The sequence below is a fragment of the Pinus tabuliformis genome, chromosome 8, assembly GCF_031772625.1.
Source record: "Pinus tabuliformis cultivar Carrire ecotype Pingquan chromosome 8, CPIR1, whole genome shotgun sequence".
Lineage (NCBI taxonomy): Eukaryota > Viridiplantae > Streptophyta > Pinopsida > Pinales > Pinaceae > Pinus > Pinus tabuliformis.
The window spans coordinates 754,362,989-754,489,014 of NC_142294.1; the positions used below are offsets into that span (position 1 = coordinate 754,362,989).

Consider the following 126,026-nt stretch of genomic DNA (forward strand, 5'->3'; position numbering starts at 1 on the left):
AATGATCTTGCAAAGGCTTTTGTTACTTCTTTGTGGTAGCCCTTAAACTTCGTGATGCACTGTAGCCAATTAGCTTTTTGTAATGCTTCCTCAACCTGAGGGTATGCCTCCAAGAATTTCGAACCTTCTGGTTCAGCCCTTAAAAGCTTTCCCATCGACTCCTCAGCTCTGTTTAAAACACGAATTTGATGGTGACCTTACACAGTAACCCCGTCACTTTACACAGTAACTCCTTGGTTCCTGTTCAGACTTTGTGGAACAGAGGGTATACGGTGCATCAACAGCCTCAGACACCGAGAATTCACGGCTTGAATTAGAGTTAAGCGGAGGATAACAGCGTGGACACAGTGAAACGGTGACTAACAGTCGTAATACGACTGTATCACAGGTTTACTGGCTATACGGCAGAGGGAAAACAGAGGATGGTTTATGGAGGTAATCGTAGTGAGTGAAACGGAATAAGGGAGATGATAGCGAGGAATGGAGTATTATGAGCACAGAGGGTTTCGAAATGATAAATGGAACGGCTATATTCTCCGATTCCGGCTGTGGATTGACACATGGCTGCGGGACGAGAACTGAGAGACGTAATACGGTAGGTTACGTCATTAGGGTACGAGACCTTAATGACAGAAACAGCCATATGTGATTTCAAAAATCGTGGTTATTATGAGCTGGTAGACGTGGAGGATTCGTAGATTTGTGGTCGCATGGGAAAAGAAAATGGGTAATCATTACGATTAGTGGCCAACAAAACATAACCCAGAAAATTCCGCATAATGAAATAACCATAGGTTTAGAGTTTTAAACATACCTCGGATCCGCATTTGATTTGGCTTCTGATGATTTGCTACTAACCTTTTGTTAACTTTATTGCTAGCACATGATCTTTCCTCCTTGTCTTTGATGATTTTGAACTGTAAATATTTTCTTCAGACAAACTGTGTTTCTTGTGCAGGTGCAGAAGGCTGCAGGAAGGCTAAACAGCTGCAGAATTGTTAAATAGCTGCAGGAACTGTAATGAAGTCTTCCAGCTGCATAAAATACTTTAGTTGCCTAAAAAAACTTTATTAATGAAGTGAAATGGAATGAAGGAATGAATGAATGAGTGAGTGGGAAACAGTGAGGTGAAGTGAGGATGGTAAGATGGAAGGAAATGGTGAGATGGAATAAATGAGATGAAAATGAAAGAGAGAGATTTTTTTTTGGAAAACATGAGGTGTCAGGTGACCCTGATTTTCACCTCATGTTTTCTGCATGAGACTGCCAATCAGAGATTGGTTTTCAGGCTCATACATTTATTCATTTTTTTTTCTTTTTTTTTTTTTTTATTGAAATTGAAAGAAACAGAGATTAGGCTGATGGAGGAGAAGAATTCTTCTCCACCAGCCTCATTTCAGAATCGCCTTGGAATAACTTAACAAACTCCTCTTTTGAGAGTGGCTTGTGGTAGACTTTTAACCGGTGGCCATTCACAATAAAGGGAGTTTGAAGTTCATCAATAGTCTTCACTCTAACTGCTCCATTATTAAAGACTTCATCAATCTCATATGGCCCAAGCCAATGAGTTTGAAATTTTCCTTTGAAGTCCTTAAATTTTGAATCAAACAAGAGTGTCCAATCACCCTTTTGAAACTTCTTTTCTTTGATATGTCGATCATGCCATTTGCTTCTTTGGTGCTGAACTAGATCGGTTCTTAGAATTGCATCTTGTCTCATTTCATCTAGTTCATTTAACTGGTCCAATCTGTGCTTCTGGGCTTCTGATAAGCTCATCCCCAATTGAACTGCTGTCTTGAAGGTCTTGATTTGGAACTCAATGGGGAACAGGACTTCCTTCCCATAAACAAGTTCATAGGGAGAATGTCCTGTGGTGTTCCTCCATGTGGTTCTATAGGCCCATAAGGCTTCAGGAAGCCTTTCTGCCCAATCTCTTCTATGAAGATGAACAGTCTTTGTGATGATGCTTTCAAGAACTTTATTTGTAGATTCTACTTGACCATTCGCTTGCGGATGGTATGGAGTAGATGTTTTATGCTTAATCTTATATTCCTCCATCAGCTTTTCCACCATCCTTGATGTAAATTGGCTTCCCTGATCTGTTACAATTTCTCTTGGGACACCAAAACGAGTGAAAATATCCTTGAAAAGAAATTGAACAACTGAATTTTCAGTAGCAGAAGTTAATGCTATAGCTTCTACCCACTTGGTAACATAATCAGTACAAACCAGTATATATCTATTTTGCTTGGATGGCGGATTAATTGGTCCAACAAAATCTAGAGCCCATTTCTCGAAAGGTTCGATGCATACCTGTGGCTGTAGTGGCATTTCATTTGAAAGAGTTGGTCTCCCAGTTCTTTGACAACTGTCACACCTTTTAACATATTGCTTTGCATCCTTAAAGAGAGAAGGCCAATAATATCCTGATGAAAGGATTTTATAGGCAGTCCTCTTATCAGAAAAATGTCCGCCACAAGGTTCGTCATGACATGCCTTAAGGATGTCAGGCATCTCATCCTCCCGTACACATCTTCTGATCATCAAATCTGGCCCTGTTCTGAACAATTCATTAGAAATCCAAGAATAAAGTGAACTATCCTGAATGATTTTCCTTTTCTCATTAGGAAATAAATGTAAAGGTAATTTTCCAGTAACTAAATAATTAGCAATATCAGCATACCAAGGGGTTTTGGTAGTTACTGCAAACAAATACTCATCTGGAAATTTATCCTCTACAGGAGAGTCCTCATTAGTGTTTTGGATTCTAGACAAGAAGTCAGCTACTGTGTTCTGTTTACCTGGTCGATCTAACACAGTTATGTTGAATTCTTGTAAAAGCAAAAGCCATCTTGTAACTCTACCATTAGTGACTGGTTTGTTCATGAGGTATCTAATGGCAGAGTGATCAGTGTGGACAAAGGTTTCATAGCCGGTTATATAGTGTCTAAACTTGTTTATAGCATGAACAACGGCTAGAAACTCCTTTTCAGTAACAGTATAATTTAACTCAGTAGGAGTCAAATTCTTACTCGTGTAATAAATGGCATAAGGGATCAAATCCTTTTGTCCCAAAACAGCTCCTAAAGCTGTATCTGAAGCATCAGTAGAAATGTGGAAAGGGAGTTTCCAATTTGGACCCCTTAAAATGGGTGCTTCAGATATTCTAGTCTTTAAAGCTTCAAAGGCAGATTGACATTCAGGATCCCACTTAAATTCACAATCTTTAGTAAGTAGTTTGAAAAGAGGGGATGCTATCTTAGTGAAGTTTTCAATAAATCTCCTGTAATAACCAGTAAACCCAAGAAAACTTCTAACATCTCTTTGGCAATTTGGAACAGGTAACTTAGAGATGACTTCTACTTTAGATCTATCAACTTTGATTCCATCTCCTGAAATATGATGTCCTAAAACAATCCCTTCAGTAAACATCATAAAACACTTTTCATGACTTAAAGAAAGATTTGTTTCCTTACATCTTACCAGTACTTTTTCCAAATTTGCCAAAGCTTCTTCAAATGTATTACCATAGACTGTGAAATCGTCCATGTATACCTCTACACAATCATGAATCAGATCTGAGAAGATTCCTAGTACAGCCCTTTGAAATGTGGCTGGTGCATTGCACAAACCAAAAGGGAGTACTCGATAGGCAAAAGTCCCCCAAGGACAAGTAAAGGTGGTTTTGTCTTGATCTTCAGGTGCTACCTGAATTTGATTGTAACCACTAAAACCATCCAAGAATGAGAAATACTTTTTACCTGCTAAAGTGTCTAATACCTGATCAATAAAAGGTAGAGGAAAATGATCCTTTAAGGTTGCCTTGTTCAATTCTCGATAATCAATGCAAACTCTCCATTTACCATTCTTTTTGGGCACTATAACCAAGGGAGAAACCCATTGGCTATCTGAAATGGGGTAAATGAAGTTTACCTTGAGCAATTTCTGAAGTTCTTCTTTCACAATTTCCCTAAGATTTGGATTCATCCGTCTTTGTGGCTGCCTAATAGGTCTGCTGTTTTCTTCAATATAAATATGATGAATACAAGTCTTAGGGTCGATTCCTTTCATGTCAGTATATTCCCATGCAAAGGCAGTGGAATGTTTTTGCAACAGTTTAGTTAATTCTTCTTGTTGTAGTCTTTCCAAGTTTTTGTTAATGTTTAATGTTTTTCCTGGAAAGATTTCAACTGTAGAACTACCAAACTCTTCCATTGAGAAGAGAGACATCTGTCTAGAGGAGAGATATTCAATATCTGCATCTAACTGGAACTGTGAAGAGTCATATTCTGAGGATACCTCAAAATTTTCTAATGTATTTAGAATTTGACTGTCCTCACTGATTTCAGAGATGGTTAGAACAGGTTGAAGAGTATCCTCATCATTAATCCACTCATCTTCTCCTATTTCTGTTATTGCCTTTGCGGGAGGATACAAGTTGAATTTCTTGGTAGAATTACCATCTGATATATACATGTCTCCCGACCTACAACTTATGAAAGCATCAGCTGTGGCCAGCCAAGGTCTTCCTAAAATAAGAGGATGTCCTCCTAGATTGTTCTTGGGAGTTAAAATCATAAAATCAACTGGATATTCCCAAGAGTCTAGTGAGACTGGAATGTCTTCCAATACACCATCAGGTTTAATGATTGATCTATCTGCAAGTTGCAACAAAGTAGGTGTAAAGAGAAGGTTAGGAAGTTTTAACTGATCCATGGTCTGTCTACTCATAATGTTGATAGCGGCTCCTAAGTCAATCAAGGTATTTGGGATTTCAACCCCATTAATATGAGTTTTAACAATAGGGCTACCGGGATCTACATATTTTTGCATGGTAATTTTACCCATCATAATGTCTGCAATTTTTCCAACTAGATGTATCCTTTTGGTGTCTCTGGTTCTTTTTATTGTTTTTTTCAAACTCATCTCCTTTATTGTCTTTGCTAGAATGGGAATCTCTTTAATGGCTGTTAACAAGGGAATCTTGATACAGACATTTTTCAATTCATCTAGAAAGCTATAGTCAGGCAACCAAATCTGCTTCTCCACTCCTTTATCAATTTGCAATCTTTCAGGAAAAGGAGGAATAGCTGAAGATGTGGGTTGCTCTACTAAGGGAGTTGATTCTTTTTCTTTTTCTTTAATGCTTGGGTTTTGAAGGGATACTTCAGAACCCTTATTGGCTTGAGAGATTCTTCCTCAGAAATGCTTGGTTGTTGAGCACTTGTAGAAGGTTGGTCTAAGATTCTACCTGATCTGAGTTGGACCTCATTGAGAGGGACAACCATATAGGTAGGGAATGGTTGACCTTCCATAAGTGGTTGACCTTCCATCACATAAGCACTTTGAGGGTTCCTATTATTGGGGTTTGGTTGAGGTTGAGAGGGAAGTTGATTTGGCCTCTGCTGAGATTGTAACAAGAGTTGAGAATTTTGATTTTGTGGAAGAGGTTGTTGTTGTTGAGGGAATGGTAATGACAATTGTTGACCTTGATTTGGAAGTTGGGGAGCTTGCTGATTCTGAAAGGATTGAGGATATTGATAGAATTGGGCAAATCTCCCATAAGGATTTTGCATTTGCATGCTTTGCAACCATGCTTGGAAAGGATTTTGTGGTTGTGACCAAGGTTGTTGCCAAGGATTCCAATTTGGTGGGGGCTGAAAATTCATAGAGTTATTAAACCCTTGATTTTGCTGCCCCTGCCAAGGTCTTCTTGCAACGAAACAAAGGGATTCAAGCGTACTTGGATCTTCTTGAAAGACTGCTTTGAGGCCAGGGATTGAAGGACATTCCTTGGTCTCATGGGTTTCTGAGCAAATTACACAGGTTTCCACAACTTGTGCTTCCAAGGGACATTCCCTTAAAGCATGCTTCTTTTTACACTTCGGGCAAAAGATGGTCATAGCCTCGGCTTCTGCTTTTTGTTTATTCTGAATCTTAAGGGTATCAATTTGTTCACTAAGACTCCCTAAGATGTCAGTTTTAAATTCATCTAGCATATTACCGATTTCAGCCCTACTCACTGATCCTGTTGCAGATTTATTCGCCCTAAGGAGAGAAGGATCTCTAGGCCCTTTTTGAGTTTTTGATTTGCCCCTTGAGAGATGGATACAAAGTTCTGCTATATCATTGAGAGAAAGTTGAGAAATATCCCCTTTCCCCATCATGTTTAAGATATCTATCCATTCATCCCTAATGGCTTTTAATAAGAGGGCTTTTAAGGTCTCTTCATCCAGGCTGCTCATCTTTGCTCTTTTTAAGTTATATTGAAACCTTTCAAGCAAATCTTCTAAGCTCTCATCTTCTTTTTGCATCATTTTAAAAACCTCATCCTTATGATTAGTAGGCATACAATAGTCCAAATACCTATCCAAAAAGGTCTGTTTCATTTCATCCCAGGTCCTAATGGATTGAGTAAGTAACCCCATGAACCATTTCAAAGCTTGATCTTTTAATGTTGATGGGAACAGTTTGAGTTTCTGAGTATCATCCAGATAGTCATAGGTTCGACACACAACTTCAAATTCAAACAAGAATGTTTCAGGGTCCTCAGTTCTTAATCCATGAAAATTTGGGAGGACGGATGGTGATATGTTTTTCATGGTGGCTCGGGAATCCTCATTAACAATGGGAAACCCAAATGAATTATCCCCGTCTCTATTTCCTCCTATGGGACCTCTACCTCCTCCATTATTATTGTTATTTCCTCCTCCTCCTCTACCTCTACCTCTACCACCTCCTTCTTCCTCTGCCATGATGATTCTCCTAGGGATTTCAAAATCTTCTGGTTCTTCTACAAAGGGTGAATGAGAAGAGATTTCTCCTTCCTCTTCAGGTGAGTCTATTTCCTCAATTACAATTGGTTTTCTGGTAGGAGAAAGAGAAGAGTCTCTTCCTAGTTCAAACTCAATAGAAGGTATAGGAGAGTCAACTCTTGGCTCTTGAATTTCAGGACTAGGAGTTTCGGTTGGAGATAAGGGAGGTGTCTCTTGTCTATCTCTTGAAGCAGATGGACTTGTAAAAATTGAACTTCGAGCTCTAGCTAAAAACCTTCCCCTAGAATCTCTAGCTCTATGCATGTCATTTTTTATTTTATCTTCAAGTCAAGTTAATAGTTCTTTTTCTGATCTTCCAGTTCACTCTAGGTGCAAGAAGAGAGCATACTCAAGAGACTACTAAATTAATAACTTTCTCCTTTCTGATCCTCCAGATCACTCTAAAGTGCAAGAGGAGAGCATACTTAGATAGGCTATTAACTTCTTTCCTTGAAATTTTTTTATATTTTTTTTTCTTCTAAGAATATGGCTACTTAATTTCACTTCCCCGGCAACGGCGCCAAAATGTTTAGTCAATTTAGTGTTATCTAAATTGCTAGTATTTATTGTCAACTCGGGGCTCGTAAGCTGATGAAGTGAGGGTGTACTATATGTACTTAAGTAACCTCTTAGAGTTTTTCTTATCGTTGGGGGTGTTGTTGTGGTTAATTATGTTCCTAAGATGGAGTGAGAATTTATAAACAAGTGAGTGATGGTGTGTGTGTAGAGTGAATCCTAAATGAGTGAAAGTGTGTGTTGAGTGATCTCTAACTATTTGCTTGAAAGGAAATGCTTGAAAAGAATAAGTGAACTGAAATGACTTGAAATAAACTTGAAAGCAAATGACCACTACCAATGGCACTAGACACCGTTCAAGTTGCTGCTAATAAAAGAAAAGAGAGTCACTTTTAGAACCCAAGAATAAAGATTATCTCTCTCTAACTCGATGCTTCAAAGCACATGTACTGTGTAAAGCACGGAAAGAAAGTAGCTTAAGTGGAATTAGAAAAGTGAGAAAAATATGCTTGAAAGACTAATGATAATGATTTGCTATTTCTAATTCTCTACTTCAGCCATATGTACTATGGAAAGCATGATTAGAAAGTAGTGAGGAAATAGTCTAGGAAGCACTTTAAAATCAAAACTTCTACTTTAAAGACTAGTGGTAATGATTTACTCTTTCTAACTCGATGCTTCAAAGCACATGTACTGTGTAAAGCACGGATAGAAAGTAGTGAAAGAACAGTCCAAAAAGCACCCAAACTAGCTGCAAATTAGTGATATTTTGATCTTAAAAGATAATAGTTTATGATGAAGATCATTCATGTATGTTAACAGCTCTTTGAGAAATAAGATTAAAAATCAACTATAAAGACAAAGGCAGCACTTGAATTGTCAACTTCAAATACCATTAGCTGTAAAGCAAACACACACATATAAAAATAAATCCCGGGCTAAAAGAAACCTGCAAAGAGATAACACTGATCAGCTTGAAAGAAAGGAAAACAAGTAAATGAAACTATACATGCTTAAGGAAATAAATGAGAAAATAACGAAATACTGCACATAAAATACTTTACAAAGGCTGAGATGAGCAGGGGCCCTCTGTTCATTCAGCCACAAGAAAACTCAGAGATCTGGAAACTTCAAAACGGTGCTATGTCTATTCCTCCATTTGCAAAAAGTATACAAAACAGAGTGCTGGAATAGCACTAGAAAACAGAGTTCACAAAGCTCTTAAATTCAACACAAGTTCAGAAAATTACAACTAATAAAAGTTCCTTGAGCGTACGCAGACGCAGCAATTTATAGGAGTTTCTAAGATAGCCTACTCGTACAGCTAATTAACAGAAAAACAATAAACAGTCATGCGTATTTATGGTCCCTTGACACATCACGGCTGCGTGGACGAGTTTAGTGGTTCTGTCGTCATGGATAATAAATCCCATGTTGGATTGCGTCCCCTGCCACCTGTAGAACATGGACAAATCACCATTTAAGATGACGTGACCAAGCAGCTCTCAATCACCGTTTAAACAGCCTTGAGTTGACCGTAACTTAACCAGCTTTGACCATGGGTGGAGATGACGTGGATGGCTGGAACAATGGGACAGGAACCTCGAGCACGTTGATACCTGAGTGCCCATGTGGCTCATCTAGCAAACCGACACGTGGATCATTGTGTTTAACAAAAAGGCTGCAGGATCTTCAGATAGCTGCGGGATCATCAGATAGCTGCGGGATTCCTGCAAGTAAGTCAAAATCTAAACAAATAGTCATCCATTAGCAAAACTTGCTTGATCATGCTTATTGACACCTAATGTAATGATCTGAGAGGTTTCATGGTGAAAATGAGGCAAAAGTGAAGAAAAGATAAGGAAGAACTGAGGAAAATGGTAGACAAGTAGGTGTAGAATAGAGGCTCTACAACATGTGAGAATGTATGTTATGCATCAACAATGAAAGTGGGAAGAGTATCTTCCATTGGCGGAGTTTGCGTATAACAATGGGTATCATGAATCTTTGAAGATGAGTATGTTTGAAGCACTTAATGGGTGGAGTTATAATACTTGTATCAATTGGAGTGATTCAATGAAAAAGGTATTGATTGGACCAGACATGTTGGCTGAGATGGAACAAGAAATGTAGGTAATAAAGCAGAATCTAAAGGTAGCACGGGACAAGTAGAAGAGTTATGCATAGGGTGTTTAAAGAGTTTCGGGTTAGGGAACAGTGGTACTTGCACATCATGCCCAAGAAGAGATCCTTGATGATTGGATCGTGTGCTAAGTTGGCACCTCAAAATTGCGAGCCTTTCAAGATTCCTGAGAGGATTGGACCAATATCCTACTGAATTGCACTGCCTCCAACAATGAAAGTCCATGATGTTTTCCATGTGTCATTGCTTAATAAGTATGTGAAAGATGTTGATCATGTGATTGACTAGTTTGTATTATGTGTAACCAAAAGGATAATTCCAGCCGGAACCTCAATGAATTTTGCAGTGAAAGATGCTCATGCTCCGGAATTGAGCAATCGAGCAAGTTGAAGTGAAATGGAAACACTTTGGGCCCGATGAAGCTATATGAGATATGGTTGATCAGATGAAGGTTGTGTATCCTTCTGTATTTGTTGATTGAGCAGATGAATTTTGGTATATGATTTGATGTTGTGTTTTGGTTATGTATGTGTATATGCATATGCATGTAAATACCACATCGAGTTTTGTTGTAAGCTCCAATAAGCGATATGGTGTTCATGATATGTTGGTTATGTCTTCAACAGTGGATATGATGTAGTTGTATCGAGTTGAGTTATAAAGCTCCATAAACAACATATGTTTGTTGATTTATAAGTGTCATTGAACATTGAAACTGAGTTCCCCCAATGTGGAGGGGTTTGTAACAACCCTTGGTAGAATTCCTATGTAAATAAAAAAATAAAAAATAAAACCAAGGTCATGGGACATGTATTCCAAGATGAATGTCAGGAAAAACACCATAGTGATGGGGATCAGTGGTGATTAATAAATGGCTATGGAAATTGGCAAAGGAAAAGTGGCATTAATTAGCATTTATTTATGAAAATAATGGAAAATAGGAGAAAAGGGAGATGAAAGATGACGTGATTGCATGAGGAGGAAATTGAAGGAAGAATATAGGAAAATGAAGAAAATAGAGTTCTCAATGATAAAAAGGCTTCTGAGGATCAATTCACAACCTTTTTTTGAGTTTAGCTTTGGAGCTCTCTCTCATACTCTTGAACAGTTAGAGAAATCTTGGAGCATTGTTGGAGCATGCTTGGAGCACTCTAGTTTTCATTCGATTCAGAGAAAGAAGGTAAAGGAAAAACAGGAAAGCCCAACGGGACAATGAGATTAACAATTGTAGCGAGATTGCCTTGCAAGTATCGAATTGCATGTATGATTCCCTTGCTAGTTTTGGCATACATGGTATATGCATGTGGTTATTTAGTTATGATCTGTAATTGGCATGGAGGATTGCTTGGATTGACAATGGTTTTGCCTAGCCTTGCCATTTCTTGGATAACCATGGCATTATGGGTTTACCACTAGTTGTTTTCTAATTGGTGCTCAGGTTCCTTATGGTTGTGGGTTGAGTTACTATTTCCTAGAACCATTGGTTGGAACAAATGCTATGGAACCTTGTACAGCCTAGGTTGAGTTACTAGTCCTAGAGCCTTGGTTGGATAAATTCTCTGGAGCCCTTGGTGGGTTGAGTTACTAGTCCTAAAGCCTTGGTTGGACAAACGCTTTGGATCCCAAGAAGATTGTGGGTTGAGTTATTAGTTCTTGGAGACGTTGTTGGGTCAAGTTCTTTGGAGCCCTAGACAGCTTGGGTAGAGATGGATCTAGTTGGTGTTAGTGATGTCAGACCTTCAGGTGGAATTGCTGGTTGAGGGTTGAGGTGGTTTAGCCTCTGGAAGCCCTAGTTTGGTTTTATTTGGTTTATTCCATCTAATCACAAATTCACGCTTAGAATATGGCATGAGGGTGATTGGCTGAAAGAGAGATTTGGTTCAGCCTAATATATAGTCGGGTGGTAAGTGGATGTCCCTAACTTGGTTGGATTTTGCATATGTTAATAACATCTCTTTTCCTCTTGTATTTTCAAGAGTAATTGTACTTTTTATTATGTGGCTTTGATGGTTGTTCTAACATTGTGTATATGTTGTTCATTTGTTAGTGATATGATGGTTATAAGATGTATATTCGATATGGCCCTTGATGTGTTATGATTTGTTGATGAATGGTTAATGAATGCATGAGCTAATAGATTTTATTACACTTATTATGAGAGGGCATTAGACCTTCTTGATGATTCCCATATAAGTATCAGACCCCTATGTTTAAATATGCATTCATGACCTGTATATTACATGTTTGCCATGTGTTTGACTAAATGACTGTCATGGTTAGGCTTGGTTAGGTCAACTCCTTGACCAAATTTTGTATGGATAGCTTTGTCCTGATGTCATTATTTAGTATAGAAAGTCTCACTGAGTTCTGGGCAATGGTTTGGAGGTAGACCTGGAAATTAATCTTAGAATTCAGGACCGCATGCTATGAACTAAACATTTTGGGTTGCAACTGCTAGGAAGCAAGCTCGGGGGAGCAGTTGAAGGCTTCAAACTACATGGATGCCTTTTTGTGGGAGCAGTTGAGGGCTCAGATCAGGAAAAAACGTGTCCATCTCAGGTTTTTGCCACCTGGGGTGGTTACTAAGCCTTTGAGTGGCCTGTAGCCCCTGTACAATGTGTTGAGTTGTCAGTTTGTTTGCAGTTGGACCCGCTTCCTTAATGGAACCTAGGAGGTCGGGTCATGTCATAGTAGATCCTCCTCTCATGTTTACCCTGGAAGGGCAGTTAATTTGGGTAAATGTGGGAGGAGTGGTTACATTTACTATAGTAAAAAATAATATAGATAAAATACTAAGGCAACATAATCAATTTTGTTTAAACAATTTTGCATATGTTGTGGGAGATTGCTTGTTCAATATTATGTGAACTCTATTACATTTAAGATACACGTTAACAAAGTTGCGTGAAGGAATGATTGAACATTTTGGGAACTTTTTACATGAAGGGAACGTCGAAGCCATATTATCTTACGAACGTGAATTGAATATAGATGCATTAATACAAACACATGGTATAGATAGCTTAGATGTTTACATGGAAAGGATGACAAAATCAACTTCAAATATTAACGTTGGGGAAGAGTGAGGACTTTTGGGGGACATATTTCATATATGTTGGTTATCAAACTAGATAAAAATTCCCATAAGACTTTGGTCAAAGACAACAATGAAAAACTATTTGCATTTTAGTTCAAATTTGTGCAAAGAAAGTTATGACATTGTTCCATGACGAAAATTCAATTATTGGTCATTTCAAACCAGATTTTGTGAAAGAAAAAACGTTTAATAGGAACTGATCATGAACATATAATAAATATAATAACATATGAACAAACAAAACATGGATGGATGCAGATAGAAAAAAGCATGGGTAGACATATGTTTAAGAGATTTTTTTCGGGTTCAGGAGTATTTATGGTGAAAGTTGTTTTGAAACAATATGCCAATTGATGGAGAATGAATATGAGGTTCCCTTTTTATGACACATAATTGCACAGACTTTTTGCAATGCAATCATGAATAATGGTTTGTTTTCATTAAACTACAGAGAAAAATATACGAACGAACATGCAATTACGCAATTTCCCAGAATAGTAGATTGACAATGATACATTATACAATTAGCAATGTAATATGAAAAAGGGAAGATAGACAATGGCCTTTTTATTATGATTGGATACAGTATATCTTGAACATAACTATATGCATATGGTGCACAAAGACTCTAGTTGTTGTGGCTGAATTTTGTGGGTTCTAGAAAGACACAACAATATTCCATGTTATGCAATTTGGAATGAGTATAGGTCATTTGTATTATGAACCTATGAAAGAGATAGTACAAGAAAAAAAAATCACGTCCTATTGAAGCAGATAGCGAAGATAAATGTATAGAAGAATCCAATAAAAAACATAGTGACGTTAATATGAATGACTTTGAAAACATGAACGTGAATGAAAATGGCATAAAAATTGACACAAAGTTTATCAATGCAAACAAGAGATTGCAACTATCATTGCATCGACTCAAAAAACATATAAGAAACAAGGATGTTTTTGAAACAAGTGTTCTTAGAAAACTATGCAAGCCATTAAATTCTAGCTCTAAGAACATGGACATTGATGAAGATACTATGGAACTTAATACAAAGCCTGTCAATGTAAGCAAGAGACCATGTTCTTTATTGCATGAACTCAAAAAATACATAAGAAACAATAGTGTTATCAAAACAATTTGGATTACAAGACGATCAAAACGGCAAAAGTCAATACATAATAGCATATTTGCTAATAAACATAAAGAATCGTTACAAATGTTCGATTATACATTTGAAATAGTGGTTGAACAACAATATTTTAAGAAAATACAAGATGTTCTTGTTTATGGTTGTGCAATACGCAATACAACTTGGTTTAAAATAGATGTCATAGAAAAACAAATTAGCATTGTGTCCAAAAGTAAGTGTGTATGCCAAAAATGAAGAAAGGCATTAACCAATGATAAAGTTATCAAATTTGCAGTTCCAAAATGAATTAGTCATAATAGACAAATTTCCATAGTGAAAGAACTTTATGAATTGGAGGAAAGATTGATATCATTAAGATTACCATTTTTGCAAATATGAGAACTTGGACAACGTTTTAGAAAACCATAATTGGCATTGACTAGTGGACTAATCAATGTACTTACTAACATATCTCAAATTCAAATTGCACTTCCTCGTGACATAAATGAATCTAGTACATTGGTCGTGGCAATTAAAATATGTTTAGTGTTTAAAAGCATATTTGTTGTTGGGTGAATACGTGTTCATAAAGTCATGAAGGCATTGAGACGATTGTGTAAAACTCCACTCTATAAACTAGAGAATGTCAAAATAAACGAAAACTAGAAACAAGTCTTTGATCAAAACAAAGATGCATATGCATGTGAGACAAAGACAGATAGAAAAAGAAATGATGATAATGATTACTATGAAGAAGAGTCAATAACAAAAACAAAATAATCAAATTAACATTGTTGTAGGTAAAGGCTATAGGCCTTTGGGCATATTCAGAGATAGGTATTCAGAAGAGATGAGCTTTCCCACATTGTTTTATAGGAAAAAATTATTAGACAATGTTACGAGAAACTTTACATATCACGATATTATTCGGCGGGAAGTTTTGCATTAAGATCATGATTTTGCATATCATATAACAATTTTGTCTTACAAAACAATGTGAATTATCCTCAATCAAGTATTCAGTGCTATTTGGATTCGTATAAGAAAATGATAGCTAAATAAAAAAAACACTAATATCTAAATATGTTAAAACAAAGGTAGTTTGAAATGCATTCTTCCATCGAACATTGCTTATATGGATCTTAGATGAATACAAACATTGTTAGACTAATTTTCGCATTTGTGCAAGAAATTATATGCAATGATCTGACAGTTAGGTCCACCGACTTTCTTTGTTTTGTTTAGCAATGCTGAACATATCTAGGATCCTTTAGTAAAGGCTTTGCAACAAATACATCGAGAGAAAAAAACTGTCGACTAAAAATGAAGTAGAGGAAGATGATATTGATACCTTGATAAGAAATGACCCCGTTACTTGTGTATGATATTACAAAAGTAGAATGAATGCTCTATGCTAGTTAATTTTACATGAGTCCAAGTACTTTGGTGACATCGTTGACTATTTCTTTGTAACAAAATTCCAAAATCGAGGAAGCCAGCATGAACATGGATTATTATGGATAAAAAATGCTCCCATATATGGAACAAGCATGCATACTAAAAAAAAAAAAAAAAAAAAAAAAAAAAAAAAAGAAGAAAAACTAAACTTCATTGAAAAGTACTTGTGTTGTGATTCAACATAACTACCTAGAAATCTAAAAACTATTCAACGTCATCGTTACACAAACATTGTAGGAAAGGAAAACAAATGCAATGCATGTTCAATTTTCCAATTCCACCAATGCCAAGGACACAAATACTTGAGCCTATGGAATTTGACAATGCAAAAACAAAGGTGAATGCAAGAATGATATTTGATGCACTAGAGAATATGGAACAAGATGAGATATATACATTTGATAGTTTTCCGGAATATATAGGTATCACCGAATCTGATTATATCCATGGAATTAAGTGAATTCAAAATTGAAGAACAATTTTGTTGGAAAGAGAACCAACAAACATATGGGCTAATAACTTTGCTCGACATATTCCATTAATCTAGGGTGCAAATACTAATGCCCAATTTGTACTTGACTCATATGCTACGACTACTTATTGTAGTTCATATATGACAGAACTAGATAAAACAATGACATTGGTGTTTAAAAGTGTGTGAAGTTAACGCCAAAAAAATGATGGTGATATCATAGAAACAATCCCAAGACTTGGAAAACTTTATTGAACTTACAACAAATGTTTGCACAACAAGTTGTATATATAGTATTGTCAATGCCACTGAATACTAGTTCAAGAAAACATATATTTATTAATACTTCAACCATAGATGATCAAACGTTTTTACTAAAGAAACCAAAACACTTAGAGCGTGAACCAGATGATTCATAAAACATAACATGTTTATCAATTATCGATCACTATGCGCAACAATAAGAAAACATTGGACATGTATGTTTAGTGGAAGTTGCATCCTGCTATACACTACAAGGCAAAAAAATAGGAGGTGCTAAGAGACCATATGTTTTTTTCTTGTAAGCTGCAGTAGTTCCTTCTTTTTCTATTTATAGAAGCAAGTTGTTCCATATACAAAATCTTGGTGGCCTCAACTTGCCCACCTGGGAAACCAAAATTTTACCAGTCTTTCCACCCAAGCTAAATACACTTCACATCTAGATACATTGTTCAAGATCGTAACTGACAGGTATCCTGAAGGTGAAAAACTGGAAGGTGATAAAGATGATAGAAAGGAATAGTATAAACTAGAAGGTGAAAAACTATTCCTTTCTATCGTCTTTATCAGAATCCATAATGGCCGGTGCAGCAACAGAGTCACCTGGCACCGGAGACAGCTTCATCATTCGTTGTTGGATCTCATCCAGCTTGCTATCCTGCATAAACATCATAATTTGCAAATTCTTCATGTCCTTTTTGAGGTTGGGCATGCCTTGGGCTATTTCCGCCATCTCCCCCGCCACCTGTTCCAGGGCTCTGGCCAACAAACGCTTCATGACCCAGTATATGTGCAAGGTTTGTTTGAATAGCGTCATCCTGCCCCTGGTGTGCCCTGGGTCAGGGACTATATCCCCCCATTCTTCCATTTCTGGCTCAGAGTCTTCTTCCATGATGTTGTCCTCCATCTCCTGGATCAGCTGACGAATTTCGGCATCCGTCCCTTCTTTGTATGCTCGAGCTGCCTCATTGACCGCCACTTTAATGGATTTCCTACCTCTTCTCGGCCCTATCGTATCCGAAGTGGTAGGAACTTTTTTAGCTGACTGGCTTTGGCGCCCTCTACCCCCATAGCCCCAGCCTCTGCCAAGGCGAGCCATCTCTTCGTTCACTGACTCCTGCTTACAATTATCAACAGAAAACGTTAGCTTTCTAGGATCTTCGGGCTTCTTGTCTTTCGGCATATCCTTTTTCTAAGCATTCCCACCCTACTCCAACCCTCCTCGTCTCTCTGGGGTGTCGTGGATCTCTCCCATCTTGGACTAAGGGTGGCGGCTGAGCCGTCTACCATCCTATCCTTCTTAAGATTTTCGTCCTTAGTTTCCCAGGGCTGGCCCTTTGTCCTGAGATTACACTCCCCAGGCATGCCTATGCTCTGGCTGCTATTAATCAGCTGATCAGGGCCATCTCTCTGCCTCTCATCTCTATCCTCAGGCCTACCCTGACACAGCCCCTTCCCAACGTACCCCAGCTTACCCCCCTCCTTCAACATACTATTCTTTTCAGAGCGAATTGCAAGAGGTAAGTGAGAGGAAACATACCGGAAATTGAGCTCGGTCGCAGATGCCCCCGACGCTTACGCTGCCCTACTCCCGTCTTCCCTTCATTGTGTTATGTGTTCTCTCCCTAATCTTGCCACCCTCATGTATCCCTTCCCACCTACCCTACGTCCCATCCTGCTACAGTCGTTGTTCTTGCAAACCTCTCTCCGCATACTCATGCCACTTTGCTCCCTTGATATTCCCGCAGTCATGCAGGATGCCACCACGTCCAGTTGTTCCAGCTTGAGGACAGTAGGCGGCCATCCTGGCCGTCCTCTCAACTGCTTTGTCTTCGTGATCGTACTCTCCCACTTCGTCACCCTGATCAGGTGCCACCTGTGTCTGCTATATTGAGTTCGTGTCTTCATGGTAGTCTTGGGCAAGGATTGCCTTGAGGGGCTCCAGTCTGGGCTCCTGAAGTTGTGGTGACCAGATACTATCCAGATTGCCTCCTTGCTCATTACTTCCCTAGTTAGCTAGGAAATTAGCTGCTCTGTTGCCTTCCCTTCTTACATGATTTATGATCATATATTCAAACCGCTTTATAAGGTCTCCCAGGTCTTGGACCAGGCTGGTCGTCCTCCAGCTTTTCGCAATCTTGTCCCAGGTCTTACCATTATTAAGTTTTCTCATCATATCTATAACAAGTTGGGAGTCTCCTTCTACCTCCAGGTGGTTATATCATATTCTTGTTCTTGTTCGTAATCCTTGACAAACTACCGTAAGCTCTGCTTCATTGTTGCTCATGACACCACCATGGACTGAGTATACCCATCTTGTTCTGCCTTGATCGTCCCGGAAGATGGCTGAGAGACCATATGTTATAGGGCACATAAAGTATAATAAACATATTGATGTTGATAACTATTATAGAAAACGATGAATGTTGTATGTCCCATATCATATTGATGAGAATAGCTTTAAGGAACAATATTAGAGTTGGGAGAATGCATATTTGTTATTTGAAAAAATCATAAAATGTAATGAACAAAAATTCACGAATGAAACAATGACATCGTGGATTGATGTTGATAACATAATAGTTGAGCTTGAAAACAAAGAGAGTGAATTGTTTGAAAGAGATGTACCTCCATATGAAGAAATAGCCAGTGGAAAATGTTCATTGATTTCAGACTTCTGTGATCCATATCGTTATTCGTAATGAATTTCAGATTAATCACATCATTGGTTTTGAGTCAACGTTTCGAACCATCTACTATGGTTAATCCTCAGGACAAGCATGAAAATCAAGATCTATCATTAGGTATAAATGTTGGGCACAACCCAACTTGGCCAGATTTTGGGAAGAAATCCAAGTTTTGTGGAAGTGCGCAATAGAAAGGATGTTGCAGAGTACGAAATGAACCGCGCAACAGAGCAGCACGAAGACCATAGCATTAGGGCTTCGCGACGAAGCCCCTTCCTTTTTGTAAAAGCATTAAAATATTGTAAAGTTGTTGGTTTTGGGCCATAGTCTCTTGTATTTCGGAAACCATGGTAATGCAGCAATGTAAATCCCTCATGTAATAATATATATAGGGATGAATAATAAATAAGGAAGGCATCAAATCAATCGAATTGATCCAGATACATGTTTATGTGATATTTTTATGGCCTGTACTTTGGAGGAAGGGCGAGGCTCCGCAGCCGTGTGCGCGGAGGCCTGGGTCTGCAACTTAGTGCGTAGATAGTTTGCAGCTTAGTGTGCAGGGAAGAAATATTTGTTGTACCAATTCATATTATAAGAAACATTTCTTGTGGACATAGTCCCAAATTGGGATGAACCACGGTAAAATCTATGACTCAGTGTTCATTTGCTTATTATCTGCACTTTATTTCAGTGTTGCACAGTTTATGAATGTTTATGACATGTTAAGTGATGAATGTAATTATGCGAAGTAATCTATAAGTGTGAAGTAATTTGTTGATGCGAAGCTGTTTATAAGAATTAAAGCATAAAAGAACACAACAGTGCCACAACGTAGTATCCCTCAGGCTACAGAAACCTAGTTATGCAACCTCCCATAATCACTTCGGGTGAGATTGTGATATGCTTGCAGGTCGCTACCAAGAGGGCCAGTGGTTAAGGGTTTTGTTGGTACGCAGTACACCTTGAACCTGGGTCGAGCCCATCTGAGCCAACAAATGGTTATGTTATCGGGACCAAGATTTGTTTGAGGGTTATGTTTTGGCATCCGTCGAAGAAAGAAATTCAATATTGGGTAGAACAAAACGAGCTCGAATTTAAAGATCAAGAGAACGAAAGACCTAAACTGCGATATAAAAAAGTGGTTACAATGATATATTTTTGAAGATCAGTACGAAATTTTCTTCGGTTCATTTCATGTGGAGATATACGAATGGATTTCAAGATTGACGAAGAGAAAGAATTGTTTTAAAGGAGACGAACCTAAGCATTGGACTCCATAATTAATACAACAGCTAAAGGACACTCATAACATAATTTCAAGAGCTTTTGATGTCTGGGTTGACAACATTTTAGGAGGACTTATTACTGAGTTTGCGGTAGATTCAAACGTGTCATACAGCGAAGCTAAATGAAATTTTTTCAAGGGACCACAAAGTAGGTACTTGAGATCTTTAAAATTCTCGATTAAAATGCTTTTGTTTGAAAAGGGAATTCTTCGAATGCAATCATATTAGTAGATTATGTTTGGAAAAAGACCTGAAGAAGAGACTGGAACAACACAAAGTGGAAAAAGGTATAGAGTAGACACTAAGAATAGATCTTGTGGCCAAGATTTGAAGCTTTTCATAGAAACTAACTATAGCCCTCTACTAAGTGAATCCGAAGGTGAAGGAAACCCCCTTGAGAATCCTAAAGGAACTCTGCAGTATTCATCATTTCAACCTGAAAGTGCGTCGAAGCCCGAAACTAGCCAGAGTTAGACAAATTTTGGTTCCCCTCCCTACCCCCCATCACCCTCCCCTTACGAATTCCCCCCCCCCCCGCTCCCCCCAAGAAGAACGATGACCGATGATATTAAGTTGTCAATCTTTAAAGGAACTGGATCAGAGGATCCAGAGTAGTTCTAGTTCTTATGCGAAGCAGTATGGACCGCAAAGCAGGTCCATGATGAAATTGTGAAAAAGGCGCAGCTCGCCACAACATTAAGAGATCGAGCATTAAATTGGTATATGAAATATTCGAGAAACCAGATCAAGTCTTACGCATACATGAAATCAACATTGGTAAAAGAATTCAAGAAACCAAAATCTGGGTCATAGTGCATCACATAAATAAAGGAGATCAAACAAAGGTTGACTAATTCAATATGGGAATTTAATCAAAGGTTCAAGGTATTTTTGGATCACATGAACTTCGATATAGCTCCGCAACAGCACAAGGTATGGTTTATAGTTGCGTTGTTGCCACATATCATATTACCTTTGGCACAACAGAAAATAGAGACTCAAGCCAAAGCTTTGGAGTTGGAAATGAAGTTGGAAGCTTTGTTGATAGGTGATACAAATGTGGGTATGCAACAAATCCAAAGTCAATTGGTGAATTTGACTATGCAATTACAAGATATAAAGATGAGTAAAGAAGTTCGCGACGAAATGTGGTGTACAAAATGCAAAGCAAAAGGTCACTCTAAAGAGCAATGTCCTATTTTCATAAATTACATAGCTAGTGGAGCACCTAATCCTTTGAATGTTGGATCTAGTTTATGATGCGAGATATGCAAAACTAGAGGTGAACATCACTCTGAAGATTGTTATTTGTTACAAAAATATTTGTAGACTGTGAAGAACTTATTTTGCAAGTTCTGTAAACTGGTGGGGCATGATGAAAATAACAATCAAGCCTATGAATTGATGATGGATCGTGGTGTTGATACATATAGAATGCAAGCCGAAGAACAAGGAAACGAAGGAAGTGGATAGTGCGGTGGTCGAGACGACTATGCAGGACAAGGTCAAGGTTGTGGAGTTGGTCAAGTTCGAGGTCAAATTATTTGTTGTAATTGCGCCTAGGCAGGTCACTTCGCAAGAGATTGTCAAAATTTGAATATGACCTGCAAGTATTGTAAAGCATTTTATTGTGTCATTGAAGAATGTCCGGTACTTATAACGAAAATGCAAGAAAATAAAAATCCACAGACGACCCAGAACATTAAGATGATGGCTACGGAACCAAGGACAGATGAACCTCACATCAATATTGTAACAAGGAGCGGAGTTGCGACGGGAAATGACAAAGCAAATGGGAAGAAGGTAGTTGAAGATACATGGGTTAGAAAGACTATAGAGAAATCACTAATTTTCAATATTCGCTAGGAAAAAGAAGTCTTTATTGAGGCGAAGCGAAGCTTTATGGATGCAGGAGCTTCGACATCTAGTGCGCAGCCGAAGCAGAAGAATAACAACGATGACACAAGATATGGATCCAGGTATTTTAAAATCTTTCCTACAAACTTGTATGAAGTTGTTAAGAAACGAAAAAAATTGTAGAAGGATTGCAGTAATTAATAGACTCCTACGCATCTAAGGAAGTACCATGGAGTGAAATGTGCGAAGTAAATGATTTATATAAACAAAAGAGAACTGGAAAGGAAATGAGGCTTAGTGCAGAAATATGAGAATATGAAATGGACCAAGTTATTTTAGATCTGGGATCTGAAGCTAATCTCCTGATGAAGCAAACATGGGAGCTAACGGGTAACCTGAAGTTGCAATGGTCACCTATTCAACTGAGAATGACGAATCAACAAAAAAAAATTCCTCTAGGAAGGTTATCAAGCATTACATTGGACATTGAAGGGGTGCACACTACTATGGATTTTGAGGTAATAGAAATTGTGGATGATAGTAACACCTATCCTGCATTACTTGGATTGGATTGGGAATTTTCTAACATGGCTATAATCAACTTGAAAAAGAGGAAAATGATATTTGAAAGCAACAATATGAGAGTGATCGTTCCCTTGGACCCATCAGAAGGAGCAAGGTATATTGAGCCAGTTAAAGAGGAGTACAACGTAGTTAATATAGATAACATCTATCAAGTGATAGCCAAAGAACAAGAATAGATTAACCCCACTACAGATGGAAAGTTGAGTTGAGAGCGTGACAACTCATGTGCTTTAGATTCAAAAGAAGAATTAGAAAATTGGCAAAACAGGTTACATGAAGTATCTACAAGACAATGTGCAAGAGTGACTAAGTCACTTCGTTGTATAACCTCTTAACTATGTAATTTACCTTACTATGATGGTTTGGGTGATATAAATACATTTATTCAAGTATATGAAGAGCAAGTACCAGAATGTCAAAGATTATTAGCCTTGGATATAGCCCCAAGAGCTACTCCTGCTAAATGGTGGGGTATGCATAAGAATAATATAGGAACTTGGCAAGAATGTCAAAGGTTGATATGGGTAAGGTTTGGTCAGGTAGACATATAATTGACAGATAAATATGATTGTCAAACTGATCCTAGAAAGCACATCCATCTTTGCATGACAGCATGGAAGGACATTCCATGAGAAAATGGGTGCATGGGTTCATCCATACATTCGAGACAATTCCTCAAAGCTAGTATTTGGAAACAGAACTTTGACATGGTACTATGAGCTAGACAGAGATGATTGATGGGTTTATATTAACATTTAGCTTTGAAGATGACTATCCATATATAGATTCAACCCTTCAGAGAGTAAAATATAAGATTTTTGAGAATGAAATTCCACTTACTTTGCAGCCTGATTGGGCTTTGCAGCTACATAATGCACTAGAATGCTACAACATCGTTGCAGAAGAAGATGAAGACCCTCACAATATTGACATAGAAAAATATGAAGGTTACCGCAAAGTGAATGGACCCGAGTTAGAAATGCCTGATATAGTGAAGCTATTGAAGACAAAGAAAATAAATATAGGGTCAGAAGAGGCGCTGAAGTTTGCAACCATAAGAGGTTATTGGGATGAAGACACAGTCAGCAAGGTAACATATATTTTGCATGAATATCATGAATTATTTCCTACTAAGTTTTCAGATATGAAGGGCATTATAGGAGATTTAGGAGTTATGATGATTCCTCTAAAGCCTGCTGCGAAGCCAGTTAAGTAAAGGCCTTATAAACTTAATCCCAAATACAAAGAAAAAGTGAAGAAAGAACATGAGAAAATGGCAGCAACTGCAATCATTGAACTTATGGAAGAATCATAGTGGGTAAGTCCTATGGTAGTACAAGAAAAGAAAACGTAGGGTGAAATCAAGATTTGTGTTGATTTATGGAAGTTAAATGATGCATGTCCACATGATTCATTCCCTACTCCTTTCATTGATGAAGTATTAGACAATGTAGGAGGTCAGGAAGCCTATTCATTCACAGATGGATTTTCAGGATACCATCAGATTAGAATTACACCAGAGGATCGACACAAGATAACCTTTGCTACAGAATGGGGTTCGTATCAGTATATAAAGATGCCTTTTGGGTTGAAAAAATGCCCCTGCAATATTTTCAAGAGTAGTGGTTGCAACTTTCAAAGAATATATTCACAAGTTATTAGAAGTATACTTCGATGATTAGGCATTGTTTGGGTTATTGAAGAAACATGTTGTGAGCTTAAGGCTGATGCTCGACACATGCATGCAGTATCAGATTTCTCTGAATATCAAAAAGTGTATATTTTGTGTACCTTTTGGTATATTGTTAGGACATATTGTTTGCAAGAAAGGATTGATGGTGGATCTTACGAAGATTGCTATTATTGTGAATTTACCTCCACCAAAGACCGTGAGGTAGCTTCGCACCACACTGGGACATACAGGATATTACAAAAAGTTTATCAAAGGATATGTGTAGATCACTATGCCTATGGAAAAACTGTTGAAGAAAGATGTAACATTTCTATGGAATGAAGAGTGTCAAAAGAGCCTCGACACACTAAAAGAAAATATGGTAACCGTGCCTATCTTGGGTTTTCCATAATGGAATAATGAGTTTCATGTTCATGTAGATGCTTCATGCATAACTTTAGGAGTTGTATTAACACAACCTGGTGCAGGAGAAATAGATCACCCCATAGCTTTTGCAAGTAGGAAACTGTCTAAAGCAGAGAAGAACTATACAACTACAAAAAGGGAAGGTATAACTATGGTATATGCATTACAAAAGTTCAGACATTATTTGTTGGGATCACATTTCAAGATGTTCACAGATCACTCTGCACTAAAATATTTGGTAAACAAACCTATTTTAGGAGGAAAAATTTGTAGGTGGCTATTACTATTTCAGGAGTATGACTTTGAAGTTATTGTTAAGCCAGGAAGACTAAATGTTGGACTTGATCATTTTTCGAGGATAGAAATAGGAGAAGAACCAACAAATATAGAGGATAATCTTCCTGATGTGCAACTGTTTTTTTATCAGAGTAGCAGATGAGCACTTTGCTGATATTATTCAGTTCTTAACCACAGGAATGGCCCCTTCAAAATAAACTACGCAACAAAAGAAAGAGTTGGTGGTTAAGGCAACATATTTTTCACTAATAGTTGGACATTTGTATAAATTGGGAACATATGAAATACTGCACAAATATGTTCCTGAGCACGAAAGATAGATAATTTTGATAGAAGATCATAGTGCCGCAACTGGTGGACATTATGCAGGGAAAGCCATTGCGCATAAAATTTTAAGAGCGGGACTATGGTGGCCTACATTACACAAAGATGCAAAGGAATATTGTCAAGCTTGTGATATCTGCCAAAGAACAGGAAAACCTTCAAGAAGAGATGAAATGCCACTAGTACCACAAGTAACATTGCAGGCTTTTGACAAATGGGCTATTGATTTTGTGGGACTGATCAATCCACCAGGGAAAAAGACTGGTGTGAGGTATATAATCACTGCGACCGATTATCTGACTAGGTGGGCTGAAGCACAACCTATGAAGGATTGCAGCACAAAAACTACTGCAAAGTTCATATTTGAGTATATTTTGTCTAGATTTGGGTGTCCAAAGATATTGATGAGTGATCAAGGGTCACATTTCTTGAATCAAACCATTGAAGCATTAACTAAGGAATTTCAATTTTACCACCAGAAGAGCACTCCTTATCATCCTCAAGCAAATGGAATTGTGGAATAATTCAATAAGATTTCGGAGAATGCACTCACAAAAGTGTGCAATGTGAATAGAAATAACTAGGATCTAAGGATTCCAGCGATGTTGTGGGCATATAGGACAACATGCAAGAAACTGACAGGACAAACACCTTTTAGGTTGGTATATGGACAAGAAGCAATCATGCCTATGGAGTACATTGTGCCAAGTTTAAGAATTGCAACCTTCATAGACATGGCAGACTCTGATATAATGGAAGAAAGGATGAAACAATTACTTGCTCTGGAAGAAGACAGGTTTATAGCAGGTTTTCATCAACAAGTGAAAAAAGCAAGGGAGAAAGCCTGGCATGATAGGCACATCAAGCATAAGACATTCCGGGAAGGAGATCTTGTACTTTTATATGATAGCAAATTCGCGAAGTTCTCAGGAAAATTTAAAACATTTGGTTAGGACCATATATCATCAAGCACATCTCTGATGGTGGTGCAGTTCAACTTGCGAAGTTAAATGGTCAGCTGATTCCAGGACGAGTGAATGGTAGCATATTGAAGGTATACATGGACAACTTTGTCCCTGGAGCTTCACACTAAAGGACGAAAGGAGAAGAGTCTTAGTGCCACCTGTAGTTGAAAGTGGGCACTAGACTATAAACTACTCTGCAGAAGAGAACTTCACCAAAGGAAGATTATTGCGCGATATTCAAGAGTATGTAGAAGTCCGAAAGAACTGTGACGAAGGAAGGATTGCTGCACCACAAGGGAAGGTTTGTCAAAGTTCGCCAAAAATATGATCGTTGGAAGGAAAAATTTGTCGTTAAGAGGCGTGGGAGAAACACATTTATGAAGCATAGCTGGCCGAATCTAGCACCATATATGCATTGAATGAGAAAGATATAAGCTAATCACGGGGTTCGAAATTCAAATTAACTATAAAAGCCATGTCCTGCTCCACATTTTACATTTTCCTATCTGGAGAATTCAATTTGAGATTTTGCGACCAAGTGTGAGACAAGTGTGTCACTGTATGTTTGAGAGAAGTTTTGAAGAGATTGCCAGAGAGTTTGCAGAGAAAGGGATAACAGGCATCATGGAAGCCCATACTGATAAATTTGCAGCATTAAGTGTACCTGTGTCCCCAAGGCGCGCGAGGTCGCCGTGAAAACAAGTAGCCACGGAAGAACAACCACAAAGAAGACAAGAAAAGAGACCAACTGAAACCTTTGGAGTAGAGCTAAGGACATCCTCGAGAAAGAAGGTAGCAAAAGAACATCAGACAAAGAACAAGTAGGATCAGAAACCTGTGCAAAAGGCGAAGAAACCAGTGCAACAAAAAGAACCAGAAAAAATCCATGACAGTGAGGAGGAAGCCGAGATGCAGTAGATGGAGACAGAGGGCGCATAAATTCCCTCTGTGTTGCAACCAAGAAAACCATGAGCCAAGTCGATTAAAGATCCCAAAGACGCGAAATGTGACACTTTCACACTGCTACTACTAGAAAAGTGCCAATTGAAGGAGAATTACTGGGAAAATTTCCTCAATTAAAGATGGAGGATTGGGACTTCAATGACCAGAGTAAGTATCTGCAATTCGAGCTGAGCAAGTACATACAGTAGGTATACCATTCAGAGAGCGGAGTTACAATGTTGGAGCCACACCAATGGACTCAGGGATTGGAGAGATCGGACTTGCTGAACATGTTAAACGTGCCACACTTCTGTAGAAGCATGACTAACATACCCTGTGTTCGACTGTTACTGGTATTAGTGCATGACAGTTGCCTCTAGCTGGGGAAGAGGATCCCGATTGATGAAATGTTGATACAAAGGATTACTGGATTGCCCTACCAAGGAAAGGACCTCGCTGAAGAGTTTGTTGGCAAAAACCAAGACAAGGCGGTAACACAAACCATGAAGGACAAGTTCCGGATAATAAAAAAGTTGCGAGGTTATGATATTAACTCCATCAGCGGCCAAGGGGTGTGCTTTGCCACACACATCTTAGCCGGAAAGATAATGGGGAAGTGTAGAACAAACAAAGTTTCCGCAGCCATTGTTTCCTTAGCCGCGCAGTGCAACATCGGGGTTCAGTTTTGGGCCGAATATTTATGTAGGGAATTTTTGGAGGACTGCTGAGAAGCGCAGGAAGAGGGTAAAACATTTCACTATGCATGGTTCATCTTGATCATCGCGTTGTTAGCATGGAAGGAGTCAGAGGACTCACAGTTTCCTCTAGTCAAAGTAGATGTATACCATTATTATCTTTTATTGTGCAGAGCTTTTACAATGCAGAGGACAGGGTACATGCGGAAGAGCGAGGGTGCATAAGAACTTTATTCGGCAGGGATAATCGTGTGGAGCTTCCTTGTTTAGAGCTCTCATTATGCGGAGCTTTCAATGGAAAGTTTTTCTTTCGCACAGTGAAAGCTTTGCACAAGGAATGCCCCACTTAAAAAACTATAAACGTGAAAATAATAATGTATAAATGAAATTAAATTAACTTTATAACCAAATTAAAGTTATTTACTATAATTTTATTAACAGCTCTATGCAACTGCAATTTCACACAACTATTAACAAATGCTTATGGAGAGAATTTAAAATAATATGGGTTTTGTTCGCGTTCCATAAACTTTAGCTTGTGCCACACCTACTAATAAACTTAGTCAATTATGACTCTAATCCCTAAACTTGTGCTTGCAAAGTCGCTCCAACAATCTAAATATACAATCAATCTAACTTTGCTTGATTTTAAGCCTTTGTCTTTGGCCCACACAGATGAATTTGGCTCTGCTACATTGCGAAAAAATCACTCCGTCTATGAGAGATGTTCACTGACATTTGTGCTTATGCAGAGAGTTTCCTGAAATGGAAAAATCGCTTGGTCTTTGAGAAGTGTACACTGACATTTGTGCTTATGCGAAGAGTTTTTTGCCAAGAGATTTCATTTTATGAAATACTCAATTGAGTAGCAATATTCAGAATACAAAGATACACATTACTTATTATTTAAATATTACCAGTGATACAACCCTGCACACATGCTTACTTGTTTAATCAGTTGATTGTCAAAGTCTTGAGCACAAAAGAACTTGATTATGCTACACTACGAGAAGTGTCCACTGACATTTGTGCTTGTGTAGAGATGTTTTTACAAAATTTGAAATAATATTATTATGTTTCATTGTATGGAGCTTTTATTATGTGGAGGGCGGGGTACATGCAGAGGAACGGGGGTGCATAAGAACTTTATTTAGCAGGGATCACTGTGCGGAGCTTCCTTGCACAGAGTTGTCATTGTGCGAAGCTTATTTGTACAAAGTTGCCATTATAAAGAGCTTACGATGAAAAGTTTCATTGTGCAAAGCAAGCTTCTTTCGCATAGTGAAAGCTTCACACAAGGAATGCCCCACTTAAAAAAACTACAAACCTAAAAATCATAGATATAAATTAAATTAAATTAACTTTATAACAAAATCAAATTTATTTAATAGTAAATTTTATTCACAGCTCTATGCAATTGCGCACAACTATTAACAAATGCTTTGTTAGGCCCCTATACTGCTAGTGTAACCCCTTATTGTTATTAGTACAACCCCCTTATTATATTGATGTACCCATGTAGTGCCCATATTGTTACTATTATGCCCCATAGAAGCCCACTATTGTTATTATTGTGCCCTTACATTATTATTGTTATGTCGGCTCTGATTATATTATGACCCCTTAGACTCCTATATATAGAAAGGAGGTCTTTTCATTTGTATCATCCAAGAATTGTTCATTTGTGTAATGTAAAGGAGGTTGCCCCCTCGAAGAGGCTTATTTCTAAGGCATTCATCTATCTTTTCTATCTTTTTGTGAGCTGGTTTCATAACATTTGGTATCAGAGCTTTGAATTCTAGGGTTTCGCTACTCCAAATAGGTCATCGTGGCATTTTCGCTATAACTTTTTTCTGCGACGTTTTAGAAGCAAAAAAAAACCCATTTGAGACGAAATCGCACTGAACCTCGGGTCCAAATTTCAGAGCTTTTCGCGCTATATTTGCGGAGATATGATCTGAGGAAGTTGGTCTTTTTGCAGACTCCTGAATTACATTCCAAACAGGTGACTTGGGGAAAATCGTCATAACTTTCTCTCTGAGCATCAGATTGAAATTTTGTAAGAAAGTACAGAAAGAGGACAGACTGTAGTTTCTTGTATATATTTTTTAGAGCTAAAGGTTGAAACAGTGACATGGGGCACTTCATACAAGTTCGCTCTTTTGGAAAGGTCTATAATTAGGTCACTGTGGGAGATTTGGCATAACTCTTCCTTGGAGAATCCAATTTGGATCAGATTGGTGGCATTGGAAAGAGGATGCAGAGGGCTATTGCAGGTCGCAATTTCAGAACTTAAAGATCTGAAAGTACAGAGTTATAGTCGTTTCAAGATCGAGCTCCTAAAATCAAGAAAAAGCAAGATGAGGAAGTTTGATGGCAAGGATCCGGTAAATTGGATACTTCAGATGGAGCAATATTTTGATCTACATGGTGTACCACTATTACAAAAGGTATGTATTGCATCTTCATATTTAGAACCGGATCAATTTTTATGGTATAAAGGGCTTTGTTCTCGTAAACAACTTGTTACGTGGTCAATTTTCACAGAGGAAATGATAGCACATTATGAGGATAAAAAGAGCAACACCTTTTTTAGAGCAACACCACAACAATTGGAAAGAGTAAAAGGGCTTTGTTACATAGTGGAAAGTAAAATTATGGCAACAAGGAAGTCTACCCCTCACAACTATAAAGATGGAAGTGTTGTTTTCCCTAGCCTTCCACACCCTACAAGGGTTACACCACAACAATTGGAAGAAAAAAGAGAAAAAGGGCTTTGTTACAATTGTGATAGCAAATGCACTAAAGGTCATAAGTGTGCCGAGAAGAAATTATTTTACATAAAGTATGAAGAAGAGGAAGAAAAGGATCAAGAAACATCAAAAGAAGAGGATATACGCCAGGACCCAACCCCAGAGAAAGAATAAATGAATCAGACCATATCTTGTAAAGCATTGGAAATAATTACCACTCCTCAAACTCTAAAGATAGAAGGACATATCAAGAAGAAAAAGGTGCAAGAAGTGAAAGATCACATCAAGAAAGAAGAAATGAATCCAACCATATCTTGTAATTCATTGGTTGGAATTACCACTCCTCAAACTATCAAGATAGAAGGGTATATCAAGAAGAAAAATGTTCAAGAAGTGAAAGATCACATCGAGCATCAAGAAATGAATCCGACCATATCTTGTAAAGGATTGGAAGAAATTACCACTCCTCAAACTCTAAAGATAGAAGGACATATTAAGAAGAAAAAGGTTCACGTAGTGAAAGATCACATCGAGCATCAACAACAAGTTCTCCAACTTTTATAGGATAATGCCACTTTGCTACAAAAATCGAATGAAACAACAGGTAGATCAACATCGTAGTGAAAAATGTTTTGATGTAGGTGATTGGGTATTTTTACTGCTACATCTCAAGCAAGCTATTTATGAGAAGGAAATGTTGGCAATACTATATGCACTTAAGAAATGACAACCTTACCGAATAGGAAGACACTTCAAGGTAAAAATGGATCATGATAGTCTTAAATACTTTTTAGAACAACTATTATCTTTAGAAGAACAAAAAAAATGGGTCACAAATATGTTGGGTTATGACTTTGGCATCATCTATAGAAAAGGGAAGCAAAATTTTGTTGCAGATGCACTCTCAAGAAAGGATGAGGATGTGGAAGCATTGTTTTGTGCTATTTCTATTATCCAACCAGATTGGATAAACGAAGCAAGGGATGAATGAAGAAGGACGAAGAAGTATGGCCACTTATTCAAAAATTGCAAAAGATCCCAATTCAAACAATATTGCCAGAAATTGAAGAGGAAGGAAAAATCATATTGGAACCTGGAGCAGTCACAGAAACAAGAACCTGACAACTACGAAATCGATCAATTTTAGAGTATCTCATCAACTGGAAGAACTTACCCGCTGTAGATTCCACATGGGAGGACAAGAATTTTATACAGAAGCATCAAGAACTACTCAAGCATTGAGGACAACACTTTTTGAAGGAGAGGGGCATGTTAGGCCCCTATACTACTAGTGTAACCCCTTACTGTTATTAGTACAAACCCCTTATTATATTGATGTACCCATGTAGTGCCCATATTGTTACTATTGTGCCCCATAGAAGCCCACTATTGTTATTATTGTGCCCTTACATTATTATTGTTATGTCGGCTCTGATTATATTATGACCCCTTAGACTCCTATATATAGAAAGGAGGTCTTTTCATTTGTATCACCCAAGAATTTTTCATTTGTGTAATGTAAAGGAGGTTGCCCCCTATAAGAGGCTTATTTCTAAGGCGTTCATCTATCTTTTCTATTTTTTTGTGAGCTGGTTTCATAACATGCTTATGGAGAGAATTTAATATAATATGAGGTGAATTATGGCTCAAATCCTTGACTATATGTTTGCAAAGTCACTCCAAAAATCCAAATATATGATTGATCGTGTTCATATTTGCTAGTTCTCTAGTGCTCCCCACTTAAAAAACTATAGATCTATAAACCATAGATATAAATTAATTAACTTAGCATTATAATAAAATCAAATTTATTTAATAATCAATTTTATTCACAACTCTATGCAATTGCAATTGCGCACACCTATTAACAAATGCTTATGGAGAGAATTTAATATAATATGAGGTGAATTATGGCTCTAATCCCTAATTCTGTGCTTACAAATTCACTCAAACAATTCAAATATACGATTGATCGTGTTCATATTTGCTAGTTCTCTAGTGCTTATGCAGAGAGTTTTCTTCCTAGAGATTTCATTGTCCGAACAACTTTCATTGTACACAGTCTTATTCACACTCCGTACAACATTTACTCAATTGACTATTGATATCCAAAATACATGAATATGAATTATTTATTATTAAAATATTACCCATAATATCGTATGCGTCCATCGACTGTACACAGTTTTGTCCACACTCCGCACAACATTTACTCGATTGACTAGTGATATTCGTAATACATAGACATGCATTATTTATTATTAAAATATTACCAATAATATCAAAGACATAACGATATTCGCAATACAGAGATATCTTAGCAATCGTGCCACGCCGAAGTACAGAGGTATGTGAGTGTAGAGGTTTATGTTCTTTGTTCCACACACCATCCTTCCACACATATTTGAAACCATTATGTTGTCATTTCCAAGCAAGAGAACCAACCTCCAACCCAATTGTAACAACAATTATTTAATAATGTTAAATCTAATAACTATTATATATACCTCCCCATGACCTCTGAGACCCACATTAATTAATAACAACTTCGAATGTCAAATGGCTGACCTAACTGTGCAGAGATGATTGTGTGTGTGGAGGTGGTTGTTCGGAGGAAGCGTGTGTGCAGAATAAATGCATGTGCACAGAGCTTGGACTATGCCGAAAGATTTGTGCAAGGTTTATTAAAATAATAAATATAGAAATCTCTTTTTTAACTATCATTTAGGGACACATTTCACAAGAAATGATTTCTCCCCACGACATTTGGGATCCACATCAATTAATAACAACTTTGAATGTCAATAACTAACCAAAGGGTGTTATTGAGCACGAAAATAGCTATGCGAAGGCAGTTGTGAGTGTGCGAAAATGGTTGTTTGGAAGAAATGTACTTCAAAAATAAAGCATGTGCGCAGAACTTTCACTTTGCATAAAACTTTGTGCAAAAATAATCAATTAATTAATGGTAGAGGCAATGACTATACTATATCACAACGATTGATCTTATATTTTTGTTGGCATTGCCCACTTAAAAAATAGATTGCGAAGAGTATGATTCGTTTGTCTTTCTATTTGGATTTTAAAACTTGGAAAAAGATAGGCTAATTTATTATGATAAAGCTAGAAATGTAGGTCCCTATCCGACCTTTTAACCCTTATAGTTGTGAGCTGTCACTAAAAACTTATTACACCCACTGGTTTTAAAGGTCGCCCTTGACCAAATAATCTCGACGAACAAAAAGAAAAGACAGCAAGAGGAGATCTACCTTGCTAAACACGGAGGGCTATTGTTAACCGGATTCGAAATGGTGACCGGCGTTACGTTGGCGGGGATGGCCCTGGGCTTGTCCACTCAGTTGCTCTCCAATGGAATGCGCAAGCTCCCTTTGATGAGGCGTCAGTATAATATTTATGAGCCTGGATTTTATTTCATTCCATTTGATTGTAGTTTCGCAGGATTGGGGTTTAGGGTTTACTGATAGGGTTAAGAAGTGCTCCTGCTTGTGCAGACCCTTGGGAGCATGTGATAGGCATGGGGCTGGGGGCTCTTTTCACGAACAAGCTCATTCAATGGGAAGAAAAGCTGCAGGAAGATCTCGACAAGAAGCTCGCACAGGCCAAAGCAGCCAATCGGCGAAGGTTTTCCGGTAGGCTCTCTGCCCCTTGTTTTTTCGCTCTCCCATCAGATCTCGTTTCAATAATGGGCTCAGGGCATTCGAGGGCAGAGAATATGCATCTCTTCTTGTTGTTAAGAGCGGATATCTTTCAGCAATTTGGAGACGCTGAACCTTTAAATTCTAGAGAAGATTGACTATTATTGCATCGAAATGTCGATAAGAAGACATTTTGTTTCAAAACACTAATAAATGCACACATTCTTTTAGAAGATTAATAGTGAGTCGCAGTAAACATGCGTGAGAAGTTTCACTCTGAGTACATTTGTTTGACTCATTATATTTTATCTCTAAACCCTCCGGGTAAATTTATACGGTCCCGCTATCTTCTGATGGACTAAGTATTCTGTCGAACCCCTTACTAAAAAAGCATGGGTCCAGGGATTCCTATTGTGCCAAATGCTCCAAGCTAATTTCATAGACAAAGCTTTGAACCTCTTTACATTCACATTTTCACACCAGGCTCTTAAACCTTCCTCAATTCTCTAACCGCTACATTTCCTTCCAAAGCTGTATAAAATATGAGCATGTCATAATAAGGTGGTGATTTGTTACTTCATTTTCCTCGCAGAGAGTGCATATCCCAGGACAATTTTTATTCCTTATTTGTGGAATTTCCCATGTAAGTGCTTTGTTATTGAGAAATAACCACATGAATATACAAGACATTGAAGGGATTTAAGCTTCCACACTTCCACCACCACATATTAGCCCTAAAATCACCCGTAGAGCTTAAAACCTTATGTCTTGCCTTGGGTTTATAATCACTTGTTGGATTCTTTGACCAGTCACCAGATCAAACTATCCTTTTCATCTTTAATCCTTATATGATTGCCTCGGAGTTTAGCAATGTATGCTTCTCAAATTACAACATCCTCCTAAATCATATCACCCTTGCATGCTTCCATTCTTGTCTCCAAATCAAAGTCATATCAGGCTTAGTGACTCACCCGAAATTAAAGAACCCTCTTTCCGTTAAGAACCGCGTCATATGTTCTAATATACTTTTGCTCAACCATTTGACACCATAGCCTTTTACCTTCTATGAGCCTCCATATACTTTCAGTGGCCAAAGCTCTAGAGAAGTGGATGATATTTTTTGATCCCCAACCCTCCATGCCCAATTAGAAAAGCTATTATTTTCCAATTTACTAGTGGGATCTTCCTCTTCTCTTTGCACATGGACCGTTTAAGCTTGAAACTAAATTAACTAATTCTTTTAATCACCACCTTTAGACCTTTTAATCCTTCTGTTTCTTCAACTTGTCCTGACGATGAACCACACTTGTTGGTTCGAAACGTGTCGACAAAGGTCTTTCTATATGTGATTTACGCCGAAGCTCTTCTTATAACCTTTAGACCTCCTTTTGGAAACCAAGATATTGACATCTAATACATAAGGATTATCTCTAATACAAATTTTACTAGGACAAGTCTACCTTCTCTTGTTAACAATAGTGGCACTAGACATTAACTGTCTTTTCCACCTTTGCAATCGGCTAGTTCGAGTCTTTTTTTAGGAAATCATTTTTTTTATAACAAAACCCAAATAATTCTTCTTTCTCTAACTTAATTTGATTAGATGGAAACATTAGAGAAGTAAATACTATCTTCTTCAAGAATTCCTGTAAAATTAATAAAGGATTTTCCAATGTTAATCTTCATACCTATGTAATGCCCCCCTATGGATTAATTACCCAAGGGAGGATGAAGTAGCCTATCCAACTCCATAGGCCATAGTCTTTGATAAAGGGGGAAACCCATTATCCAATGTTTTGGGGCAACATTGGGTAAATTTTGGGGTACCTGGGGCAAAAAGCCCAAATCTGGGGTTGCACATGAACCCCTCACATTAGATTAAGGAAGAGAAACCCCCATGAAGAATCTACTTTTAAAGGAGGGCTGGAATCAAATTGGATTAAATTGTCTTTGTTTTCTTGAGCCTGAGGCTTTGAGGGTTTTAAGACCCCTTCTTGATTAGTTTTTGTTAGCCTCACTCTCATGTGATGAAAACAATTATAAGTCCAAAACAATTAAATTAATTAAAATCAAGAAAGTTGGATTTAATCTTACCTTCTAGATTGAGTTTGTTCCTCATGGTTAGGAGTCAGTTTAGGCTTAGTTGGTTGAGAGATTCTCTCCAACTAGTTAGGCTTCTAGATTAGTGTTTGGTTGAGATATTTGCTCAACCATAGTGTCCAAGATAGACGTACTATCTTGAGACAAACATCCTCATGTATTTATTTGTACTATTATCATTATTTATACATTGCATTGCATTATGAGAGGAATACAGTAAGGCTGAGGCCTTTTCTGCCATCTCTGGTTTTTCTATGTCTCTGATATTTTATACATGTTTATTTGATCTCCTTCATGTGGTATCGGAGCCAACAAGGTTCAGATCAATTTATTTTCTTATTGCTTGAGGACTGGTTGAGATCCGCCATCATTGGGCAATTTCATGAGTAGTTGCGTGATTGGAAGAAGTGACCATCGTGGGTTTATCTCAGGACTGGCGAACAAATACTATAGATGCTGCGCTATATCAAGCTGACTCTCATGCGTAGTGGAGGCTGATTGAAGAGCGGTGCATAGAGGAGAGAGTTGCTACTGTAAGAATCACTTTTAGATGCGTTAAAGAGGCTCAACAACGTGAAGCAACATTAAAGACCAATGTTTTAACGTCAAAACTGTTCAGTGAATGAACTGTGTGTTGTGTGGAGTTGTGAAGTCTGCATAAAGTTGTGCCTGTGTGTTTGATAGAAGCTCAGTTGAAGGTGGAACTGTCAGGCCAGGCAATAACTCCAATAGGCAGTAAAATTGATTCCATTTATTTCATTAGGTATGCTATTGTTATATACAAAAGGGTGTGACTGCTCAGTTCATCTCCTGATGACTGTTCACATTCCTAATTTAACTATTTACATAAATTCACCCAATCGTGAGGATTAGGTGTCAACATTCCCCCCTTAATCTGAAGGGATGTTGGTGAGTCCAAGCATCGTTCTGAATCTTTCAAGCTTTTCTCTTCCAAGCGCTTTGGTGAAGATGTCTGCAATTTGCTCATTTGTGGAACAATGACGGAGATGGATTGTTTTGGCCTCAACATGATATCGGATCAGATGATATTTAGTATTGATGTGCTTTGTTTGATCATGGAACTTTGGGTTCTTGGCCAACTTTATTGCAGAGGTGTTGTCAATCATGAATGGAGTTGATTGTACTTGTTTTACCTGCAAATCTTCAAGAATTTTCCTGAGCCACACAATTTCTTTTGTTGCTTCAGCTGCTGCCACGTATTCTGCTTCTGTTGTGGAATCTGCTGGAATTGATTGTTTGCGTGATCTCCAGGAGACAGCTCCTGATCCAAGACTCATAGCATATCCTGAAGTAGATACCCCAGTTTCTTTGTCTCCATCGAAGTCTGAATCAGAGTATCCGATCAAACTGAAGTCATCCACCTGTGTGTACTTGATTCCAAAGTCTTGAGTTCCCTTCAAGTACTTTAGAACTCTTTTTGCAGCAGACCAATGTCCATCACAAGGCTTTGGCATAAACCTGGAGAGGATTCCAACAGCAAATGAAATGTCTGGTCTGGTAGTAGTAAGGTAGTTGAGACTTCCTACAAGCTGTCTATACTTTGTTGCATCCTCAAATTCCTTTCCTTCAATAGATGTGAGCTTTAAGTTTTGTTCCATTGGAGTAGTAAGAGGATTGCACTTTGTCATTCCAAATCTGTTTAACAAATCTCCAATGTATTTCTTTTGAGAAAGAAATATGGACTTTGGATGTTGGGTTACTTCAATGCCAAGATAGTAATGAACATAGCCTAAATCAGTCATTTCAAAACTTTTCCCCAATTCCTTCTTTATGGATGCAATGTAGTTTTCATCGTTCCCTGTCATTAAAAGATCATCTACATAAACCACAAGATATACAACTGTTTTGCCAACTTTCTTGACAAATAAAGTTGCATCATCAAGATCAAAATGATTGAAGTTGAGTTTTAGAAGATGCTCAGTTAGTTTTTCATACTAGGCTCGCGGTGCTTGTTTGAGGCCATACAAGGACTTCATAAGTTTTCATACTTTATGTTCATGTCCTTTCACAGCAAATCCTTCAGGCTGGGACATAAAAACATTCTCTTTTAGATCTCCATTCAAGAAAGCAGTTTTTACATCCATTTGATGGACTTTCCAACTGTTCTGAGCTGCTAGTGCAAAGAGTGTCCGGATGGTGGCCCATTTTGCTGTGGGGGCAAAAGTCTCCTCATAATCGACCCCTTCTTTCTGTGTAAAACCTTTTGCCACAAGCCTAGCTTTGTGTTTGTCAAGTGAGCCATCAGCTTTGTACTTGTTCTTGTAGACCCACTTGCAGCCAATTGGTTTGGTTCCAAATGGAGGATCAACCAGCTTCCAAGTGCCGTTCTTTATGAGGGCATCATACTCCTTTTGCATCGCTTCTTTCCATTCATCATGAGAAGCAGCTTCTTTAAAGGAAGTTGGTTCAAAATCTGTAGACAAGTTCAATTCACAATCATAAGAAACATCCATGTCAACAGGTGAATTAGAGTCATCTACATCACCTCCATTTTGCCGGTTTGAATTTCTGGTTCCTGTTTTTCCAATTTTATCAGGATGAACACTTTCAAGTGTCTTCGTCAGCCACTTTGGGGGACCTTTCTGAGATGGTCCAGGCTGCTCTGTTGATTGAGTTGGGACTGAATCAAGATTGAGTCTCCCAATTCTATCAATTACATCACTTAAAGCATCATCCGTTGTTGGAGTTTCATGCGGGGGAGAGTGTTCTTCAGAAGAAGATTCCACATGTTGATCTAGTATAGGAATCCCCCCTTCAAGATGTGGAATCTGATTATCAAATTCTTGAAATGATTTTGTTTTTGCGAATCTATCCAAGCGATTAAGTTGCCGCTCAACAACATTGTCAGATTTGGATGATTCAAGAAAAATTACTCTCTAGATACAACAAGCTTTTTTTTACTTCATCATAGAGGCGGTATGTTTTGGAGGTGTTTGAATACCCCAGGAAGATACACTTACGAATTCTAGCACCAAGTTTGTTTCTATGTACCTTTGGTATCAAAGCATAATAGGTGGAACCAAAGACCCTGAGATGTTTTACCGAAGGAACATATCCATACCACAATTCATAAGGAGTCTTGTTTCTTATAACATTAGATGGACATCTATTCTTTATAGCATCAGCCCAAAACATTATCTTTACATTTTTGAAGAAAAGCATGGATTGTACCATATTCAAGATTGTTCTATTCATTCTTTCAGCTACACCATTCTGTTGGGATTATAAGGCACAGTTGTTTGATGTTTGATCCCATGTTGGCGAAGATAGTTTTCAAATTCATTTGATGTATATTCTTTTCCATTATCAGTGCGAATAGACCCAATATGAGATTGTGCATCATTTTCAATCCATTTATGAAAATTCTTGAATGTTTGAAAAACATCAGATTTGTTCTTCAATAAATAAACCCAACACATTCTGGTGTAGTCATCAATAAATGTCATGATATATTTATTTCCATTTGCAGAAGGAACATGCATTGGACCACATAAATCTGAATGAATGAGTTCAAGCTTCCTATGTGCTCTTGAATGTGAATTATGAAAAGACTGTTTGCTATGATTTCCTAGAATGCAAGCATCACATTGCTTATGTTTCCTAGGAATTGTAGGCAAACCAGCAATACCATTTTTCTTCAATAAGCGGAGACCGTCATAGTTTAAATGTCCAAATCTAGCATGCCATAATAAACTTGATGGAAGTGTACCTTCTTCATGATGAGAAATATATGAGAAATGTTGTGCATGAGCAGAGGTTCCTTGCAGTTTGAGAAGCCTTTCTTCTTCTATTCCCCTCATGACAAGTGAGTGGCCAGATGCTTTTCTTACCTCAAGCTTGCCATCAAACATATGAATGGAGTGACCTTGCTGGCGGATGTGGACCAAGGACAACAAGTTTCTCTTGAGCTGTGGGAGATATAGAACATGATCCAGAAGAAAGTCTGGAAGACCAGGCAGTTTAAGCCTGATTGTGCCAAGCCCTGATGGCTTGATTTTTGATTGATATGCAAAGTATATTGCTCCATCAACATTGTCAGTGAAATCTTCAAAAAAATCTTTTCTATGAGTCATGTGACAAGTTGCTCCTGAATCAAGCAACCAATCATTTTTCCATGAATCAAGTGAAGCATTAAACAAATCTTCATTTACTCCAATGTTACATTGTGCCTCAACATAGTGAGCAGATTCAGGTGCTTTACCTTTGTCTGTATCATCAGTTTTACCTTTCTGTTGGTTTCTTTTCTCCTCAATTTTGTCCCATGGTAGCTTGCATGTAGAGGCATCATGTGATCCATTTCTTTTGCAGCGAATACAGTGTAAATCTGCCTTTTCTCCTTGAGAATGTCTGCCCCCCCTGCCTCTGAAATATCTTCCTCTTCCTCTTCGTCCACCTCTTCCTCTTGTAGAATCTTGAGCAAGATGCTTTTCTTTATGAGCAAGGCACGCAGTCTCTTCAGAAGATTCAGGGGCTGTCTTCTTTCCGAAAGCTTTCTCTCTTTCAGCAAACTTTTTCACAAGAGAGTCAAAGGTTATATCTTTAAGATTTCCATTTGCTTGCAATGACTCAAGATAATTGGAGTAAGTAGGATAAAGTGCCTTGAGAAAAGCAATAAGAAGAATATCCAATTCAACCTTAGTGGATTTGATATCATGCATTATAGACTTTACTTCAGATGCAAGAGCAAGAGGATCATTATTTTGCAGTTCAAGAGTGAAGAGTTTAATCATGAGTTGAACGACTTCAAGTGCAGAATGTGAGTCATAGAGTTCTTTCAGCTTTTGTAAAGCTTCAAAGGCAGTTGAATATGACGAAATATGGCGACTCACCTCTTCATTTACAGATGCTGCGATTAATGCATAAGCCTTGTTGTTCTTGTTTTCCCAAATGACGAGCTCTTTGTTTGAGGTAGGTTGTATTGGGTCATTGTCTCCTTCTCCGACACACACTCCTTTCCATAACTCATTGAAAATGAGGGTGTGTTTTATCATCCGGGACCATTCAGGATAGTTCTCCTTGCCAGTGAGAACTATTCCCACCATAGATATGATTGAATGCATTGTAAAATCCAAGAGCTGTAAAAATACTTCTGCTGCTAAAAGAAAATTGATTCTGATATCAAAATGTATTCTGGCCTCAACTATGTTAGTCACTTTTGAAAACAGCTTTATAAAAAACAACACTATGGTAGCCTAACAGCGTGGTATATATATATATCCCAGCAACCACAACAAACACTATATACAAAGTGTATTAAAACCATCCAAACACTATTCATATAATGTGAATAGAATTCCGCTGCGCTAAAGATCTTCACCAAACATTATATACAAAGTGCATTAAGACCATCCAAACGCTATTCATATAATGTGAATAGAATTCCGCTTCAGGTAGCGTTCACCGTGTCTCAAAATTAGTGTAGTGTTCAACTTTGAAGCTTCCTATGGATTTGAGCAAATTTTGCAACGCGAACAAATCTTTAAGCAAAAATCCAAGCTTTCTGCAACCCTTAATTCACTCTGGAGAAATTGAATGGGCAGAGAGCACGCACACGGATCAAACCCTTGACCAGTTATTTGTGTTTCCGTTGATAGGCATCTTCGTTTCGTGCTCCGATACAACGTTCAATCCTCCAAAACGTTCAACACACAGCCACGACCTTCAATTTAATCGTGGAGTAATGCATCCCATTCAAACAATTTTTAATATTACTCTATTATTCAGACCTCGAGCAACGACAAAAGGAAAAGAATAAATTCGAAATGTGTGCAGAACCTCACAAGATCTTTGGAATAGAACGAGGTCTCGGTTCGCCAGAGAAGTGTCCACGCTCACCGCACCAGCTCAAGAAAGGGTCCACAACAGCCGCAGTCACGAGCAAATATTCGATTGGCTTCAACGCATACACCAAACCACACCATTCACATGCTCCATTCATCACATTGCCTTAAAAAAATTCAATCCAGAGTTTCATCGATGAACAACAATGTTAATACGAAGGCATTTAATATAACTTCACGGTGCATGCATTCCGCAGACAGAGACAACATTAACCATCCCACTTCTGTCCCTCTACGAATACAGGAGCGTGAATTATGTGTGTTGACGGTGCGCCAGATTCAGAAGACAAAGAAAGGGCTCGTAGACCACAACTCCCTGGCAAAGCCCCTGTCCATGGCAGAAACGGTCACCAGGGTCCGTAAGAGCTGGACATACTTCCGCGTGAAAGTGAGGTGGGAGTCCCTGGTTCTGTTTGATAGAACCTACAGCAAGCGGGAGATGCTGGGGATCCGCACAGACAAGACATAATAATCAGGTGAATGCTGTTTCTGTCAGGTTTGCAGTTCATGCAATGGAGGCGCAGGTGCAATAACGCCCTTTTTGAAACGTTTATGAACAGTCAGAGAACTGAACAGTCAGACAGGACAAAGGACAGAGGCGTTGAGGCAATGAAACACAACGCAGAGGACAGGCGTTGAGGACAGAGCTCAGGTCAGAACGACAGAGGACAGTGCTCAGACCAGCGTACAACCCACAGTAGCAAAAATGAAGGGAGTTACAACTATTTTGAGAACTGGCTCTGATACCATGTCAGGCCAGGCAGTAACTCCAATAGGCAGTAAAACTGATTCCATTTATTTCATTAGGTATGCTATTGTTATATACAAAAGGGTGTGACTGCTCAGTTCATCTTCTGATGACTGTTCACATTCCTAATTTAACTATTTACATAAATTCACCCAATGTGTCAACAGGAACCGTGTGGCATATTTGCACTTCTTCCTGAGTGGTGTTTATAAATTTGTGTTGTTGGTTGTGGAACATGCCAGAAGTGAGCCTGCTTGCAACTAGCGTGAAACCAGTGTGGTAAAGTTACGATCCAGTTTTGAAAGCACTTCGTATTGGAGGGCCCGAGTTATCGGTGGAGTTCATTTCTGTTGCAATCTCATTTTTGGTAGTTTGTACACATATGGCTGGAGTAAGTATGGACAACTGGGTCATCATGATAATGAAGATCATCTTGGTCCATTTCATGTCGAGGGCCTAAGGAATGCTCACATAACTCAGATGTCCGACGGCTGGTGACATACAATGGATTTAGATGTAGATGGGCAAACGATTGGGCATGTAATAAAAATATGCCTTTACTCATAGAGGAAAATTCAAACTTCTAAAACAATAGTTCTATCACCATCAGAGAGATATGCAGTTGTCCTAGATGAAACTAATGCTTTAAATCGGTGTGTGGAGCTCTAGAGTCGATTAGATCGGTTGTTCCTGTGAGTCGAAGAGCAAATTGTGGAAGTGATATGCGTAAGTATGGACAACTGGGTCATCGTGATAATGAAGATCATCTTGGTCCATTTCATGTCGAGGGCCTAAGGAATGCTCACATAACTCAGATGTCTGATGGCTGGTGACATACAATGGATTTAGATGTAGATGGGCAAACGGTTGGGCATGTAATAAGAAATATGCCTTTACTCATAGAGGAAAATTCAAACTTCTAAAACAATAGTTCTATCACCATCAGAGAGATACGCAGTTGTCCCAGATGAAACTAATGCTTTAAATCTGTGTGTGGAACTCTAGAGTCGATTAGATCGGTTGTTCTTGTGAGTTGAAGAGCAAATTGTGGAAGTGACATGCGTAATAAGGAATTTTTTTGATTTTCCTGGAAAAGGGAATACCGAGTGAGGATATGCGCATAAATTCCAAGTTAGTCTTGCAGTTCCAAATGAGTTAATTATTCGCAATGATCCACTGGTGACTATTCCAGTTTAACAAAACCGATAGAATCTTGAAATAATTTGATACCTCTTGGAAGGATTGCAGGGACATAGTTGAGAGAAATTGTGTTTTTAGTGCAATAAGCTAGAGAATAGAACCACAGAAAGCTCAAGGGTTGGAGCACTTGAAACAAAAGTTGCTATCGTTTTTATCTACAATCAGACTGGACCAGGATTCAGCAAGTGATCTATGTATGATTTCCCTAGCCTCGGCCTTAACTATACACTTCCTCAAAAGAGAAATAGAGGTAATTATTTCCTTCAAACTAAAGCGGTTAAGATTATTGTTGAAGTGATTTCATGATATTTTTTTGGGAGTCTAAAAAATATTGAAAGGAAAATTTTATTATTGGAGAGAGGAGTTTTTTGAGATGAGAAATGTTGGTAATTTTTTTTTGTAATTTTTTATTTTTATTTTGGAGAGATAAGGTGTGATTTTCTGGAGTGATAAGGTGAAATTATTTTGTATTTGGAGTGATAAGTGTTTTGTATTTGGAGCGATAAGTGAATTTGTTTGAGAGAAAGTCATTTTTGTAATCCAAAGTAATATTTTACTTTGAGAGAGATTGAGTTAGTGAACATCCAGTCTTTTGAAGACAATTTACCTCCAAGGAGTTCTCAAACTTTGTGCTTGAGAAGTTTCAATGAAGATGTTGTAAAGATGAAAGGTTGATGTACTCAAATACTTAATAAAGACATAATTTTTGTGGTTTTGAAGTGTCCTAGATCCGCCCGAAATAGAATAAGGGGATCTTAGGAACACCTTGTGTAGTGCATGATTCTTGATGTTGCTTATTTTTTGTAGTTTGGACACTACAATTATCTTATATAACACACACAAGGAGTCTAAAGCAAGTGAATGAAACAAGCACATTAATCAAAGCACCTGAAATTAAGAAGTTGCAACGAGCATTCAATCAAGCACAAACAATCACATGCATTTGCGCAACTACAACACATAATCAAAGTTGGAAACATCAACATTCTACATCAACAAGCAAATTCACGCAAGGAAATCAAGTTAATGCAACTACAAACTCATGCATTTCAAAAGACTACATCAACATTCAATGACAATTGGTCATTGTGTAACTTGCAAAATCATAATTTGTAAGTTAACTTGTAAACAAATTCAAATAAAATTGAGTTGAATTGTAAGGGTGCATTCTCGGTCGAAACCGACACCCAAATTGTGAATTTATAGGAGGTAAAGTGAGTGAATTCTCCTCAACTAAGTCAATTAAGTGAGTCAATTCTCTTCAAGTGAGTCAATATCATTTGAACTTGTCATTGTAAACATTGGGTGCATTTTCGGTGGTATCCGACACCCTCATCCTAGTACAAAATTCAAGCGAGCGTGAGTTCAACCATTCCATTGATAAACTAAATCAGGCACACAAGTTCAAGAATTCAAGCGAGCGAGATCTTCAAATCCCGCAAGTGTTACAAGCAAGCATCAAGAAAAATCAAGCAAGCAAGCGAGCCAGTACAAGTGAGTGTGTCAAAAGTCATAATGGGTAAAGGAGGAAAACGTCTTCAAAGTGCAGAACTGGAGATTAAAGATTTGCAAGATTGCAATCATGAGTTACAGAACAAAATTGAAATACTGGAATGGAAGTTGAAGCAAAATCAAACCTTAATCAATCAAATGACCAGTACATTAGAAGCAGCGAAAGACTTTCAAATTGAGCTCGAAGTGAAAGAAAAACTAATTCATGCACTTCAAATTAAGTTAAGTGAAAAGCAAGATTTACTATATGCACAATGTGCAGAGAAGACAGATGCAAGTTGTGACACAGAAGACCTCATCACAACAACAAATGAAAGTTGTGATACAAGCGATATTATTCAGCATATTGATGAAGGTTGCAACATAGATGATCTAATCAAGCAAGTTGATATAAGTTGCGACACAGATGAACTAATCAAATAGGTTGATCTAAGTTGTGACACAAGTGATCTCATCCAACTAGTTGTACTACTTAATGGTGCAACAAGTAGTACTAAAGACCAAATTGATCAGTTTGATACAGCATGTCAAACCAATGAATCGTTAATGATTGATGCGCAATGTGATACAACAGATTTAATAAATCAAGGATAGAAGTTAGCAGCAACAACAAGTATGAAGAACAACAACAGGATAGTCTTTCCAAGAAGATGATCAGACCTTGGGAAGAAATCTCCTTCAACAAAGATTGACATGGCCTAGGATACAACAAAGAAAACACTTTGTTTGTTCCAGATTTCTCAAAGCCAGTTCAGTTTGTAAGTGTTGGTTTTCTAAATAGTGATCAGAATATGGTTAAGTGTAAACATTGTAAGCGAAATGGCCATATGGAAACCAAATGCTTTGACCTCCATCCTTGTCACCATTGTGGCAAGAAAAATCATTCATCCGAAAGACGCTGCAAGCGAAATCAACCACCCAAAGTGAAGATCAATTATGCATGGATTGATCCTTGGAAGTGGTCATCTATAGTCAAACAATTGTCTATGTGTTACCGAAGGATTCAGTCTCACATAAAGACCAATTCTACAGTAAAATGAAGATGGTGAAACTCTCCTACACCTGAAGGGGGGGAGTTTAGAATTCATAAATCAAATGCAGATGATTGTCTCTCCTTTTAGCTAATAAAAGGGGGAATTAAGGGTGGTTTTCAGATTGAAAGTCTCGACAACATCATCAAAAGCAGCCAGTGGGCATCTTCAAATCAGCCAGTGGGCATCATCAACAAATCAGCCAGTGGGCATCGTCAAATTAGCCAGTGGGCGTTCATCAACATCAAAGCAGCCAGTGGGCGGTCAACATCAAAGTAGCCAGTGGGCGTTCTCAATATTTTGTCAGTGGACAAAGGATGCTGATTGCAAGCAAAGGACAGATGGATCCTTTTGCAGCTTGGCACGTGATGGAGTTGTCAAGCAAAATTTTAGAGATGACTCAGACTTGCAGCTGACTCATGTTCTCTTCTGATTGGAGTTTTTTCAGCATCCAGCTTTGGCGGTTTTTCAGGCAGCGTTTTTGAGGATCAACAGTTTCAGCATGAGAACTTGGAAGATGGTTCCTGGTTCTTATTTTGGACTTATCATTGAGGGGGGGAATGTTAGCCTCACTCTCATGTGATGAAAACAATTATAAGTCCAAAACAATTAAATTAATTAAAATCAAGAAAGTTGGATTTAATCCTACCTTTCTAGATTGAGTTTGTTCCTCATGGTTAGGAGTCAGTTTAGGCTTAGTTGGTTGAGAGATTCTCTCCAACTAGTTAGGCTCCTAGATTAGTGTTTGGTTGAGATATTTGCTCAACCATAGTGTCCAAGATAGACGTACTATCTTGAGACAAACTTCCTCATGTATTTATTTGTACTATTATCATTATTTGTACATTGCATTGCATTATGAGAGGAATACAGTAAGGCTGGGGCCTTTTCCGCCATCTCTGGTTTTTCTATGTCTCTGATATTTTTATATATGTTTATTTGATCTCCTTCAGTTTCAATGGAGGTAATCCCACCCTAGCTAAACCATTGTCTAGTTTCGATGGAGGTGATCTTAGCTAGTCACTTCTTTCTTTGTTTTGGCACAACATGTTCTCTTAGGAGGTGCTCGAATTTGTTTTGGATTGCAAGGAAAAAGGATTTGAAGCAACTCTGGTTTGGGTGGCCATAAGGATGTGGTCTCTTTATGATAATTCATTGATCAAAGAGCAACAAAGGCCAACTCTTCTCTTGTGGCTACCGAAGACTCTTCTACACGCAGTGAGGGATATCTTTGTGGAATTTGATGGTTGCTGAAGTGTTGGTCAAGGTAGCGAGTTCCTTTTGATGCAAGCAAGGACCTAACATAACCTAGAAGCCTACTCGCCGGTGGTTCTGAGGTTAGTTATGAGTAGCGAGGACCCTCTAAGATTTCTCTGATCAAAATGAGGTTGTGTAAGCATCTAATACAGGCAACGACTCATTCACTGTGACCACATTTGATTTGAGATACTGCAGGAGAAGGTTACATGAATGGTGTTCGTGGATTGAAGCAAGTGTAGCAGTGACCTCTGTGCTAAGAGCAGTAGTTTGTTAAGGCCTCATTAAGAACTCCTAGCAACAAATTACAAGAGATCTTTACGTCTGAGCAAGGGCATACCCCTGCAATACCCTAATAAGTACTCACAACAATAAAAAGGGAACATTTGTCACAACAAGGCAGTCTAGTCTAATAGAACCAACACAAGAGGTTGCTCCATCACATGTGGAAACTCAGAGAAAGGGTAATTGAACAAATATGCAGTAGTTAGACATTTAGTCCAGTAGCCACAAAATTGAGCTAGTTTTAGTGATAATATTTGTTTACTGAATTTTGAAATAGCACTCATAATTATACTGGTGGTTTTTAGTGGAATCAATTTATTGTTCTTTGGGCAGTCAACCCTAAATTGCTATGGTTTTGCTGAAGAATCATATTACTGTTGGAATTCTTTTATACTATTCAGTGATACCTATTGTTTGCAGAATTTGTGAATGTGCACTTCTGTTGTATAATCCTTTTGATTTACTGAACACCCTAGTTAAAATAGAACCCTAAGGGCTAAAAATCTTCTTGGGATATTCCAGTGGTATCAGAGCTAGCTTTCTTGCTAGCTTGGAGAGTTATGAAAAAATGTGGCAGCAAGCATTAATTCCCCCCTTAGAGAGCACTGAGTTTTTGCAAAAGTGTGAATATCGTGCCAAGGACAACATAGAAAAGGGAGAACATATTGAAGCATGGATTAAGGCACACCTACTTGGTTGGTCATGTGTGTATCCTCCTAAGAGGAATGAAAAACCTCAATCTCTAGAATCTATGGGCAACTCAAAGACTTCACCTTACAGTTTTGATTGGCTATATCATCCAAAAAGGGATACAAGAGATTAATCTCTTAAATCTGCTGGTTCTAGTGGCAGTGTATCAATGCCAATTTTTGGGTAGAGCACCTTTGGGCAAACTACTCAACATAATACAATGGTCACTACACCATTTGGCAACTTTCAGGGCATGCCTCCAATGTCTATTGGTTATAGAGGGTAATCTTATCCCTTTGTTCAAAACAAAATATCTAGTGTTCTCTTTAATGAAAAACCTGTTCAAGTAAGGACAACATCTCTGTTAACTCCAAGGGCACAGGCACTTATGAGTCATGAGATCATCACCCAGAGCACTTGATCAACTAGCAGGGTCAATTAATGCCCCATATAAAACTCTTAAGGTTAGGGATAATGTTCATTTACTTAAGCACAATGATAATCGTCCAACATGGGGCTGGATACTAAAGGAGATGTGGATTATGAGACCAAGTGTGCAAGGATAAAGGAAATTGAGACACAACGTGCAAAGCAACTACAAAAAGAAGAAGAAGAGAGAACAAAAGAGAAGAAGGCAAAAGCTCTTGCAAAATTGAAAGAGTTGAACAAAAGGATTGCAACATCTCAGGATGAGGAAAATCCTAATGGTGAAACTATATCTAGTGGGTCAGTAGTTTCTGAAGCTATGCAACAAGAGCATGTCATTATCATTCAAAATAAAAATTTAAAATTATTTCATATTGTTCTTGACAAGACAGAAAATATTCCTAGTGATAGTTGTGCTGAGGGTAACTGTATTAGTAATGAAGATGAAATAAGTGATCCAATTCTTAGGGAGCACAATAGTCTTCTCAAAGGAGACATCCTTTCTTATAGCAATGCCATTCACGTTTAATATGTGGTTGCAATTGAAGGGAACTTTGAAAAAAAACGATGCTTGTGATAATCCAATCAATGTTGCAAATATGACAAAGGAAAACAAGGAAGTTTTTGAAAGACCAACAATGTGAGCAAAGAAGTGTTAAATTTTGCAGATTTAAAAATTTAATTTCTGAGATCATAAACCATAAAAGACTGTCAATGAACACCAAGACATAGGATTTGGTCCAAGATCAGGGAAAAACCCCACTATGGGGGAAAACCCTTTTAAAATGCTCTTCTATTAGATCGTCTTCAAATGTTCAACAACATTACCCCTTTTCATATTAGAACAAATCTTCTAAAGTGCGAGATCTGATCATAAATGCAAAAATTGATACAAGGGAGATCTGCCACCAATGATAATACAAGATAGAGATCTTTCCAATAATATGAAATTTGCCAAACAATAATGCAAGAAAGAAATCTCTAGAAATGCGAGATAGAAATCTCTACTAGATTTGTGATGATAAGAGATCTACCACTCATAATCAGAGATCTGCAAATGATGATAAGAGATCTGCTAATATGCAATAGATCTGCTAACTATAAGAGATCAATCAAGATAACTTCCACAAGTTTTAAGGTCTTCTTCACAATGTCTTCTAGCTAGATTTGAAACAGGAGGTTGATCCTCTCACCATACCATAGAGACAAATCTCATATTTTCTTTCCTTCTGAGGCCAAAACTTAGATAAAATACAACTCTGTTAAGGCATAAGCTTGGACCAAATCACAATTCAAAAATGGATCAGATCTAAATCAGTGCAGGCATCCTGAGGTGGCTTGGATCTAGATCTGTGTGAGGCAGATCTGAAATGTATCAGATGTGGATCGGTGGAAGCAGATCTGAAGTAAATCTTGGCCTAGTTACAGGCTTGGAGCAGTTATAATCTCAGATGAATCAATGAGCTCAAATCACAGAATAATGAACAACCAAATCACAGCCTTCAATAAAAAATATGAGAAAAATTTCTTCACTTGATCTGACCCTTAAACATCTCTTTGAATACCTTCGCGTAGGAGAGCAAATGAGCAATGTATGCATGATCGAATTACATATCAAGGAAAGTAGATTAACCTCTTTATATAACCATCATGTGATCTGAATGAGAGTTTTTCAAGGCAAGCCAACTAGCCATCATGTAAGTTTCTAGGCAAGTCGAATTGACCATCTAGAAGAGCCAGCCTAGCACTTGTGGAGCCACTTGAAAATAATTTGCTTCAAGGGTGAAAGGGGTTAACTCTTAGAAAGGAAATTTCTCCCTTAGTTGCACAAAATTCAACACTCCCTCTCAACTAGGGAGGAATTTCCATCAAAAGTGTCAAAACTGCTGTACTTGTCAAATCATCATGGCTCATGTTGAACATTCTTGAATCTAAAGAAGAATACTCATGGCAGGGGAGGCTCAACTACCACCTTGAATCCAAGCTCAACCAAATAAAGGCTAAGAAACCATTACTGGAGAGTCTCAAGCTCCAATCCAGCCTAAATATCATCGAGGAGCCAGATGCTTCCACCTGGCATCAGGGAGCCACATGCTACAACATGGAATAAATATCATCGGGGAGACTCATGCTACCACTCGGAATGAATATTGTTCAGTCATGAAGACTAAGAAACCGCTGCTCAACCAATGAGTCTAAGAATCCATAATAGCTCAGCACATAGGCTAAGAATCCATAATAGCTCAGCTCAAGGCTAAGAATCCATAATAGCTCAGCTCAAGGCTAAGAATCCATGCTGTTCAAGAACACCAACATCTTCGAACTTGAGTGAGATACAACTTACCATGATTGGTAAGGATCACCATCCGATCTCAAGTAGCCAACACCCATTGGCCAGATGGGTGGGAAAACAAGATGCATGATTGGGGCATACTCCTAGTTGGAGGTCCCTCATCCCTAGGATCTCACTAGCTCAAGTCCTCGTCCCTGGGAGCTCAACCAAGGGGGAAGAGCACACATCTCAGTATTCTTGAATAACTAGGTCCCAGACCCAGAAGGGGAATATTTCTTAATTCAAGCATATCTCTGAAGACTAGAAATTTCTTCTTCGCCAGTGCTTTAGGAAGTATATCAACAATCTACTCATCAATCTGAATATGGTGGAGTCTCACCGCTCATTTCAGTTTGATTTCAATGTGCCTGGATCTGTCATGAAATACGAGATTCTCAGACAATCGGATCCCACTTATATTATCACAAAATATCATTGTAGTATCCAAGACTTGCTCAAATAACTCTCCAAAGAGTTTTCTTAACCAAACAACTTCACAAGTAGCTAAGCTAGCAGCAACAGAACTGAGAGCAACTGATTTTTGTTTCCTGCTCATCCAAGAGATTATGGCGAATCCCAAACTGAAACATCATCTTGAAGTGCTTTCTCTATCAATAATGTTGCCTTCCTAGTTAGCATCCGTATAACTATGTAGCTTTATATTGCCAGCAGTATATCGAAGACCAAAGTTAATTGTCCCATGTAGATATCTAAGCACGTGTTTAGCAGCAACCCAGTGATTATGTAAAGGCTTGGTCATGAATTGACTCAAGGTTTTTACAACGTAACAAATATCAGGTTGAGTGTTTACTAGGAACATTAATGCTCTAATCAAATGGCGATACTCAAATGGATAAGATAAATTAGGTCCAACTTCATCACCACAAAGTTTCTTGAAGTTCATCTCCATGGGAGTGCTCATGGATTTGCACTCTACTATTTCAAACCTTTCCAATAGCTTTACAACATACTTCCCTTGGGAGAGAATAATTTCGCCAGGTCTCTGCCAGACTTCCAGGCACAAAAAGAAGTTTATCATCCCAAGGTCTTTCATTTCAAATTCAAATGCAAGCTCCCTCTTACACGGAATCATCAGAGGTTCATTACTTGTCAAAAACAAATCGTCAACATATAATACCAAAATCAAAGGCATACCTTATATAGCTTTGAAGTAGAGGTTTGGATCAACACTGCTCCTCGTGAATCCCAACTTCACTAAGTAGCTGTGAATGCGAGAATACCAAGCCCAGCAGGCTTGTTTTAAGCCATAGAGTGCTTTCTTCAATCTGCATACATGGGTTCTTCTGTCATGTGCCTCAAAGCCTTGAGGTTGTTCAACATATACTTCCTCCTGAAGAGCACCATGGAGAAAAGCTGTCTTGACATCCATTTGATGGAGAGTCCACCCTTGACTAGCAGCTAAAGCAATAATAGAGCGAATAGTGGTATAACGAGCAACATGAACAAAGATGTCTTCATAATCAATTCCCTCTTTCCGAGAGAATCCTCGAGCCACGAATTTTGCTTTATATTTTTCAATAGTGTCATCCATGCCATGTTTTATTTTGAACAGCCACTTTGAAGTCACAACTGGTTTTCCCTGAGGTCTAGGAACATCCTCCCATACATTCTTTTGCATAATGGATTCATATTCTTCTGTCATGGCATCTTTCCATACTTGATGCTTTACTGCTTCTTCAAATGATTGAGGTTCACTCTGTATGATAGAACTCATAGCAACAACATAGTTTTGATATTGACTGGGCTTCTTGCTTTCTCTAAAAGTGCCCCTGGGAGCAGTATGTTTTTCAGCATCCTGTAGAGTATCACGAAGCCATAGAGGCCTTTTCCTATATGGAGGAGGATCTAATGGATCCATAGGCTCAACAGGTTCATCTAGGTCCTCATGATCAGGTTCATGAGTAGAGGGATCCACATCATCATTTGTTTCTTTAGAAGAGATAGAAGGAGGACTAATTCTTACTTTTTCAAGAGCTGCATCTTCATCAAATGTTACATCTCTGCTGAAGTCTATTGTTCTTTGACTAGGTATATAAATTCTAAATGCTTTAGAATCTTCACAATAGCCCACAAACATACCTTTCTTACCTGAAGCCTCAAGCTTGTTCCTCTTTTCTTTTGGTACATGAAAATAAACAGGACAACCAAAGATCCTTAAATGACTGACATCAGGTTTCTTGCCTGTGAATACTTCTTCAGGAGTCTTGTCATATAATGCTCGATGAGGAGTCCTGTTTTGTACATATACGACAGTGTTGGCAGCTTCTCCCCATAGGAACTTTGGCACATTCTGATCATGTAGCATGGCACAAGCAACCTCCATGATAGTTCTATTCTTTCTTTCTGCCACACCATTCTGTTCAGGATTATATGGTACAATGGTCTCTTTCTTGATACCGGCTTCTCTGCAAAAGTCAATGAATTCGTTTGAAATGAATCCTCCTCCACTATCTGATCTGAATACTTATTTTCTTTCTAGTTTGGTTTTCAATCAATGCTTTGATATTTTTGAACATATCAAAGGCTTCATCTTTGTGCTTTAGAAAGTATATCCACATTTTTCTAGAGAAATCATCCACAAAGGTGATATAATACAAATATCCACCTATGGATGTCACTGGCATAGGTCCACACAAATCTGAATGAATTAGCTGCAGGATGTCATGAGATTTGGTACAGCTAGAGGGGAAAGGCCCTCTCGTTTTCTTTCCACTTTCACAACCAGGGCAAACACCATCATGTTTTGATTGGATTTCTGGCATTCCAGAAACCATCTTCTTTACTTTGAGTAGTGCTTTATAATGAAGATGAACAAATCTGCGGTGCCATAACTCAATCTGATTGAAATTGCATTCTTGAGCCATAGCTTTAATAGGTCTCCCATTGACCTTGTAAAGCCCTTTGACTCGATCCAAGAGTAAAAGCATTTTTCATGTTTGTTTTCTCTAGCCAGGTTAACACCTTTCCTTTTATAAAAGCCACCTTCATTCCTTTATCTTCTAGAGCAGATATAGATACAAGAATTTTCTTTAGACTAGGTACATATAAAACATCTTGAAGGTGAATAGTTTCTCCAAGATCCAAATGAAAAGAAACTGAACCAAACCCTTTTACAGGGTATGTAGTGTTATCTCCAAGGATAATGTTTAAACCAGTCTCCCTCTCAACCAAATTAGAGAGGACTTCTTTATAACCAGAGAAGTGCCTAGAGGCACCACTGTCCACTAACCAGCTACTATCTAAATAATCTGGAGAAGCACTAGACAAAGCTGAAATCAGAAAGTACTCAGATTGAGAAGCAACAACATTCTTTTCATACCTTATATTTCTGTATCTCTTTTGAGGACGAGGCTCTTGATCACGATCACTGCCAGCATTGCTTCTTCCTCCATAATTCCTCCTTTTTCGATCAGGAGACTGATTATTGTAGTTGCTGCTACTCCTTTGATTATAAGAGGATCTTCTTTCTGGACAATCTCGAGCATAGTGCCCATGCTTGTGACAGTTAAAGCATTCAACATTCCTCATGCTCTTCTTGAAAAACTTGGGTTTGGACTTTGGCTTAGAAGATTTTCCCTTTCCTTTCTTCTTCTTTGCTTGTGCAGCGAAGGTAGATGGTTCTCCTTCTTCATGTCTCTGAATTCTGCCCCTTGAAATCATCCTTGATTCTTCCTGCTTGCATCTTCCAATCAATTCATCAAAAGTTGGCAGAACATTGTTATTGCTGATAGTAGTAATGAATACTTCCCAAGCTGCAGGAAGTCCATCAAGGGCTGTGTGTACCAATTCCCTATCAGACAGGGGCTTGCCAACAGACAAAATTTGGTCCTTGAGTTCAGTAATCCTTATAAAATAAGACTGAATAGATTCTCCCTTATTCAATTTGATATCTTTGAGCTGTTTCTTCAGGTCAAGGATGTGATTCAGATTTTGGACTTCAAACATGCCAACAATCTTGTCATACATTTCCTTAGATGTCTTCAGTTTGGAGATACAGGTAAGAAGATGATCTTTCAAAGAATCAATGATAATTTTGCAGGCTTTGATCTCACCTTTCTTGTATCTTGCTTTAGCAGCAGTAGGGGCATTTTCAGGAGGCTGGGGTACACCTCCTTGGACATACTCTAGAACATCTTCTCCATCCAAGTTGGTGTCCAGCCTGAGTTTCCAAGCAACATAATTTGAAGCCCCTGTCAATTTCTCGCTGTCCTTGAAGAAGGATGTAGCCATCTGAACTGATCTACTGTTATATTTTGAGCAGCAAATAAGGTCTTTCAGTAGATAATTGCCTTCAACTTACTGTTCTTGAGCTTATCTTCACCACGGCTCTGATATCATGTTAAATTTTGCAGATTTAAAATTTAATTTCTAGTATCATAAACCATAGAAGACTGTCAATGAACAACAAGACCAGGGAAAAACCCCACTATGGGGGAAAACCCTTTTAAAATGCTCTTCTATTAGATCCTCTTTAAATGTTCAGCAATATTACCCCTTTTCAAACTAGGACAAATCTTCTGAAGTGTGAGATCTGATCACAAATGCAAAACATGATACAAGGGAGTTCTACCACCAATGATAATACAAGATAGAGATCTTGCCAATAATACTAAATCTGCCAAACAATGATGCAAGAAAGAAATCTCTAGAAATGCGAGAGAGAAATCTCCACTAGATCTCTGGTGATAAGAGATCTACCACTGATAATCAGAGCTCTGCAAGTGATGATAAGAGACCTGCCAATCTGCAATAGATCTGCTAACAATAAGATATCAATCAAGATAGCTTCCACAAATTTTAAGGTCTTCTTCACAATGTCTTCCGGCTAGATCTGAAACAAGAGGCTGATCCTTTCACCATACCACAGAGACAGATCTCAGATCTTCTTCCCTTTTGAGGCTCAAACTTGAGATAGAATACAGCTCTGTGAAGGCATAAGCTCGGACCAAATCAGAATTCAAAAATGGCTTCGATCTAAATCAGTGGAGGCATCCTGAGGTGGCTTGGATTTAGATCTGTGTGAGGCAGATCTGAAATGTATCAGATCTAGATCTTTGGAAGCAGATCTGAAGTAAATCTCGGCCTAGTTACAGGCCTGGAGCAGTTATAATCTCTGACCAATCAATGAGCTCAGATAACAGAATAATGAACAACCAAATCACAGTCTTCAATAAAAGATAGAAGAGAAATTTCTTCATGTGATCTGACCTTTAAACATCTCTTTGAATACCTTCGCGTAGGAGAGCAGATGAGCAATGTATGCATGATCAAATTACATATCAAGGAAAGCAGATTAACCTCTTTATATAGCCATAATGTGATCTAAATGAGAGTGTTTCAAGGCAAGCTAACTAGCCATCATGTAAGTTTCTAGTCAAGTTGAATTGACCATCTAGAAGAGCCAGCCTAGCACTTGTGGACCCAATTGAAAATAATTCGCTTCAAGGGTGAAAGGGGTTAACTCTTAGAGGTTTTTTTGAATTTTTTTTTTTTTGGTAAATTGTTTTATTGCCTTTGTTGTTCTTTGTTCCCTTTAATTAGTTAATAAGGAAATTTCCCCCTTAGTTGCGGAAATTCAACAAGAAGACATCAAAGGAAGATGAATGAACAGAAGGGCCATGTGAAAGAGAGAGGAAGACCTGACGCTACTATGATTGCAATGTAGAAGATAAGGGTTTCACCCTGTTCTTTGACTCAGACATCTGAAGCTTTGCAAACAAATGTACCTGTACTAGAATTAGATTCCTCTAGGAATGCGGATCAACAGCATTAGCCCAGGATTTCCAAAGCAAACTTGGAGTTGTCAAAGGACAAAGCAACAATATATTGTAGAGCAAACATCTTTGAGCATTCAACCATCAACTTCGATGAAAACTGGGCAAGTTGTTGTTCCAAGCAGTGGAAATTTTGTGAAGTTGGTTAGTGAAAATAATGGGTTCCACATGTCAAGCAGTTCTATGTTTGAAACAATTATGCCATTAAGCATTCCAATTTTTGCCAGTGACGTTTGTGAAGTTTATGGGAAAGATGGTGAACTTGTTTCTTATTCCGGAAATATGATGGGTGGGCAAACTGATGATGGCTCTCAACATGAAGATGGAAAATATCGAGACTACAATTTTTGTTATTGGGATGCAGTATAACAGAAGAACTGGAAGCTGAATGTGTTGACTATGGTTATAGAGATGCAGCTGAACATGATGCTTTTGATAAAACGATTTCCACATCACTTCAGGCTGAGAGCAAATGTACCATAGAGAATGCTACAGATATTGAAAAGGTTGAACATGAAATAAACAAGAATGATGCAACAACTTTGAACAGATCAGAAATAGAATGTGATTCTAAATCAATCAGTCAAGATAGTCAGACAATCATGAAGGTTAGACGAAGGTTAAAGAAATTTGATGAGAGGATAAACCAGATGCAAAAGAGAATTAAGCGTATGAATATGTTTTTACAAGAAGAAAAAAGGTTGCTGCATAATATGAAAGGGACATTTAGACACATCAAAGAAATTTAAAAACGAAGTAAAAGTTTGGACCAAGGATTGGATTCCCTGAAAAAGTGGATATTTCAAATAGAAAGGAATTTACAGGCCATTAAGGAAGAAATGAGTGCAATGAATTTTGGTTTAGGGTAGTTGCATGGTCATGGGTATGATTGTTTGGATTTGGGGGTAGCTTGTTGTGTAGATGACCTTAAAGCACCATTGTCCAATTTAACTATGGTTTCGCTGTGGAATTAGGCTCTTTTGTCAAGAAAGATGTTGAAGTTAATCTTTTGGGCAATCTACTTGCACATTTATGCAAGTCTGAGCCTTTCTTGCTAATTCAGGACTACCTTACAGAGGTGGCTAGGAGTTTTTTGATAGAGTTCCATATAAGGTAGGCAGAAAAGATGGATAGAATAAGAAGGATTGAAATGATTAGACCTGGACATCCCTTAAAATATCTGTGTCCACAAACTCCTTAGGATGTCTTAGCAGCTATGGGGTTATTTGACACCAACTTGATTGACATTGATGATAGGAATCTAGCATGCTTGGCTACGGAAGCTTTAGCAAGGCCACTGCCTAAGAGAAATCATAATGTGCAGGTGAAAAACTCGTACTTCTCATCTAAAAGTAGCTATCATTCAGTTGCGAATGAAGATGGTTCTACCGTTCTATAAATGCTGGTAAGGAATATGAACACCAGGTGATTGATAAAGGATGTAATAGTGGTGAAATTATTGGAACAATAAAAATGGAAGGAAAAGATGTAGGACTGAAAACAAAATTTGCCACAGCAGTAGCATATTTTTGTACTCTTGACCCATAATTAATCTATGAACCAGTGAAGGAAGACAGTGACTATCACAGGATGATATCTCTCACCATCATGTGGGTTATTGGGCTGCAAGAAGAAAAAGAAGGTGCTGGTGTTCTCGACATGGCAACTGTAAGAGTTGAAGGAAACATTTCATTCTTGAAAATTAATGTTGAACAACACCCAGATTTGTAATTGCTTGAGGAAAAGCAATGTCAAAAAGGGGGGACTGTAATGTCCCCTATGGATTAATTGCCTAAGGGAGGATGTAGTAGCCTATCCAACCCGGCAGGCTATAATCCTTGATAAAGAGGGAAACCCATTATCCAATGTTTTGGGGCAACATTGGGTAAATTTTGGGGTAGCTAGGGCAAAAAACTCAAATCGTGGGTTGTACATGAACCTCTCGCATTAGATTAAGGAAGAGAAACCCCCCATGAATAATCTATAAATAAAGGAGAGATGGAATCATTTTGGATCATCAAATTGGATTGGATTGTCTTTGTTTTCTTGAGCCCGAGGCTTTGAGGGTTTCAATACCCGTTCTTCTTGATTAGTCTTAGTGGAGGTGATCCCACCCTAGCTAACCCCCCCATCTAGTTTCGGTGGAGGTGATCCCACCCTAGCTGGTCACTTCTTTCTTTGTTTTGGAACAACATATTCTCTTGTGCGTAGCTTGAATCTGTTTTGAATTGCAGGGAAGAAGGATTTGAAGCAACTTTGGTCTGGGTGGCCGTAAGGACGTGGTCTCTTTGTCGTAATTTGTTGAGCAAAGAGTAGCGAAGGCCAACTCTTTTCCTGTGGCTACCAAAGACTCTCTTCCATAGGCTGCGAGGGCTACCTCTGAAATTTGATGGTTGCTGAAGTGTTGGTCAAGGCAACAAGTTCCTCTTGATGAAAGCAATGACCTAACCTACCTTAGAAGCCTACTTGCTGGTGGTTCTGGGGTTAAGTTTTGAGCAGGGAGGACCCTCTAGGGTATGTCTGATCAGAATGAGGCTCTATAAGCATCCTAATATAGGAAACAAACCATTTGCTTACTACACTGACCACGTTCAATCTGAGATTGTGCGGGAGAAGGTTACCTGGACAATGTTCATGGATTGAAGCAAGTGTGGCAGCGAACTTCGTGCCAAGAGCTCCTGTGACAGTAAAGCCTCATTAAGATCTCCCTGCAGAAAATTACAAGAGATATTTACTGACAAGTAATGGCACACCCCTGCAGTACTCTAATCACTACTCACAACAATAAAAAGAGAACACCCGTCACAATGGGGCAGCCTGGTCTAATAGAACTTGTGCAAGAGGTTACTCCATCACAAGTGGAAACTCGGAGCAAGGGTATCCAAACAGATAAGCAGTAGTTAGACATTTAGTCCAGTAGCCACAGAATTGAGCTAGTCACAGTGACAATATTTGTCTACTGAATTTTGACATTGCACTCAAAATTATATTGGGGGTTTTTGTTGGAATCGGCTTATTGTTCTTTGGGCAGTTAGCTCTAACTTTCTGTGGCTTTGCTGAAGAATCATATTACTGTTAAAATCCTTTTATACTATTCTATTATACCTACTGTTATATGAATTTGTAAATGTGCACCACTGTTGTATAATCCTTTTGATTTATAATTTTATTGAACACCCTAGTTAAAATAGAAACCTAAGGGCAAAAAATCTCCTTGGGATATTACAACCTATAGTAGTGTAGTAAAGTTATATAATCTTCTTAAGCTTTACAACACCTCTTCTTGCCCCATCACAAAATATTATAATGTCATCCACAGCTTGAAGGTGTGAAAGATAGAAAGAGCTTTCAATTGCAATACTTTTAATCTCTTTGCATCCATCAAAGTCCTACTTATACCTTTTGTAACAATAAAAAAACGAGGGGAGCAAGAGTGCATAACACTCTTTCAAGCCTAAAGAAATATGTTGTTGAATTATTAGTCAAAACTAAGAAACTTTAGTGACATAGTTCATAATCTAAATAACAAAAGGGATAGAAAAGACCAAATGAATTAACATCAACCTTAAATGCAACCAGCTATTGTTATTTGCTTTGAATAAATCAATGTTCACCACCATTTTTCTGAGCTTCTTTAATTTTATGTGGGAAAATTTTAAGGTCCCTGTAGCCCCTCTGGTTTCAATTTGTTTTATGCATTAAGTTTAATGCCCACAACCCACATTTATGTTGATATATAAACTTGAAAATAAATTGCAATAGAAACACTGTGAGGCGTGTAGAAATTTAAATGACCTGCACCCTTTGCCCAATTTTTAAAGTTTGCTAGTGTTTTTCAAGCCCAACCCACATTTTTTGACATGCTGATATAAAATTTCTAATCATTCATTTGAAACATAAAAGAATGCTTTTACTTTTCTTTCAGCTGATAATTAACACATAAAAATTGCAAGCATCCATCACACATTTAACACAGTTATTTTTGGTCAATAGGCACTGGAAAAACCCTCAAGGGGAAAACCAATCTTCAAGGAGGCTTTATTTGCTTGAGAAAAATTAACGAACGTGCATGTTACACAGCACTTATCTCTTCCCTTTTACAGTTGATTTTTCTTTGCTGAGAAACCTTGGAATTCATGCCCCATTGTAGCAAATCTCTGCTACCAGCTATGCCTCGAATTTTGTGCTCAAACTCAGCATAAATTCTCTGCCCAAAATCAGCGTGGAAATCTCTCTAAACTATGTTGGAAACCACCCAGAAAATCGTGCCCTGACAGGATGATGCCAGCCTTGAAAAATGCGCTACCAGGCCCTCGATTTCAGCACGAATTTAATGCTCATGTCTCGAGATTTGTGCAGTAAATTCTCTCTGAGATCTGATAGAAAAACCATCCCAGAAATCACCTCGATTTGTGTCAGCTAGCCCCCCTGGTCTCCTCGATTTTCGGTCACTGTCTATAGCATTGGAAGTCAAGCTCTCCACATTTCTAGAAATTCAAGCCAGCAGATTTGATCTTCAATTTCTCCTGCAAAAAATCTAGGCTATGGCTGCCTCTTCTCCTCTTCTTCTCCTCTCCTCTTGCTCTCTTAAGTATGAAGTGAAGAATGAGCTCCTTTTTCCTCCTTTTGTTTCTTGGGAAAAGATGAGAACCCTATATGTACGATCTAATGCTTGAGATTCAATCTCAAACCATTTAGATCAAGGGTGGAGATTAGTCCCCTACTTGACCCCTTCTCATGTGATCCCCTTCTCTATTAATTAGACTCCTAGTACATTTAATGTTTTAGTACCATGGTCACTTTTTCCTCATAAGGTCACTTTTAGAATATAAAAGTCACTTTAATAATATAAAGTGTACTTAGTACTTTTTCACATAAAGTGACTTTTAAAACACATGTGATACTTAATACATCTCCACATAAAAAGTACATTAGCCCCCTTGATATTAATAAACTCATAATATCACCTAGACAAAAAGTGATTTATGTGTCTCCCTAGGCCAGTTTGAGAAATGCCTAGGAAACACCTCCTTAGTACGATTTTCAACACACTCTTACAGAAAAAGGTGTTTCTCACCACTCTCATCCTGTCTCTGAAGAATACATGCTTGCCCCTTGGCAATGACTTGTGAGCATGTTTGCTACTTGTTCATCAGTGGATATATACTCGAGCTTCACAACTCCCCTCTGAACCCAATCTCTGATGAAGTGGTATCTGATCTCAATATGCTTTGATTGGTTATGAAATACTAGATTCTTAGAGAGTTTAATACAACTTTGATTATTGCAGTATAGTGTTGTTGGTCTCAGCCTCTGACCAAATAAGCCAAATAGCATCTTGCGAAGCGAAAGTGCCTTGCAGGCTACTTGACTAGTTGCCATATACTCTGCCTCTATGTTGCTCAATGCCATTGACCTCTGTTTCCTGCTGAACCATGACAGTTGTGTCTGAGCCTAATGAGAAACAACACCTAGAAGTACTTTTCCTGTCACTAGCACTGCCAACCCAATCAAAGTCCATTCAACCAATCAATCTGACTCCATCACACCTGACATAGTCCAGACCATAATCCACTGTGCCCTGTAGGTACCTCAACATATGTTTCGCAGCCACCCAGTGCACTCTCCTGGGCTCCATCATAAATTGATTCAACGTGTTGTTTGCGAAACATATATCTGGCCTAGTGTTGACCAGATAAATCAAAGAACTGATCAACTGACGATACAAGGTGGAGTTAACCAATTCAGAATCTGAAGCATGCAACTTCTTCTAGTTAGTGATCATAGGAGTAGCCATAGGCTTGTTGTTGATTTTTGTAGCATCAGATGTGTTCTAGCGACGAAATTTGGTGGAGACTGGAGAGGCTAGAATACATGTATTCTCCAAAACCCAAATTTTTTTTCTTCTGGAAATTCCTAGAGACGACTTACTTAAAATAATTAATCTTTTTTTAATGGCTCCTAAGTCTAAACTTAGGAAAACTGATTAATTAAAGGGTATTAATTAAGTCATGGTGAGAATCTTCTAGAAGAAGACATGGATCGATTTCTAGTTAATCTTAGCCATCGATTATGCTTTAATCTTGGCTGTTGAAGCCTCAGAGAGATTATAATTTTTTTTTGATGGGGGTTGGAGAACACACTTGAGGAGCAAAGAATTCGATATTGCTGGAAAATCGAACCCTAGAGTTGCAGTTGTGTGGTGCCGGAGGTTATTCAATAGTTTCAAAGCAGTGGTATCGGAGCATAGATCGTAAGCCGAAGAACTTAGTGGTAGAAGAGGAGAAGGAGGTTCAAATTTCTGCGTAGGCAGCAATTCGTAACCCCAAAGGCAACGCAATCCCTTGGGCAAGGAGGGTCAGTTTTGAGGCAAATTAATTTCTCTGAGAGAGTCGATAGAGAAATTAACTTTTCGAGATCAAAGCTTACCAGAGGCAGAGGGAGACGCATTATTTTCCTTGCAAAGTAGAACTTCAGCTGGGACGCAGATTTTGCTACAGTTTGCTAGTACAAATAGTGTAAGGAGGACGGAAGAGCACACACTGAGGGAACTCTTTCCTCTGGGTACTTCTAGCCAAGAAGTTCGAATTTTCCTAGCAGAGCAACAGTAGTTGTGTGCAGAGTTTCTCACTCCAAAGAGGAGTGCGAATCGCTGGGCAGCAACTGTGCAGAGGAGAAGAGGAGGAATTCAACATTTTGGAGAGATGGCATCAGCAGGGTTGAGAGATCAAGATCGATTAGAGGGAGCCTCCAACTATGTGATCTGGAAGGCTAGAATTTCCTACCTTCGAGATGAACATGATCTGAAGACTTATATCGATAGTGTGGTAGCTGTACCCGCAGATGCAGATCTGCTTAGAAGTACAAGAAGGAGATGGCGAAGGCAAAGAGGCTGATTCTCGATGGGGTTTGAGATCACGTGGTATCTCACATAGCTGGCAAAGATATTGCCCGACAGATGTGGGAGGCACTTGCTATGCTGTACGAAGGATCTTCCGAGCAACGAAAGATGTATCTTGAGAAGTTGAGATGCACAAGGATGTAGAAAGGGGAGCATATAGACCCCTTCCTTACTAGGCTTCAGGATGTCTGGGACCAACTGTCTTCAGTAGGGTCAACGCCCCAACCTACAAAATTGGTACGGTTAGCTCTGAACAACGTTTCCGAAGAATGGCAAGTTTTCGTCTAGAGTATCCTGGGTAGAGAAAAACTGCTAGATTGGGATCGTATGTGGGCTGATCTGCGTCAAGAGGAGATGAGGCGAGATTTGGTGAAGAGCACCATTAGTGGTAGCAACAACAATAGTGGGACAAAGCAAGTTAAGGAAGAGGAAGATGTGGCCCTCACATCAAAGGGGCAACAGGAGTAGCGTAGGAGGAAGGAGGATGTTTCCAAGGTCAAATGCTTCAGATGTGGTGAGCTTGGCCATTAGAACACTCAATGTCCTCTCAAAAATAAGGACAAGGGGGAGAAGCAAGATCAACAGGCTGCATCTGTTGAGATCGATAGGCAGTCCTCCAGATTGGAGGAAGGGTTTTCCATGATCACCAAGATACCTCCAAGAGAGAGGTCGGGTGATTTGGTTTTGTAGCCCCAGAGAGCTATAGGATGGGCAGGATTCTTGAGGAGATCCACCTCATGAATCAATACCTTGCTGTGGGAGCCCATAGTATGCAGTAGCATGATGGATCAGTGACAGTTGGTGTAGTCAAGTGCCATAGTGACAGTTGCAGTAGCTAGTAGCAGGTCAAACATTGGGCAACACAGAGCAGAGTTGGCAGCAGTGCAGGTGGCATAGAGCAAAGTCAACAATAGTGCAGAGGCTTTAGTGACAACACAGAGTCTAGCAGTAGTTAGGGCTCAGGTGACAGATGCATCATACTGACCACAATTGGTTTAATATTTTGGATGCTTTTCCGTTGCAGTTGTTGTAGTTGTAGCAACAACGGATGGAGAGGGAGTTGCAATGCAAATGTAGTGTTGGCAACAATTCAACAGGGCCAACAGCAACGCAGATGCAACGTTTATCAGAGTTGCGCAGTAGTTGGTGGGCAGTAGCAACAACCAGACATCAACAACGTAACAGGAGGTGGTACAAAGACAGGGTGTTGCTTCAGTGGGTTGCAACGCTAGAACACATCCCCACTAAGAGGGAGTGTTGATTTTTGTAGCATGGAATGTGTACTAGCCACGATATTTGGTGGACAGACTAGAATACATGTATTCTCCAAAACCCAGAAATCGTTTCTGGAAATTCCACTTAGAGATGACTTAATTAAAATAATTAATCTTTTTTTTAATGTTACGTAAGTCTAAACTTAGGAAAACTGATTAATTAAAGGGTATTAATTAAGTCATGGTGAGAATCTTCTAGAAGAAGACATGGATCGATTTCTAGTTAATCTTGGCCATCGATTATGTTTTAATCTTAGCCATTGAAGTCTCAACGAGAGATTATAAGAAGAATTTCAATGGGGGTTGGAGAACACACTTGAGGAGCAAGGAATTTGATATTGCTGGAAAACTGAACTCCAGAGTAGCAGCTGTGTGTTGCCGGAGGTGATTCAGTAGTTTCGAAGCAGTGAGAGAGGGGTAGGGATAGTAAGGTCGGAAGGAAGTTTTTCCAGTTCGGTGAGTGCATAACAAAGAGACATCGTACTCCACAGAGAGGCTAACAAAATGCAGAGAGGCAGCGCAGAGCTTCAGAGGGAGATCCGTATTTTGCTGAGGAGAAGTCGAGATTCAGTGGCAGGAGTTGGAGTGGGAGCCCGGAGGCCAGAAGATCGAGTTTCTAGAGTAGCAATTGATCAACAGAGTGAGAGAGATGCTGGTCCAAGCAAGGCTGACGTAGATTTGCGTAGGGTGACGCAGAGGCAACAAGGAGTAGCTCATGTTGAGCTAAGGTCAGTGTCGGATCCGTGGTGGAAGTGAGATTTTTCTCACTAGACTTCTGTCAGTCATTTTATCTGTATGGAAAGATAGATTTGAGCTTCCATAGATTTGTACTCAGATTTACTATTGTATAATAATAAAACCCTCAGCTGCTGCACTGATTTTCCCAAGTTGGGTTTTTCCGGGGACATTGGTCCAAACATAACAGTGTTTATTATGTGTGTGTTCTATTCTTCTAGTGTTTTTATTTCTTTTGCAGTATTGTATTTGTGAAGACTGCAGTGTATATGTTTCGATATTTGTTGTAGGAAATTGCAAGTAATTTGTTTGATTAATTTAACAAATAGAAGAAACATTATCAGTTGCTACAGTAGGATTCGAGATCACCAACTTAGAATCTGTAACGTGCAGCTTTTTCTAGTTGGTGACCATAGTTGTAGCCATAGGCTTGCATCCCTACATACATAATCTCCTCAAAATATCACCTGCATACGTGCCCTAACCAATGAAGATATGCCCATCCTGCTGCCAAACCTCCTACCCCAAAAAGTAATGCATCAATCCCATATCGGTCATATCAAACTCTAAAGCAAGATCTCTCTTGCAATGTTGGATGAGTCTGTCCTCTCCTGTAATAAACAAGTCATCCAAATACAAAATGAGAATGAGTGGATCATCACCAACTATAATGAAATAGAAGTTCAGATTTGTATCACTCTTCTGGAAACACATTTGCTGCAAGTAGGCATCTATTCTCTCGTACCATGCCCTGGGCACTTGCTTCAGTCCATATAAGGCTTTCTTAAGCCTACACACATGAGATTCCCTCTCATGCACCTCAAATCCCTATGGCTTCTCAATTTACACCTCCTCCTGTGTAACATCATTGAGAAAGGCGATCTTCACATCCATTTTGTGAATCGTCTAACCCATCTCAGTTGCTATAGATATAACTGCTCTAATAGAAGTATAACGAGCAATTGTGCGAAAGTATCCTCATAGTCAATTCCCTGTACCTGTGAGAACCCTTGCGCCACAAAACGAGCTTTTGAACTTCTCCATGCTGCCATCTACAACATGTTTGATCTTGTATAGCCACTTGGAAGCCACCACTGACTTCCCCTCAGGTCTCAACTGTTGTATTATGGTATGTTCTATGCTTAGAGCAATTTACTTCAATTTCTTCTTATTAGCCCAATGTCAATTCTCAGTATAGCAATCACATTAACATATAAGTAAAACGCTGATAGAACATAAATAAAATCGACAGAAGACAAGCCACGACAAGAGACACAAGATGTGGTGGCTAGCCAGGGACAAACCCTAGTGTGGGGAACCCTTTGATCAATTCTTCTATATTCTTCAATAATTCAACAAAGAGAGAGAGATAGTACAATATCACAAATCTGTGATTTTATATTAGCAGCAATACATTACTAACCAACAAAGTCAAAACTGGTCAAATAGCCCCCAATTTGACCTCAAGTTAACCTTGAAGAACTCGGTCTCCAACAACAAGCATAGGCAACCCAAAACAATCCACAATACCCAGTCAAACAGCGACCAATGTCTGGTCAAATCTGCGACATCTCTTTGACAGTCAACGCAGTTCAAAGAGTGGTCAAACTTGGTCAAAAAGGCTGAACAGAAATGCGGCTAGCCTAGGAGAGGCTGCCCAACCCAAACCGCAGTCAAGAAAGCCTCCATGCTGGTTAGCGCTGTCCGATTTGCTCACCTACAACTAGGTCAACCCAAGTCAACGTTGCCCTAACCAGAAATCTGCATCCTCCTTTCAGCCACACGTGTGAGAGAGAGAAGCTCTTCTAATGCGTAGGAGAAAGAGAAGATGTGGGTGAGATGATTGAAATAATGCCACAAGGTCTCCTCTTTTTATATGAATCGTGGAGGAAAAGTTGGGGGTGTGCCACACACTTTAACTTGCTGGCTGACCTTGACAAATTGTCAAGAAATACAAATAAATTCATATCTCCATGAATACATGTCGGAATCGGATGATTGTTAGATCAATCCTACACCTCTCGACGAGAGGAATCCAAGAAAAAAATCAGCTACCATAAATAAGATGACCCACATGGAGTTTGGCCCTAGTTGCCAATTTAACACTCCCTCTCAACTAGGGAGAACTCCATCTGCTAATCCATTTGTCTATCGGTACTATCTCTGCCATCAAATGCACTACCCTGCACTGCTTAGCTCTGCTCTGCTGAAGTATGAAGAAGAAGAAATGATCGAGGATGTATCATACCATCATCTACTGACCCGAAGTCAGTCCCAGATAAAAGAGAGTGCCCAATATCGCTCTTACTTACTCGAAGTCAGTTCCAATGAAGAGAGTGTGTGATACCACTCTTACTGATCCTAGATCAGTTCCAAAAGAGAGTGAGTTATATCAATCTTATTGACCCAAAATCAGTTCCAATTGATCCCAAATCAATGTCATCCTAGCATAGGGAGTACGGTAGACACACGATGCGTCCATTAGTACTACTATGGTCCCTATCCTCATTTCCCTACTCATTGGCCAGATGAGAGGTACTTCCCATGAATCCCAGACTGCATGAGTAGGATGTCTCGGTAGGAGAAGAGATGAACCACTCATCCTGCCTACATGTCGCCACGGGGTATCGCAGGGGAAGGATGAACCATTCACCCTGTACACAGCGCACCACTAGGAGAGGGTGAGTCACCCTATGGTTGCTCGTCGCTCCAAGAAGTACCCCAAGCCCCCCGGAGCTCCCATAGCTCAGTGTATGCATCATATAGGACACTCATAAGAGGGTATGTCAACGACTCCCAGTTGTTCTCGCAAAGTCAAGAATTTCACCTTTCCTAGGGGCTTCGTCAAAATGTCGTTGAACAACAAATGTCGGCGACTTGCTCCTCGCCGTACCATATCCCGGATAAAGTGGTACTTGATATCGATGTGCTTGGAGCGATCATGAAATACGAGATTCTCGTTTAAACGAATCCCACTCTGGTTGTCGCAAAGGATCACGATAGTATCCAATGTATGTCCAAACAACTCACTGAAGGGCTTCCTCAACCAGATAGCCTCACAGGAGGCCATACTCACAGTAATGTACTCTACCTCAGCGGTGCTCAAAGCCACCGACTTATGCTTCCTGCTCATCAAGGAGATCGCTGCAGAATGCAAAGAGAAACAACACTCGGAAGTGCTCTTTCGGTCCACCACACTGCCTGCCTAATCAGCATCGGAATATCCATGTAGCCTCACATCTCCGACAGTGTATCTCAACTCGTGAGTGATTGTGCCTCGAAGATATCTCAAAAGATTCTTGGCACCAATCCAATGTGAGTGATGAGGCTCAACCATATGTTGGCTCAACGTGTTGATTGCAAAACATATATCCGAATGGGAGTTCACCAAGAACATCAATGCTGCTATGAGTTGATGATACTTAGTAGCATTTCCCAAAGCGGTCTGGCAACACTACCGCATAACTTCTTGAAGTTAAGCTCCATCAGGGTAGTCATGGGCTTGCGGTCCACCATACCGAATCTCTCCAATATATTCTTCACGTATTTTCCTTGAGATCGAAAAATCTCTCTTGGCTTCTGCCAGACCTCCAACCCTAGGAAATAGTGCATCAATCCTAGGTCCTTCATCTCAAATTCGGAAGCCAACTCCCTCTTACATTTGTGAATGAGAGGGTCTACACCTGTCAGGAAGAGGTCGTCAACATACAACACAGTATGCGAGGCTTATCATCCTCAACCTTAAAGTAAATGTTTGGATCAGCTTCACTCCTAGTGAATCCCAACTTCATCAAGTAGCTATCGATCCTCTCATACCAAGCTTGGGGTGCTTGCTTCAGCCCAGAGGGAGCTTTCTTCAACCTGCATACGTGAGATTCTCAATTATGAAATTCAAACCCATCGGGTTGTTCCACATAGACTTCCTCTTTAATCGAACCATGCAAGACCGCGGTCTTGACCTCCATCTGATGTAGGTTCCATCCTTGCGAAGCAGCAAGGGCTATGATCGAGCGAATGGTGGTGTATCAGGCAACAGGTGCAAATATCTCGTCATAATCTACACCTTCCTTTTGAGAGAAGCCTCAAGCAACAAAGCGAGCCTTATATTTTTCAACACTCCCATCAACTCCATGCATTATCTTGTAAATCCACTTTGAGGTGACAACTGTTTTGTCCTAGGGTCTGGGGGCCACATCCCAGACATCGTTCTTCATGATGGACTTGTATTCCTCATTCATAGAATCCTTCCAAACTTGATGCTTCATGGCTTCTTTGAATGATGAAGGCTCATTTTGAATGATGGTGCTCATAATGGTCAAGTATCCCTGATAACTGGTTGGCTTCTTGCTTTCACAGAAAGTCCCTCTGGGTGCAATATGTCCTTCGGCATCATCAAGTGTCCCCCAAAGCCATGAGGCCCTTTTCCTAGAAAAGGAAGGCTCTTGCGGAGGGGGATCAATAGGATCCATAGGTTCTTCGACATCGGGCATCGTCTCATCTTCCTTCTCATCCAGCGTCCTGGTGTCAACTTCTTTATCTTTCCTCAGAATAGGGAGATTGTCAACCTTGCTAAGAGCCATATCTTCGTCAAAGGCGACATCATGACTTATCTCGTCTTCCCTTTGATCAGCCACATAGATTCTATAGCCCTTAGAAGTTTCGTAATAGCCCACGAAGATTCCCTTCTTTCTAGATGCACCCAATTTGTTTCTTTTCTCTTTTGGCACATAAAAATATATGAGACTTCCAAAAATTCTAAAATGAAAAACATCAGGTTTCTTACTAGTGAACGTTTCTTCGGGAGTCTTGGAATCCAATGCTTGATGAGGGCATCAGTTTTGAACATATACGACTGGATTTGCAGCTTCGACCCATAGAAACTTCAGAAGCCTTTGATCATGGAGCATGGAACGAACAACTTCCAAAATCGTATGGTTCTTCCTTTCTGCCACACCATTTTGCTCAGGAGTGTATGGTGTTCTGGTCTCCCTCTTAATGCCAACTTCCTTGCAAAATTCATGGAACTCATTGGATTCATACTTGGCCCCATTATCAGTCCTTAAGATCTTGATCCTCTTCTCGGTTTGATTCTCGATCAAGGCTTTGAAGTGACGTGTGTAAGGCATCCAAAGATCTCGATGTGACCAACTTATGGCTTCTTGCTGGTAAACACCTCCTTAGGAGTCTTGCTCTCCAAGACTCTATGTGGGCTTCCGTTCTGCAAATACACTGCAGTGTTACATGCCTCGACCCACAAGAAGAAAGATAACCTCTGGTCATGCAACATGGCTCTAGCTGCACCCACTATGGCCTTGTTCTTCTTCTCTGCCGCCCCATTTTGCTGGGGGTTATAACGCACTATGAACTCCCTCTTAATGCCTGCATTCCTACAGAAATCACCGTGAAGGTATACTCGCCCCCATTATCTGATCTCAACACCTTGATCTTCCTCTCTGTCTGGTTCTCTACAAGAGCCTTAAACTCCTGGAGCCTCTTGAAGACCTCATCCTTGGGCTGAAACATGAACTTGTATCGCATCCCACTCTGGGCTCCAATAGGTCGAGCATGCTCAACACTAGATCCTTTGGGATATGTCAACACTTGTCGTCTACAGAACACTACCTCATATCCCCTGCCCTCCAAGTTGGAAATTGATATTAAGTTCTTCTTCAGCCTCAGAACATAAATAACATCTATCACCTTCAGAGGAGGAAAGGACTCCCTCTGAAATGAAATGTTCCTACCCTTGCTGCTTTGACCTTGGGCACAATCTCCAAGTCAATATCATCCTCTAAGACACTCGTAAAGTGCTATCTCACTCCGATCATATGGCAAGATGCACCATTGTCAACAAACCATGCACGGGAAGATGTAATCATGTAACGTGAGTAGCTAAAATCACCAACAAGGAAAACTCATCCACCTTTGCTGATAAGACAAACTCAGTGTCAAATCTGGAAGTGAACTCCTCCACCTCTGCTGATTCTTGTTCTTCTTGTTGGGACATTGAACAACATGGTGACCCATTTTCCCACAAGCAAAGCATTTCACTTTGCTCATGTCCATCTCCTTCACCTTCTGCTTCCCCTTCTTTTTCTTTGCTCCACTAGAAGACCCTTTCTTGGCCTTCTTCTTGCCTTTCGTTGCAAGGGTGACATTCTCCTCCTCACCTCCCCCACCACCTTTGCTGACCACCTTAGCACTCGTCTTGATCTCCTTCAGATGAAATCGTCCCACATCCTCCTCCAGTTTGGAAAGTGCTGTTTGGCCATAATGCCATGTATGAATCCATCCCATTTCTCGGCGAATCCATTTAATGCAATCTTGACCAATTGTTTCTCTGGGATAACCTCTCCCACGGTAGCCAACTCATCCTTCACCTGTGAGATCCTGGTGAGGTATGAGGTCACACCGCCAGTCTTGGGCATCTTGGTGTTTCTTAACTTTTGGCTCAACACCATCTTCGTGTTCTCATTAGAACTCTGGTGTAATGTGACAAGGGACTTCGGCATCTCATAGGCAAACTTCATTCCTGGCACATGAGGGAATAAGTGATCTTTGATGGCATCAAGGATGATCCTCTTTGCTTTTACATTCTTCTTGATGAATTCTATCAGCTGTGTTTGGTCAGTAGGAGGTTGCACTGCACTGTCTACAATGCCCAAACCTCCAACTCAAACAAAAGTGTCATCCTCTCCTTCCAAGGGCCAAAATATTCACCCTTTGCCAACTGTCCTCTACCCTAAATCCTGTTGCCATGATTCTCACACTGACAATATGGAGCAATTCTGATACTCGGCAGTCTCTACCTTCTTAACCAACACTGCTTTGGGTTTCTGACTGAGGTTTAGTGAATGTTGTTCCCTGAGATTGCAGAATTTGTGCTTGCTGGTCTTTGTGTCAGTCAATGCAAAATTCTCAAGTCTGATTGCTCTCAGGCTCTGATACCATGTAGAAAATTAAATGATCTGCACCCTTTGCCCAATTTTCAAATTTTGGTAGTGTTTTTCAAGCCCAACCCATATGTTTTGACATGTTGATATAAAAATTCTAAGCATTCATTTGAAACATAAAAGAGTGCTTCTACTTTTCTTTCAGCTGATAATTAACACATAAAATTGCAAGCATTCATGACACATTTAACACAATTAATTTTGGTCAATAGACCCTGGAAAAACCCTCAAGGGGAAAACCAGTCTTCAAGGAGGCTTTATCTGCTTGAGAAAAATTAATGAATGTACATATTACATAGTGCTTATCTCTTCCCTTTTAGAGCTGCGTTTTCTCTGCTGAGAAATCTTGGAATTCGTGCCCCACTGTAGCAAATCTTTGCTGCCAGCTATGCCTCAAATTTTGTGCTCAAACTTAGCAGAAATTCCCTGCCCAAAATCAAAATGGAAATTTGTGCCAAAACTCTTTTGGAAACCACCCCAAAAATCATGCCCTGACAGGCTGATGTCAGCCTCGAAAAATGTGCTGTCAGGCCCTTGATTCTAGCACAAATTTAATGTTCTTGTCTCGGGATATGTGCATACATTCTCTTTGAGATCTGATAGAAAAACCAGCCCAGAAATTACCTCGATTTGTGTGCCAGCTAGCCTCCCCGAGCTCCTCAATTTTTGGTCCCTGTCTACAGCCTTGGAAGTTGAGCTCTCCACATTTCTAGAAATTCAAGCCAGTAGATTTGGTCTTCAATTTCTCCTGCAAAAAGGCTAGGCTATGGCTGCCTCTTCTCCTTGATCTTCTCCTCTCCTTTTTCTCTCTCGTGTGAAGTAAAGAATGAGCTCCTTTTTCCTCCTTTTGTCTCTTGGGAGAAGATGAGAACCCCATTTGTAAGATCAAATGGTTGAGATTCAATCTTTAACCATTTAGATTAAGCGTGGAGATTAGTCCCCTACTTGACCCCTCCTCATGTGGTCCCCTTCTACATTAATTAGACTCCTAGTACTTTTAATGTTTTAGCACTATGGTCACTTTTTCCTCGTAAAGTCACTTTAATAATTTAAATTGCACTTAGTACTTTTTCACATAAAATGACTTTTAGAACATGTGACTTTAATAACTTAAAGTACCTAGTACATCTCCACATAAAAAGTACAATGGCCCCCTTGATATTAATAAACTCATAATATCACTTAGACAAAAGGTGATTTATGTGTCTCCCTAGGCCAAAAGGAGAAATGCCCAGGAAACACCTCCTTGGTACCATTTTCATCAAGGCTGCCACTACTTTTGAACATTAACTTTTCAGTTGATAAAAGTTTCACACAACTAAGCACATAAATGAACACTAGTATTTTGGTCAATCTCTGCCCCTGGAAAAACTCACAAGGGGAAAACCAGTCTAGAAGAGGGTTTTTATTGCTCTTCTCGGAGAAGTTTTTACAGCATCAGATTACACATCAAAGGACTTATCTCTCCCTTGAATATTTTCACGTTCCTTGAAAGTCAAGCCACAGTCTGGAAACTTGAGCCTTTGTCCAATAGTCACTGTTGGAAATCGTGTCAATATCTGAACTTACTAGGCTTGAAATACATGCCATAGTTCAACACACACAAACGTCGAAATATATGCCTATCAGTGAGCAAAACCCTCCTCGGATTTCATCCGTCAGACTGATAATTTCAGCCCTTGAAATCTGCGTTGACAATCTGCACTTCTGCCTCGAATTTCATGCTCTCTGACCAGATTTTCCTCGATTTTTTTGCCTTACACCAGCAAATTTCTCCCTTGAAATTTGCGCTATCAAACCCATAAATTTTTCTTTGAATTCTGTGCTGAATGACCTCTGTCTCATCCCCGAATTTTGTGTTAGATATACCAACAATTAAAGCTTTGACACTTACCGAAATTTGTGTTGAGTTTCTGCCCTCAACTCTTTGAAAAGCACACCGAGACTCTCTCAGCCACTCGAACAATGTGCTAGAACAACTTGAAAGACACGCTAAGACTCTCTTAGCCCCTTGAATTGTGTGTTGGAATGTTTGCATATTTCCTTGGAATGCGTACTGCTATCTTAGCTTAGAACACGTTATCGCCTAAGATGTACACCTAAGTGTGGGAAAAGTTTTTAACCCCACAAGGTATAATCTTTAAGGCACAACGCTTAGAGTAGGGGCTACTTACTTCGTTTAAGCTCTCTCCTTGGTAAGTTAAGGGGGGTAGCCCCTAATAGATAAAAGGAAAACTTCTTGTAAATAACAAGTTCTAGGAGACAAGGGCAGGACAATTAACTCAATAGATAACTTGATTTATGATTAATTAGCAATTAAAATTATTATTGAGCAATGTGGATATTAAAAATAAGATTCAATTAAATTAATGACACTCAACAAGATACAAAGGTGAGAGACCAATGCCCTAATAACAATGCTCCAATATAAATTATAATACTTGCACAATAACAAAAGATATTTCAAGTTATAAGAGAAGCAATGTTGCAAGACAAGGTTAGTACAAGAGATCAAGAGATTATAAGCAATTAAAACTATGAGCAATAAGATTAGAAATACAACTTGCAAGAAAATGAAACTTGTATCTCAAGTAAAGATGATATGATATTCAAATGCAATGAGCATGAAATTGACGAGTACGAGATATATAAGGAAAAACTTGCAAGGAAATAGTTAGCCCTCAAATCCAATTACAAATTACCAATTGAAAGAGAATGTCAGATGAATGAATGCAAGACTAATCTATGTGAGATGCAAAGCCTTGATTATTTTTAATTATATGCCTAAAGTAAGAGTGAATTCCTTCTCCTCAATTGTCAAAACTTGTCTTAGAACAAGGTTGTTGGAAGAAGTGTTGGGGAAGGAGGCTATGGCCTCATTAACGATACCTACCCAGGGCTTCTAGCAACCCAAGTGCCTCTATTCCTACAAGGGACTGGGCCACAAGAGAACTGCAAGGTCACTCATTTTAACCGTTGTTTAAGGGTCAAGCTTCTTAAATTGAATGGTGGAGAAGGTTGTCCTAAACTTTCTATCAACCAAGCTTATGCTTGGAGGTAAATTTTAAGGATGCAAGCCTAAATCTAAAATGAAAATGACGATGCAAATGTTAGTGCAAATGCTTCAATGAGATGAGATTATGACAAGATGCTTCAATGAAAGACAAAATAGATACCAATCGAATTATGATAAGCTTATGATAAATACTTAGAGCACAAAATCACAATGGGATCAACTTATAACAATGATTCAAAGAAGCATGTAAAAAGCTACTCAATGAAACAAGATGAGTTAGAGAAATAACACAAGTGCTTCAAAATAAAAAATTCTCTTTATGTGTTGAGGGAATTATTGATTAGTTTTAGATTGCCACTTCACTTATAAGGTGTCTTAAAAATGTTTACGAGCAAATTATGGATTACAAAGCACGAGTAATTATTTCAAAGATGGTAGATGAGATTGGTAAAGAATCTAATTACTAGAGATATAAAACTTCAATTTAAAACACAAATGAGACAAGACAAGAGTTTCTTAAGTGTAAATTAGATCAAGTAGCAAATGAGAACACAATAGCAATTAGATCAAGCAATTGACAATGACGATCTAGAGCTAACAATGATGAATTCAAGAGACTAGAATGCAATGAAACTAATCTAATCTAATGAAAATAAGAAACGAGTTAGAAATCTAGATCTAGAAACTAAAATAAGCTAAGCAAGGAAAACAAGAGATCCTCCCTTTTAAATAAGAAGAGGGGATACAATGGGGAAATCCCAAGCTCCCTTCAAGAACAAGATCACTTTTGTTATTAATATTACAAAGGAAGAGACCCTTTAGATAGAGGAAGGGTTCTACAAGTCTTGAGGAGATTTACAAAAAATGAATAGAACCTTTCAACCAAATCTCTCCTCAAGCGTTAATGGATCAATGAAGAAATTTTAAGGCAATAGATAATAAAACTTTGATCGTAAATTCCTCAAACAACTTGCTCTAAACCTCCAAAATCCCACGGTCCTGATGAAAATAAATCTCAAAATGCTGACGGTCTTGCAAGGAAAAAGGCCTAAGATTTTATTTTAATTTAAAATAAATGTATTGATCATTTTCTAAATTTATAAAGCCTTAGTCCCTTAGGAATTTTGACTATTTTGGCGAGACGTCCAAGTCAAAATAACCTTCAAACTAGTGAGTGATGGACGACCTCCTTGAAGTCTCGGCTAGGAGAAATAAGCCTCCAAATGTATGCGGTTTTGAAGAGAAATCCTATGAGTTAAATCAAGCCTCCAAGGATTAATCTCTCCCAATTTTTATAATAAAAAATCCCTTCAACACAATTCGTTTTATCTTTGCAAAATCCAAGGGTTAGTATATTGAAATCAAGAGCAAGAAACAAGCCCTAGAGGACTTGCAACCTAGTGAAAATGATGCCAAAATGCTTGCGGCTTCTAGAGAAATCTTCAAAAAAAAATTTGAGCCACATAAAATAGACAAAACCCTTGCTAATGACAAGAGAAAGCCTTGCAAGGTTAGCGACTTCACCAAAATTTGTTTTGGTCCACAAAGTAACAAACCGCAAGTGAGATCTCCTTCAAGGAATATTACAAAATGCCTTAAAATTTTTTGTAAAATTTTATGAGTGAAAACCCTTGGGAAAAATTCACTTTATAAGCAAATATGAGCCTCAGTTGCTTGCGACCTCAAGAGAGGAGCCCGAAATGTATGGACGACCCTAAATTTTTTTCGATCTATTATAAAACCCTAGCCGTTCAGACCAGATAAGGGTTTGACCTCAAACAAATGCAATTTCTCTTTGATCTTGAAATAAATCCACTTGCAAAAATGTTTTCAAATAGATCTACACCAAAACCTTTATCCTCCTTCAAATCTGCAAGAAAAGAAGTCCCAAAAATATATATATGATGGATACAATTATATACAAGGGTTAGAAAATATATACAAGATCTATTTACAAATTTACAATGGCTAAATCAAAGGAAGATGAGTACAACTCTGTTCCTTGATTAGCCAATCAATAGCTCTTTATTAGTGGATATATTCAGTAAAACACAATAGAATAGAGAAATTTGAAGAATCCCCTATGGGTTCTTTTGCTCTTTTGCCTTGAGTAGTTGGTTAGTTCAACTGAGAACATCCCCAAGTGCCCAAGGTTTGATCAAATAAAATGGTATTCTACACACTATCGAAAAATTTGTTAGATCCACAAGAATTGGATGGCACAGCGAGAGGGAAGCCTAGGGGTTTAACCGAAAACCCACTAGACTTGCCCAATCTAAAGTGTTTCCCAATTAAGATAATGATGCAAGGTAAATCCTGTTGAAATTTGGTACCGGAGGACAGGTGGTTCCCTTAGGCTTTGATCTTTGGCCTAGGGAAAAGTGTCCAAAAGAATTTAATTTTTCTCCTAAAGTGACTTTATAATTTTATAAAGTTAAATCTAATTTAAAAGTGACTTTAAGTGATAAAGTTATTAAGTCTAATTTTAAAGTGACTTTTATAAAGTCAATGAAAAATTAGAAAGGAAAAGTGACTTTGGAAATAAGTGAAAGGCAGATTTTTGCACAAAAATCGAGGAGCAGTTTGCTGATTTTTCTGCACACAAAACGGAGGTCGTACATCATTTATTGCTGTCCTGTTTGCTGTAATTTCCAGATTGCTGTGAGGCACGGGAAAGGAGATAAGTTGTAAATTTGTTTGCTGATTTTTTGCTGAATAATTCTCACTGTAAAAAGACAATTTTCAGAAATAAAGAAGAGCTCTCAAACTGGTTTTCCCCAAGAGTTGTAGGGGGTTTTTCTAGGGTCAAGTTGACCAAAAATATCAGTGTTTTAATGTGTTTTAATGGCTGTTTTTAATTGCTGATTTTTAATTCTGCAATTTCCAGCATTCTGAAAAATTTCCAGAATTTGTGTTTTTAGCAATATTTATTTTTTTCAGTCTGTTAAATGTATGGTTATGGGAATGGGCATTTAACTACATGGGAGAAATAAGGAGAAACTGAAAACCGGGGTGGGAAAACAGAAATTTTTACATGGTATCAGAGTTTGAGTGCTGAAGGGCAGTTTGGGACAGCAAAAGGAAAAATTACAGTCGCTGATTTTTCACTCAGAAAATTCCAGCAAGCTGATTTTTTCATAAACAACAGTTTTATCTTTACTACAGCAGTGCTATTTTTCAGTTTTAGGACAGCAGGATGTCATTGGGATTGAGGGTGGAGGATAGGCTGGATGGGCATATAAATTACAGCGTTTGGAAGGAGAGAATGCAGAGTATCTTTGAGGAGGCAGAAGTCTGGGATATCATGGTGCATACCGCACAGAACCCTGTTGTTGTGCCCACTGATGTTACTCAGTTGGCTGAGTATAAAAAGAAGAACAATAAGGGTAAGAGGCTGATTCTAGACGGAATCAAAGACCATTGCATTCCTCATGTGAGAGGAAAGAGCAATGCCCATGAGATGTGGACAGCATTGTCCAATCTCTACCAGAGTACCAATGAGAACCGGAAGATGGTCCTGAAAGAGAAGCTGAAGAACATTAAGATGGGTAATGATAGTGCAGCTGGATATCTCACAAAGATTACCAATGTGAGAGATGAGTTGGCAGCGATTGGAGAGGCCATTCCATCCACTGAGTTGGTGCGTATTGCAGTGAATGGCCTCCCCCGTTCATGGTTGAACTTTGCTGATGGGGTTTGTGCACGTGAGACCCTTCCCACATGGGAGAGGTTTTGGGATGATTGCATTCAGACAGAGATCAGGAAAGGACAGCTTGGGGCAGCCAAGCCAGTTGAGCAGGATGAGGATGTAGCACTGGTGGCAGGAGGCAAGAAAGGCAAAGGGAAGACGCAGGCTTCCACTATTAGAATATATCTCTATTTAGTAATGCTCAGTCTTTTAGCTGTTTCTATTTTTATTCTTTTAGCAGTTTCTTAGATGAAACTGTTTGTTCTATATTCTACATAGAAACCTGATGTTTCTATTATTGTAAATATCTTTGTATTATCATTGAGCTGTTAGCTCTAGGTTAATGTATTCATTTCAATATTCTTTTACATGCGTGTTTCGCACTGTTTTATGGTATCAGAGCACAGGTGTCTTTCGAAATAATTTTTCACTGTTTGAAAAATTTTGTTTCATTTCGAAATTGCTCTTTAGGGATCTGGATTTTTTTTATCGTGGCCACATTCGAAATTTTTTTTTCTCTCCAAGGGTTAGCGTCTCCATTTACCAAGAACGCTTGTTCATGGTCTGAGATCTGAAAGCTATTGTGAATCCGGGGGCAGCAGTCTTCTTCTGTCACGATATCTGGTGCATAAAGCTGGAAGCGGTAGCAGAAATCAAAGATAATACGTTTTTTTTATTGAATATTTTCGCTCACGTGTTTCCAGCGGCTTTGGGTATCCACGCCAACATTTAGATCCTCCAGATATTCATTTGAAACCAGTGAAAACCCCGTGGATCTATATCTGAAATCCGTGGTTCATTATTTCACGCGTTATACTTCTGAGAAGTGACGTGAATACACATCTGAAGTCTGTGGATATATATTTTGCCGTGAAGATATATTTTCGACCCGTTTTTTGAAACCCGTATTTGAAACCCGTGGCGTTTGACACCCGTATACACAGTTATTATATACAGTCCATAATACGGGTTTATACAGTCCAGGAAACCCGTATTTGAAACCCGTGGCGTTTGACACCCGTATACACAGTTATTATATACAGTCCATAATACGGGTTTATACAGTCCAGAATACGGGTATATTCAGACATAATACTGGTTCATATATGCAGTTGAAACCAATCTATCAGTTGAAACCCGTAGATATATTCACCTATGGATCTCTAGCTGAGCCGTATATAGCTGAGACGTATATATATCTGAGTTGTTTAAACAGCTGAGACGTGACGTGAAGTATATCGCTGAGTCTGTTTAGATATTCATATTACCAATCAGTGGTGTTTGCCGGAACATATAAACGTAGCTGAGAAGTGACGTGAAGCTTCGATAGCTCACGTGGTCCAATTTCAAACATATACACCTGTAGCTGAGACGTGACCTGGAGCTGAGACGAGAAGTAACGTGAAGCTTGGATAGCTCACGTGGGACAGTGTTTAGATCTGCATATTTGCTGTATTTGTGGTTCACGGGTTTTCCAGATTCACGGCTACAGTGACGGCAAACACATAAAGGTATTTTCAGATCCACGTATTTTCCAGTTTATAGTGACAGGTTTGATCAGAATTTGGATTAAAAAAAATAAAATAAAAAATATTGTGATTATATTTGAAACGGTGGGACCAGAAATAGCATCACAGTTATTTTTTTTGAAGTGGGATCAGAACAGCATCGCAGTTTATCATCAGTACAAGTGATCAAACCAGCCTCACAGTTATCCTTTGGTCTAGTTTTTTTATCTGGTGCACTGATACAGATCTGAGAATTTTTTTTTGTATGCAAGTCTATTGTTTTTCAAAACAGAATTTGTTAAGATTTGCTACAGTCATCTTGAAAGAAGATTTTTAAGCAGGCAGCATTGTCGGCTTACTATCAGTGGCTTTTGAAAAATTCAGTAGTTTATTTCGAAACTGCGCTCAGGGAGTGTTCTTGATCAGCTAGCTTCTTTGCATCCTAATCTCTTGAGTTCTTTCATTCCTTTCTAAGGTCGAGCCCTCTGTAAGCCAGGTAGCCTTCACTGAGTCTTAGCCCCGGCTTTGCTCACTGTGATAAAAGCTTACAGTCGTCTATCTCGATACAGAAATGAACCCTTCTCTGTCTTGTGAGATCTCCACAATTTATTGATTCTTCCTATCTAGTGTTTGTTTGTGTAAATCAGTCTTCTTTGGGAATCTTTTCATACTTATATCAGCATCTGTCAATTTCTGTCTGGATCAGCCTGCATCCTCGTTTGAAATCCGTGCAGGATTTTTTGTATTTTTCCATCTCTTGGGAAACGTGCAGATGGCTTCGCTAACCAATCTCATGTTGGAAGGCAATCAGGAATATTCCGAGCAGACAAAATCTGTTTTTTATGCCTTTATGGCTAAAAGGTCGTCAGATCATGTACCGTCTTCTGCTTGGTATATTGACTCTGGTGCATCACGCCATTTCTCTCACAGGCGTGACTGGTTTATTGACTTCTCACCTTTCAGTGATTCCGTGGTATTTGGCGGAGGTGAAAAGTACACAGTAGCTGGCAGAGGTACAGTTCAAATTCAGTCTGGTGGGCGCACACTCATATTTCTGAATGTATACTATGTTCCTGGTATGGAAATTAATCTGCTGTCTGTCAGCCAGATTATGAGGAATTCTCCTCAGCTTGATGTTGTGTTCAGTGCACACAAGTGCTCTATTATTGACAGGGAGACTAGTATAACAGTTGCTGTTGGCCTAGAGGACCATGGTCTATATAGGCTACTTGACACCGGTGACTCTCCCGAAGTGGCTCTAGCAGCACGTGTCTCTCCCATCAGTACTCTTTGGCATCAGCGATATGGGCATCTAAATATGCAGTATCTCTCTCAGCTCTCCCGGGAGGGACTTGTGTCAGGATTACCTGATATTCAGACTCAGCAGTTGGGGGTATGCGGCGCCTGTCAAGCGGGAAAGCAACATCGGTCTTCATTCAAGAATGGAGAATCTTGGCGTGCATCTAAGGTACTCCAGTTACTTCACGCTGATATTTGTGGTCCTATGAATACAGCTTCTATCACTGCTTGCAAATATTTTTTTCTTATTGTCGATGATTTCAGTAGAAAGATGTGGGTGTATTTTCTAAAAAATAAATCTGATGCACTTAGTACCTTTCAGAAGTTTAAAACCTTAGTTGAAAAAGAGTCTGGCTGTAACATCATGACTCTTAGGACTGACAATGGGGGGGAATTTTGTTCTTCAGCTTTTGCCAATTTCTGTGATATTCATGGCATCAAACATCAGTTAACCGCACCCTACACTCCTCAGCAGAACAGTGTTGTCGAGCGTCGCAACCGCACGGTTGTTGAAATGGCTCGTTCCATGTTACAACACAGGAGTGTTCCAAACAGATTCTGGGCTGAAGCAGTATTTACTGCTGTTTACCTTCTTAACAGATCACCCACTCAGGCTGTTACAGGGAAGACTCCTGAAGAGGTTTGGTCTGGCCGTAAGCCTAAGATCAGTCATCTCAAAGTATTTGGCTCAGTTGCATATGTTTGGATTCCAGCTGCTAAGCGCTCTAAGTTGGATTCCAAAAGCCAGAAACTCATGATGACAGGTTACAGTGATCATCACAAGGCCTATAGGCTGATAGATATAGCCACTGGTCGACTTAGCTTCAGTCGAGATGTAGTATTTGATGAAGACAGAGGCTTCTTTCAGTCTTCTTCTTCTGAGCAGCGCTCTGAGGATCCGCCTCACAGTGTTCTTCTTCCAATCAGTCCATCTGATGGGAGGGATGATGTAGCATCAGGATTTGATACTACTCTATCTGAGCTTCCTCCAGAAGCTAATCCTCCTCTTGCTGTTCCTATTGCTCTTGAGCCTGCTTCTCTTCCTCCTGATATTGGTTCTTCTTCTCTTCGGCCTAAATGGTGGGCTAAAACCATAGGTGATCTCCGGGATGATGAGCTCCTTGAAGGTAGAACTTCTAGGCATAAGACCAGACAACAGTCTACAGTCAATTTTGCTCTTATGGCTAACCTTCACAGTATTTTTGAGCCTCAAACATATTCAGAGGCTAAGGGTACATCTGAGTGGGAACAGGCTATGGAAGCAGAATTTCAGAGTCTTCAGAAGAATCACACATGGACACTTTCTGATCTTCCTGCAGACAAAAACCCCATAGGCTGCAAATGGGTGTATAAAGTAAAATACAAAGCTGATGGAACCTTAGACAAGTATAAAGCTCGGCTTGTGGCTCGAGGATTTTCACAGAAGGAAGGCATCGACTATGAGGAGACTTTTGCTCCTACAGCCAAGATGAGTACCATAAGGCTTGTTCTTGCCCTAGCAGCTCAGTTCAATTGGAAAGTTCATCAGATGGATGTAAAAAGTGCTTTCCTAAATGGTGATCTCCAAGAAGAAGTCTACATGACGCAGCCTCCAGGATTCAAGGTTGCTGGTCAAGAACAGAAAGTGTGTCGGTTAGTTAAAGCAATCTATGGACTGAAACAAGCTCCTCGGGCTTGGTACATGAAAATTGATCAGTACCTGACAGATCAGGGTTTTCAGCGGAGTCCATCTGATGCAAACTTGTATATCAAGCATACTGGTGATGATATCTTGTTTGTAGTTGTCTATGTGGATGATCTTATCATTACTGGCAGCTCTGCACATTTGATCCATGGGATCAAACAAGATCTATGCAGAACTTTTGAGATGACAGACTTGGGACTTCTTCATTACTGTCTGGGGGTTGAAGTGTGGCAGACTGAAAATCAGATCTTTCTTTCTCAGTCCAAGTATGCCAAAAATCTTGTGGAAAGGTTCAGAATGCAGGATTGCAAACCAGCCACGACTCCTATGGAACCAGGGCTCAAACTTTCAGCACAGTCATCCTCTCCTCTTGTGGATGAAACTTTATTCAGGCAATTAGTGGGCAGTCTCATCTATCTTACTGCTACCAGACCTGACATCAGTTTTGCAGTAAGCTACATTTCTCGCTTTATGTCAGCTCCTAAAGCTGATCATTGGATAGCAGCAAAGCGGGTGCTACGATATGTGCGTGGTACTTCTGATTATGGCCTCTTATATACTCGCAGCTCCAATCCTATTCTCAGTGGCTACACTGACTCTGACTGGGCCGGTTCGGTTGATGACCGTAAATCTACAGCTGGGTATGTGTTTAGTCTAGGATCTGGTGCTGTTACTTGGACTAGTAAGAAGCAACAGGTAGTGGCTCTCTCCTCAACAGAAGCAGAGTATCGGGGAGCAGTTAAGGCAGCCTGTGAGGCAGTTTGGCTTCGTCGTATGCTTGCAGATATGCATGTTCCTCAGACAGGGCCTACTTCTTTGTTTTGTGATAATCAGGGAGTGCTCAAACTTGCCAAGAATCCAGTATTTCATGAACGAACAAAGCATGTGGAAACTCACTGCCACTTCATTCGACAGCTGGTTGAAGACGGCTCAGTTCAGTTGCACTATGTTCCCACAACAGAGCAGCCAGCCGATATTTTCACCAAGCCTCTTGGTCCTGATAAATTTGTAAAATTTCGCGGGTCTATTGGTGTTGTAAATAGATTGAGCATTAAGGGAGGGTATTAGAATATATCTCTATTTAGTAATGCTCAGTCTTTTAGCTGTTTCTATTTTTATTCTTTTAGCAGTTTCTTAGATGAAACTGTTTGTTCTATATTCTACATAGAAACCTGATGTTTCTATTATTGTAAATATCTTTGTATTATCATTGAGCTGTTAGCTCTAGGTTAATGTATTCATTTCAATATTCTTTTACATGCGTGTTTCGCACTGTTTTATCCACAAGCAGTGGTGGGGGCAAAGGCAAAGGTAAAGGTAAACCGGGGAACACACAGAAGGACTATTCCAAGGTGAAGTGTTGGAATTGTCAAAAGATGGGACACTATGCAGTTGTGTGTCCGGAGAAGAAGAAGAAGAAGGGAAAGAACCAGGACGTGGCAGCTTCAGCTGAGATTGAGGACTTTGCAGGTCGTTTTGACCGGGAGTTTGCGTTCACTACATGTGAGTCCTCTAGTGCAGGATCACCTGCCACACAGGTTCAGAGGGAGCATGCTTTTCCCTCGATTAGCGGAGCATCTTCAGGTATCTGGTATGTGGACAGTGGGGCTTCACGTCACATGACAGGAGTCCGGGAGTACTTCTCAGAGCTTTCAGAGAGGCACTGATATTGAGGTAGTACTCGGTGATGACATAGTTGTTAGAGCAGTCGGGGTGGGGACAGTGACATTTCAGAGGGAGTCCAAACCTCCCTTGAAGGTGTCAGAGGTTCTTTATGTGCCAGGGATGAGGAAGAACCTCATATCTGTCTCAGCTTTGGAGGACAGAGGATATGACGTACTGTTCAAGGGAGGACAGGTGTTGATGTATCCCAGGGACACTCCAGCTGATTCAGCTAGAGTGATAGGTGTACGCCATGCAAAGGTGTACAAGTTTGCATTTCAGCCCCTTTTGGCATTGAGCAGTAGTACCGACAGCAGAGCTAGCAGTTCTGAGCTGTGTGAGATTTGGCACCGCAGGATGGGACATATGTATCATGGAGCCTTGAGGACATTGCGGGAGATCACTACAGGTGTGCCAGATTTCAGTACTGATCATTTTGATACTTGCAGAGGTTGTGCGATGGGCAAATTTGCCAAATCCCCTTTTCCCAGCAGTGACAGCAGAGCGACGGGGATACTTGATTTGATTCATTCCGATGTGAGCGGTCGGATGTCTCATGTTTCCTTGAGTGGGTATGAGTACTATGTTTTATTCATTGATGATCACTCCAGGAGGACCTGGATTTATTTCTTGAAGACCAAGAGTGAGGTCTTCAAGCGGTTTCAGGAGTTCAGAGCTCTTGTGGAGACACAGACAGGCCGAAAGATCAAGTCCTTGAGGTCGGACAATGGAGGAGAGTACACCCTTGGAGAGTTTGTTGACTATTGTGCGGAGGCAGGCATTAGGAGGGAGTTCACTGTTCCTTACAACCCCCAACAGAACGGGGTTGCGGAGAGGAAGAACAAATCCATCATAGAGGCTGCCAAAGCTATGTTACATGATCAGGGGTTGCCATTGTTCTTGTGGGCAGAGGCTTGCAACACAGCTGTTTACTTGCAGAACAGGAGTCCGCATCGTGCCTTGGGGCACATGACTCCGGAGGAGGCTTTCTCTGGGAAGAAGCCTGATCTTGGTCATCTTCATATCTTTGGATGCATTACATACTCCTATATACCCAAGGAGAAGAGGACCAAACTAGAGCCCACCGCAGAGAAGGGTATCTTTGTGGGCTACAGTGAGACCTCAAAGGCCTTTCGGATTTACATTCCTGCACAGAGGAGAGTTGTTGTCAGACGGGATGTGAAGTTCGAGGAGGACAGGGCCTTTAGGAGGTCACGGGAGTTAGAGTATCTGGATCAGCCAGACCCTCAGCAGCAGTTGAGTCAGTCGCAGGGATCCAGTGGGCAGGGATCAGGAGGATCCGGAGGTACATCTATGAGGATGTCAGGTCCGTCAGTGAGCAGTGGCTCATCGAGCCAGAGGGGTGGTGCTCCGGGCAGCATGCAGAGCAGTTCACAGAGCAGTTCACTAGGGAGTCCACTGATGGACAGTTCACACGGTACCTCAGCTTCTACAGGTTCAGGTGCAGGCAGGAGGACAACAGACAGACAGTCAGGAGTTCAGGCTACTGATGATGATGAGGAGGAGGAGTTTCATTCTCTGGTGGAAGAAGTGCGCTCAGGGAAGAGGAAGCCCAAGTGGCTTCAGGACACCTTGAGAGATGCCACATCTGTTGCTGAGCCGAAGAGGCCGGTCAGAGAGAGTAGACCACCTGAGAGGTTTTGTAGTTATATGGCGATGGTTACCAGCATCCTTGACTCTGAGCCTTCTAGCTATGAGGAGGCAGCTAGCCAGCAGGTCTGGAGAGAGGCCATGCAGGAGGAGTATTCTTCTATCATGAAGAATGATGTTTGGGAGGTGGTGCCGAGGCCTGAGGGCAAATCCGTGGTTACTTCCAGATGGCTTTACAAGGTAAAGCATGCTGCAGATAGCAGCATTGAGAAATTCAAAGCGAGGTTTGTGGCTAGAGGGTTCTCCCAGGTAGAGGGAGTTGATTATGAGGAGACCTTCGCTCCCGTGGCTCGATATACTTCGATCCGCTCCATTATATCGATAGCAGCAGAGATGGGTTGGAAGATCCACCAGATGGATGTGAAGACCGCATTTCTCAATGGCTTCATACAGGAGGAGGTGTACATTGAGCAGCCACAGGGCTTTGAGGTGCATGGGAAGGAGTCCCATGTGTGCAGATTGAAGAAGGCCCTTTATGGCCTGAAGCAAGCTCCCAGAGCTTGGTACTCTAGGATAGATGCATACTTGCAGGGGATGGGTTTCACAAAGAGTGAGGCAGATCCGAACCTTTACTTTATTGTGATTGGTGAGGAGCCTCTCATTCTGGTGCTGTATGTGGATGACTTGATCATTACAGGTGCAGAGAGACTCATAGAGCACTGCAAGAGAGATCTTGCGGCAGAGTTTGAGATGAAGGACATCGGCTTGATGCATTACTTTTTGGGTTTGGAGGTGTGGCAGGAGGAGGGGCATTTCTTCCTGGGGCAGGGGAAGTATATTGTGGACATCCTTAGCAGATTCCACATGGAGGATTGTAGACCCATGTCGACACCGATGATCACCAACTGGAAGAAGCTTCATGCTTCGGATTCCGAGTTGGTGGATCCCACATTGTACAGGCAGCTGATTGGTTCCTTGATGTATTTGGTCAACACTAGACCAGATATCTGTTTTGCAGTCAACACGATGAGTCAGTTTATGTGTGAGCCTAGGAAGGTTCACTGGGTGGCTGCAAAACACATTTTGCGGTACTTGCAGGGGACAGTGTATTATGGTCTGGACTACAGGCAGGGAGATGGAGTGAGATTGGCAGGATACACTGATTCTGATTGGGCAGGTTGTGCTTCTGATAGGAAGAGCACTTCAGGGTGTTGTTTTGGGTTGGGTTCAGCAGTAGTGTCATGGTTCAGCCGGAAGCAGCAGTCAGTAGCACTGAGTTCAGCGGAAGCAGAGTATATGGCAGCCAGTCTAGCTAGTTGTGAGGCCATCTGGCTTCGCAAGATGTTGTTTGGCTTATTTGGTCAGCCGTTGAGACCTTCAGTGATTTACTGTGATAATCAGAGTTGCATTAAACTCACGGAGAATCCAGTATTTCATGACAGGTCAAAGCATATCGGGATCAGATATCATTTCATCAGAGACTATGTTCAGAAGGGAGCTGTGAAGCTTGAGTATATTTCCACTGATGAGTAGGTTGCAGATATCCTTACCAAAGCCTTACCACGGGGCAAGCATGTCTACTTCAGAGACAAGATGGGTGTGGTGAGGAACACCTTCCTCGGTAAGAGGGAGTGTTGAAATTTGGTACCGGAGGACAGGTGGTTCCCTTAGGCTTTGATCTTTGGCCTAGGGAAAAGTGTCCAAAAGAATTTAATTTTTCTCCTAAAGTGACTTTATAATTTTATAAAGTTAAATCTAATTTAAAAGTGACTTTAAGTGATAAAGTTATTAAGTCTAATTTTATAGTGACTTTTATAAAGTCAATGAAAAATTAGAAAGGAAAAGTGACTTTGGAAATAAATGACTAAGTGGGTCTTTATTAAAGTGGGGTGAATTAAAAAATAGAAAGTGAGATTTAAATGAGCATTTAATCTCAACCATTGATCTAAATCTATTTCAGCCATTGGATTTAGAGATCACCCAAAAGTCACTTGGATCACCCAAAAGTCACTTGGAGTTATATTAAAGGAGGAAAATGAGGAAAAGGTCATTCATTCTTTCATGAGCAGATTGGGAGAAGGAGAGCAAGAGAGCAAGAGAGATTTCTGAGCAGGAAGGAGAAGGAGACAACAGCTTGGCACACATTCCAAGGCAGCAGTTGAGCAGATTTGTACAGCTGATTCAACACATAGTGAAAGGCAGATTTTTGCACAAAAATTGAGGAGCAGTTTGCTGATTTTTCTGCACACAAAACGGAGGTCGTACAACATTTATTGCTGTCCTGTTTGCTGTAATTTCCAGATTGCTGTGAGGCACGGGAAATGAGATAAGTTGTAAATTTGTTTGCTGATTTTTTGCTGAATAATTCTCACTGTAAAAAGACAATTTTCAGAAATAAAGAAGAGCTCTCAAACTGGTTTTCCCCAAGAGTTGTAGGGGGTTTTTCTAGGGTCAAGTTGACCAAAAATATCAGTGTTTTAATGGCTGTTTTTAATTGCTGATTTTTAATTCTGCAATTTCCAGCATTCTGAAAAATTTCCAGAATTTGTGTTTTTAGCAATATTTTTTTTTTCAGTCTGTTAAATGTATGGTTATGGGAATGGGCATTTAACTACATGGGAGAAATAAGGAGAAACTGAAAACCGGGGTGGGAAAACAGAAATTTTTACAAATCCAAACGACAAATGGAAATAACAAGTTCTAACATCAGTAGAAATGAAACACAATAGATCAGAACAATTTTACCATAAAAGACTGAAGAATTACACCATAGCTTTGCCCCCAAAGACTTTCTTTTATTATTGGAGAAAATATTACAAAGGTATAAGAGCTTCACTTAACTAAGAGCTCGAGAATTTTCATGTTTGAAATGAAGTGCTTAGAGCTTCCTTATATAGAAAATGAGAGAGCCAGAATCCTCCAAGTGGAAAAAACGATTGGCTTGATTTGATCCATGGCTAGATGCTTCCAACAAATTTGAACCCCTGATGATGTTGCACATATCTAGAGGAAAAATATTCGTTGGCTTTGATGGAAGAGCTGGATGGACCATACCTTGACCTTGGAGTGGTTTGGACCACTGGAATATCTTCTAAAAATATTTTCCCTGAATTTTTCTCTTTCAAAATAACCCCCTAAACCAAGAAATTCGATTTTAGATTTTTCTTTTCTTTTCTTTTGGCCCAACAAATTTCCTGTGGGACCTTTCTTTCTTGAATCACGAAGATTCCTTGACCTTTTAATTTGTTTCCTTCTTGGGAAAGTCCACAACCGTTTTGATTATTTTTCCACTTAGAGAGAATTTTATTCCCTCATTTTAATTTTTTTGACCAATTTCCGGCTAATTTTTTTTTGTCGGAAAATAAAGATAATGACTTTAGAGGGGTTTAAACATATTTTTCCACCCAAAGAGTGTGTCTAGATAGAAATCTTAGGAGTTGAGGTGTAAATATAAGTACTCATACCCATTATAACTTCTAGAGACAACACTTTTTACATCTTTACATCAAATATTACATAGAAATCCGGTCAGAAGGGGAATTAAAAATTGACCTCTAGACACAACCAAATTCTGTGACACTTATGATCTAGTATGACAATCTAGATAGACTCTATACACTAGGACTCACCTAAGACTTCACCATCAAGCCCCACTCTAGCTTTGGGGGATGTGTGGGAGAAATACTCAACCGATTATATGTATTGGAAAATAATGAGCTAAGGGAAAAAACTTCCTAGAGTGAAACACTTTGGTAAAAATCTTAAGCTACGTAGATGTGTTACATGGCTTTATAAACATGCTAGAATCAATTTTACATCATGGCCCACAGGGTTGCAAAATTTGGATTACAATTGAAGACCAGATGCTGCATGATAATGATGAACTCTGAAAAAAATTCACTGCTCTGACATGTGTTTTGCTCATGGTGTAGTTGACACTTGAGTGGTCAACAAAACAATCTCCTAGAAATTCGGGCCTCACTTCTGGACTTCAAACTCAGCCTGTTATGATCTCTCTTTGTTGTAGATTTCTCTCCTACAATGGCTCTCACAACCCCTTTTGTCTCCTATTCCTCTTCTCAGCAAAAGCTATCATAACCTCTTCCTCTAGAAGCTATCTCAACCTCCTCTAGCAACTATCTTAGCTATCCCTAGAAGGTATCTCAGCCTGGTCTTCTTTTCTTCTCCTTCTCTGACTCTACACTTGAAGAATGAGAGCTCTCCTTGGCTTTCTCCTCCTTTTTAGTTTCATAATGTTGAGAGAAGCCTATCTTGAAGATCAAGGGTGGAGATCTAATCTCCCATTGATCCCCTCTCATGTCTCCGACTTCATTAATGAGCCTCCCTAGTCACTTTATAACTTGATTTTGTACCTTTTACCTTTTTTCTCATAAAGTCACTTTAAAAACATAAAGTAACTTTAATAATATAAAGTACCATGTACTTTATAAAGTGACTCTAAGTCGCATGACTTTAACAACTCATAAAGCCATCCACTAAAAAGGTGTTCACATGTGTTTTCCTAGGTCAAAGGCAAAAAACACTAGGAAACACCTCCTTGGTACCCTTTTTCTCAACATTTTATGAATGAAAGCCCTTTGGGCCACCTAATCGCCTCATGAATTTGCCTTCTTCTAGAAAATTAACTTGTTCATTGAAATGATTTTAGAAAGCAGTGTTTTAACACTTCTAGCAATGACTTTTGCAAAATTATTTTACATGCAATTACACAGGCAAATAGCTCTATATTCCTAAAAGAGTAGAAGGTTCTTTTAATTTTGGTATGAGGGCTATGAAGTGGCATTAAAGGCCTACTAGATTCCTCCTAGATGATACTGAATTCTCAATGAACCTAATCAAATCCTTTTTAAGAATATCAAAAACTCTAAGAAGAACTCAATTGGCCACCCGTCAAGGCCCAAGCTCTTATCTTTCTGAAAACTGTGCATAATAGATTGCAATTCTTCCTTGGACACCTCCTTTGTTAGACTTGTGTTTTCTTCCTCACCTACAGAGTTGGGAAAGAAATAAGTTATTCTAACCACCTCTACTATAACAACTCTACTTGTTGCTTTGTAAATACCCTCAAACTGTTCCAATCTAGTGTTTACAATATCCTTGAAATTGGTGGCCATTGACCCATCATTCTTCAACACCTTCCAAACATTATTGGTATTTTTCTTGTGATTTGTGAACTAGTCTTTTCTTTTTTGGTATTTTTATCACTGTTTGAGAGCCAAAGGGAGCTACTTTTAGGTCTCCAGGTTGCTTCCTTATCAACCAACAACTTCCTTCCTTTCTCTTCTAGGAGGTTAACTTTTGCTTTTGTTTCCTTAAAAAGAAAACCAAATTCTTCACTATTATACAACACCTCTATTTTAGATTCCACTTCAGTTAAAGATTTTTCATCCTTTTCATTCTTTGCATGAGCCCATGTGATAGTAGCTTGCTTGACCTTTTTAAAGTTTGATTCAAATTGGATTGCAATCAATTTCATCAACAATTCATCAAAAGAAATCCATTGGTTGTAATCCTTAATGTCTTTTTTCAATAACATGATGAAAACCCAACTTTATCAATAAATGAAGTAGCAGAACATTGTAGAACACGATCTGGATAGAATGGTGGTAGCTATCTTTGAACAAAGAGATGGGGGCTACGCGCATTCACAAAAAGCTATTACAAGAGGCTGACCAAATGGCCTTCTGACATAAAGAAAGAACCTTAGAGCTCCAAAATCCTAACCATAGATGATGAAACGCCAAAAGGTTTTTAGGCCCCGATGTGGTTAGTTGGTACATCAACTTCTTGGGATCGTAACTTTTGCATACAATCTCTGAGTGGCGTGCTTGGTAGCCCATTGGAAAGGTCAAATTGACAGTTACACATTCCAGTTGGGGCCAAGGCCAGAGCTTACGACTCACTTGTGCTCCCACGATGTCAAAAAAATGTCATTTAGGGCCTCAAAATGGCCTCAGAAGTATAGGACCCAAAAAATTGTAGAAACGCTGCCAAGATGGAGAACTCTACTTTGAGCTAGTGGAATAGTTTGGTGACCATCTATATACACTTGGATTAGTCCTATCCCCTTAGGAGGCAATGGTCTCCTTTGCATTGAGTGTCCCTGCTTTCACAACCTGTCCTACCCCCTTAGGAGGCAATGGTTTCCATTGTATTGAGTGCCCTTGCTTTCACAACTTGCCCTACCCCTTTAGGAGGCAATGATCTCCATTGCATTGAGTGCCCTTGCTTTCACAACCTGGTAGAGTTGTATGTGTTGTTGGCGGGTATGCTTGGTCTTGATGTCCATGATCTGATCCATTGTAGCAATTTCAATGCACTCACAATTGAGTTTTGTGGGGGCCAATTTCTTGGGTGCTTCCAAGATGTCCAAAAGAGGTGGAAAATATGGTCGATGTGGCTCCACATTAAACACTGGGTGCAAGCAAAGAGAAGGGGGAAAGCTTAATTCAAAATCATTTTCACCCATAGCCTTTGTGATTGTGTCGGGCCCATATTGGAGTGGTTCGAGCTTCCTATTGGGTTTATGAGGTGCTCTTTCAATAAATGTAACCACACCTTATCACCAACATGAAACTTATGTGGAACCCTGTGCTGGTCACGTTGCTGCTTGTACTTGACATTAACTTTCTGCAGGATATCATGGACTTGTTGTTGGAGATGTTGGGTTTGCTCGATAAATTTGGTTGCCCTATCTTCCTTGACTTGAGCATGGGAGGACTTTGTTGGTGAAGATGCAATGGGCATAGCTACATCAATTAGGGCAAATGGTTGGAACCCCAAGAACACCTAAAAGGAACCATGGCCAATAGAGATATGGAGGGCTCTATTATACCCATGTATGGTGATGCTTAGAGTTGTACATGCACAAGATATGCACAATCATCCTGTTGACCACTTATGTTTGTCCATTTGATTGGGGACAAAAGTTAGTCGATTTGGTTAACTTGGTATCCATGAGATACTATGGGTTGGACCAAAATGTATTGAGGAACTTGCAATCTGAAATAATGGTTCGAGGTAGCCCAAAATGAACCCAAACACACTCAGAAGTGTTTAGTAGTGGCTTCAACTCTGATGGTCTTCTTGCATGGTGCCAAAATGGCTATCTTAGAGAATCAATCGACAAACACAAACATATAATCACGACCATGCTTGGTGGATTGCAGACCTTACATGTAGTACATGGAGATTGACTCCCATGGCTTGTTTGGGGTAGGTAGAGGAGTGTATAAGTCCTATGTCTTGATGGTTGGTTTAGCAATGGCACAGACAATGCATGATCTGATATACTGTTGGACATCCTATCGAAGCTTTGGCCAGTAGAAATACTTTTGAAGCACTGCTATTGTCTTCTCCACACCGAAGTGCCTTGCCACTTGATTGTAATGTTCCTCTCAGATCAACGTGGCGCACTGTCTTGAAGGAGCACAAAGGTGGCCTAGTTAGTACAAGAGCACATCTTGGAGGTGGAAGTATGGAACTTGCTAGCCTGCCATCAACATCTGGTATGTGGTAGCGAAGTCAGAGTCACTATTGTATAAATGTTGCCACCCAGAGGATTCGTGCCCACAAGAGTTAAGAATTGTGGTTAGAACCACAATTGGGGGTCGACTAAGGAAATTTGCAACATGATTGGTGCTACCCTTCTTGTATTTGATGTTCAAATGGAATTTTTGTAGGTATGTGGACCATTTTTGATGACTGTCATTCTGTAACTTTCTTTATGCTTGCTTAAATTGCAAAGCACTGTGATCAATGTAGATGATTATCTCCCTTCCCCATAATATAATGCTTCCATTGTTGGTAAGATTGCACGATGGAGTACATCTTATAATAGGTGGGGTATGTTTGGACAATGTCAAAGAGTGTTTCACTATGATAGGTCACCGAATGTCCTTGTTGAGTGATGATTGCACCAATAACATGGTTAGAGGCATCTGTCTCAATCTCAAATGGATGTTGCAGGTCTGACAGGGTGAGGACTGGTGCAGAGCAAAGGCGGTGTTTCAGATTCTTGAATGTCCTTAGCTGTGACTCAGACCATAAAAACTTTGTTTTGCTCCTCCCTTGGTCACTTGACTTAAGGGTCAAGCGATATAAGAAAACCTCAACATAAATCTTCTGTAGAAGTTAGCAAGGCCCAAGAAGGTACAAAACTCTATTAGAGTTATTGGGGTTGGCCAATCTCGAATTCTTGGATCTTGGTTGGGTTCTGTTAAATTTGGCAACTAGGGCCAAACTTCACATTGGATAACTCATATGAGACAAGTTGCAACTAATATTTTTATTGGATTCCTCTATCCGAGAGGTGTAGGATTGATCTAAAGATCATCTCATTCTGACATGTACAAATGGAATTATGAATTTATTTTGTTTACAGACAAATTTTCAAGGTCGGCCAACAAACTAATGTAGGCTCAGAAGCCCAACAGTCACGTCTATTCATCCTCAATGTTGCATATAAATAGAAGGAGCCTCCTCATTTAGACACTTCACTCACTCACATATCTCTCTCTCCTTCATTGATTGGGTATGGATTTCTGAGGCAACTCTCCACATGTGCGAAGAAGGGCAGTTCTGTTCCTGCATTGACCAACATTGACCGAAGTTGCAGGAAGGGTTTTTGACCAGCGTTGACCAACAACATTGACATGTTTGACTGCAGTTTTGTGAGGGTTATCTCTGTTTGGGCAGGCCACATTTTTGGGCACAGAAAACGAGGCAGACCGTACTGTTTGACCAGTGTTGATTGCAAAAGGGTTTGACTGCAGCATTGACTTTTATGTTTTATCTGCATTTTACTATCATGTTGATTTGATTGCTAATCTGGATATTGATATTGGGCCAATAAGAAAATTCAAGTAAAATTGCTCTTAAGCATAGAACATACCATTGTTATCTTAAATTAACAGGTTCACATGCACCCCATGTTCATCCACAATGTATCCCAAAGTATTGAATTCATTGCATGCCAAATGAGAATTTCTCCAAATTGGCATACAACTTGTGTTGCTGTAGGGTGCTCAAGGCTTGCTGAATATGTTGCAAATGGTTTCCCTAGGTTCTACTAAAGATGAGGATGTCATCCAAATATACAACCACAAAAGAGTTTATGAACGGTCACAGGATATCATGCATCATTCTCATGAATGTTGTTAGAGCATTAATCAAGCCAACGGGCGTGACCAACCACTCGAAAATACATTCTTTTGATTTAAATGTTGTCTTCCATACATTAGTTTGTTCAATTGAAACTTGGTGGTAGCCTAACTTTAGATCAATCTTACTAAAGAACTTGGCACCCTTAAGTTGGTCAAGAAGATCGTCAATCCTGGGGATCGAGTATTTGTTCTTGACAATGATTTTGTTCAGGGCTCGATAATCAATACAGAGTCTCCATGTCCCATCCTTCTTCTACACCAACACAATTGGACTCTCGCAAGGTGAGGAGCTTAGTTGAATGTGACCCTTTTGGATGAACTCATGAATCTGATGTTTTATTTCCTCATTCTCCAAGAGAGAGTGTCTATATATTAGGCCATTAGGTAAAGGAGCACTAGGTATCAAGACAAATAAGTGTTTGACTTGGCATATCTCCGTATGTCTCTACATTTGCCCACTTGTTTATGTTTTGTATAGAGGCCTCGTGTAGAGGTTGTGATGACCTTCTTTTCACCTTCTGATCGAACCATGAATAGAATGAACTTTGCAGTTTGAGAGATTACCTTTCAACATTGTTTTGCTGAGATCATTGAAATTACAATAGTTGGGACAACCTCTAGTTTTTGTAGAGTTGACCTTTGAGAGTAACAATGACACTGCGAGGACAAGAATCATAAACAACAGGATGCTTCCACATATAAGGTTGTCTTAAAAGAACATCACAAACTTCAAGTGGGGCAACATCACATAGTATGTCATCTTTGAATGGCTTGATGCCGTAGGACATAGGACATGTGACATGGCTTTCTGACACAGATGTCTTATCCACGGCTCAACGAACCAATGGTGTTTGGTTGGGGGTGTGGAACTTTCAATAGCTCCAATCTCTTGATGACATCAATTGATATCGGGTTCTTTTGGCTCTTGCTATCAATGATGAAATGGAGTGGGGTCCTCTTCGCCCACATTTGAGTGGAAGAGGTGCTCCCCCTCTTTAAGTTCCTCTGGCTCTTCTGGTTGGATCTTTGTTGTTGTGATGGTAGCACTAGGCTCTGCATCGATGATCACCTTTATTTTAACTTGTTCTAAATCAGAGTTAGAATTAGAGTCTATTTCCTTTTCTTTAAGCTCCACCAGCAGTGATTGTTTTGAGCGACATTCATCGGTGTTGTGCTAGGGGATTTTGTGTAACTTGCACCACTTTCTAGTGCCCTTTTTTGACTTGTCATTACTCTTCTTCGCCTGTGACTTGGGTTGGTTGTCTTGAGGTTGGCTCTCCTTGCTTTGTCCCTTGTTTTGTGAGTTAGGGCTGCCTTTACTAGGTTTCTGTTGTGGTAGATTTGTAGACCCGAACTCTTGCTTATATCGTTGCTTCATTTTTGCTCGATTTTGACAACATATAAGTAAGTGACTCCCAATGAGGAGATGTCCATGAAATTCATCTTCGTTTAGATGTACCTGTGTAGGCCACTACAGTAGTTGACCAGGTGTCGTTCTGAGTCTTTGATAGTCAGCTTTGAGCACAAGGTATACTCTTGGATTGTCTGGTCTCTCTCCTGTCACTGTGTTGTCCATCTCGTGTATTGGTCATTATAGTTCCCATAGGGTAGAATTCCTCCTTAAGGGCATCAACAAAAGGGGCCCAAGTTGGCCCTACATTGAACATTGCAAACTCATCTTCGCCGTGTTTATCCCAATAATCTTCCCACCAATGTTTGACATAGGGAATGACTTTCAGTAGCGCAAAGGTCAAATTCTCATTGTTGGAAAGTTTTTGGATAGAGTAATAGCCCTCTAATAGATTTAACCATTTCTCCAAAGCATCTGCATCTATTTGGCCTTCGAATAAGGGGATTTCAAAGTTAACTTGTACCTTGAAGGGGGTCACACCAAAATTACCGCTTGTTGAATGTGCCTCGGTTGCTTTTTGTAGTAATTGAAGGATCTGGGTAAATTTGTCCATAATCTCATTCCTCTGTTGCGCGAATGCTTCTTCGAACAACAACTTGATAGAATCTCCTGCTCCATCATCTCTCTTTTTTATGTTTACTTTCATATGTATTTGAAAGTTTATTACTGATTGGGGTTGCGTTTGTACAAGTAAAATCTCTCCACAAGAAGGTTGAACACTTTGGAAGCATGCTTGAACAAATGGATATATCTGGTTTAGTTTATTAGGGAGAGATGAAGCATCTAATGGCGAGATGCTTGGGAAGACATTTGGCCGACCTATGTGTTGATGTCTAGATCTCGAAGAGGGAGGGTGGCATTGGTCATAGAGCTCTGACCTTGGATACATATTTAGATCCCTGGGTTGGTGGTAGAGCTTAAAAGCCTGATGGTACCTAGACTGGCTAAAGCTTGAGTCCCCTTAGTCCCACCCGGATAAAATACCATGGTCAGGTCTCTAGCCCGTAGCACTAAGTGTGCTAGAACTCTTCGTAGTTCATATCATTTTGAGATCTTCCATGTACCTCTATATATGTAATTATGAATACCTCCATAGTTAAGAGGGAATGTTGAAAATTGTAACTAGTGTCGGTCTTCATAATTGATTTTGAGTCATGATGTAATTTATTTATAATATAAAGGAATTTTTATTTAAGAAATTGACTTATTAAAGCATGGATTTCATGGTTGGGTCAATGGTCAATAGGTCAAAGCACCCATTGAGTGCTCTAGGATCTTTGTTGTGTCAAAGTCAAAGAAATAAATTTATTTTGTCTTGTCAAACCCTCCTCCATCAAGTCACTTTGCAAGTTGGCCTCAAAATTGGTCTTCTACGAGTTGACTTCTACCATTACTTATGTTGGCTCAATCCCAGGAAGGAACACCTATATATACCCAAGTGACCTCGACCCTACAAGTGCACAAAACAAATTTCGGATAAGGATTAGAGGTCCTAAGTTTCAGGGATTATAGGTCCGAAGTCTCATGGGTAACCTCAGGTCCAAAGTTTCAGGGGTAATCACAAGTCCAAAGTTTAATGAGGAAACCACAGGTTCGAAGTTTCAGGAGGTAACCATAGACCCAAAGTTCCAAGAGGTAACCATAGAACTGAAGTATGATATTAGGAGGTGACTATAGAACAAAGTATAAGGTACAAAATAAAAGCACAAGAATGCAAGACCAAAACTCCATATGATCACATAATTGTACCTTCATGTGTCTATAGGATTGAAGGATAAGGTGACTACAAGGACAAGGTTTCATATTCCTACAGGACAAGGAAGCCAAGCTTACATGAGTAAGCATCTTGATGAACTATGAAGTAATGGACTAGCAAGTGTGTTGGTTCTGAGCAAGGTTGACTTGATGGATATAGAGAGGTTTAGGTCAAGAATCTTGGTTGTCTCATTGTGATTTGAATCTACTGAATGAAGAGTTCTTGATTGGGTTTTCCCCTACCTAGGGGTTTTTCCGTGGCTGTGTGCCAACATCTTGTGTCCTTTTTTGTTTATTGATTGGCGTTAGTCTTGATTATAAGAGCAAGATAAATTAGAAGAAGAATTAATAATTAAATATCACAAGATAATGTCATAATAAGAGAAATCAATTAAAGTAAAATCCTAAGTTGTTGCCCTGATGGATTTCTCAATACGACAAGAAGAAAGGTAATCTATGATCATGCAACATGGCTATTGCTGCACCCACTATGGCCCTATTCTTTCTCTCTGCCACCTCATTCTACTTGGGGTTATAAGGCACTATGTACTCTTTTTTGATGCCCACACTCCTACAAAACTCCCATCTTTGTGGAGGTATACTCACCCCTATTATCTGATCTCAACACCTTGATCTTCCTCTCTGTTTGGTTCTCCACAAGAGCCTTAAACTCTTGGAACCTCTTGAAGACCTCATCCTTGGTCTTCAGAAAGAAAATCTAGGTCTTCCTAGAGTGGTCATCAATGAAGGTCACATAGTACTCACATCCACTCAATGATACATGAGACATAAGACCACAAACATCAGAGTGTACCAAGTCAAGGATACTTGCAGCTTTGCTGTCATTGCTCGGGAAAGGTGTCTTGGTGTACTTTCCCAAAGCACACCCCTTGCACATATGATGCTCTGTGCTGAACCCAGGTAAATCATTAACGATCTCCCTCAATATCTTGAAAGCTCCATGGTGCAAGTGGGCCATCCTCTCGTGCCAAATCTCACACAACTCATTGCTACTGGTCTACTCCACCAAGGCTCTAATACGTTGAAACATAAACCTATATAGCCTCCCACTATAGACTCCAATCACTCTAGCATGCTCGACACTATATCCTTTGGGATATATTAGCATATGTCCTCCATGGAATACCTCCTCATACATCCTATCCTCCAAACTAGAGACTGATATCAAGTTCTTCTTCAACCTTGGAACATAAAGAACATTTGTCACTTTCAGAGGAGGTAATGACTCCCTTTGAAATGATACTATCCTCACTCCTGCTTCTTTGACCTTGGAGTTATCTCCAAGCACAACCTCCAACTGAATATCATCCTCTGAGAAACTCGTGAAGTGCTGTCTCACTCCAGTCATATGGCAGGACGCTCCACTGTTAACAAACCATGAATGGGAAGATTTAATATGAGTGGCTAAACTCACCACCAAGGCAAAATCATCCACCTCTGCTGATAATGCGAACTCTGTGTCAAATCTGGAAGTGAACTCGTCCACCTCTGCTGAAGCTGCAACACCCTGCTTCTCCTTACTAATCTTGTTGGGACTTACAACATAATGATCCATCTTCCCACAAGCAAATAATTTCACTTTTCTCATGTCCTTCTCTTTCGCTTTCTGCTTCCCCTTCTCCTTGTTTGCTCTGCTAGAAGAACCCTTCTTGGCCTTCTTCTTGCCCTTAGTTGCAAGCGCAACCGTCTCCTCCTCACCTCCCCCAGCACTTTGGTTGGTCGCCTTGGCACTCCTCCTGGCTGAAATCATCCCACATCCTCCTCCACTATGGAAAATGCTCTATCGCCATAATGCCATGTATGAATCCATCCCATTTATGGGTGAAACCATCTAATGCAATCTTGACCAACTGGTCCTCTGGGATAGCCTCTCCCACGACAACAAACTCATCTTTCACCTGTGAGATCTTGGTGAGGTATGAGGTCACATTGTCGGTCTTGGTCATCTTGGTGTTTCTTAGCTTTTTCCTCAACACCATCTTCCTGTTCTCATTGGAACTCTGGTGTAATGTGACAAGGGACTCCCACATCTCATAGGCACACTTCTCGGTCACATGAGGGAATGAGTGATCTTTGATGGCATCAAGGATGGTTGTCCTTGCCTTCACGTTCTTCTTGTTGAATTTCGCCAATTGAGTAGCATTAGTAGGAGGTTGTACAAGAGCCTCCACTATATCTCATACTTCAACTTCCTTTAGTAAAAGCATTATCCTCTCCTTCCAAGGGCCAAAATTATTATTGCCACTCAATCTGCCCTCTACCCTCAAACCAATCTCCATGACCCTCACAACCAACAAATAGGAGAAAATTTGTTACTAGGCAATCCCTTCCCTCTCAACCAACAATTCTTTGGGTTTTTGACTGAGGTTTAGTGACTGCTGTTCACTGATAATGTAGAACATAGCTCGCTGGTCTTTGTATCAGCTGATGAACTTTTTAGATCTGACTTATCTCAAGCTTTGATACCATGTAGAAAATTTTGTTTTGTTGTAGCCCACTCAGTTTCAATTTTTTTGCATGGTTTAATGCCCAAAACCCATCATAAACATATGACTGATATATACATTAATTTTTCATTTGACTTGAAACAAAAATCTATTCTACTCTTTTACTTTTCAACAACTGATACAAGAATTATTGCAAGCACACACACAGAAATTAGAAACAATAAATATTTTTGGTCTAATGACGCTGGAAAAACCCACAAGGGGAAAGCCAACTCTAAGGAAGGATTTATTTGCTTCTTTAGAAATTTCTTACAACAATTAATACAACAAGAAATTTCAACTTATCTCTTCCCTTGAAGGAGCATCTTTGAGGTCCTCTTTGAATTGAGTTCTGGACTGATATTTCTTTCACACATGCAACTCTCCTCCAGTTAAAATTTCAGCCTCTTGAGAGCTCCTTGTACTCAAGAAATTGACCCATAGGGCAATCACGGTTTTGCCTTAAAACTCAGGCTTGACAAGAAATATACCCTCAGGTTAATGATAGTTTCTGCCTTGAAATGCATGTTGGGATACTCTCAGAACTTGGTCCGAAATTTATGCTAACATTGCCTAGAATTCGAGTGGATAGACTTCAAAAAGTTTAGGACTGCCTGTACGTTGTTCGAACCAAGAAATTGCTCATCCAAACCTGTCTGTGGACTCCACCCTAAACTTGGGCTTGAAAACCTCTACGAAAACACTTGGAACAATAGCCCAAAAGTTTCGGGACTTGTGCCTAAAATTTCAAGACTCGTGCCTGAGTATTATCTGAGGATATCGAGCTCCTTCTCTTGTTGGTTGAGCTTCTCCCTTGGCAACAAACTTGCCTCCCTTCTCTCTCCTTGTTCTCTTCCCAATGGCTTTCATGAGAATGAATGAATGAGAGAATGACTTCCTTTTCTCTTTTTGTCTTCCTTTAGTGAAGAGAACCTTAACCCTTGAAATCAAGGGCTAAGATTAAATCTCAACTCATGAGATCAATGGATGAGATCAAGTCCCCACTTGACCCCCTCCCTCATGTGGTCCCCCTCAACTAATGAGCCTCCTACTACTTTTAATGCTTTGTACCATGGTCACTTTTTCTCTCATAAAGTGACTTTTAAAACATAAAAGTCACTTTAATAATATAAAATGTACTATGTATTTTCCACATAAAGTCATTTTTAAAATACATGTGACTTTAATAAATTAAAGTACAAGGTACATCTCCCATAAAAAATAACTTAGCTTCTTGACATTAATAAAACACATAATGTCACTTAGATAAAAGTTCATTAATGTGTCTCGCTAGGCCAAAATAATAAATGCCTAGGAAACACCTCCTTGGTACTATTAATTTCAACAAATTGTGAGTTTGCTCAACAACCATAGGTGTATTTGGGGTATGTGATTGGTGGAGTGGAATTCAAAATATATCTCATGAAGATGGAGGCCATCCAAGAGTGGCCAATTCTTACAAATGTTAGTAAAGTTGGGAGTCTTGTTGGGGCAATGTAGCACCTAGGCAAGTTCATGGCATCTAGTGTTTTAAAAACCGGCTAGTTTGAACCGATAACTAGTCAAATCGGCCAGTTCACTAGCCCATCGAGTCAAACCGGCAAAAAAACCTGGTTTGACCCCTCCCTTCGCCAAAAAATTAGAAAAACCGGTCCTAACCGACCGGGTTAGGATGGAACCAGCCGGTTTATGGTCAAACCGGCCGGTTCCATCATAAACTGACCGGTTTATTGCCAGGGCAACCATAAACCCCATAGAATGCATTTTTTTGAGTTTTGACGCTGTTTTGAGGGAAATTTGGGGTTGTTTTCCTCCAAATATAGTCCCTCCAAGAAAAACATGCCTACCCTCTCATTTTCCTGACACATCTCAACCCTAGCAATGTTGGCAATTAATGGTAATGTTAAATTCTTAAAGTAAAAGTAATGTTAATTTTCATCCTTTTACTTAAATTTTTAACATTACCATGAAATGACTCAGGATGTTTGAGAGTGGTTTCGACCTCATTGGATTTCATATGGAGAAACTAGAATTTTAGATTTCACTCAAAATTCAACAGACTTAATGGTTTTCAGGATTTCATAGTTTGGGGGTTTGCAATGTTTCCATTTGATTCTATCATGCGTGAGGGTATGAGATTGGCATTTGATCAAGAGCATGAAGCCCTTTAAGAACCTTGATGTTGGTGGCATTGATTGTTGAACTTTGTTGATGTTGGTGGTATTGATTGTTGAACTCCTCTACCATGTCCTTAACAAGAATGCACTCTTCACTCAAAGGAAAACAACTGGTTAGGCATGCTAATCTTTTTCTACCACATTATAAGGTTGAGGAGATGAACCCTTCACTCAAACCAAAATCATTGGTTAGGCATGTTAAACCTTTTCAATTTCTATCATGTTATAAGGTTGAGCAATCCAAGTCTAAAGACTTTGAGCTAGATGATGTTTATGTATCTCTTGTTGATGATGTTTATGTATTTCAAGTAGCGTTGAATCAATGATGAGTTTCATGAGTGACCATGTTGATCAGTGATTTGTAGTTTTGATGTCTATTTTTGCTACTACTACTAAAGTTGTAGAGGAGTTTTAGGAGTCCTCAAACTCTGAGCCATATTATTTATGTAGCTCATGTTGATGATCTCTTGTCTAGTAGTGGTGATGAGTTTGATCATGATGACGAGTGATCATGTTGTTGATCACTGATATGTATACCTGTAGTAGGTCAGTGACCCCATAACTTAGAGCATTGTTTTCGAACTCTAGAGGCCATTTAGAGCCTCATTGATTATGTATTTTGTTGCGCATAAATGTATTGCACTCCATGCCATTTTGATATATTCACCTTTACATGGTATATAGATGAGCAAACCTTGCATATTTTGTTTATATTGGCTTGGAATCATGGTTTAAAATCTAAAAAATAGTTTTTGTTCCTTAAAAATTAATTCTTTAATGTATTTTTTAAAAACCAGTGCGTTTAGCCCTGACCAATCCCGGTTCGAAACCCGGTTCATTAGGTGGACTGGTCCGGTCACCGGTTCCGGTTTTTAAAACATTGATAGCATCCTTTTTGTAGTAGCTTGACTCCATGCCATAATTGCTAGTGGTAAGAGTTTTGAGTGGAGAAAGAATGAACAATTTTTTTTTTGATGAGTTGGAATGAAAGATCAGTCAAGCTTGAGTTCTTGTGTTGCCTAACTTGTAAAATCCTTTCAATTTGGAGATGGATGCAAGTCGATAGGCTATGGGAGAGCGGTCTTGATGCATGGAGGTAAGTAGGTATGCGATCATTTTGAAATGTTTTATGGAGGAGTCTTGAATCACCCTACTTATGATAAGGAACTCTATGTTCTTTCTCAAGTTGTTAAGAAGTGGAAGCAATATTTGATGGGCAAGGAAACTATTATCCACATTGATCACTAGCCTTTACAGTTTTTGCAAGTCCAGAGTAAGCTTCAACAAATTATGCAAGTCCAGAGTAAGCTTCAACAAATTATGCACTATAAGTGGATGGGGCTTTTGCAACAATTTCATTTAGTATTAAATATAAGAAGAACAATACTAATAAATTGGTAGGCATGCATTTAAGACCACCCATATCCAAGATTACAACTTTGTGAACTCTTATGCACATGTAACTTTTTACCCATGATGCATACACAAAGGCATCTATTGAAGATGAGACTTCAAAGAGGTGTTTTGGTAACTATATGCCCAAATCGTGTATAAGAAGGTGATGGTACGACTAAAATCTTCAAAATGGGTTGCTCTACAAGCTAGACAAGCTTTGTGTCCATAAAGGTGAAAGATTGCATCTTATTAGAGAGGATTACACCTCTAAGGTTGTTGGATGTTTGGGTGTTGGGAAGACAATTGCCAACTTAGAAAAGTATGTGTATTGGTCTAGAATGCAAATATAATTAGTATATGAGTGCATATTGTGTTGTGCTAAGAGGCCCAATAATGTAAATAACGATTTATGCAATTCCTTACTTTTACCCACTCAACCCTGGGAAAGCATTTCCATGGATGACATGGGTGGTTTGCCAACAACCAAAAATGGATGTGACTATCTGTTTTTTGTAGTTGATAGGTTCAACAAAATGTGGATTGCTATGCCTTGTAAAAAGACCATTGAAGGATAAGACACAACAAACATGTTCTTTGAACTAGTTTGGGTGCACTTTTGGGATATCAAGGAACATCAATTCAGATAGTGATACTATATTTCTTCGTGCCTTTTGGACTGCACTTTGGGAGAAGATGGATACCATGTTGAAGAGTTGTACACATTTCCATCTATACATAAAGGGGTAGATATAAGTAGTCAACAAGACATTGGTTTGACTTTTGAGGGCTACGAACATAAGCATTCGAAGACCCATGATGAAAATATGATCTATATTCAACAATCTTATAACAAAAGTGGTCCACATTATTACTTGTGAGTCCCCTTTTGAAACTTGCTTTGGGTATTTGTTGCCTTTGTCCTTGGAAGTTGTATATACATAGCAAGGAAGGGTGAGGAAAGACATCAAAAGAGAAGCATTGAAAGTAGAGAAATTTGTTTAAAAGATTGGGTATATCCATATGCAAGTATAGGGGACGTTGAAGAAGTTAGAGGTAAAGTACAAGGCCCAATATTACCAACACAAAATTGCGAAATCATTCAAAGTGGGAGGTAGAGTTTAGTCGCATTTGAACAAAGAAATGATACAGGGTGCTAGTAAGAAGAGCATGGCCTTGCAATATGTTTTTTTTGTTAAGTATTGGAAAATGTGGTTGATAATGCCTATAGAGTTGATCTACCCCCATATATGCCCATTTACTAAGTGGTGAATGTGAAAAGTAAGCTTTCCATGTTTCTTATCTATTTAGAAGATCAAGGCAGCAATATGGTTCTTTGGTCAAGTATTGGAGAGGGTGGTTAATAATGCCTATAGACTTAGTTTACCCCCATATATGCTCATTTACTCAACGGTGAATGTTGAAACTGAGCCTTCTATGTTGGTGATCAACAAAATGACGAGTAGGTCTTAGCTACTATTGAGGACTTAGCACTAAAAACTTGGGCAAACCTAGCAAAAGATCTTTTGTAGAAGAAATATAGAACTACTAGACAAGAGCAAAATGGCCTTTTGTAGATGGGGTTGAAAGTAAAATTTCCATGTAAGAAAAATGGTACTTCAGGGAGAAGGTAGAGGGAAAATTCCCTCACCTCGTTCAATAAAAGCCTTTGGGGACCATAACCTCATTAAATGGAGAGGATCTAGAATGAATCGTTGTATAATTCATTATCTATCTTGGTATTTTCTGGGTGGAATAATTGGAGGACTTGGCTTGTAAGGGCTCATTTTATTTTCAGGTTCCAGTTTCGAGATTTGGGGCCAGAACCTTCCAGAGCGAGTTTAAGGCATCAAACAACACTTTTTGGGGTCAAAACTTTGCGAGCATTGCTCCTATCCCCTTGATGTTATTTTATAGACTATGCTTCTAGTGTTTTCAAAACTATTTTATACACTAAGAGCTTTGCAACAATTCAAAAATCACCTCAATTGGAGCTCATATGCAGAAGTTATGCCTCTCGCAAGTCGACTTACCTTGTTGACCAACATGATATGAGTGGATGCCATGCTCGCTTGCATTACTCACACGTGGGGCTAGTCTTTTGTGGACTTTCAAGAAGATTAGAGGGTCCAAAAACTTGGCATTAATTGGGATTGAGACGTTTAAAAAACCCTAACTCTAGATGACTATTAAGCTATGTTAAATACTCCATTGCTAGGAGGAGAAGGGGTTCCATACTTTTAGCATTTTATTTGTTCCATAGTTGAGCATATCATCTAGGAGTTGGATTTGAGACCATAATGAAGGAGGTAGAAGGTTTTGTAGCAGCCATTCAGGCCACAATGTTAAAGACAACTTCATAGTGAATGCCCCTTTCATAATTGAAGAAAAGAGCAAACCTCACCTTATAGTTGAGTTTTCTCTCATATTAAGTTTCCTAGGGCACATCTAGGGATCATTTGTGGATGGTGTGTTTATTTGCTTGCTTTTCATTTTTCATTTTAGTTATTTTATAAATTTGAGCCTTGAGTTAGTGATAATTAGTCTATGATCTAAGTAAATAAATTGCATAATAAAAGATTTCAAAATATTACAACATTAGTTGTGACATACTGTTCTAGTGGAATATCCATGGCAGTTTAAAATTCAACTGCATTGGACATAGATGCAATTTTACAGTTTAGAGAGTGGGCTACGAGATATGTTAATGTAAACCTTTAGAACATTGGGCTAAAATGACAGTGAACCCAAGCTTACAAGCTATACACTTTTTAGCAAGTGCAAACAAAATTTCCTCAACTGGCAGTGGTTGGGGAGCAACAATTCTTAAATGGGGACGTTTTATTTGTAATAGAGTTAGAGATTGACTATGTTCTTGATTGGAGAATTTTTCGTAAGAGTTTCTTTAGATTTTCTTATATGAAAAATCGTTGAGTTGGAAAGAGATACTGTTATGCAATGCAAGGAGCATGCATCTAGACATGATAGCCCGAAACTTAATAAGATTGTGCTAAAGTACAATTGCTCCACGCTGACAAGTGGTGCGACTAAGAGAAAATACAGACACGGGATCCTTTGGCAAGACTCTAGAAAGACAGTCGCTGGGGAATGACAATACCTGAGTGTGGAGGTTTGATCTGTAATAGATTAGAGATTGTTGAAAAGTAGCGAAGGAATGGATTCCTTGATTTGTGCCTTAATTCAAGGAATCGATTTAGTGATCTTCTTAATCATGCATGAGTTCCAGTGATGAGGATGAGTTCAAGAAGCAGTTTGACTAGTGCGAGTTTGTGGAGGACCGAGTTATTTGTCCTCTAGTGTGAGTTAAATTGGGAACTGAATGCTCAAGTGGAGTTAGCCTCCTAAATTTTAGGAGGATCTAGTTAACTAGTTGTGTTGACTTTTGTTAACTAGAAAAGCTCCAGTTCAACTTCCTAATTTAGAAACTCACTAACAATAGCCAAATCAAATTGCTTATAAGGGGATTGAAGGCACACTTTGTATTCATTATTCTTGAGCACGAGTTTGTGAGCAAGAGAGCTTGTGGAGGAACAAGCCAAGGTTTCCTTGTGCAAATTATTGTGGAGGGCAATCTCTTCTTGAAGTGCACATAGAAATAGGGAAATTCCCTATTTAATAGGAGCTCGAGTAGCGCTAGAAAATAGGAGGCTATATCCTTAGGAATTGCGCTAGGAAAGTGGAGCCTCTAGTGCGTATAGAGAGAGGAAGAACAGATCAGCCAAGGCCACTCACCACAAGGAGGAAGAAGGCCAAGTGGACCGAGAGGTTGATTTAGGAGGCTCAGGAGCAAGCCGAGGCGCCTAGCACCTTGTTTAGGCAGAGTAAACAACCACAAAGGTACATAGGTTGTATGACACTGATGAAAAAGTTGGTGGATACTGAGCCTTCTTCTTATGAGGAGGCAACTTCTCAGTAGGTTTAGTAGGATGCCATGTTGGAGTATTCCTCTATCATGAAGAATGATGTCTGGGAGGTTGTTGCACGACTCGAGGGGAAATCAATACTTGGATCCAGGTAAGTGTACAAGTTGAAGCATTGAGCAGATGGGAGTGTGGAGAAGTTCAAGGCCAGGTTTGTGGCCAAGGGCTTCTCACAGATTGAGGGCATAGATTATGAGGTGACTTTTGCCCCAGTAGCACGGTACTCGTCCATCAGGACTATTCTGACACTTGCAACACAAATGGTGTGGAAGATCCACCAGATGGACGTGAAGACAACCTTCCTCAATGGAGTTGTTGAGGAGGAAATCTATATAGAGCAACCAAAGGGGTTCAAGTAGTTCAACATAGACACACATGTGTAGGTTGAAGAGAACATGGTAGATTGACAATTGTCTTCGAGGATCGGGCTTCACCAAGAGTGAGGCGGATGCCAACCTGTACTACATCATGGTTGGAAGGCTTCTTCTCATTCTAGTTCTCTATGTCGACGACCTTATACTAATTGGAGATGAGAGCTTGATCTAGCATTGCAAGGAGTTTGAGGTGAAGGATATGGGGCTTATGCACTATTTCCTTGGCTTGGAGGTTTGGGAGGGTGATGGTGAGATCTTCGTGGGACAAGGAAAGTACATAACAGAGATTCTCTGAAGATTTCATATGCAGGATTGCAGGCCCATGGCCACACCTCTAGTCACAAACTGGAGGAAGGTGGATCTTGGCAGAGGAGAGCAAGTGGATCCTACAATATACCTGCAACTCATTGGGTTGTTGATGGACTTGGTCAACGCACGACCTGATATTTATTTTGCAGTCAACTAGCTGAGTCAATTCATGGTTGAACCAACTAGAGTGCATTGGGTTGTTGCAAAGCTTGTGTTGAGATACCTCAGAGGCACAACGAACTATGGATTGTGGTACAGACAGGTTGGAGTGAGGCTTGAGGGCTTCATAAATGCAGATTGGGCAGGGAGATCCATAGACAGGAAGAGTACTTCAGGTGGCATCTTTATCATTGGGTCAACTGTGGTTTCTTGGTACAGTAGGAAGCAAAGATCAGTTGCACTAAGTTCAACAAAGTCGAGTACATGGCTGCTAGTCAGGAAGCTTGTGAGGCTATTTGGATGAGGAAGTTACTTGTGGGGCTTTTCAGACAGAGGATGGAGCCTACCATGATACATTGTGATAATTGCATTAAGCTCTCTGAGAATCCAATGTTTAATGATCGCTCAAAGCATATTGAGATTTGGTATCACCATCTTAGAGATTGTGTGCAGAAGGGGATAATCAACCTACTGTACATTCCAACGGGGGAGCAGACAACAAACATCTTGACCAAGGCATTGGCAACAAGCAGTTTTGTTCATCAAAAGATAAATTGGGAGTCGTACAAAATCCCTTCCTCTAAGAGGGAGTGTTGAAAAGTAGCGAAGGAATGGATTCCTTGATTTGTGCCTTAATTCAAGGAATCGATTTAGTGATCTTCTTAATCATGCACAAGTTACATTCTAAGTCACCTGACACGGGGGCACATGAAACGCAGGACACGAGGATTCGAGTGTCTGGCACAGGCACGTTGACCCCCCGGAACAGGACATATGAAGACAAGTTATATATTATTTTATTAAAAAATATTTATATATATTAAAAATTAGATATTTGTTACACAAATTCTCATTCATGATACAAATTCATTGATTCAAACATAGATCTTCATCTAGATGTAAGTTTTACAAAGTAACATTATACATGCAAATACAATTGTGATAGATTCATCAATGATCAAGTAGGATAAAGACAAGAAACTGTAGTTTTCTCATTAAGTCATCAAAATCAAAATGTGTTACGTAGGTAGTAGCAATGCCAATGGCAAATAGAAATAGGCTAATAGCAAATACAAAACAACTACAAGTACAAGGCAGTAGGTAGCTCATGAGTCATCAATCATCATCATCAAAATCAACATCACTGTCATGGTCACCATTGCTCTCCTCTGCTGCATCCTCCTCCTCTGTATCCAACGTCATCTCTGCATTCGCTGGTGTGGAGGATGACCCCTCAACAATATCACCATCATCAAAAGTGACACGCTGTAGCACTGGGTCATTAAGATCCAAGTTGGCCAATGCCAACTCAACACTATTGTCCAAACCCATATCATCGGGAAAGACATCCCACATCTTTGTTCCTCCCTTCAACCACTCATATCGCTGCCTGTAAATAAGACGAATCGCCTCTAGAATGCTCCCAAACCTTTGCTATTCGTTCCCACATACCCACAGCAAGAGAGACAGAGAAAAGTGAGGGAGAAATGACCCAAAACTGGCCTTTATATGGGACATCAAATCAAGGGACGCGATCGAGACACAACCGGACATGATCAGACATGATTGGAGGACATGTGTGTCCCACCGAATCGTGTCTTATTCGACCAATTCGGGACACGCAGTGGGTTTAGGACGAATCTAGTTTCTTAGGTTACAGTGATGAGGACGAGTTCAAGATGTGGTTTGACTAGTGCGAATTTGTGGAGGATTGAATTATCTATCCTCTAGTGTGAGTTAAATGAGGAAGCGAATGCTCAAGTGGAGTTAGCCTTCTAGATTTTAGGAGGATCCAGTTAACTAGTTGTATTGACTTTTGTTAACTAGAAAAGCTCCAGTTCAACTTCCTAATTTAGAAACTCACTAACAATAGCCAAATTGAATTGCTTATAAGGAGATCGAAGGCACACTTTGTAATTATTATTCTTGAGCACGATTTTGTGAGCAAGAGAGCTTGTGGAAGAACAAGCTTTCCTTGTGAAAATTATTCTGGGGGGGGGGGGTTTCTTGAAGTGCGCATAGAAATAGGGAAATTCCCTATTTAATAGGAGTTCAAGCAGCACTAGGAAATAGGAGGCTATTTCCTTTTGAATTGCGCTAGGAAAGTGGAGCCGCTAGTGTGCATAGGAGGAGGAAGAAGATCAGGGATCAAGCAGGGGTTTCATGCCTAGGACAGACAGGAGAATCATTGTAGTTTCAGACTGAAACATGCTTGTATTTGTATGTGATCTATTGCTCAGTTTTCCTCAATAAAATTATGAAGCGAGGGTTGTTCCCTAGAAAATTGTGTTGTTTCTTGTGTGAAATTGTGCATTTTATTTCTGTTCTATTCCATTGCTATTTGGTAGAGAAATTTGCTTTCAGATTGTTCATAGTAGCAGATCAGAATTTCGTGGAAATTCTACAGAGATTGGTTAAGTTATGAACTGGAAAATGTTTTCTCAGCATTTCTTGATATTCTTCTATATGGAAAATTGTCAAGCTAGAAGGAGATACAATTCTGCAGTCAGAGAGCTAGAAGGAGATACAAGTTTACACGATGGGGGACCTTGATGCTTTACAAGATTGAGACATAAAAATATATTCACCCTAAAATGACAAGTGGTACACCTTAGAACAAATACAAAAACAGTTTCCTAAATTGGTATGACAATGGCTGGTGACCAACTATTCTTAATTGGGAAGGTTTGATCTGTGATAACATCCGAGAGTGACTATGTTCTTGAATGGAAAAGAGTTTCCCAGGTGTTTCTTGAGATTTCCTATATGAAAAATGTCGTTTCCCTTTTTCTTCTCGTTTTCCTTTATTTTATTTTATTTTTTATTTGGAAAAAACATATGTAGTATGAAAGAAATTGTTATAATACTTATAAATCGCACACTCCCCAAAATATCATGTGGAACCCTGTTCTACCAATTATTTGTTCATAAAGCTTGAAGAGTGATTATAGCTCAGCTTTGAGTACGTAGTTACAAAATCATGACGTTTGCTGAGGTACAACTGGTTTCTTTTTCTGACTATTCAGAAACATGAGCAGACATCAAACATTCCATGTGTTTTCTGATATTTTCCTACACGGAAAATGTTGTTTCCTTCTTTTTTACTGTTTATTTTGGAACTAAAAAACCATGTCTAATAAGAAATAAATAGTACCTATTTAAATGTACTACCAAAATATTTACTGTTTATTTTGGAACTAAAAAACCATGTCTAATAAGAAACAAATAGTACCTATTTAAATTGTACTCCCAAAATATATAAAGTGGAATATAACTGTACCAATTGTTTTACAAAGCCTAGAGAAGACGTACAATGCTTATGCCATGTTAGGGATGTTGTACAGGCCTGTATGGGGTTTGAATATTTAGTGCAGGACTGTATGCAGAAGTCTGAAAAGAACATTCCTAGAAGTCCAAATAATCATTAATGTGTATCGATGCATTAATCTAAAAATTTAATTAAACGATAGTCCATTATTTTTTTTAACAGAAACATATTTGTTTTATAGTACAATAATGCCTCAGCTACACTATAGGCAATTACATATCTGAACCAGCGTGAAGAGAGAGGAGAGCTTGGGATTTGACTACATAATTACAAAATTATGGTGTTTGCCAAGGTGTAACTTGATTAACTTTCTGGTTCTTCGGAAACATTAATATGCATTCTGGAGGGAAGCAGTTGCCTGTGCAATGCACATCATCAATTGAACGATTACTCATGTTGTTTGAAGGTATGATTCCCTATGAGAAATGGTATGGAAACAAATCTTTATTTTCATATTTTAAAATTTTTGGATCAAGTGCATGGGTCTATACTCCTAATCAAGGGCGAAACACATCAAAAGTGCCAAAACCATATGGCACTTTGGTAGGCTACAATGAAACATTCTAGGGATATCACCTATATGATCCCTGTACTCCCAAGGTGATTGAGCACAGAGATGCAGTCTTTCATGAAGTTTATACCCATGGTCTGCCAGGGTCTTTCCATCTACTTACAGAGGAATCCCAACATGTTTTAGTGGTTACATCTCTACATTATGATGCTGGTCCTCTTTTTGCTTGTAGAGTGCTTCCTATAGCGCTCCTCCAGTAACTAGGAAAACAGTTGGGTTTAATCAGAACTTTATTGATGACTTGTCTGTTTCCAGCCCCACAAAAGTTTCTTCTTCTATCTACAGTATTCTTTCTAGCACTCCAATGGATTAGCAGTTCACTGGTTGTCATTTCTCAATGCATGAGTCAATCACTGTCAATTGATGACGATTAAGCATACCTCTTGAGTGATACATCTGTTTGAGCTATTCTTACTTGGGCCAGGTCAAGGCCTATGCGCAAGTGGGTCATGTCCACACTTGTAGATGCTGTTGAGTTTCTTGTAGTCCCATCAATCACCATCAGGTGTCTCGACTCTCCTCTAAAAGAGGCTTTTATCTTGATGCTCAAGTGGGTCATGTCCACACTTGTAGATGCTGTTGAGTTTCTTGTAGTCCCATCAATCACCATCAGGTGTCTCGACTCTCCTCTAAAAGAGGCTTTTATCTTGATGGTCATTGAGATGCCCATCACACTGAATTTTCGTCTGTCTCTAACCCTCTGGAGCACAGTTTCTGCCACCAGTGAGCCTGCTAGGTACCTTAGGGAGCAATATGGTGCTCACATTATGGGGATGATGCGTCATGACTTCTCTATTTTGCCTCTCTTCAACAATGGGGGGGGGGGTGTAAATATTTGTGACATAATGTCTTCTCTCTGTGGGGTATAATCTTCTCATGTGAGCAGAACTGATCTTGTTGTGTTATTTATATTATATGTTTAGGTTTTGCTAAGATCGACATGGTCAACTCAATGTGGGTTCTTAACCCACCCTTGGGGAAAGGGACGTATTTCTTGATATTTTTATATATACATAACTCTCTGTTGTAATTTAACACATTGTGATCATTTATTCATTATAAAGTGATTTTTTATTGGTGCACCATAAAGCATTGCTCTCTCATGTTCTTGGTTTGCTTGGGTTTTTTCGTTTTCGTGTACATGTGCTTGGGCTGCACCTCTTTTGGCTGCCCTAGTGCTGTTCATGTCTTTCGTTTTTACAGAAGTTGGCTTGGTTTTGGTTCTGTTCGATTCTCTTGCTAGCACTTGTGAATCTGAATGGGGGGCAGAGGGAGCAATCAGAGGACTGTACCTTCTCCTGAGGTAGAGGAGAGAGAGAGAGGCCATGTGGAAAGAGAGAAAGAGGACAAGAAGGGGGAAGGATGGATTATAGTCAGAACCATCCTTTTGACCAATAAGGTAGGGAGCATGGGGAGGAGAGTTGGTGCAAGAGAAGATAAGGGTGGTGTGAGTGATGGAGAAGGGATGGTAGGTGGGAGAAAGGATGCATGTGGAAAGCACAGGCCAGTAGAGAAATTGATGATGGGAAGTTGTTAATTCCTTTTACATCAAGGGAGTTTATATCTGGCCTGGCTCTTTGGGAAGGTTCTAAGTATAGTGTCCATCGCTATTGTAACCAAGTGTCCCATGTCCAAGGCCTGCACCTTCATTAGCTTTATTATCTGGCACAGAGTTGAAGTGTCTAGCGACATAGCAAATATATAAGTTTGAGCTTATCTATTTATGACACTCAACAGTCCTACTCAGCACAACGTTTTTCAGGTGCGTAACATCCTGAAGGATGGAGAGTAGGATCTGGCATTCAACAATGCAGACAATTTTGGTAGTAAGTTCTGATGTCATCTGTAACCCCTTTGAAGAGAGCTGTCAATTCTACAATGTTGTTTGTTGCCTGTTGAAGGCTTCAGGGAAATTTACTTGCCATGTCCTACTGCCCCCACTTCTGCAGGCGTTTTTGTCAAGGTCCCATCAAAGAACAGAACATTGGGAGTCTGCTGGGAATTTTGAGTTTCAGATTGCAGCAGGTTGGAAATTTTGAGATCCTTTTAGTTTAAATTTTCCAATTCTATGTGTTTCTTTTCCCAGTCTATATTATGTTCTGAGTTTTCTTCATTTGTGGACTTAGAGGAGATGCATTCTCTAAGCAATAGGTGGCTTGATTTTGCTGTGGTGGAGGTGTTCCTTTTTTTTCCTCCTCTGAAAACGGCATCATTTGTAGCAAACTAGCAATATATTTTCCATAAGTTTGTTCTTAGAAGTGGTTTCCAATTTTTAGCTAATAGAGGTTTCTTTGGAGGGATCCTGGATACTTATGTTCCGGATGTTGTTCATATCTTCCCATGTCCTGAGCCACCGGAGGGAAGTATGTGTTCAATAATACTTGTGTTCAAACCGTTTTTTTTGCAAAATTACACTCCAGAAAATGGAGAGATTTCAGAATTTTGAACATAGAGTTTACTTGTAGAGGGGCCCTTGATTGTAATTTCTATCAGGTTCTCAGCAGTCAATAATTTCCCATGAGCTAGAATCTCGAGGAAAAATGTTGATTTTGGCAAGGGATTCTTTTTTCCACAATTTATATGCCATTTGAAATTTATAGCAGGGAGATTGTTCAAACAGAAATACATCTCTTATACAGAGTATTAGACCTTACCTCCCTTTGCTCCCCAAATCACCTTATTCTTTGGATCAGGGCATATTGGGGCTGCTCCTTGAGAAATTCCCCTTGGTTGCAGGAATTCATGGCTTCAGTCGTGTGGGCAATTGTGGAAGTTCTTTTCTCTTTGCAATTTTTCCTTTGGGCTGGACTGGAATCACCCCCGTTGTGTCTTGCTAAGATGAATATCTGATTTCTATTTATCCATAATTAACAGTTATTCGATTCTTGCTTATTTCTGAGAGGATTGCCAAGGATATTGTCCTTCCAAAGACTAATGTTTCCTCCATTATCAGTGTTCCATAAGAGCATAGAAGTGATTCTTGATAAGAGAGATTGTTTCCTTCATTGCCAGTCCAAATGGTGGAGCTGTTACATCTCATCCATAACCAGGGTTTGATGAGAGGTCATTCCTGATAAGTGAACGTTTCCTTTATTGCAGCCCAAACGGGGGAGCTGTGCACAAATAGTCCCTCAGCTTTGAGGATTCTTTGTCTCTTCTAAGAAAAAATGCAGTTTTTAACAGGAATGAGCTACCGCCAAGATAAATTTCCTGGGGTTAGTTGCTGAAGAATTTTGGCCCCTATAGCTGTATACATCAGATTTGGGTCCCAGATGGTTAGTCCCCCTCTTTCTGGGGGGAGTACTATGGTATCCCATTGCACCAAGTAGCATTTCTCTCCGTCTGATTTTCTCCCCATTTTTGGAGAAAGCCCTTTGGGTTTAGAGATTTCCTACAGAACCTCTTAGGGGCATCTAAGATAGAACAGAGATAAACAGGGATAGGAGATTATTGGTTCAGTGAGGATCATATGACAACAGAGTCACACGCATTGAGCCAGTCGCTCCCCAGTTTGAGATTCTCCTCTTGATCGTATCTAGGGTAGGCCACCTGTCCTATGTCCTCAGACAGCTTGGGGCTAAAGGTAATCTTGATTACATGGAGGCTTTCCAGTTACCTTCATAGGAAAAATGCCGACTGTTTTGGTGCATTATTCTTGTGGGGTTGTTCCTGTAATAGACGTTGCATTTCAGATTGTTGATTTCGCTTCCAGATTCTAGAGGTTAACTATCTAAGTTTTCTCGAGTACTTGGCTATGATAATGGGGGCTGTATACAAAAAGAGGATGTCATTTGCAAACTGGGAATAAATAATTGAGAGCCTTCACACATCTCTGATAATTTCCACTGTGGAAGGAGGCCTGCTTGCTGTGGTTAAAACCAAAAATTCTGCTGGCCATCCATTTATGAAAGGAGTCATCTAGGGTTAGTGACACGTGCCTCGATCCACTTGATCCATTTCCAACAATAAATGTAAAAGTCCAATCTGCATCCAGGCAATTTTTTGTTTGTTTGTTTGTTGTGTTATGTTATCAAGAAGGAAAACATTAGTAGCATAGAAAACTTTCTAATATGCTTTTGCCATTATGCTTTAAGAGTTGTTGTGAAGAGATATGCACATGCTCATGTCTGGAATAGGGTTTCCACATCTGCTATAAGAGCTTTTCAAATTCACTCAGATTCTTCCGAAGTTGTTACCCACTAACAAATGGAACTCTTCATCTTCCTCTCCATGGTCGTAGTCCAGTGGAACTTGCAACTATCATAAGCACTTTCGAAGCCGTAACAAGCGACCTGTACAAGAGATGCAATTCGTGTGCATAAATAAAAGCTACCGGCAGCCTCCACCTAAATTTGTCAAATGCATGTGAAGGATACTATATTATGTTTGACTCGTTCATGCTAACCGCTTGATTAATTTCAATTCATGACATTATTCAGTGATTCCTTTTTGGAATTTTGTCTTAATGTTCTACGAATTGGACCAATTTTGGTTGCATACTGACCTTTTTTGGATCGTGATTTAACTGTTTTTGGTCTTATATGGGTTCAAATTGTAAAATATTTAGACAATTCATTCATTTTCCAGAATTGTTTAAATGTTCTATGATTTGGACCGATTCCTTTTCCTGTCTCAAATATTCAAATACTTAGGTGATTAAACATACACATTATGTATTGTGCATGTTTGTGTTTGTATAAGGTCAGCACCCTTTATCTATATATTGAATTTCTTTGGTAGATTTATTACATTTTTTTAAAAGATTAATATATTTATTGATATTTAGATGATAAAACATTCACATTACGTATTGTGTATGTTTTTGTTTCTATGAGGCATCACCTTTTATCTATATATTCAATTTCTGTCGTAGGTTTATTGGATATATATATTTAAATTAATTTTAAAGATTATTTCTGTGTGTTGAATATCACTGTTGTATTGTTTGATAGGTCCTGATGAAGACTTGGCCACTAGCCTTTCCCAATTTCAATGGCGCAAATGATAGTTATTTCGTGGGCTCTCCTTTTTTATGTAATAAGGGCAAAGTACACGATGCCTATTTTAGTAGCAATAATTTTTTATTTGTTAAAGGCATATGTATAACAAAAACATTGCCACAATTTCTTTCTGATCTCAAATTTATATAATTTTTGAAACATGTGTACTTTCTGCTGTTTGCCTGGCAACGTAGACCGACTCTGAAGACAATAATTGTGTACCACTGCTGTATACCACATGCTAATCAACTTTAGCTTAACCATGATCTTTTGTGCCAATATATTTTAGTGCTATCTGCTTACAAATTTGTCCATGTCATGATTTTGATCTTTCTGTGTAGCATTATTACTTTGAGGTTACCTGCATGTAGCTTAACTGAAAGCTCAAAACCATAGTTATCTTTTACAAATAAAATCACCTTTCAGTGCCCCCCATAGGGCCTAGTGAAAGCTCAAAACCACATCTTTTAGAAATAAAATCACCTTTCAGTGCCCCCCAGAGGTAGGCCCAAGAATTGAAGCGTATTTCAATTTCACAGAAAGTCTCGAGTTTATTAAGCAAACATCTTAATCAGTGTATAAGCTAAATTGAAATTTGATACAGCTGTTTTCTGAAATTTTTCTTAGACCAGTTTAAAATCTGCAGACTTGAAAAAAATTCTAAATATAAACATAAATTTTAGAGTTACTGGAGTTTATAAAATATGCCCCCGACTCCCCCTTCGCTCCCCTTTCTATTGTTAACGAGCCTCTCTGTCCCCTTTCCGCTCCATCCTTTTATTAATATTAGTATGATCAATCCTTGTAATCTCAATCTTATGATTTTTCTATCATTCCCCTCTTTTTCTCTTTCTAATCATAATCAAATTTATTCTAAAACTATGTTATATTATATGTTCTTTTACTAAATTAATTCAATTCTATTATTTTTATTACTTTATACTAATTTAATATTATTTATTAACTAATATTATTTAATAATTTGAATTTAATCACTAACAAATTGTGAGACCTATTTTATTCTAATATAACTTTTCAGCCATAACTTCTGCAGATTAATATTAAACTAACTCTAGATTTTTTTTTTTTTTCTTTGCTAAGACTAACCTACGCAACACGGGGATTTGAACCAGTGACCTATCGCAAGGAGTGCCTTAACAACGCACCCATTCACCGTCAATCCAAAGCCCTGTGGGCAAACTAACTTTAGATTATTATAACATATATAAGTTAACCTTTATACTTTTTTCAGTGAGACCTATTTTATTCTAATATAACTCTTTAGCCATAACTTCTTCCTAAAACGAACTCTAATATAACTCTTTAGCCATAACTTCTTCCTAAAACGAACTCTAGGTTATTATAAATATATCTAAGTTAACTTTTATATTTTTTTCCCATATTTTATTCCAAATTTTATATAATTTATACTTATATTTTTTCCTCCCTTTCTCCCCATGCCAAGTCCTAAAATGATATAATCTATCTATAATTAATTATAATTTTCCAAATTCAAACCCTTATATTTTACATTTCGTTCGTTCCCTTTCTAGTCCAAAATACCAATAACTAGAAAATACCAATATTTATTGGAATCCCTTATTACAATAATATTAATTTAAATATATTATTTAATACTTAATTATAAGTCTCTTTTTCATTTCCAAATAAGCTTATACTCTTCATAACAATAATTTGACAATATCAAAAATAAATTTAATACTTAATTATTAGTCTTTTTTATTAACAAATAAAATTACACGCTTCATAACAATAATTTGACCATATCAAAAATAAATTTATTATTATTACTTGTTTTCATTAATAAATTTATTATTTATTACTTGTTTTCATTAATAAGTAATAAATAATAAATTTAATACTTAATTATAAGTCTTTTTCATTTCCAAATAAAATTATACTTTTCATAACAATAATTTGACCCTATCAAAAATAAATTTATTATTTATTACTTATTTTCATTAATTTAATTGTATTAATTTAATTACATTATTCAATAATCAGATTAAAAGAAAATAATAATTATTATATCAGTGTTTATATCCATGGTCTGACACTCTTTGCATTATCAAATTAAGCTTTTTGTTTTTGAAGATGGGTGAAGTGTTCACCTGAAATGTTGGACATCTCATTGAGAACACAGTTATCCAGAAATATTCAGTACCATCTTCAAGCTATGAACATTGGAAATCTACGTGCTAAAATTGATATAATTGTTTTTATTGAACTAAGGTAGGTTTAGAATCTGCAAAACTAGATTAATGCTAAAAAAACTATATTAACTTAAATTTAAGCCAGCTTAAACTCTGGACAATCGTCTGAAAATATTATGAAGATAAACATAACATTAATTAATAAATTATTTGAATTTATATATAAAATGAAAATATTATGAAGATAAACATAACATTAATTAATAAATTATATGAATTTATATATAAAATGTCATCTTGTTGATGGACACAATTTAGTTAGTGCCCCTATTATTATAACAAATTTAATTAGTGCCTCTCTTATTATATGACTGCTCAATAATATATACATGTTGTTATAATGTAGGGTTATTTGACATTGAAATGCTAAACAATCTATACCTATGTTGTTACAGTGTAGGGTTATTTGACATTGAAAAGGGGATAATCCTTTTTTTTCGCGAGTGTAAACATTGTATATTTTGAATTTTTTAGTTTTATATATATATATATATATATATAAAATCAGTTTTATTCAAAATATGATTAGAAATTTAGAAGAATGGTTGGAATGGGCAGATACTAATTGTTGATATCTCACAATCCAAGGGTATTATATTGAATCTATCTATGCATTCAAAATGTATTTTGAATAATGAAAGATTTTGGTGATAGTTGTAGTTCAAAAATTAAAATGTTTAGACCTGTTCCATTTTAAATAGTTTAACTAAAAAGAAATGTAATAATAATTACTTGAAAGAGGTAATTACAATATGTTTCCAAAATTAGTGGAGTTGCTCATCCACAACGCATGTACCTGTGATATATGGGCTTGGAGCCTATATGCAATCTGCTTATGAAAGCCTTATAAGTTAGACCCTACATGCCATTTAACTTTTTATTTTCGAGCTTTATAGGTCATTTGCGCATGGGAACACACATCAAAGTGCTGGTTGGCCTTTTCCAATTTTAACCACGGTTTATATTATAATTATCTGTTTTATATTATAATAATTATATATTAAATATTTTTATATATCTCAGTAAAAGGAATAAATTTTCATCATGTTGCGTTTAGGATACACATTAAAAATATATAATGATAACTTTAAACATCTACAAAGATAATTTGGTTAGCAATGCGATAATATTCATGCTCTATGTATTAACTTTTAAGTGAAGTATTAAAAATTGAAAGCATGATGACTAAATAGGGAAAGGTAATTTGGTTAGCAATGCGATAATATTCATGCTCTCTGTATTAACTTCTAGGTGAAGTATTAAAAATTGAAAGCAGGATGATTAAATAAGGAAAGACTATAAAATTAAGTCATTTTCCTTTGATCATCATATTTTGAGTAGGAATAATGGTTTTATTTTATATCTCTTTCAACATTAATAAATTAGCTACATGTAGTTTACATAAATATGGATATGATATTATACATGTTTTAGAAGTTTAATTCCATCAACTATTTTATGTTAATTATCAACCAACTTTCATGGTTTATGATGTTTAAACCTAAAATGGGAGGACTAGAAAATTTAAGTCATTCCTCTTTGATCATTGCATTTGGAGGCACTTGAGTGGAAATGATGGTTTTACTTTGTTTTCCCTTTGAATCTCTCCTAACCTAAGTAAACGTTTTTGAAGTTTTCACTCTACCTTGTGTTGATTATTAAACGACTTAAGGGAGCATGATGTGTTAACATAAAAGGTAGGGCTATAATATTAAGTTATTGTTCATTCCATTTTAGAGGATCTTGAGTATGAATGATGGCTTTATCTTGTATCCCTCATCAAAGTGGACAAGTAAATGTTTTAGAATTTTTAAAACTTCACATTGTGTTTATTATTAAACAACTTGAGGGGAGCATAGGTGTCAACATAAAAGGTAGGACTATAATATTAAGTTTTTGTTCATTCCACTTTGGAGGATCTTAATACGAATGATGGCTTTACCTTGTATCCCCCATAAATTTCATTCGAATTTAACAAATTAACTCCATGTAGTTTTTCATGGAGCAAAACATGTGATATTCTAAATATTTGAAAACCTTAAATATTATTTACTATTATTATCTCCATGTAGTTTTTCATTGAGCAAAACATGTGATATTCTAAATATTTTAAAACCTTAAGATTATTTACAATTTTACATTGATTATCAGTTTGAGTCGGGAGTAGCATCGGATTTTGGCTTGTTCTTTTAATTGATTATTAACTAGTGTGAGGATTAATATTTGATTTTGTCTTATTCTTCCTTCAAGAAAACGGTTTGGCACCTATTGTTCTTAAGATTGGTAGGCTTGAGCATCCTTTAGTTTCCTCTTTGAAACTTTTTTTTTGTAAGCTTGGTAGGACTACATCTTCATTATGTCCAATATATCACCCCGATTGGGGTGGGGAATTGAACTGGCGATTTCACATCAAGGAGTGCCTTAATAGAGCACCTGATCACTGTCTATCCAACCTCTCCTCTTTGAAACTTTTAAACACGCCCTTAACCATTTGTTTCATTTTTAATGTAAGAATAAAGTTTGTCTATACTTTTCTTTGCTCTTGAAATCATCTATGAAGGCCTAGCACTAAGGATTATTCAATTCTCTTTTCTCAACAACATGGCAACACAACACAACAACAAAGTTCATCTCATCTACCTTAGGTTGTAGATAATATGCTTTGTTTTTTATTTTGGCCACGGTTTTTCCTTGTGGCTAAGCCGAATAGAGCGGTGAAAGCATTCAAACACTAATGAACTGCCATCATTATGATTCCAAATTTGATTGTGCTACTTGCTCTTATAATTAATAATATTTGAATTTGCTTAATACTTTTTAAAGCTAAAATTTTCCATTAAAAAGCAATCCCCTTCATTTTTGTTGAAGTTTTTTGTTTCACTAAATGACATTTTTATTGGTAAATAACTCTTGCTACTTGGTTTCCATCAGTCTCATCTATCTAGGTCTTAATTTTGTTAAATGACTATTTGAGCATGTTCAACTTTGGTTACATTATTTTGCTTTTGTTTGAAAGACTCCATGGTTACTTTTCAACGTGTTTTAATTTCCTTCGCAAACTTGATCTTAGAGAGATCTTTAAACTTTCAAGATCTTTGTATTCCTTGAACAATTCATGATTGGATCATTAAAGCACTTCACAATTCTTGGTACTCTTAAAACTATTGATGTGATCCAATGTAAGTTGGTTGTTGATTGACTTGTTAATTTTTTTTTTGAAGTAGTCCATTTAATATATATATATATATGTATATATATAATTATAATTATATATTTTCATGTCTCACACACACACACATATACAAAGTTTCATTTTAAATTGAAATTAAAATTGTGATTTCTTTCTAAGAAAAATCAAAATTTTAATTCTAGTTTAGAATAAGAATCACAAACATCATAATCCCTAAGTACTTAAAAGATCATTACTACCCCCAAAAATCCTCAAACCAATAAAACTAAATATAAATTTACTGACGCTCCCTTGGGAACCTAAAAAATAAGGTTTATGATTGTGAATGACAACAAAAAAGAACAGAAATTTTGAAAAAACCTCTTATATTGTATATGGAAAAAAGAAACTATAATCTTTTGAATATAAGAAACATATGATCAACCATACATAAAGGAAAACTTAATCTAATTGGAGTCAATGCCCCATCCATAGATGATTATAATTAAAAACCTTTGCCTCCAAAGGATGGGGCTCCTTATACAGTGTATCTATTTCTACATTTAGCTATGAAAATACATGTGTGAAGGAAAACTTTGAGAATTCACGTGTGAAGGAAAACTCTGAGAATTCACATGTGAAGCAACACCAACATAAAATTCACGTGTGAAGGAAAACTCCGAGAATTCACATGTGAAGCAACATGAACATAGAATTCATGTGTGAAATAATCGAGAAGCCTCCTTTAATTGTTCAATGGTTTAGAATAATATTGTTAATTTAAATTTCTTCTCATCCACTTATTTACTAAACATGAATCAATAAAAACTAAAATTGTTGGAGTCCTCTTTCCAAAGCAATTTTTAAAAGAATAAGTCATCATCTCTACATAGTTTTTTAAAACCAAAA

The 126,026-nt window shown here is 38.8% G+C and overlaps 1 protein-coding gene across 1 annotated transcript; it reads left to right on the top strand.

The window, feature by feature from the left end:
* Positions 1-33,566: 33,566 nt before the first annotated feature.
* Positions 33,567-119,980, top strand: LOC149237778 (excitatory amino acid transporter). Its single transcript, XM_089372795.1, has 3 exons — positions 33,567-33,780; positions 33,894-34,031; positions 119,667-119,980. The coding sequence occupies exons 1-3, from the start codon at positions 33,690-33,692 to the stop codon at positions 119,717-119,719; spliced, it is 282 nt and encodes a 93-aa protein (XP_089228921.1). The 5' UTR covers positions 33,567-33,689; the 3' UTR covers positions 119,720-119,980.
* The last annotated feature ends 6,046 nt before the right edge of the window (positions 119,981-126,026 follow it).

Coding starts and splice junctions, on each gene's coding strand:
- LOC149237778 (XM_089372795.1), top strand. CDS start 33,690: ATGGTGACCGGCGTTACGTTGGCGGGGATGGCCCTGGGCTTGTCCACT. Junction 33,781..33,893: donor CAAGCTCCCTTTGATGAGGC/GTCAGTATAATA, acceptor CTGCTTGTGCAG/ACCCTTGGGAGCATGTGATA. Junction 34,032..119,666: donor CAATCGGCGAAGGTTTTCCG/GTAGGCTCTCTG, acceptor ATTGTTTGATAG/GTCCTGATGAAGACTTGGCC.